Below are 144,179 nucleotides of genomic sequence, written 5' to 3' on the forward strand. Positions count from 1 at the left end.
TTCCTTGCAGATAGGGCGGAGTTGAGAACTCGTCAGCAATTTCTGACAAAAGTGGTTTCATCGTTTCACGTAAAACAGCCTATTGTGGTGCCAATGGCTACTGAAGCCTTGGCGGAATCGAAGTCTCTCGATGTGGTCAGAGCTTTGAAAATTTATGTCGCCAGAATGGCTCAGATTAGGAATACAGAGGCTCTGTTTGTCCTGTGGGCTCCCAACAAGTTTGGGGCTCCTGCTTCCAAGCAGACTATTGCACGCTGGATCTGTAATACGATTCAGCAGGCTCATTCTATGGCGGGATTGCCGTTACCGAAATCGGCGAAGGCCCATTCTACCGGAAAGGTGGGCGCATCCTGGGCGGCTGCCCGAGGGGTCTCGGCATTACAGCTTTGTCGAGCAGCTACTTGGTCTGAATCAAACACCTTTGCAAAGTTTTACAAGTTTGATACCCTGGCTGATGAGGACCTCTTGTTTGGTCAATCGGTGCTGCAGAGTCATCCGCACTCTCCCGCCCATTCTAGAGCTTTGGTATAAACCCCATGGTTCTTGAAGCATCCCTAGCATCCTCTAGGACGTATGAGAAAATAGGATTTTAATACCTACCGGTAAATCCTTTTCTCTTAGTCCGTAGATGATGCTGGGCGCCCGTCCCAGTGCGGACTCTATCTGCAGTACTTGTTTAATAGTTATTGCTTGTGTTACACAAAGGTTGTGCTTTGGTTATGGTCAGCCTGTTGCTGATTTTGCTGATTATTCCGTTGACTGGAATTCTGTTAAATGCCAGGTTGTACGGCATGTTTGGTGGTGTGATCTGGTATGTATCTCACCCTTAGTTTAACAATAAATCCTTTTCCTCGAAATGTCCGTCTCCCTGGGCATAGTTCCTATAACTGGAGTCTGGAGGAGGGGCATAGAGGGAGGAGCCAGTTCACACCCATTCAAAGTCTTAAAGTGCCCATGTCTCCTGCGGATCCTGTCTATACCCCATGGTTCTTGAAGCATTCCCAGCATCCTCTACGGACTAAGAGAAAAGGATTTACCGGTAGGTATTAAAATCCTATTTTTAAATGCCCTAATCCATACTTACCGAACAACCCCGTATGTATTTAATGATCAAAAATTCTTTAACATTTAATTTGATTAAAAGCATGTGGTTAGATGGATGGTGTCCCTCCATATGTACATGAGTTCTCTATGACTGTGTAAGTGATATAACGAATGGTAGGCTTAGAACATTCCTGTGTAGTATGTGGGTGTCTCCTGCACACTTGTGAGCTGTAGTACCCATCATACATGTTACTTGCTTTAAAGCATGCCAAACCATATGGTATCCTAACTTTATATCCAAATTACATAAATGATTTTAAAAATTAAATTTTTACTTTTTGTTGTATTTTATTTTGCTTGAAGAGACAAAAAACTCTAATGTGACTTCACTAACAATACAGGAAAAGATACTGGCATTTAGCTCATTGCTTTCTTTAATAACATCTATGCCGGGGTAGCCTTTCTCTCCCTTCTCATTTACATTTAATGCCAATGACGTGACAGAGGAATGACATATGAAGCAGGAGGAGATAAACAAAAAAAAAAAGTACATACTGGTGTACCGAAAGGTGTACAATAATTTTCTCATTAAGTAGAGGTTAATTCCCAGTGGCGTTTACTTTAATTTGTACCTGCGCAGGAGGGCCGCTTATGCACAGAACTGATTCTTCCAAATCAGTCTACAGAGTCAGGGATTCTTCACACCTGTCTGTTTTTAATGTGATTTTCACAGCTATCTCCTGTAAAGTGAATTAATAGGATGAATGGTTTCTCCAGATGATCCCCAATGTTATATCATAAACATTTAAAACCGTTAAAATTATAGAACACAGCCTACTTCTATTGTAATTATGCAAGCTTTGGTACAAAAGAATTTGATGGCCAAATAGGACTGAGAATAAATAAGCGTCCTGGTTTTTTAAAAGAAGGAAGCCTGGGGCAGGGATTAGGAGAAAGGGGGAGGGGAGGGGGAAGGGGAGGATAGAGCAGGTAGCATAGGAGCAGCCTGTAGAAAAAAGGGGAGGAGAGTTACCTGGGAGGTACGTACAAAAGACCAGGATTGCCAGGCAGGCTCCCTCTTGCATGCTGAACAAGGATCCAAGAAGGCACCCAGGAATCCAAGGAAGGAATAAGTATCTTTTTTACTTCAACCCCTCCCTCCACCTCTCCTCACACACACACACGGCAGCCCTGTAACCCAGGGCCCAGGGTACCTCTCTCTCCCACCCCTGATCCTCTGTCGCTGGCCAGCTCCACATCCAAGGGCACGGGGTACACACTCCAATGGTGACCCTGCTGCAGCATGCCCAGGCCAATCAGGCATGCCCCCCCCCCCCCCCCACGCACCTATCCAGGCCTAGGTTCCCCCTTCCACGCCCGCCTGCAGTATGCCCGCACGCCTTACCAACAACCCCCACGGGCTTAATGCGGGTGTCCCGGGCCTCTGTTTTCCCCCTGGCAGTCGTGGCTATTGTGCACCGGGATGGAGACGACCGCATCACTCGCTGCGGCGCCTCCTCCGGCGGGAGTGTTCCCCCCACCTGGTTACAGGCCACATCCACCCGGCTGCCTCGCGGGCCGAGTACGGCGCGGAGGACAGGTGCCCCCCCCCCCCCCCGAATCACGGCTATCATGAGCCGGCCCCCATGCTGTTCCCCCCCCCCCCCCCTTCTGGTGCCGAGTGACCGCATCACGCACGGCGCCGGGCAACAAAACAGGGGGACGGCACCTCCCCCCTTCCCGGTCCGTGCGGTCGCGCTGCGCTCAGCGCCGGCCCATGGCAGGCACCAACCCTGGCTTCGGCGGGACTGCCCCCCCCCCCTCCCTGCCGGAGCTCGTGTACCCGCTCCCCACGCCGCCTAGCACGCCGCAATCATGCCAGCCCTTTCCCCTGCAGCAGCCCTCCCCCTCCCCATGCAGGCAGCACAGGCTGCATTGCGCAGCCACCATACCCAACAACAATCCAGGTCGAGTGGGGGCAACAGCATGGCAGTGCATCCCCCCCCCCCCCTGGTGGCAGGCAGGGCAGCACCTCCCAACAGCTCATTACTCGCAATGAGCGAACTGCTGGCTTCCTGCTGCCCACCCCACCCCCACCCCCGGTACCAGCAGCCAACATACCCCCAGTGCCACGCTGGCGCTAACCAACACACGTACGCAATTTCCAGCAAACCCCCCTTCCCCAGCCAAGCGTTTTGCCCAACCCCTTAGTGCTCGGCCCGCAGCCATACCAAGATCAGGCAGGGGCCGACGGAGTGGCCAGGGCAGGAGTACGCGAGCAAAACCGAGAAGCGCAAGCCCTTACTCCACGGGCTGCTCAGCAACAGCAGCCCCCCGCAGAGCAGCCCCAGGCGGAAGCGCGGGATACTTTACATGTTCCCTCTGCAAGATTGCAGGTCCCAGTCAGCGAAGGATGCAACCAACCGGCCGAGGGGGCATCGTCGGATCAAGTAGCGGACGGAGCGCCGATCGACGAGGGACAGACGGGGACTGCGAAGAAGGTCAGTCAGGCACCCTCGTCTTCAGGACCAGGTGAGCAAAAAGCTTCTTCCAGCAGCAGCGCTTCATATACAGACTCTAGCGATTCATCTAGCTCAAGCAGCTTTTATATTATCAAGGTCTATAAGCATTATATCATTACAGTATTACAGTGCTAAGGTTTACGGTATAAGCATATCCTTTCAGTGTGTTGCTAACAAGGTTTACTGTGTGTCATTCTGGGAGCGTCTGCGCCGCTCGTGTTCTTCTCGTGGGCACAGCGTCCGCTACGCTAATAACGTAGCAGTACGGTAGTCGGCCGCCTATAGCGGGCTCGATACCAAACGTAAACCCACGAGCGTACGCCGCTTGTGCGTTGCGCTCGCGGTCTAGCGTCTGCTACGCTAAGTGCGTACCATTACGGTACCCCGTACGCCAATTGCGTACTGAGTCTCTTGCAAATATATAGTGAATGTTATAAGGTAAAGAATAGGCTTTATCAATTTTAGCAATTCAGAAACGGCCAGATCCGGCTTCCCACATTAACCCAGACCCAGTCGTACCTTCCCGCCAGCCCATTACCCGCAAGGGGCGAACCCTTTCTAATAATTTATTCATTTAATTTCTTTTATTGTATTGCTTCTGCGCTGTGGCTTAGTTGGTTAAAGCGCCTGTCTGGTAAACAGGCCTCAATGCTTTCTTATAATGAGCATAATGAGTGAAAAGTCCAGCACTGTCCACTGGTATAGTCGCGACGTTATGGCAAGAACTTTGCTATACGCTCTCCAGTCACCTGCGAATAAAATATATGTGGAAGCTTAAGATAATCACTCCAGCCTGGGAGTTTGTTTTTAATGACAAACACATGGCACATCTACACAGTGAGGGGGTTACGGCAGCGCATAGTGGGTAATAGGGCCATAGGGGGCAATGTAGTATGGGTCAGGGGTTACATTGCTGAGTCAGGATACACTGCAGCGTATAAGGTATGATAGGGTATATGTGACGACATGTGATGACACAGCCAGCGCGTCGTGTTGCACAGTGGTAAAAGACACGTGGTTACTTTCCTAGCCCTGGTCCTACACATGGACTACACTAATTGCTGATCTGTATTTGGCTATATAATAGGCAATATTGTATTATATTGTATGATGTTATTGTTACAAGGGTACAGTTATGTTTTATCTGTTATATTAGGAATATGCAGTTTATTTGGTTATAATATATGCAATTGTGTTAGGTTATCTGTTACCCTTTAGATAACGTATTTATGTTAGACCTAGTTTCCTATTGTTTCATGCCCCACAGAGGACCTCAGAGGGTGAGTCATATAAGGTAACATTGTCTATGTTTATTCACTCCCTATTGTCCAAAAGTGAACTGACCAGACAGGGTGGCTCTCTGAATGATTCTTGATTAGAATATGTATTGTATTCCAATGCTGTAAGATCCTAAGACAGAGAGAGAGGCAGGAGACTGACTAAGAAGTAATGTTCTGTCAGGAGTTCCAGGAGGTAAAACACAATATAGTACAAATCAGTAGTATCACCGATGTCTGTGCCGCGGGAGGGTATTACACACGGGCTAACAGGTATGAGGCAAGGATAGCGAGATACGAGATAACGCCATAAACGTATATGGCGGTGTATACTGTATAGGGCAAATTGATGATATCCAGCGGGTGTAGAAGTGATGTACCAAATCAGTAATGTCAGTGCCACGTGTGTATAATGCAGTATATGGAACGTACTGGTGATATAATATACAGCATAATGATTAGTGGCGGCATTGCTGCTGGAGCATATTTTAGCATTCTAGATACACTAGCGGGTTAATAAAAGTACAATACCAGAACGATAGGCCGGGGGTACATAGCAGATTATAGAGGGGAATAGCGATAAATGATACAATATAAGACGGAACAGTTATCACATTGACGTGACCATGTCTTATTGTATTGTAGGAGGCATATAACGGGCAGTTTAATGCAGATCAGGTTCACAGGCTGGCCGAATTTAGGTGGCAGTCTAGGAGGTATAATAGCAATATGTATAAATAAGGGAGCAGGGGGGCAGTGACACACCACAACTTTCATATTAGCCGTTTTTTCTGTATTACCCGTGGCCTTAGCATGATTATTATTAGTATTACATTTATTGGGAAGGCGCCACAGGCGATTGGCAAGACCTTGCATAGGGCATACATTAGAGCAATGCTGGATACACAGAACATTGCGATGCAGTAACAAAAGGAAAAAATGGAAAAAAAAAAAAAACAGGTCAGGGTAAGGGAGGTCCCCGGAATGTTTAACAATAAGCGCCACAGCTCTCATAGCGCAGTACAGCCCAGCACTACACAGGGCAACTACTGCTATCCTAAACGCATGGTTTAATCCCCTGGTATTGCATGGTTCAGTATATAAGGATAACCGCTTAGTGCAAATAAGTCGTTCTATAACCAGACTGTCACGCAAAATGCAAGGCAAAGCAAGTAGCGGTAGCGATCACAGTAAATAACCATCAAAGCTACTTTAGTGAACGGGCAATATGACGGTCACTTATGGTATCATAATAAGGTAGACAGGACAGAAGGAGAAGGAAAGCAAAGGGGAAAAGGCGCAAAGCGGGGTATTTAAGGGCGGAATAGAACCTTGTCTCTGCATAAAGTAGGGGTCAATGATGCATGTGCCTTAGCGGTATACGGGATAACCACGTAGGATAACTATAGTCTGGCGCAAAGCATGAATAACGATTCAGTGTAAACGCACCAGTTATGGGGCAAGGGTTAGCATTACGGCATCACAGCGCTGAGGTCATGGGTTCAATTCCAGTTAAAAGCATCTCTTTGTGGAGTTTGTATGCTCTCTCGGGTGTCTTAATTCATAAGACAGTCGCTAGGTATAGATCATAGTGCGATATATGATGAGTATACTTAACCGGATTGAACCATACCATAAATACATAGTGTAACATATCTTTACCGATATGCCGTGAGTACCGATTCCGGATAAGGGGTGATCAACCCATTGGGGAATAGGGAAGGATACTTCAGTTGGAGGCCCAACAAGGTATTAGCAAGCCAACCTTATATACATTTGGCATGAGTTTTACATGAAGACAGATTCTCGGGTTCGCAAGGTCGCAGGTAACTCAAAGTTGCAGTGGTCGACAGCAGGCCAAAAATATGTAGTCAGAGCAGAAGCCCAGTCCCTGGATGAGAGGGTAAGGCTGTGGAGAGGGCTTGCAGTAAAGGTATGTGCATGGCCACAGGGCATGGTAGGTAGCTGCGGCCAGGCAAGGATCCTGGGGATACTTAAAAAGCGTTCGTATAAGCACCTATACAGTACAAACTAACATTGACTTCTACTTCACAGGGTAATCTCTATCAGCAGATTTCCACTAGACAGCCACAAGATCCTTATAGAGCTAAAGAGTTTCAGGATTGCCCAAGGAGGAGCCAGGAAAGCCTTTCGGCAACAGGCTGGGAGTTTTTAAGTCCCAGGGATAAAAGCCATTTAAACAGTCCCACTGGGGGCGAAATTACAAGAGAGATTATGTGCAGGGAGCCTACATTCACCCGAGTCCGATTGCGACACCTTTACTGGTGAAGTAAGCTCCCTGAGTGTCTTTTGGGAAACCCAAGGCATTATGCTGCCCGCCGCTTTGGGGGAATGAAGGACTTTCCAATTTTGCCCTCAAAGAGGTTTTGTGGTTTTCACCTTCATATGGGTCACCCAAAAGCACTGTTCATGCTAGGCCATGCGGGTACGGTTGGCAGGTCACTCCGATAGCTAGCGGGCAGCAGGCATAGGGCAGCTGGTAAACATCTGGGCAGGCATGGGAGACAGAAGCAGTGGACCCTAGGGGCCCTCAGTTTATCAAGCAGGGCTCCTCAGTGCAATAGGAATTGTTTTTATTTTCGGTGGAGGCACCATCAGGCCAATTTTGAGTTTAATTTGGCAAGGAACTTAGTGGGCAAAAGGCTCTATTGGTCTTAGTCTGATGGAGACGGACAGCAGTGTGCATAGATGGTCGCAGCGGGTGGCGGGCCTTGGTTCTAGGAACCAGGCTATGGCGGCAAGCAGTGCTCCTCGGCAGTCTGTAGTAGCGCAACGTCGGTTGGCCGGCACTTCCCCCAGATACTCGGCAAGTTTATCGTGGCCTCAAGGGTTGACACGGTCGTCATCTTAAGGGTGGACCGGTGCTATGCCAATGGTGGGAAGTGGTACCGCTCAGCTAACTTGCGCAAGGGCGGGACTTAGGTTCCGCCCCATTGTTTAATTTAGGAGAAATTTAACATGTAGGCTGTAGCCGGGGGTACGCACTGCTTTCTCGCCACCCACTTATAGAGTACCAATTCTAATTCGATCAATAAATTTGGCTGTGACCTTTTAAATCGCAATTCAGTTGTCCGAGTGATTATTGGGGTGAAAAAGGTGGTAGGGGGTGAGGGGCGAGAGCATTAATAAAATCAATGGACGGCTTAAAGAATTCGATGGCCAAATAGGACTGAGAATAAATAAGCGTCCTGGTTTTTTAAAAGAAGGAAGCCTGGGGCAGGGATTAGGAGAAAGGGGGAGGGGAGGGGGAAGGGGAGGATAGAGCAGGTAGCATAGGAGCAGCCTGTAGAAAAAAGGGGAGGAGAGTTACCTGGGAGGTACAAAAGACCAGGATTGCCAGGCAGGCTCCCTCTTGCATGCTGAACAAGGATCCAAGAAGGCACCCACCCTCCCGCCCATGTGGTAGGGCAATTGGCCCTGGTAGTTAGGAATTCAATTGTTTTTTATTTTCGGTGGTGGCACCGGTAGGCCAGTCCAGAATTTTAATTATCACCAGGGCAGAGGTGAGGTAGCTGGAATTTTGAAATTAAGTTTTACGTCCGGTGGAGACACCGTCAGGCCATTTCGGGCTTTAATTATGGTCTGGCAAAAGAGGTCCAGCAGGCGCGGCAAGCAGTGCTCCTCGGCAGTCTGTAGTAGCGCAACGTCGGTTGGCCGGCACTTCCCCCAGATACTCGGCGAGTTTGTCGTGGCCTCAAGGGCCGACACGGTCGTCATCTTAAGGGTGGACCGGTGCTATGCCAATGGTGGGAAGTGGTACCGCTCAGCTAACTTGCGCAAGGGCGGGACTTAGGTTCCGCCCCGTTGTTTAATTTAGGAGAAATTTAACATGTAGGCTGTAGCCGGGGGTACGCACTGCTTTCTCGCCACCCACTTATAGAGTACCAATTCTAATTCGATCAATAAATTTGGCTGTGACCTTTTAAATCGCAATTCAGTTGTCCGAGTGATTATTGGGGTGAAAAAGGTGGTAGGGGGTGAGGGGCGAGAGCATTAATAAAATCAATGGACGGCTTATAAACTATTGGTCAAAGGACCATGGAAAACATGGTATAAAGCTGCAATTAAATTTTGGAGCATTTTACCCATTCTCCAACAGGTGCGAAAGAACCCTAATGGTGTAATTCACCAATATCTCTGTAAGAGCCTATTTTCCTTAGTGCAGATTAAATAATGCTTAGCTGTTCTGTCACCACTACCCTGATTCTTCAATTCACAAAAGATGAAGACTAGGCACTGTAAGTTTATACCAAACTGAAGTCTGCATTGTAAACTGTAATGTAATACTACTAGTGCCCGATTAAGAGTGATAAAAAAGCTCCAATTACAAGAACCATATTCATTAGTAATTGTGCAAATACAATGCAGAACATGCAAACTAGTCTATTCTAACCACTCATGTTACTTCAGTCACAATAAACTAAGGAAACATAGCAGCAGACTGGTTTGACAGGCTCTGTATTCTAGCTGAGTGGCCATTGTAAGTTCACTTACACTGGATCTAGAATGTGACAGTAATAGGTTCATAGGGCCTAATTCAGCAAGGATCGCAAAGCAGCAAAAATCGCAGAAAATGTGGAAAATCCCAAAATCTGCACCATATACCACAAAAACTGAGAAAAAAAATGCAACTTCTGAGACGAAGCAAAAACTGCGTATACACTACGAAAAGTAGGCGTGTAGGGGGCGTACTAAAGGGCTGGACTCGCAAAAACTACGATCAGGGATGTGGTGTGGGGCATGTTCTGGGCGTATGCTGATGTTCGGTGGGCGGTGCATACGCAATTTTTACAACTGATCGCACATTTATGGTGTGCAGTTTCTGAGTGACTACAAGTCTACCTTAAAATCTGCACAAGCTGACCTCAGTTGTAGAATGTTCGATGTATACTGCAACATTGCTTCTTTACACCCAGCTGAAGAAGATCACACCTCAGACCAGAAATCACTTCATTCAGCTGTATTGAAACTTCTAAACATGTAAGGGAGATTTAAACTCTGTAACACGTGTTTATTTATAAAATATAGGTTAGGAACCTAATTGTTTTTACACTTACTAACAATCGAGGTTTGACAACCACACTATTTTTTAAAAACAAACGTTAATTAACATTTCCAAGCATTTTGTTTTGTAGGATCTGCTTAATGTCTTTTAGCTTCCTAACAGTTTTTTTAATGCTTTTTAAGCAACCAACACGTTTTTTGTTAACAAAACATACCCACATACATTTGATTATTTTTATTTTTATATTTTGTTGTTTTTTTTTTATATCGCTACACACACACAAACATATGTTCAAGAACAGCAACACCATTTTTTTTTTTGGGCCCGGAAAGTAGGTAGTGCAATATTTGAGGTTAAAACACAGTTGTTTGCAAAAATTGCAAAAATTACAGAAATATAGTAAGCAAAAAATGCGTAAAATTGTAAATTTATACGCAAATAATGCGTATTTTTTAGGTCTTCGCAATATTTGCACATTTCACAAGCCCACCTTCTTTTTGTAACATTAAATTAGTGTTGCAGTTTTTCCATTTGGACGTGCTTTCGCAATTTTACGATTGCTCGCAATTTTTGAAAATTTGTAATTTTTACAATCCTTACTGAATTGGCCCCATAGCCCGTTAGGAGTATAGGTTGATCATATTTGCATGTTTAAGCTATCTCAACAGTTGGGCTAAAAAAAATAAAAGAAAAGTGATTTTGCCCCCTACCTGAATATTGATCCAAATAATTATTGAGCCCCTTTACCTAGCCAATGTTGACAAGCACTGGTCATCCTGGCAATTGCGCACAAGAAACCCATAGTGCAATCTATTGTGGCAGCACAAGTTTCAGTATGTGCTTAGAACTCAATGTTGTTGCATGCTAGAGCTTGTACAACTACAACCAGCATGCACATGGGCACAACTGTGCAATATAAATGTGCCATACTAAATGAATAATGATACATGTCATCGTTAAATTAATGCTACGCATAACTTGCCAGGCACTCCACATAAGAAAACAGCAGTAACAGCTTCTCATGCGGGTTTCCATGCGACTTCACTCTCAACACTGCAAGATGATAAATTAAGCAGTGTGAGTCCTAAACCTACACACGAAATAAGGCGGTTAGCAAACCACACAATAAGCCACCAGTTAATAAAATTTCCCCATGGTGTGTTGTTCAGGCCCACTTTAATTAAACTAATTACTAGATAAAGAGATAAAGTATCAAATTATGCTTACCGATAATTTCATTTATTCAGGGTACTCCATGGCAGCCATTACTCTGGGTTTTATCCCTACTCCAAGGTTTTAGACAGGAAGTTTTTTCTATTTTAGGCTCCACCCCCTCTGGGAATATAGGTCCGTACCCCCCTTGGCTTCCCCAGTCTTTGAGTGTCTCTTTAGCGAAACCCAAGAAAAAACAAAAGCTATACAGAGGTGGGAAATTGTAGGCTGCCATGGAGTACCTTGAAGAAATGAAATTATCTGCAAGCATAATTCGCCACTTTCTTCCACACTACTCCATGGCAGCCATTACTCTGGGATATACCAAAGCATCCGAGTAGGGCGGGAAATAAACAACACAGAGCCCAATGATGCTTAAAGTGATCATTTTTATACAGTTGCTTCCTTGAGTACTGCTTCTCCAAAGTGGCCACCAGAGACATCTAAGTCATAGTGTCTGGTGAAAGTATGGATGGACGACCATGTCGCCGCCGCACATATCTCTTTTATTGACACCTGCACTCGTAGAGTGTGCCTTAATGTGGTCTGGAACTGGTCGGCCATTTTCTTGATAGGCAAACTCAATCGTAATCTTAGATGGCGTTTCACCTTTTTTGACTCCAGACTTCGAGGAAATATTTTTCCTTGCTTTCATAAGTAAGGTAACGACCTGCTCTGAAAGACCTTTACTTCTCAGGATTGACCGTTCAACTTCCACGCCGTCAAATGAAGACTCTGTGGGTTCGGATGACAGATTTGTCCCTGTCGCAGTAACTCTGGTTCTATTGGCAAGGTCCATGGACCCTGTATCGCCATTCTGAGGACTGTGGGAAACCACACCCTGTTTGGCCAATGAAGTTGAACTATTATAACTACCGCTTTCTCCTCTCTGATTTTTCGTAGAACTCGAGGTATCATTGGCAGTGGTGGGAACACATAACTGAGACTGAAGTTCCATCTCTGGGAAAGAGCATCTGTCCCGCTGGAATTTGGGGATTGGTATCTTGAGAAAAATTGTTTCACTTTCGCGTTCTGAGATGTGGCCATCAGGTCTATCTGAGGGTAACTAAACCTCTGAGTTATTAATTGGAATACATGAGGATTTAGTTCCCATTCTCCCGGTAATACCTTGTGTCTGCTGAGGTAATCCGCCACTAGGTTGGATTCCCCTGGGACATGAAGAGCTGTTATAGACTTCAGGTTTTGCTCTGCCCAATCCAATATCTTTGCTACTTCCACCCATAGGCCTCGACTTCTGGTGCCTCCTTGTCGATTTAAATATGCCACGACTGTCACATTGTCCGAGAACACTCTCAGATGAGATTGCGCCAGCAGCGTCTGAAAACAACTTATCAAGTTCCACACTGCCCTCATTTCTCGCTTGTTGGAAGACATGAGTTTTTCTTGGGTGGACCACAACCCCTGACAGGTGCGACCTAACAGATGACCTCCCCAACCTGTGGCACTTGCATCTGTTGTCAAGACAGCGTATTTGGGCTGTACTAGGGATACTGACCTTTGGCTCGGGGCTCTGGTCTATCCACCAATCCAGGGACTTTTTTGCTCCTTGAGTAAGGGTTACCTTGTGGTCTAGGCTTCTGCCTATACGGACTGCCCTGATTATGTCCCACTGGAACATTCTCATTCTCCACCTGGCCCAGCATACTACCTCTATCGTAGAAGACAACATCCCCATAAGACGAAGACCTAGGCAAAGTGAAATGCTGTCCTCCATCTGAACCAGGGATGAGAGATCTTGAATTTTTTTTGCATCGGTCTTCCGACAACGCCACATTGTATTCTTGTGAATCTATTTGAATTCCTAGGAACTGTATGTTCTGAGTTGGATCCAATTTGCTCTTCTTCCAGTTCGCTAGCCAACCATGAGCTTGAAGAATCTGAAGAGTCCTCTGTACTGCTACTATTAGAGTTGCTTCCGTACTCGCACAGATCAGCAAATCGTCCAGGTACGGCCACAATGCTATGCCCGTCACTCTCATATGTGCCACTAGAGCTAGGAGAACTTTTGTGAAAATTCTCGGTGAGGAAGACATGCCGAACGGCAGGCAGGTGAATTGAAGATGTTTTCCAAGGACGTAAAACCGTAGGAATTTCCGGTCGTCTTTGTGAATTGGCACGTGAAAGTAGGCGTCTTTCAGATCTATAGAGGCCATAAAGTCTCCTTGCTTTATACCTAATAGTATGGTTTTCAGCGTCTCCATGTGAAAACGTTTCCTTATAAGGAACTTGTTTAATCTTCTTAAGTCCAGAATTGCCCTGAACTCTCCCGATGGTTTTTGAATCAGGAACATCCTGGAATAGAAACCTCTTCTCTCTTCTACCGCCGGTACCTGCTCGACTGCCTATGCTTTGAGAATATTTCTTATAATATCCTGAAAAGCTGTTAGTTGTTCGTCTGTGATTGGGGTCTTTGATTTTATAAAATTCCGCCCCACCGGCCTTTTTATAAATTCTATATGATAAGCCTGGGAAAATATCGTCAACACCCAGGTGTCCTGAGTTGACTCTCGCCATTGATCTGCGTACTTCATGAATCTGCCTCCTACAGGAGCAGTGCTCTGGGGTGCCATATAGTCAGAATTTTATATTGCCTCTCCTGGTACGTTGACGAAAGAACTGCCTGGTAGTTGTTGGAGTATATCTACCATACCGTCTTCCTGGCCTGTAAGACCTAGCCTCCTTAAATTGTTGCTTAGGAGAGGAAGCTCTAAACCTCAATTTCTTATCATATGGCAATTTCACTGATTTACCCCCTGACATGACATTAATTATAGATTCTAGCTTGCTTCCAAAAAGACGAGAGCCTTCATAAGGAAGAGCTACCAATCTGTTTTTTGAATGGACATCTGACGTCCAGGTACGCAGCCACAGTGATCTTCTAGCCGCTACACCTGCTGCCAGGGATTTTGCCGCATATTCGACCACTTCAAGAGAGGCCTCACACAGGTATTCCACCACCTTCATTATCACAGCCAGATTCTTCTGTAGGTGATGTCTAGATACCTGATCTTCTAAATCGCGATTCAAATTGTTCCCCCACAACCTTAGGATTCTGGTTGTTGACGCCATTGCTACCCCAACTTTTAGCATCACCGCTGATGCCTTATGGACCTTTTTCAATGAACCTTCGACCTTCTTGTCCATTGCATCTTTAAGCACTGCACCATCTTCCAGCAGGATAGTAGTTTTGGAAACAACTTCTGCGACCGCGGCATTAACCTTAGGCAATTCACACCATTTGACAAACTCTTCATCCTGTACCGGGAATATACGATCCAATCTTTTCATATAATTGAGACGTTTATCTGCACTTTGCAACTGCACTGACATAATTTCCTTCAGTACCTTATGCACCGGAAAACATCTGCTTTTCTTAATTCTATCCTCAAATAAAGGATCCTGAGCAGCATCCTCCTGTGACTCATCCTTAATATTTAAAGCTCTATACATATGTTTGAGCAAACTATCTACAATATCTAGATTAAAGGATCTATCTGGCTCCTGAGCTTCTTCAGACACTGCCGGAGAGGGACTATCAGCATAATCCAAGACAACAAGATCATCCGAATCATCTGCTGCGTCCAGACTTGTCTGTGACCTGGACCTTTTAGCTCCTTTAACTCATCCTTTGTTACAAACGACTTTTTCATCCATTCCATAAGATCTTGAATCTGCCTAGATTGTCCCTGGGATGCTTCACAATCAGCACATAGCTTGCTATGCTTATCCCCAGAAAAGCTCTTTTTACATCCAGAACAAGCCAAATGATGTTTCTTTTTACATCTTCTGTTCCTAGGAACTTCAGACACACTGCAACCAAACAAACAGTATCCTAAACACCCTAACTACATAACAGAATTAGTGCCCTAAATGAGATTGCTTACCATTTCTGGGCATATGTAGGCGTGGAGGGAGACAATTCTGTATCCATAGTAGCAATTTTGTTCACTCCTTTTCAGTAATGTACACTGATACAGGGGATCCAGCCACACAATCCAGCGGTGGGCAGCACCATTTTAATACCCTCTGACCTCAGTTGCCGGGCGGCGCATGCGCAGACCTATCCGCGATGCATTCTGGGACTTGGCCGCACACTTCCGCCTGCCGCGAACAGCGCTACTTCCGCCCTCCAAGCTCCGGCGTCCCGCAGCACGATCAGGTATTACAGCGGCGGCGGGCGGGCATTTCTACTGCCACAGGCAGCAATTACTCTGTTCCTCCACGGGTCCTTGCTCCGGGTGCCAAACCCCTTCCAGCCGCGGCTCACAGAGGCGCATTAGGCCGGGAATATCATGGTAAGCCTCATATTTGTGAAAAACAACAAACAACTACACTGTCCACTACCTAAGGAGACACTCAAAGACTGGGGAAGCCAGGGGGATACGGACCTATATTCCCAGAGGGGGCGGAGCCTAAAATAGAAAAAACTTCCTGTCTAAAACCTTGGAGTAGGGATAAAACCCAGAGTAATGGCTGCCATGGAGTAGCGTGGAAGAAAGATGTCTTATATAATGCAGAAATTATATGAACTAACTTCCTTCTGTAAATAGATTTTCACAAAACAATAAATGTTATTATAGAGGAAATATGCAGCAATTCTATGGCCAAACCATTACTCAACAGTCTATTGGTAATTTTCATTTTTTTCTTGAACAAAGTGTCAGAATTGGACATTATAGGAAAGAATTTAAAATAAAGCATTATTAGAACATATGTCACTTGCAGTGTGTTTGCATTGTTGCGTATTATTCCCAGTCCCAATAATCAGTGTAGACGCCTTTTGAGCAACCTCCGAGTGGCTCATTTTCACCAGCTGGATGACTAGAAATTGGGCTGCAGCTGCTCTGAGTTTCTTCATCATCGCACGAGGACTCCTCTTGTTCGGGGGAATCTGAAACATCTTCTGCAAAATACAGATCCCACTGTCTCTTTGGTTTCTCATCAGAATCACAGCTCCTAGTCTTCTGTATCTTGCGTTTTGGCATCCCGTTGTATTGCTTCCGCCAGATGTTTCTCTTGTGCAGGTGAGAATCACTTGAGCTGCTGTCATCTTCAGAGCTAGAGTAAGTTTCCTTCTTAAGTTTCTTCTCTTCCAAATAGCAGGCTGGATTCTTTATCTTTGACCTTTTTCTTTTCCATGTTTTCTGAACTTCTGCCTCCATGTCCGTATTAGACTCATATGTGTCAGAATCATACTGATTATGAAGATTGGGTTGGCCTCGGCAGTTTTGAGTCAGCTTACATCTTGAATGTTTTTTTAAATTCTGGCAATATGAGTGCAATAAATGACCGAGTAGATCTTCGTGGTGACAAACCTGATTGTTGCCGGACACATTGCAGTGTTTTATTTTTTTTAGCTGTTTAGCATTTCTTTGCTTTCTGGATGTCCTACTGATATTGGGTTGTTTACCTGAAATTCCACTTAGTTCCTCGCTAAAGTATTCCGAAGTGCTACTTATTTCTTCCAAAACTTCTTTTAGTTCATCATTGGACTCTGAGCTTTCAATATCCTCTTCATCATCCCATGTTTTTTTATATACCCGCTCATACTTTTTTACCAAACGAGGCCTTGGTCTTGTCATTGGAACCTCATTTTCACTGTCAACATAATGTTTCTGAGGTTCACTAGCTTTTATTCTACAAAGAGACGACTCTTGTGAATTCTCCTCTGACTCTGCAATACGTGGCTCCAATTTACCACAATCATCTTCTGTTTCTTCCTCCAACTCTGGGATAAAGTTCATCTCTGCAAAATGACCATTTAGGGTCTGTAGTTTTATTTGAAAGCTGTTTCCTTTCCATACAACCACCCTCTGGCACCAAGGTCTGTTTGAACTCTCGTTTGTCTCCAAAAATAACCTTGCATACTCTGGGTTGCGGTAATGATTTAACAAATAGTTGATAAATTCATCAGTTTCATAAATTTTTTGTTTTTTGGAGCATCTCTCATCAGAAACTTCTTGCTTATATGACATTTTGAAAATGCGATGTTGATCATGATAATGCATTTTTGGAACTTGAATTTCATCTGAATAGCCTAGGCAAGAATCATCATCATAGTTGTTCTGGTGACTTCTGTCAGAGATTGAATCTCTTCTTCGCTCATGTCTAAGTTCCTGAGGATCTTCCTCAGATATTTTAATTTCCAGCTTATTGTCAGTGTTCTCTTCATTCTCATGTTGACTGCTTTCTTCTTCCTCGGTGATCGGTAGAAACATAACATTACTGTTGTCTGAATAGGTAGACACAGAATAGTCACTGAATTCTGCTGCAAACTCACAGGTCATTTGTTCCTCTTCAAGTCTATTCACTTGTACCAGATCCTTTCGGAGACAAAGAATATGCATAGACAGTTAACAATTTTTAAACTGTATTCACAACCCAGTAAAAATAGCAGGCTATAGGTTCTATAGAAATGGCCTATGCAGTCTCCTAAAAAAGTAAGTTCAGTAACTGACATACCATATCTTAGGCTGGGAACGCACTATGTGATATATTGTTCATACAGTCAACTAATGATATATCATTAAAGATTTGAACCCGATATGTCTGTGAATGGCGTTGTTCACAGACATATCACATCTACCAGTGTGTACAGACAACCGGCTGTCCAACCCATATGCCAGCCACAGGAACCACCAACAATGTCATCACATCAGGTGGTACAGACATATCATGCTGCCAATCGGAAATTGTGCATGCTTACCAGAATCGGCTGCTTGGTCGGTGGGTCCATCCTTAAAGTGTGTACCCAACTTAAGGCTATTTTAATAGACTCCCCCATAACCCGGGTCAGTGACAAAAAACTGATGAAGCAAACATGTTAAAAACACACAAAGTCAATAGCAGGGAATTATAGTCCTGCGTTCCTGGCTTCTATAGGTAGAGGATACGCTATTTGACGAGATTTTGAAGGATGTGATCCTGAAATATACTGCAGAAAATATTTTCATAACAGAATGTCAGCATGGTTTCATTATAGACTAATCATGTCTAATAAATACAATTAGTTTCTAGTAGGTAAGTATTTTACTTAATAGTGTAACTCAGGGATTCTCAAACTGTGTGCCGTGGCACCCTGGGGTGACTCGGGACACTTGCAGGGGTGCCTTGGATTGGTGGTCCAGGAGTAATTCAAATTATGTATGGTCAATGTAGTAGGCAAAATCAGTGTTATGTTCCAGTTATAAAACATATGGACAAACAGAAGGAAATCTCCTCTCTTACCACATAACTGAACCTACGGATGACATATAAACACAATTTACTTCATTAAAAAATGTTTTTTTTTTAAAATTTCTCAATAAGAAACTTTTGGCCGAGGGGTGCCATGAAAAAAATTCTGATATTCTAGGGCGCCGTCAATTAAAAAAGTTTGGGAACCACTGGTGTAACTAATAGAAACATAGAAACATAAATTTGACGGCAGATTAGAACCACTTGGCCCATCTAGTCTGACCCTTTTTTTTTTATCCTTTAGGCAATCTCAACCCTTTTTGAACCTTAATTCTTTGTAAGGATATTCATATGCCTATTCCAAGCATGTTTAAATTGCTCTACAGTCTTAGCCTCTACCACCTCTGATGGGAGGCTATTCCACTTATCCACTACCCTTTCTGTGAAGTCATTTTTCCTTAAATTTCCCCTGAACCTCCCCCCTCCAGTCTCAGTGTATGTCCTCGAGTTCTAATACTTCTCTTCCTTTGAAGAATGTTTCCCTCCTGAACTTTGTTAAAACCCTTGATATATTTGAAAGTTTCTATCATGTCCCCCCTTTCTCTTCTCTCCTCCAAACTATACATGTTAAGATCTTTTAGCCTTTCCGGGTAAGTTTTGTGAAAATATGTGTATATTTTTCTAAAGCGTTCAATACTGTTCACTAGAACAGGCTGGTACATACCAGAGTAATAAGTCTAGATGAGAAAATAAGTTTGTGGGTTGAAAACAGATTAAAGACTAGAAGATGAAGAGTAATTCTAACTGGAACATATTCAGACTAGGCTATAATTATCAGTGTCCCATGAAGGCACGGGATGATGCGGCTGTTGCCCGGAGCGCAGTCACCTGAAGGGTTCAGCCCTGCCTGAACTGTTGTCTCTGGAGATATCACCTTCCCCAGAAAGGCCCTTCATGACTTTGGATGGTGGGCAGATCCTGGGGTAGGACCAAAGGCAGCAGAAGACAGAAGAAGTATGGCTGTGTATAAACCTGCCCATTACGGCGGAACCACCATTGTGATGATTGAGCGTCTGATCCAGGTAAGTATACACACTTAACGATTGGATTCTTGACATTTTGGTCAGGAAATAAAAGCTGGGCAGGCAAATTCAAATGGCCCCCCTGAGTTGACCAGCTGGGTCAAATGCTCGCCCAGCTGTGTCAGCCCCCCCCCCCCAGCAACAAGTGTACGGTCGGTCAGCGGACCGTCCCTACACATTTGCAAATGCACCGATATATCAATGACCTAGAAATAGGCCTGGAAAGCACTGATTGCAGATGATACTAAACTGTGTAAGGTAATTAATTCAGAATTGGATGTGGAGTCCTTGCAGAATGATCTATCTAAACTTGAATTCTGGGCGTCTAAATGGAAAATGAGGTTCAATACAGACAAATGCAAGGTTATGCATTTTGGGACTAAAAACAAACTTGCATCCTACATATTAAATGGGGAACGCCTATGGGAAACAGAGTTGGAAAAAGATTTGGGGGTATTCATTGATAATAAGCTTAATAACCGTATACAATGTCAAAACGCAGTAAAGAAGGCAAGTAAGGTGCTAGCGTGCATAAAAAGGAGAATTGAGACAAGGGACTCGGATGTAATCATGCCGCTGTATAAGGCATTGGTACGTCCGCACCTGGAATATTGTGTTCCGTTTTGGGCACCATTGTATAAAAAATACATCAGTGAACTCGAAAGTGTTCAAAGGCGAGCTACTAAATCGAGTAACCTCAACTGCTGACCGCAAAGTTCCCACCATTGGATACAATTGAGCGCCTATGCGCTACATTGTATCTTCAGTGCGCAGCCTGACTGACAGCTCAGGAGCGCACAGCCAATCAGGAGAGTGCCACGACGTGGCGCTCCCTGATTGGCTGAAGGGACCCTCTTTGACAGGAGTCACGGGGGGTCCCGCCAGTTGGGAAAAGGGGTCCCATGTGTAAACATGGGACCCCTTTCAGTGCGTGGTTCGGTTTTTCCGGTTTTTTTTTTTGTCAAGTACGTGGATTACAAAGAGGACAGAGCTACACTGGATTGTGTGAGTATAATTTTATTCACAGGTACCCCGTGGATTCTACATGGAGAAGTGGACCGAGCCTCATGTGAACATAGGTAAGTATGTATGTATGTATGTAGGTGTGCACGTATGTAATAAAGTTTTACTGTCACGGTGTGTGTGTTCTGTGTTTTTTTTGTAGTAGTACTACAGGTACCAGCGGGCCCATCTTTCCACCACATGCTGGTACTTGTGGTTCACCAAGTACCAGCTTGCGGGGAGGCTTGCTGGGACTTGTAGTACTGCTACAAAAAACAATATTCTTGTTTTTACACTTGGCTATTAGCCCCCCATCCGCCGCCCTTGGATGGGGGGGACAGGCTCGGGCTTCACCCCTGGCCCTTGGGTGGCTGGAGGGGGTGGACCCCTTGATTTAAGGGGTCCCCACTCCTCCAGGGTACCCCGGCCAGGGGTGACTAGTTAGTGATTTAATGCCAGGGCCGCAGGGACCTATATAAAAGTGTCCCCCGGCTGTGGCATTATCTCTCTGACTAGTGGAGCCCGGTGCTGGTGTTAAAAATACGGGGGACCCCTACGCTTTTTGTCCCCTGTATTTTTGGCACCAGGACCAGGGGCAGAGCCTGGTGCTGGTTGTTAAAATATGGGGGATCCAGAGTCAATTTTCCCCCCATATTATTACAACCAGGACCGGCTCAAAGAGCCCGAGGCTGGTTATGCTTAGGAGGGGGGACCCCACGCATTTTTTTTCTGGTTTTTAACTCTTTAAACACTGTTTTTAAGGTACACAATGAAGCCCTGCACGGATCTCACAGATCCGGCCGGGATTCATTGTGTTAAGTTCGGCAGTGTTTTACTAATCACTCACGTAAAACAATGGCCGAATTACGAATGACATCGACATCGGAAAAAACAAAAATGCAGAATACGACAGAATAGTAAATGAGGCGTACAAAATTCAAAAAGTTGCAAATTCACACATTCGATGTCATTCGTGTTTGAACTTTAACCTAATTCAGAAAAATACGAATTTTAGTAAATATACCCCTTGGTCTGTAGAAAAAAGTGCATACATGCACATGATGCAAACATAAATTTGCTGGGCCCTCAGACAAGTTTTATCCCCATGTACAGCCATGGATACACATAACATCATGAATAAAAGGGAATGAAAGGGTAAATGTATAAAGAGAAGTAGGTTAGTTGAAGAAAAAGATGTCTTAAAGGTGACCTAATTAAAGTATATAAATATATTCTAGGTTAATATACAGTTGTGCTCATAAGTTTACATACCCTAGCAGAATTTGTGATTTTCTGGCCATTTGTCAGAAAATATGAATGATAACTCACAAACTTTTCTTTCACTCATGGTTAGTGGTTGGGTGAAGCCATTTATTGTCAAACAACTGTGTTTACTCTTTTTAAATCATAATGACAACAGAAACTACCCATATGACCCTGATCACAGGTTACTATTCCCAATTGGAACGTGGATAGTAAGGTATGATAAAGTTAAAAATCTAAAAAATTTGTTGAAAAAGCCATGTTGACCATTTCATGTGTTGACCATCTATCCATGTCGACCATGTCAATGTTGACCAATAGTGGTTGACCTAATGAGTGTCGACCTTAACATTGTCGACCATCTGAACGTATTCCGAAGCTAATTGGTAACTTTCACACTGGGGGTTTTGTTTTGCATTTATTTATTATAATAATTTATGAAAGGTTTAACTATATGGACATATATATTTTTTAACAAAATTATACATTTTGTTTTTTGATACATATTTGGCCTAATGCCCCTTTAATTATTTTCCAAGTACTACAGTATATGGAGCAATTCATTTTGCAGACATTAAGGGACGGTTAATCCCTAACATAAAGCCTTGGTATTTCTACCTCTACAACACTATTTTTTAGATTTTAGTTTATTTTCTAGAGGCGACAGACATCTTGCGCACATTTACAATGTAAAATGCCACAAGCACCTGCAGTGATTATTTAGTAACGTTGTACAGAGAACCTCTGGAAAACACTTACATTTACTTTGTCAAGGATAGTGGTGAGAAGGTTGATTGATTCGAGTCGCCTCTGAGCAAGGAGCAGTTTCCGGTCCTCCCATTCCTGTGTGTCCTCCACTGCTTCTTCTGGGCAGGCTTCTTGCTCCTGCACCACGGTCTCCTGACTTTGTTTCTGTCTCTGAAGTTTCCGTTTCAGCCTTGCCCTCCTCTTCCTTGCTCTAGCCTTTCTCTCCAGAGCTTTCCTTTTTCTGGGCGATTAAAGAGTCATCAGGTTACCCTGTTCTTACAGCAGATATCTTAATATTACAGAAAGGAAAATAAATGGGGGCTACCTACTACATCCTATTCATGATCATAAGCATTACTTCTGTAGCAAGTGCACATTGATGCCTTTAAGACTTTGGGTCTAATTCATGTTTGAATGCAATTGTAATTTTCAAGGCTACAGAACTGCTAATGTTAGCAAGAGACGCAACAGCCAAGAAATGAAAGAAGATGCCAATCAGAGCCATCGCAAACACATTCACAATTGTGTACACATTAGCAGCCTATACAAAAAACAAAGAACATCGAGGTTAAGTGTAGGCCTTTGGCTACACAGTTTGGACACGGTAGTAGCGACGCAGGCGCCATGTTTTTATACATATGAGCTCGCAGGCAGATATATATATATATATGCCCTGAAAACACCCCCGACACACCTGAGTTTTGCCAGCCTCTCCCTGTAAACTCCCCGTTAACACCTCCAAACGGTCACTTCCTGTCAATCACTTTACCATGAAATCCTCATTACAAGCGGGACGCGCAGCAGCACCTTGGCGCATACGCAGTGCTATCGCAGCACATGTGCAGTCAGACGATAATCGCTCCCTTGTGTGAACATTGCCCATTTTGTACAAACATGAATTAGGCCCTTTACCTCATAATGTAGAAAACAATTCATAGTTGGCAACTATTATTTTGTAATAAACTGAACAGCCTGGAATACCCATTACAACATGTTACTTTGGGATATTTTACCTCGTCGTCTGTTAATAGCCAATCGTGTCTTATTACAGTTTAGTTCACAATTGTAAAGCACAGCAATATGCTGCTGTTATATAAATAATTGTTAACAGATAGCTACCACAAGTTGAGTTACCAATCGCTACACAAAAGGAGCTGAGAAACTATAGTGGGTTCAAGCAGCCTACTGACCTGGCTGGTGTATTGGGCTTTGCTGCTGTACTGTACCTTACAGGGCTCACCCAGAGTCTGCAGCCTTTGACCAGACTGGTGTATTGGGCTTTGCTGCTGTACTGTACCTTTCAGGGTTCACCCAGAGTCTGCAGAGTGCTGACCAGACTTGTGTATTGGGCTTGGCTGCTGTACTATACCATACAGGGCTCACCCAGAGTCTGCAGCCTGCTGACCAGACTGGCGTATTGGGCTTTGCTGCTGTACTGTACCTTACAGGTCTCACCCAGAGTCTGCAGCCTGCTGACCAGACTGGTGTATTGGGCTTTGCTGCTGTAGTGTACCTTACAGGTCTCACTCATCCTGCTGACCAGACTAGTGTATTGGGCTTTGCTGCTGTACTGTACCTTACAGGGCTCACCCAGAGTCTGCAGCCTGCTGACCAGACTGGTGTATTGGGCTTTGCTGCTGTAGTGTACCTTACAGGTCTCACTCATCCTGCTGACCAGACTAGTGTATTGGGCTTTGCTGCTGTACTGTACCTTACAGGGCTCACCCAGAGTCTGCAGCCTGCTGACCAGACTTGTGTATTGGGCTTTTCTGCTTACAGGGCTCACGTATGCGTTTGATGTTTATTTATTGTGTGAGACACACATTTTCATACTGAAAATACACAAATAAAGGTACATATACAGTCCTTTCAGGGTTTTTTGTCAGTATGGGAGGGGATCAGGAGATGACAAAATGTTCCACCAGTTCGTCACAGTTTTAACAGTTTGGGTATTGTCTGCCTCCAAGTTTCTGTAACTGTGTAGAAGTTAGTTATACTCTGTGTAATATATGCACTTGAATTAGTTGAAAATGACTTGGATGTAGTTATGCAAGCACTGCCCATTGTAATGTTTTATTCCTTACCCTGATGCAATTCCAAATACTTAAAGAACATAGGGGTTGATGTATCAAGCAGTAAAATGAGTGGAAATGTGACCAGTAGAGATGTTCGCATAGCAACCAATCAGCTCCTATAATTCTAAAGAATGCACTTGATAAATTCTACCCTAAATCTGATTGGTTGATATTTTCACTGCTTGATACATCAAACCAATGTTATTAGGGACCACAAACTCATGCTGAAAGCTGGTCAAATTTTGTCAAAATGCCCCTTGAAGCTAACTGTCCAATTGAGTCCATTCCACATGGTATCTAACTGGTTTTACCACTCATAGTTGCTAGTTCAGTCATTTGCTAAACCCCCACAGTGGGGCACTGGGATTAAATCCTATATCACCCACTAATGTATGAGTCACGTTCCAAATCTTTACTGACTGGCTGACTAGGGTAGGCTGACCATAATATCCCTTTAACCTGGGACACTCATGAATTACACAGGTTCTGTGGCTGGCTGACTACAAGGCTGCATTTCACCTGGTTTTAAGCAGCCACAGAACCTGTGCAATTCATGAGTGTCCCAGGTTAAAGGGAGAATATGGTCAGCCTAACTAGGGGCATTTGTAGTAGGGCTTATAATGGGGTGTGATCTGGCCCTGTCAGAGTCATACCACTTTTCCACCCAGTCCTGGGTCTTACCTGAGATTTGGAACATGGGGGCAGATGTATTTAGCCTGAAAAATGATAAAGCGGTGATATGTGGAAGGTGATAACGCACCAGTCAATCATTACGGGTTTGAACAATTAAGGCCAGTACTCACCAGCCGATGTCAGAGAGATGTGTGCTGAGCGAACCGCTCAGCACACATCTCTCCCGGCGCTCAGCACAGCGCGATCTGTGCTGAGCGTGCGGGGGGAGACGGGGGGGCCGCTCACTTCACCCAGCGGGTGAAGTGAGCGACCCGCTAGATTGGCCTGCATGCAGGCCAATCTAGCAGCAGCGATAGCGATGCGCGGGGCTGCGCATCGCTATCGCTGAGGGGGCTACACACGGAGCGATCGTGCTTAAAATCTAAGCAATCTAGTCAGATTGCTTAGATTTTAAGCAGCGATCGCTCCGTGAGTACCCCCCTTTACAGTTAGGAGCTGACTGGCTGGTGCGTTTATCACCTCACACTTATCACTGCTTTATCACTTCTCCAGGCTTAATACATCTGCAAGACAGTTTCACATCGGGAAAGACCCGGAACTGACCCTTTCCATCGCGGCTCGGGTTGGAGCCGTTTACACTGCACACGGGTGCAGCAATGGCTGGAGTCTCTAAGCAGCAGTAGAGACTCCGGCTCCACCCCCGATGTCACTGGCCCCTCCCCGAGATGTGTAACAGCGCTGCAGGAAGCAGCATCCCCCTAGTGAATCTTTCCATGGTGTAAATGGATGACCCAGTTTATCCGTTTACACTGCACCTTAATCCGGGTCCTTCTCGGGATCAACCCTGTAAACTATCTGGGTTTACAGGGTTGGGATTCCCTGGCTACTGTACACAAATTAACCTTTTTCCACTGAGCCGCTACCTGGGTTATCACAGCAAGAACCCAGATTTTAGCTGCAGTGGAAAAGGGGAAGTACAGAGAATGCAGGTAAATCCTAACCTCCACCATCCAATGCCCGTGCCACAAGTGTGCCATCTGTGATGCACAGCAATATCACTGAAAATGAGAGCTGGCCAACTATCATGAGATTTGTGTTCTGTATATTGTGGTCAATTTTATTTTCAGAATTGTATGCACTCTAATAGAAAAAGGAAACATAACGTCAATCTGAATAAAAACCCGTATCGGAATAATTTAAATAGACTGTTGGAATACATACAGGCTTTTTGGTTGGACAACCATATTCATACGTTTCCTCCTCCCGTTCATAGACAGTGGCCACTTTTCCAAGCATGTATGTGAGACTTACAGTAGTACATTTTGGATTCCATATATTGCTATATTGAACATTCTTTGTAATGGTAGCTCAGCAGAGGGCTGAATTGGGTAGCATTGTCTTAATCTGAGTCCAGATGAGGAGCCAAACAGGGCCACCATGAACAGCAAAGTTGCGGGAGGCCCATTAGAGACACCATATCAGCTGCATACTACTGTGTCAACACGCTGCTTTAATCTGAAGCCAAGATATTTGGCTGTAACTTAATAATAATAACACAGGCCAATGACTCTACAGCTAAAGCAAATAAGGCAAGCAACAGTGGGTAAGACAGAACCGTAACCACTTATACACACACACACACACACACACACACACACACACACACACACACACACACACACACACACACACACACACACACACACACACACACACGGGTCATGCAAACTACTTCTAGTTATGTAAGGGTTAAATATAGTGCATAAACCATTTTAGTTACTGTATTGTATAAAAATTATAATTTCTTACTTAAATTTAAGTGCTCTGTGACATTAAAATTCAGCCCCAGTAAACAATCGAAACTGACCAAAAAAGACTGGACCAATACCAAATATGTTTCCCAGAGGAAAAGCCTTTGTGAAGAGTCAGACACCTTAGTGGCACAGCTTTGGTTTCATATTAATACTTGTCTTCCTAATCCTTTATTCTGTTCCCTGGTACCACCTCTATCCCTCTCTCCCAGTCTCCTACATCTCATCCTATCTCCTCTCCTCTGTCTACCATCCTCCCCTCTGCCTCCCTTCCCCTCCTCTTCTGTTTCACCATTACAATTTACTTCTGCCCTTTCACAGGCTCTCTACCCCACCACTCAACCCTGCTCTCTCCCTCCTCTGCCTTTCACCTCACCTCTCCTCCACCACTGTCATACTACACTCCCTCCCTGCCTCACTCCTGCAGTCTCCCTTCCTAGCCAAGTTCCGAGCACCATCATTACACCCTCTATATCCCTTCCTTCCAAATTAATCTTACCTCAACGCTACAGCAATCCTGATAATCTCATTCACACCTCTCCCACAAACTCCTACCCCCTATCTTGTGCCCTCTGGAATGCCAGATCTGTTTGCAACAAACTGGCCCCCACTCATGACCTCTTCATTTCCAACTCCCTGCATCTCCTGGTCATTACAGAAACCTGGATTACTCCCTATGACACCACTTCTCCTGCTGCTCTCTCTGCTGGGGGCCTCACATTTTCACACACACTCCCTGACCTGGGGGTCACCATGGTGGTGGTGTTGGGATCCTTTTACCCTCTAGCTACACATACCAACTTATACCTCCAGAACCATCCCTTACATTCTCTACATTTGAGGTCCATGCGATACACCTCTACCAACCTACTAATCTTCAAGTTGCTGTAATTTACCGTCCACCTGGCATTTCCTCCAAATTCCTCGACAACTTTGCTTCCTGGTTACCTCACTTCCTCTCTTTTGACATTCCCTCCATTATCCTAGGTGATTTCAACATCCCTATCAATAACCCCACAAAATCACCTGCCTCTAGACTCCTTAACCTCACCTCTTCACTTGGTCTCTCCCAGTGGACCACCTCACCCTCCCATGTGAACGGGAGCTCACTGGATCTGGTTTTCACTCACTGCTGCAATATTTCTGATTTCTCCAATTCCCCTTTTCCCCTTTCTGACCTCTACCTGCTCTCTTTCAACTTATCTATCTCTGCTTCCCCATCTCTCCCTCCTAAGGTTACCATCACTAATACCCCTTTCACACCGAGAAATTTCCCGGGTTGATGCGCGTTCACGTGTTTTAACCCGAGAAATTTATGGCTGTGTGAAAGGGGTATAAGCGTAACATTGAGGCTATTGACACCTCATCCCTATCCTCCCTGTTTGACTCACTTCTCTCTCCTCTTCTCTCTCTCACATGCCCTGAACAAGCCACATCAATATACAATGCATCTCTTACTTCTGCTCTTGACTCTGTTGCTCCACCAACCACTATTTACCCTCGCCGATCAACACCTCAACCCTGACACACTAAATGCACCAAATATCTACAAAAATGCTCACATACTGCCGAGCGACAGTCGAGGAAATCACGCTCTCAGGCAGACTTCCTCCATTTTAAATTTATGCTCTCATCCTTCCTTGCTGCCCTTTCCCTCGCTAAATAATCATACTTCAAAATTCTAATCTCTACCCAGTCTTCCAACCCCCAGTCTTCCAACCCCCGGCGCCTCTTTGCCACTGTTAACTCCCTCCTCTTCCTACCACCACCTCCTCTCCATTCCTAATTGTCTGCTCTTGACTTTGCCACATTTCACATCCAAGATTGACTCCACATGTCAGGACATCACATCCCACCAGACCAGCAACCAGCCACCACCCATCTCTTGCCACCCCTCCCCTTCCCTCTCACCAACTTTGACATCTTTCTCCCATGTATCTGGTGAGGAAGTCATGGCCCTCATCTGTTCCTCCCCCCTCCCCCACCTCCCCACTTGACCCTATCCCCTCCCACCTCCTCCGCTACCTCTCTCCTTCTGCCTGTTCCCATCTTGCCCACCTTCTCAATCTCTCCCTCTCATCAGGCACTGTCCCCTCTGCCTTCAAGCATTCTCTTGTCTCCCCTATTCTTAAAAACCCTAAGCTTGATCCAAACACTCTCTCCAACTATCGACCCATCTCTCTCCTCCCTTTTGTCTCCAAACTCCTTGAGCGTATTGTCTATAATCGCCTCACTGCCTTTCTTTCCTCTCACTAACTGCTTGACCCATTCCAGTCTGGTTTCCGTTCTCTTCACTCCACTGAAACTGCCCTCACAAAAGTCTGCAATGACCTCCATGCAGTCAAATCTAATGGCCACTACTCTCTGCTTATTATTCTTGTTCTCTCTGCTGCTTTTGACACTGTGGACCACCCTCTCCTTCTGCAAATTCTTCACTCTCTTGGTCTGCGTGAAACTGGCCTCTCCTGGCTGTCCTCCTACCTCTCTGATCGTTCCTTCTCTGTCTACTCTCATGATGCTACCTCCACCCCACTTCCACTAACTGTTGGTGTCCCACAAGGCTCTGTTCTTGGTCCTCTCCTTTTCTCTCTCTATACATCCTCTTCAGGTGAACTCATTAGTTCTTTTAAATTCCAATACCATCTCTATGCTGATGACACTCAAATCTACCTCTCCTCCCCTGATCTCTCCACCGCTCTCCTCACTCGTACCTCCAACTGTCTTCCTGCTATCTCTTCCTGGATGTCCCAGCGCTTTCTTAAACTCAACATGTCTAAGACTGAGCTGATCATCTTCCCACCCTCCCGCACAACCTCACCTCCCACAATCTCATTATCCATTGATGGTATGACTATCTCCTCTAGCCCCTAAGTACACTGTCTTGGCGTAATCCTTGACTCCTCCCTTTCCTTCAAACCACACATTCAGCACCTCTCACAAACCTGTCATTTTCATCTCAAAAACATTTCCAGGATTAGACCCTTTCTCACCCAGGATGCCACCAAGCCCATTATTCACTCACTGATTATTTCCAGACTGGATTACTGTAATCTCCTCCTAACTGGCCTCCCTGACAATTACCTCTCTCCATTCCAATCTATCCTCAATGCTGCAGCCCGGCTCATCTTCCTCAAATGCACTACATCCACCTCCCCTCTCCTACAAGCCCTTCACTGGCTTCCCTTCCCTTTCAGAATTCAATTCAAACTTCTCACACTCACTTACAAAGCACTCACCCACTCCTCTCCCATTTACATCTCTGACCTTATCTCCCTATACTCTCCCACCCATCCTCTTCACTCTGCTAATGTACGCCGACTCTCCTGTTTTCTGATTACTTCCTCCCACTGCTATCTCCAAGATTTTTCACGTGCTGCTCCCTTTCTCTGGAAATCTTTACCTCTCCCCCTCAGACTCTCCACCTCCCTACAGAACTTCAAACGGGCTCTTAAGAACCACTTCTTTACCAAACCCAGCCAAATCTCATCCTAACCCTCTGTCCCATGCTCGCTCTACCCCATCTGTGTCACCCCTGTCTGTCTGCCCCCCTTTAGAATGTAAGCTCTCACGAGTAGGGCCCTCTTCCCTCATGCGCTTATCCTTTTCCTACTTTAATAATCTTCAACTGCCCAAATCCTGCAGTTTTTGTTCACCTTGAAACTTATCTCTATGTCGTCTACTGGTGTAGTTATGCTTAGTTACCCTGTTCTTGTTCTATATTGTCTTCAACTGTAAGTCATTGTTTTCCTGTTTTGATTATGTGCATATGTACTCTGTAATTGGGTGCTGCGGAACACTTGCGGCGCCATATAATTAAAGGATAATAATAATAATAATAAATATTTAATTCTCTGAGTGCCGCCTAACTTTAAAGCCTTCCATGCACCATGTTCAGGAAGCACTGGGACAGTTTAACATTGTCTCTTCTAGGAGTGCCAAACATTGTGGATTGAGATAAATTATATATATATTGATGAAGATAAAATCAATATTAATTATGCATTTTAATGTCATTGCTCACATAATATCTCTCAGTTTATTTGCATTTAGGCAACTCATCATAGCGTTAAAAGAATCTGCATTTCACTTAGCATCCATATACAGTATTACATACATATACACATTGGCCCTCATTCCGAGTTGTTCGCTCGTTAGCTGCTTTTAGCAGCCTTGCACACGCTAGGCTGCCGCCCTCTGGGAGTGTATTTTAGCATAGCAGAATAGCGAACGCAAAATTAGCAAAACTGCTACTAAATAATTCTTAGCAGTTTCTGAGTAGCTCCAGACCTACTCACAGATTGCGATCAGCTCAGTCAGTATAGTTCCTGGTTTGACGTCACAAACACGCCCTGCATTCGGCCAGCCACTCCCCCGTTTCTCCAGTCACTCCCGCGTTTTTCCCTGACACGCCTGCGTTTTTTAGCAAACGCCGGGAAAACGCTGAGTTACCACCCAGAAACGTCCCTTTTCTGTCAATCATTTACCGATCAGCAGTGCGACTGAAAAGCGCCGCAGAATCCTCAGCAAATCTGCTAAGTTTTTAGTTAAACAGCTAAGCGCATGTACAACAATATTGGCGGGAGAAAATGCTCGTATAAGCGCTTAATAATAGACAGATGGATAATACATTCCTTATATGTCCACAGTGATGTTCCTTAATCCTCAGTCTTCAGTATTGTGGTGGGAAATGTTTCCAATCCAATTCCAATGTATGAAACACAGAAAAAGCAAACAATGGCCCTCATTCCGAGTTGTTCGCTCGCAAGGCGATTTTAGCAGTATTGCACACGCTAAGCCGCCGCCTACTGGGAGTGAATCTTAGCTTCTTAAAATTGCGAACGAAAGATTCGCAATATTGCGATTACACATCTCGTAGCATTTTCAGAGTAGCTTCAAACTTACTCGGCATCTGCGATCAGTTCAGTGCTTATCGTTCCTGGTTTGACGTCACAAACACACCCAGCGTTCGCCCAGACACTCCTCCGTTTCTCCAGCCACTCCCGCGTTTTTTCCGGAAACGGTAGCGTTTTTATCCACACGCCCATAAAACGCCGTGTTTCCGCCCAGTAACACCCATTTCCTGTCAATCACACTACGATCGCCTGAGCGAAGAAAAAGCCGTGAGTAAAAATCCAAACTTCATAGCAAATTTACTTGGCGCAGTCGCAGTGCGGACATTGCGCATGCGCACTAAGCGGAAAAACGCTGCGATGCGAAGAAATTTTCCGAGCGAACGACTCGGAATGACCCCCAATGTGTAGAAATGCTTCAAGTATGTTCTAATGCATATAGCCCACTGGACCCACACAACAGGGATATTTCTTTAAGAATTTATAGTCCGTACCCCAACTCATAATCGAGTATTATATATTGTACACGTTGCAGTTTCTTGATCCTAAGCCTCGTATACCCTTTACCACCGGGTCCCCGACTTGTAATAGTATCTCCCAGAATATATATCGGATAATAAATTCACATGGGACATCCACCCAACGTTTTGTAAAGGAATGCGTACCCAACTCACTTCAGAGGAGGGAGGGTACAAGCTTCAAAAGGTTTCTTTACTTGGGCCCAAATAATGGCTCCACCAGTGCTTCCTGTTCTTCAAACCCTTCTTTTGTTCCTCCCAAAATTCTTAATGTCGCATGGGTATATAGAAAGAGAACAACATACAATGTGTAGAGCTGTTTTATGACTATAGTTTGGTCAACCCTTAATCTCCCAAACAAAAGATGAGGGAAATACGTAGGGCGTACCCTGTTTCACAGTAGGAAACCCCTCCAATTCTGTGAAAAAGGTTTCTATATCCGAACCCGGTTTAACTTCCAAAACAATGGATGAGAAAGGGAGAGTGCGTACCCAACTCACTTCTAAATCGTGGATTATCAATCTCAATAAAGGTTTCCTTTATTTTGTTTAAGGTAATGCATACCCTTACTCACACATGGAGATGGAGATATCACTCTTATCTGGGTTTCTTTAGTCTGTAGGTTCCGCAGCTACAGTCCACAGGGGTATAATGTCCAATCTGACCCAGTGTGACACAGTTCTTTTCCAAGAAAACCAATCCACAGTAGTTGAAAACAAGTTTCTTTATAATTTCTTAAAAAGGAGTTATATACATCCCATCATAAAAAATACACTTTATGTATACATCCAAATTGCAAGAAAATTATATTCCACAATAAGAAGGAAATGAGAAAAAATAAGATTTTACTCGCCGGTAAATCTATTTCTCGTAGTCCGTAGTGGATGCTGGGACTCCGTAAGGACCATGGGGAATAGCGGCTCCGCAGGAGACTGGGCACAACTAAAAGAAAGCTTTTGGTCTACCTGGTGTGCACTGGCTCCTCCCTCTATGACCCTCCTCCAGACCTCAGTTAGGATACTGTGCCCGGAAGAGCTGACACAATAAGGAAAGGATTTTGAATCCCGGGTAAGACTCATACCAGCCACACCAATCACACCATATAACTCGTGATACTATACCCAGTTAACAGTATGAACATAACAGAGCCTCTCAACAGATGGCTCATAACAATAACCCTTTAGTTAGGCAATAACTATATACAAGTATTGCAGACAATCCGCACTTGGGATGGGCGCCCAGCATCTACTACGGACTACGAGAAATAGATTTACCGGTGAGTAAAATCTTATTTTCTCTGACGTCCTAAGTGGATGCTGGGACTCCGTAAGGACCATGGGGATTATACCAAATCTCCCAAATGGGCGGGAGAGTGCGGATGACTCTGCAGCACCGAATGGGCAAACTCTAGGTCCTCCTCAGCCAGGGTGTCAAACTTGTAGAATTTAGCAAATGTGTTTGACCCCGACCAAGTAGCTGCTCGGCAAAGTTGTAGAGCCGAGACCCCTCGGGCAGCCGCCCAAGAAGAGCCCACCTTCCTCGTGGAATGGGCTTTCACTGATTTAGGATGCGGCAGTCCAGCCGCAGAATGTGCAAGCTGAATCGTACTACAGATCCAGCGAGCAATAGTCTGCTTTGAAGCAGGAGCACCCAGCTTGTTGGGTGCATACAGGATAAACAACGAGTCAGTTTTCCTGACACTAGCTGTCCTGGAAACATAAATTTTCAGGGCCCTGACTACGTCCAACAACTTGGGAGCCTCCAAGTCTTTAGTAGCCGCAGGCACCACAATAGGTTGGTTCAAATGAAAGGCTGATACCACCTTAGGGAGAAACTGGGGACGCCAATTCTGACACACGCCTGGCCGAAGCCAAGGCCAACTGCATGACCACTTTCCACGTGAGATATTTTAATTCCACGGTTTTAAGTGGCTCAAACCAATGTGACTTTAGGAAATCCAACACCACGTTGAGATCCCAAGGTGCCACTGGAGGCACAAAAGGGGGCTGAATATGCAGCACTCCCTTAACAAAAGTCTGAACTTCAGGTGGTGAAGCTAGTTCTCTCTGGAAGAAAATCGATAGAGCCGAAATCTGGACCTTAATGGAACCCAATTTTAGGCCCAAAGTCAACTCTGACTGTAGGAAGTGCAGAAAACGGCCCAGCTGAAATTCCTCCGTTGGGGCCTTCCTGGCCTCACACCACGCAACATATTTTCGCCAAATGCGGTGATAATGGTTTGCGGTCACTTCTTTCCTAGCTTTAATCAGCGTAGGAATGACTTCCTCCGGAATGCCCTTTTCCTTCAGGATCCGGTGTTCAACCGCCATGCCGTCAAACGCAGCCGCGGTAAGTCTTGGAACAGACAGGGCCCCTGCTGCAGCAGGTCCTGTCTGAGCGGCAGAGGCCATGGGTCCTCTGAGATCATTTCTTGAAGTTCCGGGTACCAAGCTCTTCTTGGCCAATCCGGAACAATGAGTATAGTTCTTACTCCTCTTCTACTTATTATCCTCAGTACCTTGGGTATGAGAGGAAGAGGAGGGAACACATAAACCGACTGGTACACCCACGGTGTCACTAGAGCGTCCACAGCTATCGCCTGAGGGTCTCTTGACCTGGTGCAATATCTTTCTAGCTTTTTGTTTAGGCGGGACGCCATCATGTCCACCTGTGGCCTTTCCCAACGGTTTACAATCAGTTGGAAGACTTCTGGATGAAGTCCCCACTCTCCCGGGTGGAGGTCGTGCCTGCTGAGGAAGTCTGCTTCCCAGTTGTCCACTCCCGGAATGAACACTGCTGACAGTGCTAACAGGTGATTTTCCACCCATCGGAGAATCCTTGTGGCTTCTGCCATCGCCGTCCTGCTTCTTGTGCCGCCCTGTCGGTTTACATGGGCGACTGCTGTGATGTTGTCTGACTGGATCAGTACCGGCTGGTTTTGAAGCAGGGGTTTTGCCTGACTTAGGGCATTGTAAATGGCCCTCAGTTCCAGAATATTTATGTGTAGGGAAGTCTCCTGACTTGACCATAGTCCTTGGAAGTTTCTTCCCTGTGTGACTGCCCCCCAGCCTCGAAGGCTGGCATCCGTGGTCACCAGGACCCAGTCCTGTATGCCGAATCTGCGGCCCTCTTGAAGATGAGCACTTTGCAGCCACCACAGCAGAGACACCCTGGTCCTTGGAGACAGGGTTATCAGCCAATGCATCTGAAGATGCGATCCGGACCACTTGTCCAACAGGTCCCACTGAAAAGTCCTTGCATGGAACCTGCCGAATGGAATTGCTTCGTAGGAAGCTACCATCTTTCCCAGGACTCGCGTGCAGTGATGCACCGACACCTGTTTTGGTTTTAGGAGGCCTCTGACTAGAGATGACAGCTCCTTGGCCTTCTCCTCCGGGAGAAACACTTTTTTCTGTTCTGTGTCCAGAACCATCCCCAGGAACAGTAGACGTGTCGTAGGGACCAGCTGTGACTTTGGAATATTTAGAATCCAACCGTGCTGTTGTAGCACCTCCCGAGATAGTGCTACCCCGACCAACAACTGCTCCCTGGACCTCGCCTTTATCAGGAGATCGTCCAAGTACGGGATAATTAAAACTCCCTTTTTTCGAAGGAGTATCATCATTTCGGCCATTACCTTGGTAAATACCCTCGGTGCCGTGGACAGACCAAACGGCAACGTCTGGAATTGGTAATGACAATCCTGTACCACAAATCTGAGGTACTCCTGGTGAGGATGGTAAATGGGGACATGCAGGTAAGCATCCTTGATGTCCAGCGATACCATGTAATCCCCCTCGTCCAGGCTTGCAATAACCGCCCTGAGCGATTCCATCTTGAACTTGAATTTTTTTATATATGTGTTCAAGGATTTCAAATTTAAAATGGGTCTCACCGAACCGTCCGGTTTCGGTACCACAAACATTGTGGAATACTAACCCCGTCCTTGTTGAAGGAGGGGCACCTTGACTATCACCTGCTGGGAATACAGCTTGTGTATTGCCTCTAACACTGCCTCCCTGCCTGAGGGAGTTGTAGGCAAGGCAGATTTGAGGAAACGGCGGGGGGGAGACGTCTCGAATTCCTGCTTGTACCCCTGAGATACTACTTGAAGGATCCAGGGATCCACCCGTGAGCGAGCCCACTGATTGCTGACGTTTTTGAGACGGGCCCCCACCGTACCTGGCTCCGCCTGTGGAGCCCCAGCGTCATGCGGTGGATTTGGAGGAAACGGGGGAGGACTTTTGCTCCTGGGAACTGGCTGTATGCTGCAGCTTTTTCCCTCTAACTCTGCCTCTGGGCAGAAAGGACGCGCCTTTAACCCGCTTGCCCTTATGGGGCCGAAAGGACTGTACCTGATAATACGGTGCTTTCTTTGGCTGTGAGGGAACATGGGGTAAAAATGCTGACTTCCCAGCTGTTGCTGTGGAAACGAGGTCCGAGAGACCATCCCCGAACAACTCCTCACCCTTATAAGGCAAAACTTCCATGTGCCTTTTAGAATCTGCATCACCTGTCCACTGCCGAGTCCATAACCCTCTCCTGGCAGAAATGGACATTGCACTTATTTTAGATGCCAGCCGGCAAATATCCCTCTGTGCATCTCTCATGTATAAGACTGCGTCTTTAATATGCTCTACGGTTAGCAATATAGTGTCCCTGTCTAGGGTATCAATATTTTCCGACAGGGAATCTGACCACGCAGCTGCAGCACTGCACATCCATGCTGAAGCAATAGCTGGTCTCAGTATAATACCTGTGTGTGTATATACAGACTTCAGGATAGCCTCCTGCTTCCTATCAGCAGGCTCCTTTAGGGCGGCCGTATCCGGAGACGGTAGTGCCACCTTCTTTGACAAGCGTGTGAGCGCTTTATCCACCCTAGGGGATGTTTCCCAACGTGACCTATCCTCTGTCGGGAAAGGGTACGTCATTAGTAACCTTTTAGAAATTACCAGTTTCTTATCGAGGGAAGCCCACGCTTCTTCACACACTTCATTTAATTCCTCAGATGGAGGAAAAACTACTGGTAGTTTTTTCTCTCCAAACATAATACCCTTTTTTGTGGTTCCTGGGGTAACATCAGAAATGTGCAACACATTTTTCATTGCCTCAATCATGTAACGTGTGGCCCTATTGGAAGTTACATTAGTCTCATCGTCGTCGACACTGGAGTCAGTATCCGTGTCGACATCTGTGTCTGCCATCTGAGGTAGCGGGCGTTTTAGAGCCCCTGATGGCTTTTGAGACGCCTGGGCAGGCACAGGCTGAGAAGCCGGCTGTCCCATATTTGGTATGTCGTCAAACCTTTTATGTAAGGAGTTGACACTTTCACGTAATTCCTTCCACAAGTCCATCCACTCAGGTGTCGGCCCCGCAGGGGATGACATCACATTTATCGGCATCTGCTCCGCCTCCACATAAGCCTCCTCATCAAACATGTCGACACAGCCGTACCGACACACCGCACACACACAGGGAATGCTCTGACAGAGGACAGGACCCCACAAAGCCCTTTGGGGAGACAGAGAGAGAGTATGCCAGCACACACCAGAGCGCTATATAACACAGGGATGAACACTATAACTGAGTGATTTTCCCTTATAGCTGCTTATATATATACTGCTGCGCCTAAATTTAGTGCCCCCCCTCTCTTTTTTACCCTTTGTAGTCTTGAAACTGCAGGGGAGAGCCTGGGAGCGATCCTTCCAGCGGAGCTGTGAGGGAAAAATGGCGCCAGTGTGCTGAGGGAGATAGCCCCGCCCTTTTTTCGGCGGGCTTCTCCCGCTTTTTTATGGATCTCTGGCAGGGGTATTTTTCACATATATAGCCTCTAGGACTATATATTGTGATTTTTTTGCCAGCCAAGGTGTTAATATTGCTGCTCAGGGCGCCCCCCCACAGCTCCCTGCACCCATCAGTGACCGGAGTGTGAGGTGTGCATGAGGAGCAATGGCGCACAGCTGCAGTGCTGTGCGCTACCTTGTTGAAGACCGAAGTCTTCTGCCGCCGATTTTCAGGACCATCTTCTTGCTTTTGGCTCTGTAAGGGGGACGGCGGCGCGGCTCCGGGACCGGACGATCGAGGACGGGCCCTGTGTTCGATCCCTCTGGAGCTAATGGTGTCCAGTAGCCTAAGAAGGCCAAGCTAGCTGCAAGCAGGTAGGTTCGCTTCTTCTCCCCTTAGTCCCTCGTAGCAGTGAGTCTGTTGCCAGCAGATCTCACTGAAAATAAAAAACCTAAAATATACTTTCTTTTCTAGGAGCTCAGGAGAGCCCCTAGTGCGCATCCAGCTCAGCCGGGCACAAGATTCTAACTGAGGTCTGGAGGAGGGTCATAGAGGGAGGAGCCAGTGCACACCAGGTAGACCAAAAGCTTTCTTTTAGTTGTGCCCAGTCTCCTGCGGAGCCGCTATTCCCCATGGTCCTTACGGAGTCCCAGCATCCACTTAGGACGTCAGAGAAATAAGAAAGTACAAATTTCTTCGGTTCCCCAAAGGAAAAAGGTTAACCACTAGGCAATGCAAGAGGGGAAGTCCGGACCCCCAAATGTATGGATAGTGGAACAGTACCTTCAAAGATCCTGGCACTGTGACTTTGAAGCGCTTTTTATTCAACTCGGGGACCTGAAGGTACTGTTCCACTATCCATTCCACTAACCTTTATTGAGATTGATAATCCACGATTTAGAAGTGAGTTGGGTACGCACTCCCCCTTTCTCATCCATTGTTTTGGAAGTTAAACCGGGTTCGGATATAGAAACCTTTTTCACAGAATTGGAGGGGTTTCCTACTGTGAAACAGGGTACGCCCTACGTATTTCCCTCATCTTTTGTTTGGGAGATTAAGGGTTGACCAAACTATAGTCATAAAACAGCTCTACACATTGTATGTTGTTCTCTTTCTATATACCCATGCGACATTAAGAATTTTGGGAGGAACAAAAGAAGGGTTTGAAGAACAGGAAGCACTGGTGGAGCCATTATTTGGGCCCAAGTAAAGAAACCTTTTGAAGCTTGTACCCTCCCTCCTCTGAAGTGAGTTGGGTACGCATTCCTTTACAAAACGTTGGGTGGATGTCCCATGTGAATTTATTATCCGATATATATTCTGGGAGATACTATTACAAGTCGGGGACCCGGTGGTAAAGGGTATACGAGGCTTAGGATCAAGAAACTGCAACGTGTACAATATATAATACTCGATTATGAGTTGGGGTACGGACTATAAATTCTTAAAGAAATATCCCTGTTGTGTGGGTCCAGTGGGCTATATGCATTAGAACATACTTGAAGCATTTCTACACATTGTTTGCTTTTTCTGTGTTTCATACATTGGAATTGGATTGGAAACATTTCCCACTACAATACTGAAGACTGAGGATTAAGGAACATCACTGTGGACATATAAGGAATGTATTATCCATCTGTCTATTATTAAGCGCTTATACAAGCATTTTCTCCCGCCAATATTGTTGTATTTATCTTGATTGGGTGTGGTGACACCCTTGAGGGGGATTATTCACGTTAAAGCTGCTTTTCTCAAGCGCACATCTCTAAGACAACTTCCCTTTGTTTTCTGGTCAACTAAGCGCATGTGCCCTGCGCATACGCAGTTTGCAACAAATCGCAGCATAGCGAAAATCGGCAACGAGCGAACAACTCGGAATGACCCCCATTGTTGAGACACATTATTATGACCACCTCCTACATTTGCACATAGCATATGAAGTACGTCACATGTTGTGCGCTGGTTTGGTCGGTAAATAAGGTGTGCGATAGGCCGTTTGCCACATACCACTCGTTGCTGTCATGGGTAAAAGGAGTGATTTATCCGAGTTGCAAAAAGGGATGATTATCGGCTTTCGGGCTGAGGGTGGCAGCATTTTTGAAACAGCGCAGTTTGTGAACTGTCCGCGCGCTGCTGTGGTGAAGGTGTATCATGACTGGACAAATGGCACCATTGCGAATAACCAACGTGGAAACTGCGGAGCACCACGTGCCATTGATGTGAGAGGTGACGTCGGCTACAATGGTGCGTGAGGCGAGACCGAAATGCTACAAAGGAGCAGCTCACTGTCAAAATCCATCTGTGGGCTTCCAGACGTGTCTAAAATGACAGTTCAGCTCATCTAGCTGCTGTCCGTGCTGCACATGGCGGTAACTCTGGCTATTAGCTGGTGGTTATAATAATGTGAATCAACCGTGTGTGTGTGTGTGTGTGTGTGTGTGTATATATATATAGAGAGAGAGAGAGAGAGAGAGAAAGAAAGAGAGAGGGGGAGTACATTAGGCCTAATACTATTCTTTTTGAGTTGTTTGTATTGTCATTTGTGTTTGACTCTACATACAGAAGCAATTACACTGTATTTTCCCTATGTTCGCCAAAAGTGCATATGTTCCAACTCTACAATAGCCCCCTTCATGACTCAACTGCAATCATTGCACCAATGGAAAAATAATTGGACTGAACTTGATGTTAAAAGTTCAGTTAAACTTAAGTAAGAAATGACACTGAAGAGCAATAGCTAGCAGCATAGTAGTGCAATATAGAAGCCAAGCAAGACTGTCACACTCAGTACTTTTGGTTAATGGTAGCGCCTGTCTGTACCCCATCCTATTTTTGCAGCTCAGCCTGTTTGAAACAGTTCCAACTGGTCCAGATGCTCTATGTACTGTGAATGTCCAGCTCCAGAGAATGCAAAGTACATGGGGTAAGGGGCACTGAAACCCACTTGGCCTGCTCAAAGACTAACCAGGAATATTTTATATTTACAAAAAAATCATGAGTATGGATTTCATTTGATAGCACATTGTGTTAAGCTGACGATACACCTAAAGATTTATTTTCAGATCTGGCTGGTTGGAATGAAAATCTGGGAATGCATGAGAGCAAGTGACAAATGACCACTTGCTACCAAACACTGTCAAACAGACAAAAGTGATCAATCAGACAAATTGGTTAAATCCATTTGACTTAACCAATTTTTCTGAACGACCGTTTTTGTCAGTTTTTTACTAGAGATGAGCGGGTTCGGTTCCTCGGAATCCGAACCCGCCCGAACTTCAGCTTTTTTTACACGGATCCGAGCGACTCGGATCTTCCCGCCTTGCTCGGTTAACCCGAGCGCGCCCGAACGTCATCATGACGCTGTCGGATTCTCGCGAGGCTCGGATTCTATCGCGAGACTCGGATTCTATATAAGGAGCCGCGCGTCGCCGCCATTTTCACACGTCCATTGAGATTGATAGGGAGAGGACGTGGCTGGCGTCCTCTCCATTTAGATTAGAAGAGAGAGAGTGAGATTGAGACAGAGACACTTGATTTACTGGAGCTTAGGAGTACTAGAGAGTGCAGAGTTTACTAGTGACTGACCACTGACCAGTGACCACCAGTGCAGTTTTATTTAATATAATCCGTTCTCTGCCTGAAAAAAACGATACACAGTGACTCAGTCACATACCATATCTGTGCTCAGCCCAGTGTGCTGCATCATCTATGTATAATATCTGACTGTGCTCACACAGCTTAATTGTGGGGGAGACTGGGGAGCAGTTATAGGTTATAGCAGGAGCCAGGAGTACATATTATTAAAATTAAACAGTGCACACTTTTGCTGCAGGAGTGCCACTGCCAGTGTGACTGACCAGTGACCTGACCACACTGACCACCAGTATAGTATACTATATTGTGATTGCCTGAAAAAGTTAAACACTCGTCGTGTGACTTGTGTGGTGTTTTTTTATTCTATAAAAAACTCATTCTGCTGACAGACAGTGTCCAGCAGGTCCGTCATTATATAATATATACCTGTCCGGCTGCAGTAGTGATATATATATTTATTTTTTATATCATTATTTATCATCCAGTCGCAGCAGACACAGTACGGTAGTTCACGGCTGTAGCTACCTCTGTGTCGGCACTCGGCAGTCCATCCATAATTGTATACCACCTACCCGTGTTTTTTTTTTCTTTCTTCTTTATACATACTACATCTCATTATCATCCAGTCTATATTAGCAGCAGACACAGTACAGTACGGTAGTCCACGGCTGTAGCTACCTCTGTGTCGGCACTCGGCAGTCCATCCATAATTGTATACCACCTACCCGTGGGTTTTTTTTTTCTTCTTTATACATACTACATCTCATTATCATCCAGTCTATATTAGCAGCAGACACAGTACAGTACGGTAGTCCATGGCTGTAGCTACCTCTGTGTCGGCACTCGGCAGTCCGTCCATAATTGTATACCACCTACCCGTGGTTTTTTCTTCTTTCTTCTTTATACATACTACATCTCATTATCATCCAGTCTATATTAGCAGCAGACACAGTACAGTACGGTAGTCCACGGCTGTAGCTACCTCTGTGTCGGCACTCGGCAGTCCATCCATAATTGTATACCACCTACCCGTGTTTTTTTTTTTCTTCTTTATACATACTACATCTCATTATCATCCAGTCTATATTAGCAGCAGACACAGTACAGTACGGTAGTCCACGGCTGTAGCTACCTCTGTGTCGGCACTCGGCAGTCCATCCATAATTGTATACCACCTACCCGTGGTTTTTTTTTCTTTCTTCTTTATACATACTACATCTCATTATCAACCAGTCTATATTAGCAGCAGACACAGTACAGTACGGTAGTCCACGGCTGTAGCTACCTCTGTGTCGGCACTCGGCAGTCCGTCCATAATTGTATACCACCTACCCGTGGTTTTTTTTTCTTTCTTCTTTATACATACTACATCTCATTATCATCCAGTCTATATTAGCAGCAGACACAGTACAGTACGGTAGTCCACGGCTGTAGCTACCTCTGTGTTGGCACTCGGCAGTCCATCCATAATTGTATACCACCTACCCGTGGTTTTTTTTTTCTTCTTTATACATACTACATCTCATTATCATCCAGTCTATATTAGCAGCAGACACAGTACAGTACGGTAGTCCACGGCTGTAGCTACCTCTGTGTCGGCACTCGGCAGTCCATCCATAATTGTATACCACCTACCCGTGTTTTTTTTTTTCTTCTTTATACATACTACATCTCATTATCATCCAGTCTATATTAGCAGCAGACACAGTACAGTACGGTAGTCCACGGCTGTAGCTACCTCTGTGTCGGCACTCGGCAGTCCGTCCATAATTGTATACCACCTACCCGTGGTTTTTTTTTCTTTCTTCTTTATACATACTACATCTCATTATCATCCAGTCTATATTAGCAGCAGACACAGTACAGTACGGTAGTCCACGGCTGTAGCTACCTCTGTGTCGGCACTCGGCAGTCCGTCCATAATTGTATACCACCTACCCGTGGTTTTTTTTTCTTCTTCTTTATACATACATACTACATCTCATTATCAACCAGTCTATATTAGCAGCAGACACAGTACAGTACGGTAGTCCACGGCTGTAGCTACCTCTGTGTCGGCACTCGGCAGTCCATCCATAATTGTATACCACCTACCCGTGGTTTTTTTTTTCTTCTTTATACATACTACATCTCATTATCATCCAGTCTATATTAGCAGCAGACACAGTACAGTACGGTAGTCCACGGCTGTAGCTACCTCTGTGTCGGCACTCGGCAGTCCGTCCATAATTGTATACCACCTACCCGTGGTTTTTTTTTCTTTCTTCTTTATACATACATACTACATCTCTTTATCAACCAGTCTATATTAGCAGCAGACACAGTACGGTAGTCCACGGCTGTAGCTACCTCTGTGTCGGCACTCGGCAGTCCGTCCATAATTGTATACCACCTACCCGTGGTTTTTTTTTCTTTCTTCTTTATACATACATACTACATCTCTTTATCAACCAGTCTATATTAGCAGCAGACACAGTACGGTAGTCCACGGCTGTAGCTACCTCTGTGTCGGCACTCGGCAGTCCGTCCATAATTGTATACCACCTACCCGTGGTTTTTTTTTCTTTCTTCTTTATACATACATACTACATCTCTTTATCAACCAGTCTATATTAGCAGCAGACACAGTACAGTACGGTAGTCCACGGCTGTAGCTACCTCTGTGTCGGCACTCGGACGTCCATCCATAATTGTATACTAGTATCCATCCATCTCCATTGTTTACCTGAGGTGCCTTTTAGTTGTGCCTATTAAAATATGGAGAACAAAAATGTTGAGGTTCCAAAATTAGGGAAAGATCAAGATCCACTTCCACCTCGTGCTGAAGCTGCTGCCACTAGTCATGGCCGAGACGATGAAATGCCAGCAACGTCGTCTGCCAAGGCCGATGCCCAATGTCATAGTACAGAGCATGTCAAATCCAAAACACCAAATATCAGTAAAAAAAGGACTCCAAAACCTAAAATAAAATTGTCGGAGGAGAAGCGTAAACTTGCCAATATGCCATTTACCACACGGAGTGGCAAGGAACGGCTGAGGCCCTGGCCTATGTTCATGGCTAGTGGTTCAGCTTCACATGAGGATGGAAGCACTCAGCCTCTCGCTAGAAAAATGAAAAGACTCAAGCTGGAAAAAGCACAGCAAAGAACTGTGCGTTCTTCGAAATCCCAAATCCACAAGGAGAGTCCAATTGTGTCGGTTGCGATGCCTGACCTTCCCAACACTGGACGTGAAGAGCATGCGCCTTCCACCATTTGCACGCCCCCTGCAAGTGCTGGAAGGAGCACCCGCAGTCCAGTTCCTGATAGTCAGATTGAAGATGTCAGTGTTGAAGTACACCAGGATGAGGAGGATATGGGTGTTGCTGGCGCTGGGGAGGAAATTGACCAGGAGGATTCTGATGGTGAGGTGGTTTGTTTAAGTCAGGCACCCGGGGAGACACCTGTTGTCCGTGGGAGGAATATGGCCGTTGACATGCCTGGTGAAAATACCAAAAAAATCAGCTCTTAGGTGTGGAAGTATTTCACCAGAAATGCGGACAACATTTGTCAAGCCGTGTGTTCCCTTTGTCAAGCTGTAATAAGTAGGGGTAAGGACGTTAACCACCTCGGAACATCCTCCCTTATACGTCACCTGCAGCGCATTCATAATAAGTCAGTGACAAGTTCAAAAACTTTGGCCGACAGCGGAAGCAGTCCACTGACCAGTAAATCCCTTCCTCTTGTAACCAAGCTCACGCAAACCACCCCACCAACTCCCTCAGTGTCAATTTCCTCCTTCCCCAGGAATGCCAATAGTCCTGCAGGCCATGTCACTGGCAATTCTGATGATTCCTCTCCTGCCTGGGATTCCTCCGATGCATCCTTGCGTGTAACGCCTACTGCTGCTGGCGCTGCTGTTGTTGCTGCTGGGAGTCGATGGTCATCCCAGAGGGGAAGTCGTAAGCCCACTTGTACTACTTCCAGTAAGCAATTGACTGTTCAACAGTCCTTTGCGAGGAAGATGAAATATCACAGCAGTCATCCTGCTGCAAAGCGGATAACTGAGGCCTTGACAACTATGTTGGTGTTAGACGTGCGTCCGGTATCCGCCGTTACTTCACAGGGAACTAGACAATTTATTGAGGCAGTGTGCCCCCCTTACCAAATACCATCTAGGTTCCACTTCTCTAGGCAGGCGATACCGAGAATGTACACGGACGTCAGAAAAAGACTCACCAGTGTCCTAAAAAATGCAGTTGTACCCAATGTCCACTTAACCACGGACATGTGGACAAGTGGAGCAGGGCAGGGTCAGGACTATATGACTGTGACAGCCCACTGGGTAGATGTATGGACTCCCGCCGCAAGAACAGCAGCGGCGGCACCAGTAGCAGCATCTCGCAAACGCCAACTCTTTCCTAGGCAGGCTACGCTTTGTATCACCGCTTTCCAGAATACGCACACAGCTGAAAACCTCTTACGGCAACTGAGGAAGATCATCGCGGAATGGCTTACCCCAATTGGACTCTCCTGGGGATTTGTGGCATCGGACAACGCCAGCAATATTGTGTGTGCATTAAATATGGGCAAATTCCAGCACGTCCCATGTTTTGCACATACCTTGAATTTGGTGGTGCAGAATTTTTTAAAAAACGACAGGGGCGTGCAAGAGATGCTGTCGGTGGCCAGAAGAATTGCGGGACACTTTCGGCGTACAGGCACCACGTACAGAAGACTGGAGCACCACCAAAAACTACTGAACCTGCCCTGCCATCATCTGAAGCAAGAAGTGGTAACGAGGTGGAATTCAACCCTCTATATGCTTCAGAGGTTGGAGGAGCAGCAAAAGGCCATTCAAGCCTATACAATTGAGCACGATATAGGAGGTGGAATGCACCTGTCTCAAGCGCAGTGGAGAATGATTTCAACGTTGTGCAAGGTTCTGATGCCCTTTGAACTTGCCACACGTGAAGTCAGTTCAGACACTGCCAGCCTGAGTCAGGTCATTCCCCTCATCAGGCTTTTGCAGAAGAAGCTGGAGACATTGAAGGAGGAGCTAACACGGAGCGATTCCGCTAGGCATGTGGGACTTGTGGATGGAGCCCTTAATTCGCTTAACAAGGATTCACGGGTGGTCAATCTGTTGAAATCAGAGCACTACATTTTGGCCACCATGCTCGATCCTAGATTTAAAGCCTACCTTGGATCTCTCTTTCCGGCAGACACAAGTCTGCTGGGGTTGAAAGACCTGCTGGTGAGAAAATTGTCAAGTCAAGCGGAACGCGACCTGTCAACATCTCCTCCTTCACATTCTCCCGCAACTGGGGGTGCGAGGAAAAGGCTCAGAATTCCGAGCCCACCCGCTGGCGGTGATGCAGGGCAGTCTGGAGCGACTGCTGATGCTGACATCTGGTCCGGACTGAAGGACCTGACAACGATTACGGACATGTCGTCTACTGTCACTGCATATGATTCTCTCAACATTGAAAGAATGGTGGAGGATTATATGAGTGACCGCATCCAAGTAGGCACGTCACACAGTCCGTACTTATACTGGCAGGAAAAAGAGGCAATTTGGAGGCCCTTGCACAAACTGGCTTTATTCTACCTAAGTTGCCCTCCCACAAGTGTGTACTCTGAAAGAGTGTTTAGTGCCGCCGCTCACCTTGTCAGCAATCGGCGTACGAGGTTACATCCAGAAAATGTGGAGAAGATGATGTTCATTAAAATGAATTATAATCAATTCCTCCGCGGAGACATTGACCAGCAGCAATTGCCTCCACAAAGTACACAGGGAGCTGAGATGGTGGATTCCAGTGGGGACGAATTGATAATCTGTGAGGAGGGGGATGTACACGGTGATATATCGGAGGATGATGATGAGGTGGACATCTTGCCTCTGTAGAGCCAGTTTGTGCAAGGAGAGATTAACTGCTTCTTTTTTGGGGGGGGTCCAAACCAACCCGTCATATCAGTCACAGTCGTGTGGCAGACCCTGTCACTGAAATGATGGGTTGGTTAAAGTGTGCATGTCCTGTTTTGTTTATACAACATAAGGGTGGGTGGGAGGGCCCAAGGACAATTCCATCTTGCACCTCTTTTTTCTTTTCTTTTTCTTTGCGTCATGTGCTGTTTGGGGAGGGTTTTTTGGAAGGGCCATCCTGCGTGACACTGCAGTGACACTCCTAGATGGGCCCGGTGTTTGTGTCGGCCACTAGGGTCGCTTATCTTACTCACACAGTCAGCTACCTCATTGCGCCTCTTTTTTTCTTTGCGTCATGTGCTGTTTGGGGAGGGTTTTTTGGAAGGGACATCCTGCGTGACACTGCAGTGCCACTCCTAGATGGGCCCGGTGTTTGTGTCGGCCACTAGGGTCGCTTATCTTACTCACACAGTCAGCTACCTCATTGCGCCTCTTTTTTTCTTTGCGTCATGTGCTGTTTGGGGAGGGTTTTTTGGAAGGGACATCCTGCGTGACACTGCAGTGCCACTCCTAGATGGGCCCGGTGTTTGTGTCGGCCACTAGGGTCGCTTATCTTACTCACACAGCGACCTCGGTGCAAATTTTAGGACTAAAAATAATATTGTGAGGTGTGAGGTATTCAGAATAGACTGAAAATGAGTGGAAATTATGGTTTTTGAGGTTAATAATACTTTGGGATCAAAATGACCCCCAAATTCTACGATTTAAGCTGTTTTTTAGGATTTTTTGAAAAAAACACCCGAATCCAAAACACACCCGAATCCGACAAAAAAAATTCGGTGAGGTTTTGCCAAAACGCGGTCGAACCCAAAACACGGCCGCGGAACCGAACCCAAAACCAAAACACAAAACCCGAAAAATTTCCGGCGCTCATCTCTATTTTTTACGGCTTAGAGTCAGCGGATTATAAGGAAAGGCTAAGTAGGTTACATATGTTTACATTAGAAAAGAGGCGTTTAAAGGGCTGTGCTGACGTGGAGATTTCCCCAGAGATGTGTGCTCAGCGGTCTAGCACAGACCGCTCAGCACACATCTCTCCCCCCGCTCAGCACAGCGCAATGTGCTGAGCAAAGGGGGGGGGGGGGGAGATACGTGGGGCCGCTCATTTCACCCAGCGGTGAAATGAGCGACCTCCTAGATTGTACATGCATGCAGGCCAATCTAGCACTGGCGATAGTGAGGCGCGGGACCGCGCATCGCTGACGCCGGCACCCATACACACGGAGCGATGTTCTAAGCAATCTAGTCAGATTGCTTAGAAAAGAGCTGAACATCGCTCCGTGTGCACCCCCCTTAAGAGGAGACATGATTAACATTTACAAATACATTAAGGGTCAATATATGGAACCAGGGTCGGAATGGCCCACAGGGGAAAGATATGGAATTCTCTGCCAGAGAAGGTTGTAATGGCTGACTCAATGGATAGGTTTAAGAAAGGGCTAGACAAATTTTTAAGTGAAAAAGGCATACAAGGATATAACCTTTCATAATAATGTATGGTAGTATCTGGGTCAGTAAAAATAAATCCAGATCATAGCAGTAGAACAAATATAGGTTGAACTTGATGGACAATTGTCTTTTATTAACTTCAACAATTATGTAACTATTTAGGAGCAAATGGTTAATTGTCATTTGCTCCCATACATTTCGAGATTTTCGTTCCAACCAGCCAGATCTGATCTTTAGGTGTATGGCCAGCTTTAGCCTAAATGCATTTTTATTTCAATGGAATTAGTCACTGGGCAAAATTGTAAAAAAAAAAAAATATAAATATATTCATACATTTTTCTAAAGTTGTTTTTGTACAGTTAGCATTATGCACCAATTCTTCCAAGTATCAGAATGCCAGATATTGTTCTTAAAGTATGATGTAATCAGGCCAGAAGCAATGATATGGCTTTCCTCTTTTCATTGTTTTCTCCCCACAAACGACACTCACCTGCTATTCCAATAACACATACTATGAAAATTGGATGTAACATTGATTAAATACAGCATGGGTCTACTAGCATTGCTTTACTATGTAGTCTCACATACATTTAGCATACAGCAATCATTTTGAATGCTGTAATATTCTTGAGGCGGGAACTACTGTGTCATCGGAGCGTGGATCTGGGCTTAAAAGTGACTGCAAGGTTTATTTACAACAGAATGCTACCTAAACTTGTTTTATTATGATGTTTAATCCCAATTACAAAGCACTGTGGAATATGCTGACACTGTATAAAAAATGTTAATAAATAAAATACAGCATGAATAGTAATGTACTGGCAAATAGTCTCACTATAATTGATAAAATCACTGATCACTGTTTATATATGGAATAATGCTATCCCTAATCGCCATACCCCCTAACCCTAACTCTCACTACCCGTAGCTTAACCCTAACCCTCCCGGTGGTACCTAAGCCTAACCCCCGCTCCCTGCACCCTAACTCTAACCTTCCCACCCCCACAGACAAACCCTAAACCTCCCCAGTGGTGCCTAACCCTCTCCCCCACAGCCTAAACCTAACCCCCCCCCCCCCCTGCAGCCTATCCCTAAGCATCCCCGCATACTTACATTCGTAATTCCAACACCAGCATTGCAATACATTTATACATTTCAGCATCCTTGTGTCGGTAATCCGAGCAGTGTCGGAATTCCGGCGCTGGTATTCCGACTGCTGGGATCCCGAACGCCAGGATCCTAAACGGATCACATTATATATGGATATAAGACGGATTTCTTTGATCACTTGTGTATTCTAAAGCTAGAATTTACAGAACTGTTGTACATTGTAGACTACAGTATCATTTTGTTCCCACCTTTCTGCTTCCTCTTCTTTCTCTTGTTTCCTCTGCTGTTCCAGCTCCAGTAGTTTAAGACGCTCAGCAGTCCGCTTGTTTACTGCCTCCTCGCTAAAGTGGTTGCTTGTATCAACAGTTATCTATTTAAACAGTTTGAAAAGGAAAATAAAAATTGCAACGTGACACACTAGTAGCACACTACATGAAGGATATAACAGTGATATTGAGGATGACTGTGTATCTTTATCTAGAAACTGGTTAAACATAGAAAACTGTCAATGTATATTAGATGGTCCCTGTGGTATTTTGTTGATCTAACAGATTTTGTTTCTGTACTGTAGAACCATTTAAAATTGAGTCATGTCTCTCTAAGTGGGTGAGACCGCTATCTGATGGCGTGTAAGGGGAGGCAACAAGTGTAAACATTTCTTAGCTTTCATTGGTAAGCCATAAGAACAGCTAATGTGCCTTCCTATCTTTTCTTTTGGAGTGCATCCAGACAAATACAAGTACATAGATAATGATGGATCAAAAGCAACCATCACTGAAATGGACAGATGCAGCTATAACTGGGCGATAATCAGAGGCAGAACTCTGGGAGGCAACGGAGTCAGCTGCCGCCGGGCTCCTGCTTTGAAGGGGAGCTCCTCTCCTCCTGCTCTATGTGTTCAGCGACATTAATCAATTAAGTTAATTGACAACAGCCGGTAACTCTTCCGTAGCTGACTTCCCCAGTAGTCACTACACCTTACAAATCGCAAGATATACTGGAAGCAGACACCTTACTGATGAAGCTATTTGCTCCTATAAAGGAAGCATGAGATTTCTAACTATATGAAGTTATTTCTCTGACAATTACAAGTAACTTCATATAGTTAGAATTCTCATACTTCCTGTGTAAGAGCAGATATCTCCATCAGTAAGGTGCATGCTTCAGTGTAATAGGTTGTAGGTTCTAATCCTGGATATGACACTTGCAGATTAATTGTCAGAGAAATAATCAGCATTGGGAGGGACTGAGCAGATCTATGTAGTGTGTGGCTGGACCCCTACATAGATCTGCCTAATTGCAATGGTTTTGTAGTAGCTTCATATAGTTAGAATCTGCAGGCTTACTATGCAGGAGCAAATGATATACATAGAGGGGGGACACCAATAATTTTCTTGCCTCCGGGCAACTGGGACAAACTTACACCACTGGCGATAATTACAGATAGATGCCGCTATAACTAGGCAATAATTATGCCATTGCTAGGTTTAGCACCAGTCTGCTATCTGTGCATGTATGACAAACCTGGTCTACATGTCTGGTGCAAAACTGGCCAAGAACTCAGTCAGTGGCGAATTAACCATTAGGCACGTGAGGCACATGCCTAGGGGCAGCACTTGTTTGGGGGCGGCACTCGTATGCTTGTGTTGGTACTTTCAGCCCAAAAAGTACCAGTAACTGCAAAATATTTCCACTGTACTGTACCATATGCCATCCTGAATGGAGTGTAAATAGGTAGGACATGCACATACTGCCCCTGTCAGCTGTCCTACTAGGTAAATATGTATACATAATAAAAATGTCATAGTTAGTGGCTTTTTTGATTCTATTAAATTGGCTGTCATCAAATGAGGGCTTATAACCTATCAATAAAAATAATAAAATTAGTCAAGTGGGTGGCGCCCTCACACCTATGTCTGCCCCTGAACTAAGAGACCTTGATCCAGTCACTGCACAACACAGACATTAGGTTTATATCAACTTTCTAGCCCAGCTTTTCGGGGATAGTCATGAAGCAAGGGGAGAAGATCTTATTTTATATAGATATAGGATATGGGCTGAAGTTGGCAGATACTACAGGGGAAAGCAGATGTTGTACTGCAACTGTGGTGTGTAAAGTACATTACCCATGTGATTACAATAATATTTCACCTTTATATCACACGCCAGAGATTTTCCATCCTCTGCAGTGAATATGAGCTTCATTCCTTGCAATGAATTGATTGCATCTAAGGTACTTGATTGGCTTTCATACTGGAGGAAAGCATGAAAGGGCTGCAGGACACCACCAGTCAGTGCGCTTCCGGCTGTCTCTTCTCTGTATGGATCAAGCATGGGAATGTCAATATTTGCAATTTTTCCATATTTTTCAAAAGTGTTTCTCACAACCTCCTCGCTTGGTTTTTCTATATTTGAGCCCAAAGTTGAAAACCATTTACATGGCAATCCCTCCAAATGAATACAAGATGAAAATATATTATGCGCTGGGATGACCTCTGAATCTTCCACCATTTGCGATAGTAAATCCTGAGCATTATCATTAGCAGGAAATTCAGGAGGAGCCTCAGTGACCTCTATGCTTAGTGGTTTGGTAATGCAGCTTATTTGAAGGCTTTGCCCATTAAGTTTTTCCCAAAAAATGTGAGATAGACATTTAGTGTCAGTTTCACCTTCAATTCGGACAAACTCCCTTGTGGTTTTAGAAACCCTAAGAGAACTGAAACAGTCTGGAGCAACCATATTCTTTAGTTGTTCCAGAATGTCCCAATTTGATACTGATCTACATTGATCTGTTTCTTCTGGAAGGATAACAGAAATGATTAACTTTGTCTTTGGCTTGAGATACAGGCGGTTTGCAGCATTTAATTCAACCACTTCAGAGTCATCATACACCGGAGTTGCAATCATTGTGTTCATTCCCTCTGCAATAAAAGAGTAACCACAATATTATTAAAGATTTCTAAACATAAAATACAACTTAGTGACGAATAATTTTATTCATATCCTCAAAGTGCTCCATTTGGCACAACTGCAAGAGACTCATGTTAAATTTACACAAGAGCTTATATCACCCCTGGTCAAAGAAAACATATGGGGGGTCATTCCGAGTTGATCGTAGCTGTGCTAAATTTAGCACAGCTACACAATCAGGCACTCAGACATGCGGTGGGATGCCCAGCACAGGGCTAGTCCGCCCCGCATGTCAGTGCCGGTCCCCCCCCCCCCTCCCGCAGAAGTGCAAAAGCATCGCACAGTGGCGATGCTTTTGCATTTGAGAAGTAACTCCCGGCCAGCACAGCTCCTGTGGCTGGCCGGGAGAACCTCCTCGCTGCCCGTGGTCGCAGCGGCTGCATGTGACATCACACAGCCGCTGCGGCACGCCCCCCACACGGTTCACCCACGCCTGCGTTGGCCGGACCGTGCCCCCAAAACAGCAACCAAACGCCGCCGTGCCGCCCCCTCCCGCCCAGCGACCGCCTCTGCCTGTCAATCAGGCAGAGGTGATCGCTAGGGAGCGACGCCGTTCGGCCGTCCGGCATGCGCCGGTGTACTGCGGCGTCGGCACATACGCAGTTCCGACCCGATCGCTGCTCTGCGATAAACTGCAGCGAGCGATCGGGTCAGAATGACCCCCATGGTCCCTTCTGAATCTAGGAAATGCCTAAAGTGTGGGACTACCAATGCTTTATTTTTACACTGTTTCTGGAGCTGCCCCAAAATAAAGAAGTTCTGGTTTAAGGTGTTATGGTTTATTAATTCAACGTTCCGTCTCAGATTGAAGTTAGACTGCAAAGCAATGCTTGGTTTACACTTTTCAGATTGGGGCATCCCATCACAAAAGAAACACCTTGGGCCAAATGTAATAGAGTGAGAGTTTCAAAAAAAGTGAGAGATTTGGTAAGGTTTTGCAGTTTTTTTTTTAAAGTGGCAATCATTTACACAGCAAGATCAACCTGGTTTTGCAGTATAAATGATTGCCACTTTAAAAAAAAACCTGAAAAACCTTACCAAATCTCTCACTTTCTGAAACTCTCACTCTATTACATTTGGCCCCTTATCCCTTTATTATATGTTATTTTGACGTTGGGGAAAAAGCTGATTCTCACTAATTGGTTATTAAATCCCATTCTAGGCTTGATACTTTACGTTCTCGCATTATTCACATTCTCTATTTAGATTGCCAGTCCACCCTACCAAATGTTGAATGTAATGTTATACGATTTTATAGAAAATGGGGCCCCTTCATAGAGTCTTTGGACTCCTCTCACCAGCAACATATATTGTCTCTCTTTGACTCAACTAAATGGACTTTGCTTCATCAAATTGCAGATGAGCCCTGATGGAGGCTGACTGTTTGATTAACATTTGCCCCCACCCATGTTTCATTGGTCATACCACACTCTTTGTCTTATGTTTTACACCTGTTCCAAATGTGTATTTTCTGACTCAGACTTTATGCCCTATGTCCCTCCTTCCCTTCCCTCTCTAGTTCTGCCTCATTCTTTTGTTTTCTTTTCACTTTCTCTTTTTATTGTTATTTGTTTCTGTAATATTTGTGCATGTCCGACTTTCAATTGTTAATTGTCTGATTCTCATCCACACACTACTTATTTTTGCCACAGGACTTATTAGATAACTAGGTGATTCATTGCACCCTACGGGCGCTCTTCACACCATCGTAAGGGGCTACGCCCCCTTAACCCTTGCACACCCTTGTGGCGTGCAATATTTTTATTATATGGAGTATTACATCCAATCATAATTGTGTGAGTGGTTAAATATTGCACGGACAAAGGGCGTGCAATGGTTAAGGGGTGGAAGCCCCTTGCAATGGCATGAACAGTGAACGCAGAGCCTGATGAATCACCTAGTAGGTGCTTTGGTTGTGGGAGTGGCGGGTGCGGGGAAGATGCAGATGGGACTCTGGGGTGCCGCGGGAGGGGTGGTTGCGGTGGTGCTGCAGGTGGGGGAGGGGCTAATGCAGTGGTGCCACAGGTGGGGGAGGGTGTGTGGGTGCCACGGGTGGTGGTCCGAAGCCACTGCGGGTAGGGGAGGAGCAGTTGTGGGGGTGTCCCGGGTGGGGGAGGGGCGGATGCAGTGGTGTGGCAGGAGGGGCGGGTGCGGGGTTGCTTCAGGTGGGGGAGGGGGCCCGGAGCTACCGCGGTGCTGGAGAGGGTGTGTGGGGGTGCCACGGATGGGGCCCAGAGGTACTGTGAGTGGGGGAGCGGTGAGTAATGCTTATCCTGCTTCTCCTCCTGTCAGCAGCTAAGCTGCTGTCCTCCTTTTGGCAGTGGCTCTCCCGGAGACTCGCACAGCAGCCAGTCACTATTGTCAGAGCCGGTGTTCCAACGCGCCGCATTACAGGGAAGAAGATGCACTCAATAAACTACAGCTCCCAGAAGCCCTAAGGGCCGGAATGCTTCGGCGCTAAGGACTGCTGGGAGCTGTAGTTTATTTAGTGTGTCTACTTCCCTGTAATATGCACAGGTGCTAACAATAGAGACTGGCTGGCAGAACTGAGTGACTGGCTGAATCAATGTAAAAGGTGAGAGTGCTGTGCAGTGTCAGTGACACTGCACACAGGTCCGGCGCTAGCCGCTCAGCAAAGGGATGCAGTGCAGGGAGGCACCAGGAAGGAGAGACGTTCTCCCTGCTCTGCATCCCTGTGCTGAGCTTCTGCTGCTATCCCTGCTGCTGCCGGCTGCTGTCACACATGCAGTGGCGCCGGAAGCACAAAACCTTATCTCCCCCTTGGCGCCGACAGCACAAAGCCTCCTCTCCCCCTCCCCTCCCCTGTGTGACATTCAGTGGCCGGGCGGGAGCCAAAGGCGGTGGAGCTAGATGGGAGTAAGGGGCGGAACTACACGGGACCATGCTGCAGCTTCGGCCAGCCAGACTTCATTAGATAAGTGTCTGGAAAGAGAGTGAGTGTGTGTGTGTATACAGTGTCTGTGTATACTGTATATATGTGTGTAATGTATGTACAGTATGTATGTGTGTGTGTATATATATGTGTGTTGTGTGTGTGTGTATGTGTGACTGCTGCATAATGTGTGTAAGCATCACTGGTACAGGGGGCGTTACGTGTGTAAGCGGCACTTGTACAGAGGGCGTTATGTGTGTAAGCGGTACTGGTAGAGGGGGCATTACGTGTGTAAGCGTCACTGGTACAGGGGGCGTTACGTGTGTAAACGTCACTGGTACAGGGGGGGTACGTGTGTGAGCGTCACTGGTACAGGGGGTGTTACATGTGTAAGCGGCACTTTTACAGGGGGCGTTACGTGTGTAAGCATCACTGCTACAGGGGGCATTACGTGTGTAAGCGTCACTGCTACAGGGGGTGTTACTTGTGTAAGCGTCAGTGGTACAGGGGGGCATGACATGTGTAAGCGTCACTGCTACAGGGGGCATTACGTGTGTAAGCATCACTGCTACAGGGGTTGTTACATGTGTAAGTGTCTCTGGTACAGGGGGCATCACATGTGTAAGCGTCACTGGTTCAGGGGGCATTACATGTGTAAGCGTCTCTGGTACAGGGGGCATTACATGTGTAAGCGTCACTGCTACAGGGGGTGCTACTTGTGTAAGCGTCAGTGGTACAGGGGGGGCGTGACATGTGTAAGCGTCTCTGGTTCAGGGGGCATTACATGTGTAAGTGTCTCTACTACAGGGGTCGTTATGTGCGCTGTGCGTTTGTAAAGTATGCGTGGGTGCAAAATTATAGTTTGCAGGGGGGGCACCGAACACTCTAGCAACGGCCCTGACTGCACACCCACTGCACTGCACAGCACTGTCACCTTTTACATTGATTCAGCGTCCAGGCATTACCCTCCGCGATATCACCCTCTCTATCTGCTACATTAACCATCTCGGGGCTTCCAGGCCGGCAGGCCAGGTGCTGTGTTGCGGAGTCAGGGCCTCTGGGGATCTGGGTGCGGCTGTGGCAGGGAGGCACTTCTGTGACATCACATGCAGAGCAGGCTCCGGGGCTCAGAGAGTATGCGGCGCAGGGAGGCCTATGAAAGCCTTCCGCTGCGCCGCTTTCATACACATCTATGCCCGTGGCTGCAGCAGCTTTTGTTCCACCTGCGGCGCGGCTAGGGAGTGGGGATTGTTGATGCCGGAGGGGGCAGGCGGACTGGCAGCAAGACATTGGTGGTCATTCCGAGTTGATCGCTCGCTAGCAGTTTTTAGCAGCTGTGCAAACGCTATGCCGCTGCCCACTGGGAGTGAATTTTAGCTTAGCAGAAGTGCGAATGAAGGGATCGGAGAGCGGGTACAAAAATATTTTGTGCAGGTTCAGAGTAGCTTCAGACCTACTTGGCGCTTGCGATCACTTCAGACCATTCAGTTCCTAATTTGACGTCATGAACACGCCCTGCGTTCGCCCAGCCACGCCTGCGTTTTTCCGAACACTCCCTGAAAACGGGCAGTTGACACCCAGAAACACCCTTTTCCTGTCAATCACTCTGTGGCTGCCTGTGCGACTGCAAAGCATCGCTAGACCCTGTGTAAAACTACATCGTTCGTTGTAATAGTACGCCGCACGTGCGCATTGCGCTGCATACGCATGCACAGAAGTGCCAAGTTTTTGCCTGATCGCTGAACAGCGAACGAATGCAGCTAGCGATCAACTTGGAATGACCCCCATAGGACGCTGCAGTAAAAGGATTGTTTTTTCTCCTATGTACAGCGCAGAGACTTGATGCAGATGCAGTGGCATACCCTCCAGTTGTACCTTTTTGGCAGGTACAGTACCTTTTTTATGGTCTGTACCGTTTTGCGACTCTCCAAGCTTCCATTGAAAATATAGGAAAAGGGGCGTGTCCATGCTGCTGTACCCGTGGCCACGCCCCCTTTTCGAATGTGTATCAATGTTTATGTGTACATTGTTGGAGGGTGTGTTGCTGCAGATGCAGTGGGACTATTTTGGGGTGTGGGGCTGGAGCTGCAGCTTCATCAGTCCCATTGCTAATCCTGCTCTGTGAAAACACAGCAGGCAAAGGGCAGAGCCTCCCATTGGATGTAACCTGTGAGGGAGGGCGTTTCTCGCCCAATCAGCTGTGGACTGGGTGTGATAGACCTGCTGCTAATCCAATGAGAGCTCCTAGCCACGCCCAGCATTAGAGACCCAGGCACAGAATCACAGGGCTATTATATAGGAGATGGATTTTTGTTCCCGTTTTTATATCTTGCTATGCTTATTACTGGGTACTATTGTGTCTGTATTTTTATCTGTTGTTCGATTTGGCTGTATTCCATGCCTTTTCCTTGTGTCTGCACGAATGTTTATTTTTTCTTCAGTTTCATTGTGAAAAACTCAATAAATATATTTAAAAAAAAATACAACAGTGTATACGGGAAAAATTAAAATCCAGTTTTTATTGAAATTCAAGCACTTTAAGTCCAATGGATAACCTGAAATGGTGTAAAGGTAAGTAGTAAGCTGCTAGAGACTAAAAAATGTAGTTTAGCAAAAACTGAATAATGTAAATATCAGAGGTACAAAAAAAGACCTTTTCAGGGAACAAGTAATGGGTTAAGAATGTAAAGTTGTTTGGCAGTAATTAAAAACAGTTTTGCCTGGGCAATGAATTGGTATCCGTTCACATGGTCGACCATGTTATGGTCGACAGTCATTAGGTCGACCACTATTGGTCGACATTGACATGGTCGACATGGACACATGGTCGACACATGAAAATGGTCAACACATGAAAGGTCGACACATGAAAAGGTCGACATGAGTTTAACTTTTTTTTCTTTTGGGGAACTTTTCCATACTTTACGATCCACATGGACTACGATTGGAACGGTAGTCTGTGCCGAGCGAAGCGGTAGCGGAGCGAAGGCACCATACCCGAAGCTTGGCGAGCGAAGCGAGCCATGCGAGGGGACGCGGTGCACTAATTGGGGTTCCCAGTCACTTTACGCAAAAAACGACACCAAAAAAACTTAAAAAAACTCATGTTGACCTTTTCATGTGTCGACCATGTGTCCATGTCGACCATGTCAATGTCGACCAATAGTGGTCGACCTAATGACTGTCGACCATAACATGGTCGACCATTCATACCGGAACCCAATGAATTACCACCAGTAGATTACTGAGGACTGGAAAAAGGTCTTATGGACCAATTAATCAAAGTTTGAAAACGTTGGTCCACATAGCAGGGACTTTGTACACCGTAGACGTAAGTATGGTTCATCAGTGTGTGACATTTATTTACTAAACATTGGCTTAGCAAAGCTTTGCCTTTTTTACAGGAAGTGGCACTTTTAAAAAGCTTCAACCTAGTAAATAAACCATTGTGACACTAAGTGGCAAACATGGGGGTGGGAGCAGGATGGTCTGGGGCTTTTTTCCGCTGGATTCAGAGTTGGTGACTTGTATAAACTATAAAGTGACTTGCACCCTTAACCAAAAAGGTTACCACAGTACTATTTTGCAATATCCTTGGTTTCTAGTTTCTAGTTAATCAAGGGTTAGTCTTACAGCAAAACAATAACCCAAAACGTAACTCCAGATTATGTCAGAACTACCTTTGAAAAAACTAAGAAGATAGTAGGCTTCAAATCATGGGATGGCCAGCACGGTCTCCAGACTTAAACCCCATCTAGCAGGTTTTGGATGAACTGGACAGAAGGGTGAAAGCAAAGTAACCTACAAGGGCAACACGTGTGAGATTTTCTGCAACAGTGTTGGAAAGATCTTCCCAAATGATGGTGGTCATTCCGAGTTGTTCGCTCGTTGCCGATTTTCACTATAATGCGATTAGTCGCTTACTGCGCATGCGCAAGGTTCGCAGAGCGCATGCGGTTAGTTATTTTACACAAAAGTGAGGTATTTTACTCACGGCATAACGAGGATTTTTCATTGTTCTGGTGATCGCAGTGTGATTGACAGGAAGTGGGTGTTTCTGGGCGGAAACTGGCCGTTTTCTGGGAGTGTGCGAAAAAACGCTGGCGTTTCTGGGAAAAACGCAGGAGTGTCTGAAGAAACGGGGGAGTGTCTGGGCGAACGCTGGGTGTGTTTGTGACGTCAAACCAGGAACGAAACTGACTGAACTGATCGCAATGGCTGAGTAAGTCTGGAGCTACTCAGAAACTGCTAAGTAATTTCTATTCGCAATTCTACTAATCTTTCGTTCGCAATTCTGCTAAGCTAAGATACACTCCCAGAGGGCGGCGGCTTAGCGTGTGCAATGCTGCTAAAAGAAGCTAGCGAGCGAACAACTCGGAATGAGGGCCGATATTTGATTTCCATTGTAGAAAGAATACTACAAGTGTTGTCATCAGTTTGACAATGCTAAATTCCTTGTCGTATAAACAACCCTTTATGAAGCTAAGAACACTGTACGCTGTTTGCTCAAGAAGTACCGTAATGGTACGCTATTTGCGTAACGATCGCTCAGCGGTAAGCGAGACGCTCAAGCGTCACGTTCGCTCACGGCCTAGTGATCACAGGACACGTTATTGGTTATGTCTAGGGGAAAGATTCGCTGTAACGTAGCATACGCTAGAGACCACGAGGAGGTCACCAGCGGTGCAGACGCTCACAACACTATACCTTGATATTAAACCTTATACCGATGAAACACACAGAATACCTTAATTTGAATACAGGGTGTAAATGCAACCTTGTGTAACCTGACTATCTACAAAGCTGTTTGAGCGTCACCGACGCTCAAGTGAACACTTAATACTATAGTAAATACACTGATACTGGTTTAGGGTTCCAAAGCCTATAATCTGTATTATATCTAGTATACTTGTAAAAGAGTAACAGTACAAATGATACACTACAATATAACAAAGACTTCCTAACCAAACACCTAACTAAGGGATAAACTACAATGCTATCCTGGTCTAACACAATATAATACAATACTATAAAGTTTAGTCTAGGGGAGATTTGAGAGAAAAGAGAGAATAGAGAGAGAGAAATAGACACAGAGAGAGAGAGAGAGAGAAATTGGCTCACAGAAAGACAATGATTACGGAGAGAACTTACGCACAAAGGGTATGATCGCCTGCGCCTCGATATCCAGCTCCCGATTATCAGCAGATAACCGTTGATGAGAGAGTGAGAGCTGGATGTGGTCGGTCTGCCTATTTATGCCCCACACACAATGCAATCTCCTAGTCCCTACAATCCTACAGTTTATTGGACACAGGAATTCGGCCCTGTACTGTAACCAAAGGTCATAGGTTGATTCATACAGGTGGGCTGTGCTGATTTCCAACAGCTCAGGTGGGTGGGGAACTGGGTTTCCCGCCGCATACCTGAGTATGTGCAAATCATAGAAATGGACATAAACTTCTTATGTCCATAACTATTCGCACGAGCGATTAATACGCTCCAAACCAACACCGGAATATTGCTAATTAAATACTCTTCCGATGGGTACCAAACACTGCTGTATGACTCCTGTTAGACCCTTCGTGCAATACAAAGAGGGATTCCTCCGCTCAGGGACATTCTATCTAAACCAAACTTACAGAAACTATTGAAGGGAACATGATCTATAAACTACATTAATTGTGAACTTTTGTAACGAATGAGTCGCACGCTACGATCACATAAACTCTACCGTAAATGCGCATACTGCGCGTGCGAGTGCACGCTATTGCGGGTATGCGCTTCCACGGGAGAGCGTACGCATGCGCAGCACGGACCAGTGTGCGGTGCAAATATGGCAGTGTGCACTAAGACATTTTTCTGACTTTGACAGTCCACCCTTTGGCAGTCAATAATAACTGCCACAAAATATTTAAGGAGAAAAATGTAAGTCAGGGGTTAATTGATTTCCATGGTGGGGAAAGGAAGAAGAATGGAGTAGGTGTGAAGAGGGTATGACCTAGTGAGAAAGTAGAAGCATGTGTGTATGAGTCCATGTTTGGAGGGTCATGTATCATCGTGCCGTACGTGTGGTAAATCAAGCTTCGAGGTATTGCGAAGTATACATTTGAATTCCTTCTTATCCTGTGGTACAGGTCTGTGGATGGGCTGTCAAACTCTACCGAGCTCATTTCGGCTGTGGTTGTAACACAATGGGGATGCACATTTTAGTTGATGATACATGAATTGGTGGGGGGTATGTGGTTGCTGCTATCTGTGCCTGTATTCCCTATCGACTATGTGTGTTATTGCCTGAGGGTTGCAGAGATGAAGATAAAGAACACTTACGAAAAATGCAATGATATTCTATGTCAGGGTAATGTACGTTCGTCGATTGAGGTCTTGATTGGTGTCGGTTGATTGGAGTCTTCTTCTTTGTGCTTTTGCTCATAAATCGTGAGTAAAGCATACAACGTCCATGGATTTACAAAAAATGTTGGGCTAGCGTGGTTTTAAAGTTCCTAGGGAAACTGGGGTACCCATGGCATTGTCCATCAAAATCTTGTTTATCAGGTCGTCTGCTCTTCTTCTTTCCATCTTTCCGTTGTCGGCCCCTTGGCTCATCAAATCCTTCGTCTACGTGGGTCTTTGTACCTCGGAGGAAAACATAGAAATGGGTGAAAGGCGGACCGTATACTCATTACATCATTACGTCATGGTTTCTAGCATTGGGTCATAAATCAAATCCAGGTTAATTACAGTTTCCTCACTCCTTAAGCTCATCACTTTCGTACTTTGCTTGCACCTCATCAAAGCCTGCCCGCATCTAAATATCAATCCAATAGATATAACGACACCCAAAATACATAGGAGAAACTTTCCAACATCCATTATGACTCCTTGAGCCCAGTCTCCTAAACCGGAGAACCAATTTCGCGGGTTCAACCATGACACCCAACTAGTCAGCTCATTACCTACAGCAGCAAGGGTGAGATTGTGTTTTCGACGAAATTCCCACTTTAATTGCAGAATATCGTCCATCTTTTGGTCTATGACCTCTACCGGATCCTCGGTGCTATTTGTGATATACGTGCAACACTTTATGCCGTACTGTGTTGCCAATGTAACACAATATCCGCCTGTTACTGCTGTAAGATAATTAAGAATCATCCTATGCTGAACTAGTTCTGTTTTGTAAGCTTGAAGTTCCCTTCCAGTGTATCTAAACGTGTCATCATACATTTCAGTGATATTATCTAACAAATTGGCGAGTGCGGAAATGTATCTATAATTCATCACACCTCGAGCGGTGCGAGTGAAATCTAACGCTACCAGAACCTGAATCCCGGTGGATTCATGGATAAGATCAGAGGCCGGATGCTCTAACCTTTCTGACAGTTGTCTTTTAACAAGGTGCTCGTAGTGAGTGTGAGTATAAGGAGTTTGGGCACCACGGTGTATGTCCTTCATTTTGTCATGTGTAACAGTCATTACTTCAGGCAATACTTTTCCAATATAACACAATCCTTCAGAGTTTGGGGCAAGCCACTTGTACGCCTTTCTCCCGCATATGAAATATGCATCATCGGGGAGAACATAAGGGACGGAGAAGGACATGACCATGTTACAAACCTTCCAGGTGAAATCTCCTGACCCTAATTCTTCCATCTGTCTAATGCACGTATCAGTTTGTACGATATGTGCACAGTATCCTGGTGATACCTCTCCAACTTTAGTAATCCTATTTCCTAAGGTATATCGATACCGGAATGATTTTCCTCTACTGGCTATGTGGCGTACGAGTTCTGTATCTGTAGGCATTCTATCTGCTCTGTGTGAAAAGGTCATGGTAAGGTTGCTCCATGACACTTCCCAATTTCCCGGTTTTCTGGGATTGGAGATGTTAAAACATATGAGGGACCTATCCACATGGTATTGGTGGAGCTTTAAACTAGGAGGGCTGGAGATGTTAAACCTCCGGTCCACCGGTCTCCCACCACTTAGCTCAAGTACCTCCCCTAACGTTAAAGGAAATGGTACTAGCCCTGATTTGCTGTGACCCTGAGGTACTTGAGAGCATACCCAACAATCTGTTTGGTTCAACACGTTACCCACTAGAGAGTGATAGTCACTCAATGGATGCCGGTCCATATGGATATTAAAACTAGATTGGCATTTCTTTATGCATCCATCTTCAACCAGATTATCACATAGCCTACAGATACAATTTTCCTCAGCTAACAATCCATCACAATTTCTTCTATCGGATCGTTTTCTGATACTCGCCTTTGCTTGTTGGCTTGGTTGATCTTGGAAAACTACGCCTCCATCATCATAATCGGAACCCATTCCAGAACCTCTTTCGACCTCTATGGTACTCTCGCCGGAACAGACTGTTCTGGTCAACATCATGGTTAACATCAAAATCCGGATCACAGTCTCTTGGGGCAAGTCCATCTTTGAGGAGGAAATAGAGAAGAATGAGAAGGGGGAAAAAGAAATTTTAAGGGAGAGGGGATGGGAAGTGGAGAAAACAATAAAAGGGAGAGGGGAGTCGACAGCTGCTTTCGGTCTTCAAGGCTCAGGTGCCGCCTCAGTCCTCCTGGAACAGACACTCTAGTGATACAACCTCTACCGTCTGTTCCTTATCACGGGACTTCTCTGGATCAGCAACCTTCTTGCAGTGGGATGAATGGACCCAAGTCTCTCTCTCAGCAACCTTCAATGCTGTGGTGCTAGTCAATAAGACCTGGTATGGTCCTTCCCATCTATCAATAAGACAACCTGAGCGTAGAAAATTTCGTATCATTACATAATCCCCAGGTTCAATGTCATGACAATTACTATCTGGTAAATCAGGAATCACCAACTTCAGATTATCATTTTGATTCCTCAACTGTTTACTCATGTTAATCAAGTACTTTACAGTTACTTCATTGTTACATTTCAAATCATCCTGAGGGTTAATCATGACATGCGGTTGTCGACCAAACAGAATTTCAAAAGGAGACAGATTAAGAGGGGACCTGGGAGTGGTTCTGATGCTATACAAAACAATGGGTAAAGCTTCTGGCCACGTCAATCCTGTCTCTGCCATTACTTTACTCAATTTATTTTTAATAGTGCTGTTCACTCTTTCGACCTTCGCACTCGCCTGTGGACGGTACGGAGTGTGCAGCTTGCTATCAATTCCCATCAACTTACACATTCCTTGAAAGACATCACCTGTAAAATGGGTACCCCTATCACTTTCAATGATTCTAGGGATACCATATCTACATACAAATTCCTGCACAATTTTCTTAGCTGTAAACATAGCGGTATTTGTAGCTGCTGGAAAAGCCTCGACCCAATTCGAGAAAACATCTATGCAAACAAGTACATATTTCAAATTTCTACATGGGGGTAATTGAATGAAGTCAATTTGTATTACTTGGAAAGGGCCGCCGGCAGGTGGGATATGGGATGGTTCTGTTGGTATTGCTTTTCCAATATTCTTTCTCAGACAGGTAAGGCATGACATTGCTCTTTTACTAGCATGAGAGGAGAATCCTGGGGCGCACCAGTATGCTCTTACCAACTTGCACATCCCCTCCTTGCCTAGATGAGTCAGCCCGTGAGCTGCTTCAGCCAGACACGGAAGGTATGCCCTGGGGGCCACTGGTTTACCATGTCCATCCGTCCAGAGCCCTGAGGACTCCTGGCCATATCCCTTTGCCTTCCAGACTGCCTTCTCCTGAGTGGAACACAAATTCTGCATTTCACACAACTTTTGTGTGTTGATGGTATTAAATACCATCAGTTGTGTGGTGTCTGTCCGTATGGGGGTAGCAGCTGCAAGCTTTGCAGCTTCGTCTGCTCGGCTGTTACCAAGGGATACTGGGTCTTGACTATATGTATGTGCTTTACATTTGATAACAGCCACTCTGTCGGGTTCCTGTATCGCTGTTAGAAGCCTTTTTATGTGAGCTGCATGCGCTATCGGTGTACCAGCTGCCGTCATGAAATTTCTGAGACGCCATAGCGCTCCGAAATCATGTACTACCCCGAACGCGTATCTAGAATCGGTGTAGATATTGGCAGACTTACCCTTAGCCAATTCACATGCTCTGGTTAGGGCGACCAGTTCAGCAACCTGGGCTGAGTGAGGTGGGCCTAGTGGTTCCGCTTCTATGGTGTCTTGGTCATCTACGACTGCGTATCCAGTACACAAGTCTCCCGAGTCTGACTGTCTGTGACAACTACCGTCCGTGTAGAACGTGAGTTCTGCATCTTCTAGTGGATTGTCACTGATGTCAGGCCTTGCGGTAAAATTTTGGGTCAAATATTCCATACAATCATGTGTATCTTCCTTTGCATTAAATCCTCCTTCCCCATCACTCTCACCTCCCACCCTTTGTGCCTGTCCAGGCACACCTGGGAGAAATGTTGCAGGGTTTAATGCGCTGCATCTCCTTATGGTGATGTTTACTGGGGCCATTAATGCCAATTCCCATCTCGTAAACCTTGCTGATGAGACATGTCTGGTTTGGGCAGAATTCAATAAGGCCGATACCGCATGTGGTGTATGGATTGTGAGGTTGTGGCCTAGCACGACATCTTCGCTTTTCGTCACTAGCAATGCTATCGCCGCAACGCTACGCAAGCATGTGGGGAGGGATCGCGCTACCGTGTCTAGCTGAGCGCTGTAGTATGCAATTGGCCTGCTGGCATCACCGTGTTTTTGTGTTAGTACACCTGCTGCGCACCCAGCACTTTCTGTTCCGTATAGTTCAAAGGGTTTCCCATAGTCTGGCATACCTAATGCTGGTGCCTGCGTTAGGCACTGTTTGAGTCTCTCAAATGCTGTTTCGGATTCGTCTGTATGCGAAATCCGATCAGGTTTGTTTGAAGAGACCATTTCCTGCAAAGGTAGCGCCAATATGGAAAACCCTGGGATCCAATTACGGCAATACCCACACATTCCTAAAAACGTCCTGATCTGTTGCTGGGTTTGTGGCAGTGTCATGTCTCTAATGGCTTGGATTCTATCAGCGGTCAGGTGTCTCAGTCCTTGTGTTAGACAGTGTCCCAAGTATTTTACCTTAGCTTGGCATAATTGCAATTTGTCTTTGGAGACCTTGTGACCTGTGTCTGAAAGATGAAACAGGAGCTGTTTCGTATCCTTCAGGGATGCCTCCAATGAATCAGAACACAGCAGTAGATCATCCACGTACTGTATCAACACTGATCCACTTTCCGGTTGGAAAGACTGTAAACAATCATGCAAAGCCTGAGAAAATATACTTGGACTATCTATGAAACCTTGGGGTAACCGAGTCCACGTGTATTGGACTCCTCTGTATGTGAATGCAAACAAATATTGGCTGTCAGGGTGCAGAGGTACCGAAAAGAAAGCGGAGCAGAGGTCAATAACAGTGAAAAATTTGGCAGTGGGAGGAATTTGCATTAGGATGACAGCTGGATTAGGCACTACGGGGAACTGACTCTCGACTATTTTGTTAATCCCCCTTAGATCCTGCACTAGCCTGTAACCCCTCCCCCCACTCTTTTTAACAGGGAAGATGGGACTATTTGCTGTGCTGGACGTTCTTACTAGAATGCCCTGTTGTAGCAAGCGCTCTATTACCGGGAAAACTCCTAACTCCACCTCTGGCTTCAGAGGATACTGTGGGATTTTTGGAGCTATCCTACCATCTTTTACTTGTACTACTACTGGAGCTACGTTTGCCATTAATCCAGTGTCCTGTCCATCTTTTGTCCAAAGCGACTCTGGTATCTGAGATGTCATCTCTTCTATTTGGGATGGATTCCTATTTGTCATAATGGAATGTGACATTAATTTTGATGGGGAGTCTAACATGTCTCGTACTTCCTGAGCGTGATTCTCAGGGATGTCCAAGAATACACCTTCAGGAGTACAATAAATGACGCAACCCATTTTACATAGTAAGTCTCTTCCCAGGAGATTGGTCGGTGCCGATGCAGCCAGCAAAAAGGAATGCTTGGTATGCAAAGGCCCTATTGTAATCTCGGCTGGTTTGCTAACAGGGTAGTGCTGGACTACTCCTGTCACTCCTATGGCTGGAACTGTCCTACCAGTGGTTCTCATGCCCACTGTCGAATTGATCACTGACTTGGCCGCCCCTGTGTCTACAAGAAAGTTTAAAGTTTTACCGGCTACATTGATTGCAATCTCTGGTTCGCTTCCAAGACTGGCAATCAATTTAACTGGTTGCAGATTACAGGTATGGCCACACCCCTATTGGGTATGCTGACCTCCCTGAATCCCGCTGGCAGCAACTACTTGTGAGGGAGTTAGCTGGGAACTACCAGAGGCATGCCAATCTCTGTTTGGGGGATATCTTTTTGTTTCCCCTGTATGTGGCTCAAAACTCCGCCTCTGTGGACCCTGCTCCCAATGTCGTGTGTGGTGTTGTTGTCTAGGGGGTTGAAAAGATCTTTGTACATTTCTTACTCTACAGTCTCGTGCAAAATGTCCTGGTTTGTTACAAGAAAAACATGTTATTACACTTGCCTTACCCACAGGATTCGGTGGTACATACGCAGGCTGCCTTGTGGTCAGCGCCTGTATACTTACGGACATCAACTTATCACTTTGCGACTCCCTGTGCCTAGTGATATTTCTGTCGTGATCAATAGCAGCCTCTCTCAAGGTGGACACTGACAGACCTCGCCAACATGGCTGCGTGGTCTGTACCCTAGCTTTTAATGTTTCTTTCAAACCATCCATCAGTACAGATACTGCTACTTCTCGATGGTTTGGGTTGGTCTTTATGTCTTCTATACCAGTGTACTTTGCCATTTCTAATAGTGCCCGGTGAAAATATTCTATTGCCGTTTCGGACTCCTTTTGCTTAATGGAAAATATTTTATTCCATTTAACAACGGCTGGGAAATACTCTTTTAGCTGTAAATTTATCCTTTTTACATTATCCTTATTGTACACGTCTGTAAGCGGTACATCTTTATCCAATGCACAATCAGCTAAAAACTGAGTTGCATCAACATTGGAAGGTAAACAAGCTCTTAGCAGTATCTGCCAATCCTTGTTGTTGGGTTCTACCGTGTTACCTAAATCCCTGATGTATTTTTGGCTAGCAACTAAATCCTTCCTGGGGTCAGGAAATTCAGACACTATTGTTCTTAATTCCATTCTGGAAAATGGAGTGTACATGGCAATGTTCCTTATGGGAGTGGCTCCAGACACATCTGTTTTTCCATTGGGAACTGCTATTACCCTTACAGGAGCAATTCTAACAGCCTCTTCCTGTGTAGATTCTACAGCTTGTTGTGGTACAATTGTTTCAGTGTAGTGCATGGTGCCGTACTTACCCGTTGACACGACCTCACCTATCCCTCCGCTAGGGGCTTTCACTAATCTCGTGGGTGTCGCTGTGCCTACTGTGGTCTCTGCTATGGTGGCTGCAAGAGAGAGAGCTGAAATTGTTGCTGAATCGTCTTCTTGATCACACTCCTGAGGAAGGTTCAAAACAGGGTACATCTTGCACGGGTTAATACTTGCATGAGTTATTTGGTTAACATCATTAACATTTACAGTGTTACTAAGAGTTTGTGTTTTACAACCCTGTGCGTTTCTCTCCGCAATCAACTTCTCTCCTGCAATGTATGGTGGGGGAGGAGCTGTGGCAATCAACTTCCTGACTGCCCCAGATCCCGCCGCCAGAGCCAAACCTCTCTGTATCTCACCTTCCTGGTGCCATAACTGTAAATAATCATGATGCTGAATTCGTCTCTTTGCTGATTTTACGAGACATATCCTCCTCCTTAAATTTTGTAACACCTCTGGACTGAAGCTACCTATTCTTGGGAACTTGTCCCTGTCTTGTACAGTCATTCTCTCCCATTCATCACATAAAGATTCGGTGTGAATTCCATATTTTTCACACATTACATATCGTGCCGACCCAACTGGTCGGTTCACAGAATCAACCTGAACCAGGGTTGATCGCCCCCTACCTGAGCAACTGGCCCCCATAGTCTGTAGGTGTTGCTTAGTCCTCCTTGGATTTTCTGTATCAAGGTTTTCAGCAAGCCTTTTCAGACAACCAAATTACTCCACAGTAGGCCGGCGGTGGCGGTTTACCGAGTACCCCACTCACTCGCCCACCTCGACCAATACGACCTGTAAACACCGTTATGATGCCAGCGTACTCGATACAGGGCCCCTATGGAACCTTCAGTTTACTGGAACATATGAGGGTTACCCGCAGGACACTTACTCTTTCCAGTAAAGTTGGGGTTGTTAGATAGTTCCTGAGTGACCAGCGAACTTCCCTTCCAAAAATAAAAAATTACACAAATCACGTCAGAATGTACAAATAGCGTTTGTGACCACTTTACTCTAATGGTATTTAGGTCAGATTACTAACTACTGCACACAATTACGTGTGGTCCAATCGTTCAGTACACGAGCACTACTTGTCATGTACTGAAAGACCAATGGAATCGATGTTTCCGGCCGCGATTCCTTCAGCAAGAGCTTATGGCCTATATGGGTTCTGCACCAACACCCCAGGCGTTGTGCCACTGGACTTTTATAGCGGACCTTTTACCTTACGACCTCCTGGTCTTGTTCCTTATGACCTCCTGGTCTTGTTACCTTATGGTCCGCTATACTCTAATGCTCAAATATTATTTAACCAGGGATGCCTCCCTGGCCACCGTATATGTCACTTACACGTATGTCCCTTGACGAGTACCCGACTTTCCTTTTGGTTCCACCTTAAAGTTATATAAACTTTTGTATACAAAACACACTCACTCAACACATGTACACTTTGTTTCTATATCTATTTCTGCGCAGAAATTGTCTTCAGGCCAAAAGTGTTACCAATTAGGAGCAGGATCTGTTAAACTAAATTTCAGATTTTCCAAAAAATAGATTTGCGTTATTTACCGCGTCGCGTTATCTACCGCTGTGCGTTACTTATCGCTTTTGCGCTAATTATCGCTTTGCGCTAATTATCGCTTTGCGCTAATTCAACTTTTCGTGACTTGGGCTACGTGGGCGTAACCAGACGCTACGTTGCGTAATGAACGCTGCGTGCGTCTGCCTTTTGGATTGCGTACGCTAGTCTTTGTTAGCGACACGTGTACGCAATGCAAAGGATCCACCGTAACACAATATATTTATTTATCAATGTAGATGATCCCTGATCATCTACCGCAATCCACACTGACTGCCTTGTATCTCAGACAAACCGTGTGTTTGTTCTATACTTTAACTATTACCTCTACTTTTAAATAACAGCAAATCTCTTTTTAGCACTTTCTATCAACTATAAAATTTGGCAAACAGGAATAGTGATATACGAAAATGAAACAGAAATGCAGATATATGCGTACGCAAGACAAAAGAAAAATAAACAGTTTTAAAAGACACAAGCGTTTTGTTCTTACTTCCGGTTACCGGATTCCTTCAGCACTCTTTACCTAAGCGAAGCAGACGCTTATCCCGCCAGCACTATGAGACAACCTCCCACCCTTTGCTGGAGGGATAATGTCTGCTGATCTACCTAGTGCAGATGTGAAAAGGACCGGACGAGCCCGCAATTGACAATGCTAAATTCCTTGTCGTATAAACAACCCTTTATGAAGCTAAGAACACTGTACGCTGTTTGCTCAAGAAGTACCGTAATGGTACGCTATTTGCGTAACGATCGCTCAGCGGTAAGCGAGTCGCTCAAGCGTCACGTTCGCTCACGGCCTAGTGATCACAGGACACGTTATTGGTTATGTCTAGGGGAAAGATTCGCTGTAACGTAGCATACGCTAGAGACCACGAGGAGGTCACCAGCGGTGCAGACGCTCACAACACTATACCTTGATATTAAACCTTATACCGATGAAACACACAGAATACCTTAATTTGAATACAGGGTGTAAATGCAACCTTGTGTAACCTGACTATCTACAAAGCTGTTTGAGCGTCACCGACGCTCAAGTGAACACTTAATACTATAGTAAATACACTGATACTGGTTTAGGGTTCCAAAGCCTATAATCTGTATTATATCTAGTATACTTGTAAAAGAGTAACAGTACAAATGATACACTACAATATAACAAAGACTTCCTAACCAAACACCTAACTAAGGGATAAACTACAATGCTATCCTGGTCTAACACAATATAATACAATACTATAAAGTTTAGTCTAGGGGAGATTTGAGAGAAAAGAGAGAATAGAGAGAGAGAAATAGACACAGAGAGAGAGAGAGAGAGAAATTGGCTCACAGAAAGACAATGATTACGGAGAGAACTTACGCACAAAGGGTATGATCGCCTGCGCCTCGATATCCAGCTCCCGATTATCAGCAGATAACCGTTGATGAGAGAGTGAGAGCTGGATGTGGTCGGTCTGCCTATTTATGCCCCACACACAATGCAATCTCCTAGTCCCTACAATCCTACAGTTTATTGGACACAGGAATTCGGCCCTGTACTGTAACCAAAGGTCATAGGTTGATTCATACAGGTGGGCTGTGCTGATTTCCAACAGCTCAGGTGGGTGGGGAACTGGGTTTCCCGCCGCATACCTGAGTATGTGCAAATCATAGAAATGGACATAAACTTCTTATGTCCATAACTATTCGCACGAGCGATTAATACGCTCCAAACCAACACCGGAATATTGCTAATTAAATACTCTTCCGATGGGTACCAAACACTGCTGTATGACTCCTGTTAGACCCTTCGTGCAATACAAAGAGGGATTCCTCCGCTCAGGGACATTCTATCTAAACCAAACTTACAGAAACTATTGAAGGGAACATGATCTATAAACTACATTAATTGTGAACTTTTGTAACGAATGAGTCGCACGCTACGATCACATAAACTCTACCGTAAATGCGCATACTGCGCGTGCGAGTGCACGCTATTGCGGGTATGCGCTTCCACGGGAGAGCGTACGCATGCGCAGCACGGACCAGTGTGCGGTGCAAATATGGCAGTGTGCACTAAGACATTTTTCTGACTTTGACAAGTTTTATCCACAAATTGTGTCTACTTTGAGTAAAAAAATAAGAATTTACTCACCGGTAATTCTATTTCTCGTAGTCCGTAGTGGATGCTGGGAACTCCGTAAGGACAATGGGGAATAGCGGCTCCGCAGGAGACTGGGCACAAAAGTAAAGCTTTAGGACTACCTTATGTGCACTGGCTCCTCCCCCTATGACCCTCCTCCAAGCCTCAGTTAGGATACTGTGCCCGGACGAGCGTACACAATAAGGAAGGATTTATGAATCCCGGGTAAGACTCAAACCAGCCACACCAATCACACCGTACAACTTGTGATCTGAACCCAGTTAACAGTATGATAACAGAGGAGCCTCTCAAAGGATGGCTCACTACAACAATAACCCGATTTAGTTAACAATAACTATGTACAAGTATTGCAGATAATCCGCACTTGGGATGGGCGCCCAGCATCCACTACGGACTACGAGAAATAGAATTACCGGTGAGTAAATTCTTATTTTCTCTGACGTCCTAGTGGATGCTGGGAACTCCGTAAGGACCATGGGGATTATACCAAAGCTCCCAAACGGGCGGGAGAGTGCGGATGACTCTGCAGCACCGAATGAGAGAACTCCAGGTCCTCCTCAGCCAGGGTATCAAATTTGTAGAATTTTGCAAACGTATTTGCTCCTGACCAAGTAGCTGCTCGGCAAAGTTGTAAAGCCGAGACCCCTCGGCCAGCCGCCCAAGATGAGCCCACCTTCCTTGTGGAGTGGGCATTTACAGATTTTGGCTGTGGCAGGCCTGCCACAGAATGTGCAAGTTGAATTGTACTACAAATCCAACGAGCAATAGACTGCTTAGAAGCAGGAGCACCCAGCTTGTTGGGTGCATACAGGATAAACAGCGAGTCAGATTTTCTGACTCCAGCCGTCCTGGAAACATATATTTTTAGGGCCCTGACAACGTCTAGCAACTTGGAGTCCTCCAAGTCCCTAGTAGCCGCAGGCACCACAATAGGTTGGTTCAAGTGAAACGCTGAAACCACCTTAGGGAGAAACTGAGGACGAGTCCTCAATTCCGCCCTGTCCGAATGGAAAATCAGATAAGGGCTTTTACAGGATAAAGCCGCCAATTCTGACACGCGCCTGGCCGAGGCCAGGGCCAATAGCATGACCACTTTCCATGTGAGATATTTCAAATCCACGGATTTAAGTGGTTCAAACCAATGTGACTTTAGGAACCCCAAAACTACATTGAGATCCCAAGGTGCCACTGGAGGCACAAAAGGAGGCTGTATATGCAGTACCCCTTTTACAAACGTCTGAACTTCAGGGACTGAAGCTAGTTCTTTTTGGAAGAAAATTGACAGGGCCGAATTTTGAACCTTAATGGACCCAATTTCAGGCCCATAGACACTCCTGTTTGCAGGAAATGTAGGAATCGACCCAGTTGAAATTCCTCCGTCGGGGCCTTACTGGCCTCGCACCACGCAACATATTTTCGCCAAATGCGGTGATAATGTTTTGCGGTTACATCCTTCCTGGCTTTGATCAGGGTAGGGATGACTTCATCCGGAATGCCTTTTTCCTTCAGGATCCGGCGTTCAACCGCCATGCCGTCAAACGCAGCCGCGGTAAGTCTTGGAACAGACAGGGTCCTTGCTGGAGCAGGTCCCTTCTTAAAGGTAGAGGCCACGGATCCTCCGTGAGCATCTCTTGAAGTTCCGGGTACCAAGTCCTTCTTGGCCAATCCGGAGCCACGAGTATAGTTCTTACTCCTCTCCGTCTTATAATTCTCAGTACCTTGGGTATGAGAGGCAGAGGAGGGAACACATACACTGACTGGTACACCCACGGCGTTACCAGAGCGTCCACAGCTATTGCCTGAGGGTCCCTTGACCTGGCGCAATACCTGTCCAGTTTTTTGTTGAGGCGGGACGCCATCATGTCCACCTTTGGTTTTTCCCAACGGTTTACAATCATGTGGAAGACTTCTGGATGAAGTCCCCACTCTCCCGGGTGGAGGTCGTGCCTGCTGAGGAAGTCTGCTTCCCAGTTGTCCACTCCCGGAATGAACACTGCTGACAGTGATATCACATGATTTTCCGCCCAGCGAAGAATCCTTGCAGCTTCTGCCATTGCCCTCCTGCTTCTTGTGCCGCCCTGTCTGTTTACGTGGGCGACTGCCGTGATGTTGTCCGACTGGATCAACACCGGCTGACCTTGAAGCAGAGGTCTTGCTAAGCTTAGAGCATTGTAAATGGCCCTTAGCTCCAGGATATTTGTGTGAAGTGATGTCTCCAGGCTTGACCATAAGCCCTGGAAATTCCTTCCCTGTGTGACTGCTCCCCAGCCTCGCAGGCTGGCATCCGTGGTCACCAGGACCCAGTCCTGAATGCCGAATCTGCGGCCCTCTAGAAGATGAGCACTCTGCAACCACCACAGGAGAGACACCCTTGTCCTTGGTGACAGGGTTATCCGCTGATGCATCTGAAGATGCGACCCGGACCATTTGTCCAGCAGGTCCCACTGGAAAGTTCTTGCGTGGAAACTGCCGTGATGCACTGAGACCTGGCTCGGTTTTAGGAGGTTCCTGACTAGCTCGGATAACTCCCTGGCTTTCTCCTCCGGGAGAAACACCTTTTTCTGGACTGTGTCCAGGATCATCCCTAAGAACAGAAGACGAGTCGTCGGAATCAGCTGCGATTTTGGAATATTGAGAATCCAACCATGCTGCCGCAACACTACCTGAGATAGTGCTACTCCGACCTCCAACTGTTCCCTGGATCTTGCCCTTATCAGGAGATCGTCCAAGTAAGGGATAACTAAAACTCCCTTCCTTCGAAGGAGTATCATCATTTCGGCCATTACCTTGGTAAAGACCCGGGGTGCCGTGGACAATCCAAACGGCAGCGTCTGAAACTGATAGTGACAGTTCTGTACCACAAACCTGAGGTACCCTTGGTGAGAAGGGTAAATTGGGACATGAAGGTAAGCCTCCTTGATGTCCAGAGACACCACATAGTCCCCTTCTTCCAGGTTCGCAATCACCGCTCTGAGTGACTCCATCTTGAATTTGAACCTCTGTATGTAGGTGTTCAAAGATTTTAGATTTAAAATCGGTCTCACCGAGCCGTCCGGCTTCGGTACCACGAATAGTGTGGAATAATACCCCTTTCCCTGTTGCAGGAGGGGTACCTTGATTATCACCTGCTGGGAATACAGCTTGTGAATGGCATCCAATACTGCCTCCCTGTCGGAGGGAGACGTCGGTAAAGCAGACTTTAGGAAACGGCGAGGGGGAGACGTCTCGAATTCCAATTTGTACCCCTGAGATATCACCTGAAGGATCCAGGGGTCTACTTGCGAGTGAGCCCACTGCGCGCTGAAATTCTTGAGACGGGCCCCCACCGTGCCTGAGTCCGCTTGTAAAGCCCCAGCGTCATGCTGAGGGCTTGGCAGAAGCGGGAGAGGGCTTCTGTTCCTGGGAACTAGCTGTTTGCTGCAGCCTTTTTCCTCTCCCTCTGCCACGGGGCAGAAAAGAGGAACCTTTCGCCCGCTTGCCCTTATGGGAACGAAAGGACTGCGCCTGATAATACGGCGTCTTCTTATGCTGAGAGGCGACCTGGGGTAAAAACGTGGATTTCCCAGCTGTTGCCGTGGCCACCAGGTCTGAAAGACCGACCCCAAATAACTCCTCCCCTTTATAAGGCAATACTTCCATATGCCGTTTGGAATCCGCATCACCTGACCACTGTCGCGTCCATAACCCTCTTCTGGCAGAAATGGACAGTGCACTTACTCTTGATGCCAGTCGGCAAATATCCCGCTGTGCATCACGCATATATAGAAATGCATCTTTTAAATGCTCTATAGTCAGTAATATACTGTCCCTATCTAGGGTATCAATATTTTCAGTCAGGGAATCCGACCACGCCAACCCAGCACTGCACATCCAGGCTGAGGCAATTGCTGGTCGCAGTATAACACCAGTATGTGTGTAAATACATTTGAGGATACCCTCCTGCTTTCTATCAGCAGGATCCTTAAGGGCGGCCGTCTCAGGAGAGGGTAGAGCCACCTGTTTTGACAAGCGTGTGAGCGCTTTATCCACCCTAGGGGGTGTTTCCCAACGCACCCTAAAGGATATAATGCCAATAATTTTTTAGAAATTATCAGTTTTTTATCGGGGGAAACCCACGCTTCATCACACACTTCATTTAATTCCTCAGATTCAGGAAAAACTACAGGTAGTTTTTTCTCACCGAACATAATACCCTTTTTAGTGGTACTTGTATTATCAGAAATGTGTAAAACATCTTTCATTGCCTCAATCATGTAACGTGTGGCCCTACTGGAAGTCACGTTTGTCTCTTCACCGTCGACACTGGAGTCAGTATCCGTGTCGACGTCTGTATCTGCCATCCGAGGTAACGGGCGCTTTAGAGCCCCAGGCGGCCTATGAGACGTCTGGACAGGCACAAGCTGAGTAGCCGGCTGTCTCATGTCATCAACTGTCTTTTGTAAAGAGCTGACACTGTCACGTAATTCTTCCAACAGTTCATCCACTCAGGTGTCGACCCCCCAGGGGGAGACATCACTATTACAGGCAATTTGCTCCGCCTCCACATCATTTTCCTCCTCATACATGTCGACACAAACGTACCGACACACAGCACACACACAGGGAATGCTCTGATAGAGGACAGGACCCCACTAGCCCTTTGGGGAGACAGAGGGAGAGTTTGCCAGCACACACCAGAGCGCTATATATATACAGGGATAACCTTATATAAGTGTTTTTCCCCTTATAGCTGCTGTATTGTTAATACTGCGCCTAATTAGTGCCCCCCTCTCTTTTTTAACCCTTTCTGTAGTGTAGTGACTGCAGGGGAGAGCCAGGGGAGCTTCCCTCCAACTGAGCTGTGAGGGAAAATGGCGCCAGTGTGCTGAGGAGATAGGCTCCGCCCCTTTTTCGCGGACTTTTCTCCTGCTTTTTTATGGATTCTGGCAGGGGTTAAAATTCATCCATATAGCCCTGGGGGCTATATGTGATGTATTTTCGCCAGCCAAGGTGTTTTTATTGCTGCTCAGGGCGCCCCCCCCTAGCGCCCTGCACCCTCAGTGACCGAAGTGTGAAGTGTGCTGAGGAGCAATGGCGCACAGCTGCAGTGCTGTGCGCTACCTTGGTGAAGACAGGATGTCTTCTGCCGCCGATTTTCCGGACCTCTTCTTGCTTCTGGCTCTGTAAGGGGGCCGGCGGCGCGGCTCTGGGACCGGACTCCATGGCTGGGCCTGTGTTCGATCCCTCTGGAGCTAATGGTGTCCAGTAGCCTAAGAAGCCCAATCCACTCTGCACGCAGGTGAGTTCGCTTCTTCTCCCCTTAGTCCCTCGATGCAGTGAGCCTGTTGCCAGCAGGTCTCACTGAAAATAAAAAACCTAAAACTAAACTTTTCACTAAGCAGCTCAGGAGAGCCACCTAGTGTGCACCCTTCTCGTTCGGGCACAAAAATCTAACTGAGGCTTGGAGGAGGGTCATAGGGGGAGGAGCCAGTGCACACCAGGTAGTCCTAAAGCTTTACTTTTGTGCCCAGTCTCCTGCGGAGCCGCTATTCCCCATGGTCCTTACGGAGTTCCCAGTATCCACTAGGACGTCAGAGAAATGTAGATTACATTTTGTTAAACAAAATGATTCTATGATTTCTTTATATCTCCAATTGTTTATTCATTCTATTGTTCTAATCTTCCTTGCTAGATGTTCATCTGCTGACCTGCTCTGTCAATCCCTCCATTGGCTGTCTGTATTGTACCGTATTTAATGTAAAATGCTTTTATTTACATATAAGACTATTAACCAAACTACATCAACATACATCTCTTCACTTATCTCAAAATATATCCCTACCCCACCTCTCCGCTCTGCACAAGATCTGCGCCTCTCATCCACACGCATTACTCACTCCCTATGCACGGTTGCAGGACTTCCTTCTGGCTGCACCTACTCAGTGGAATGTCCTCCCATGTACATTAAGACTCTCCTCTAGTCTTCAAAGCCTCAAGCATTCCCTGAAAACTCACCTTTTCAAGAAAGCTTATCAAATTCCGGACCCACCTATATAACCTTCAGTGCCTCCCTATCTAATTACTTCTCCTCTATACAGTCCACACATAACCTGACATACTTTAACTTTTTTCACTTTCATACCCTCCTGACCCCTGGCCAACATTGCTGTGTGACTATATCATACAGCCCACCAAGAAACTTGGCAATCTGGCTGGACCATTATGCAAAAGTTATCAACTATCCTTGTGTATCAATGCCTGTTTCCCTATAGATTGTACCGTATGCTTGAGAGCAGGGCCTTCCTACCTCACTATCTGTTATTACCCAGTTTTGTGTTATCACTGTTGTTCTAATTGTAAAGCACAACGGAATATACTCCACTATATAAGAAACTGCTAATAAATAAATAAATAATTGTAGAGTCCATTCAAACATTAAACTGGTAGTGTCAGTGCTGCTTAAGCCTTGGGGGTGCCCGGGGCACTTAAGACAGGGGGATCCCGATGGTAGGTGGCAGATGTTGATTAAATTGTGCATACTTCCCAACATTCCCCATTCCAGGAGGGACAAAATGCTCTCTACCTAGACTTCCCACTTAATATATGATTGGCATCACCTGTGTTGAACCATTTAATTGATAAGAAAGGTGTTTCAAAACAGGTGATTGTAATCATAAACTAAGAAGGAAGTCCAGGTAGAGAGCATTTTTTCCCTCCTGGAATGGGTCATGGTGGGAGGTATATATTGTGTTTATTAAATTTAAATCAATGGTGTATTAGTTTTAACTAATAGTTTAATAATGCCTGGGTACTCTTTATAGCTCCACCTAATTGAAAGACAACTATTTTATAATTTTTTCTTAAAATACAAATAGAAAAATAAAATAATTTATCTTGTCACATGCAAGAATAGCAGCAGCCTCTGTACTACTTACACACTGAGAAAGGACTCAGGAGAACTCCCTGTGTGTGTCTCTATCTGTAGACACAAATGGTTTAGTTACATAACACTTTACGCAGGATTCAGACACCCAGGCGGGGAGGTGGAGAAGCTGGGATCCTTGTGTCAATTACAGCTCTCTCCACACTTCTATCTCTCCTCTGGTCAGAAAGTTCCGTCGGTAGCTCATGAAATTTGATATTCCTGTGTCTCTGCCTGCACTGCATACTATCCTGCTCGCATTCTGGCTGCTGGTTCTGCTGCTGCTTAAGAGGGAGATGTCAGTGTGCTCTGGATGGAGGGCCCCCTGACAAAACCCGGGGTACCATATGCCCTGCACACCCCCTTAATCTGGCTATGGGAAGTGTGTGTGTGTGTGTGTGTGTGTGTATATATGTGTATATATATATATATATATATATACTAGCTGGATACCCATGCTTTGCTACGGAATGTAAAGAATAATGGCAATCTTTATCAGGTTGCACCTGTGGGCTTCCCCGGATTGATGCTGTAAAAATGCTGGTGCTGAGGAGAATAATCCGCCTCCTTCTCTGCCCCGTCCCACCTCTGATGCTGCCCTGCTCAGTGCTGTAAATGCTGAGACAACAGGCCAAGCTCCGCCCATGGAAATCTTGATGCAATAAGACTATTAGCAGAAAATGATAATAATGATAGGATACCGTGCGCCAGTGATGGCTGCCTCTATTTCAGGAAATGGACAAAGAAGTGTCACCCCACACTCCAGAAATCGATATGGTCAGAGAGATGCCATTAGAATCCAGAGGCGCTCAAAGAAAACATAAATGAACATTCATAGTGTATCACATATATGTGTAAAACTATTCAATAAAATCTTTAAGTAAGCCTTATACCTAAAGATGAGTCTACTTTTTTAGGAGTAGACAATCACGCATTTTTTGGGGGGAGCTGGAGTTTTACCAGTATGGATTCCGAGTGGCTTTGATCCTCCTCTCCACAGATGTATCCCCAAAAAAGAAAGATAAAAAACCTCCAATGGTGGAATATCTTTTATTTGCTGTACTAAACATATAAGACAGGGATAAGGGTGGTCTCTCACCATATGAAGCGGTCTACAAAGTAGACAAAAACAGCAGGTTTTAAAAGGTGTTCACATTCGGGCGTCCCCGGAACTGGCTGCTCCACTCCACAGATGATGTCCCAACCGTCTCCCTCACAATAAAAGAGTCCTCCTGCCAGTAGACCACTTCATATGGTGAGAGACCACCCTTATCCCTGTCTTATATGTTTAGTACAGCAAAAAGTAGACTCATCTTTAGGTATAAGGCTTACTTAAAGATTTTATTGAATAGTTTTACATATATATGTGATGCAATAAGACTATTGTCATTGCGCCCATCTTCAAGTTTGAGTTCACTACCATTTCTCACCTCCCATGCTGAGGGGGGCTGTACTTGGACTGAATTGGCATTGGGAGTGTCACTATTCATCTCAGCGACCCCGAAAACTATGAATTTTTACATGCCACCCCTACCCCTAGGGGTGCTAGGGGTGCCTTACCCCCACTTCTCACCGCCCATGCTGATGGAGACTGAACTTGGACTGAAATAGCATCGGGAGTGTCACCATTCATCTCAGTGACCCTGAAAACTATGGATTTTTACATCTCACTTAAACCCACCCTTCTTAAACCCACCCCTAGGGGTGTTTTACAATCTGGAAAAAATTACTGCGAGGGTAAGACACCCCTAGTACCCCTAGGGGTGGGGGTGGGAAGGGGTGACATGTAAAAATCCTTTAGTTTTCGGGTATAACTCTGGAATGCCTGCAGCAATTTACACCAAACTTGGTACACATATGACTTACCCTCACAGTAGTTTTTTCCAGATTGTAAATCATATGTGTACCAAGTTTGGTGTAAATTGCTGCAGGCATTCCAGAGTTATGCCCGAAAACTATGGATTTTTACATGTCACCCCTTCCCACCCCCACCCCTATAGGTGCTGGGGGTGTCTTACCCCCACAGTATTTTTTTCCAGCTAGTAAGTGATATGTGTACCAAGTGTGGTGTAAATTGCTCCAGTCATTCCAGAGTTATGCTGGAACATACATCCATACAGCCATACATACATACGTAAATGAATACACATAGTATATTTTATATATATATATATATATATATATATATACTGATCGAAGTGGAAATTTTGAAGTGTGGGTATGCAAAAGCTAAGGATGTGATTATGCGCGCGCCGAAGGCGCGTGCGCTCCAGTAAAGGGGGCGTGGTCACCCAAAAGGAGGCGTGGTCACCCAAAAGGGGCGTGTCCCGTGTAGTAGAACCCCTTATACTATCTAGTACTGGTGCCCCTTTCACTTTATAGCACACGGTACGAGCTGAAATTTACATTATAGCACACGGTACGAGCCGAAATTCACATTGAAGCACACTGAATGAGCCGAAATTCACATTGTGGCACACTGAATGAGCCGAAATTCAGATTGTAGCACACTGAATGAGCCGAAATTCACTTTGTAGCACACTGAATGAGCCGAAATTCACCTTGTAGCACACTGAATGAGCGGAAATTCACCTTGTAGCACACTGAATGAGCCGAAATTCACATTGTAGCACACTGAATGAGCCGAAAATGAGATTTATGGTTAAGAACTTACCTTTGTTAAATCTCTTTCTGCGAGGTACACTGGGCTCCACAAGGATAGACATTGGGGTGTAGAGAAGGATCTTGATCCGAAGCACCAACAGGCTCAAAAGCTTTGACCTTCTTCCCAAGATGCATAGCGCCGCCTCCTATATCACCCCATCTCCGTGCACAGGAGCTCAGTTTTGTTAACCAGCCCAATGCAGTAGCAAGTAAAAGAGACGACAACTGAAAGTTGCCACAAACACCACACTCTCCCGACAAGAGAAAGTGTCAGCGACTATAGCCACACCAACCCAAAGAAGCTAAGTGCGTCAGGGTGGGCGCCTTGTGGAGCCCAGTGTACCTCGCAGAAAGAGATTTAACAAAAGTAAGTTCTTACCATAAATCTTGTTTTCTGCTGCGGGGTACACTGGGCTCCACAAGGATAGACATTGGCGATGTCCTAAAGCAGTTCCTTATGGGAGGGGGCGCACTGTAGCGGGCACAAGAACCCCGCGTCCAAAGGAAGCATCCTAGGAAGCGGCAGTATCAAAGGCATAGAACCTTATAAACGTGTTCCGAGGACCACGTTGCCGCCTTGCACAATTGTTCAAGGGTCGCACCACGGTGGGCCGCCCAAGAAGGTCCAACAGACCGAGTAGAATGCGCCGTAATGTGAGCAGGAGCTGACAGACCAGCCTACACATAAGCATGTGCAAGCACCATCCTAATCCATCTGGCCAAAGTCTGCTTGTGAGCAGGCCAGCCACGTTTGTGAAAACCAAACAGAACAAAGAGAGAATCAGAGTTCCTAACAGAAGCAGTTCTCTTCACATAGATACGGAGAGCCCGTACCACATCCAAAGACCGCTCTTTGGGAGACAAGTCAGAAGACACAAGGGCCGGGACCACAATCTCCTGATTAAGGTGAAACGAAGACACCACCTTAGGTAAATATCCGGGACGAGTCCAAAGAACCGCCTGGTCACTGTGAACAATCAGATATGGGGAACTACAAGACAAGGCACCCAAATCCAACACTCTTCTAGCGGAGGCAATAGCCAGCAGAAACACCACCTTAAGGGAAATCCACTTAAGGTCAGCTTAGCCAAGAGGTTCAAATGGAGACTCTTGTAACGCCTCCAAAACCACCGTCAAGTCCCAAGGAGCCACCGGCGGGACCTAGTGAGGTTGGATACGCAACACACCCTGATTAAAGGTATGAACATCAGGTAAGGTCGCAATTTTTCTCTGAAACCACACCGACAAGGCAGAAATATGAGCCTTGAGGGAAGCCAGACACAGGCCTAAGTCTAGGCCCTGCTGAAGAAAAGCCAAAATCTTGGCTGTACTAAACTTGGAAGCGTCATAATTGTTAGATGCGCACCAAACAAAGTAAGAATGCCAGACCCTATGGAAAATCCGAGCAGAAGCTGGTTTCTGGGCCCGCAACCTAGTTTGAATGACTGCCTCAGAAAACCCATTAGCCCTCAAGACGGAAGCTTCAAGAGCCACGCCGTCAAAGACAGCCAGGCCAGGTCCTGGTAGACACATGGGCCCTGAACGAGGAGGTCTGGGCATTGTGGAAGTAGAACTGGACACTCCAACGAGAGGCCCTGGAAGTCTGAGAACCAGTGTCGTCTGGGCCACGCTGGAGCTATGAGAAGCAGGATTCCTCCTACCTGCTTGAACTTCTGAATTACCCTGGGCAGGAGTGACACCGGAGGGAACACGTACGGCAGCCAAAAAACCTCCATGGCACCACTAGCGCATCCACGAATGCTGCTTGAGGATCCCTTGTTCTTGCTCCGAAGACCGGAACCTTGTGATTGTGTCGAGACGCCATCAAAGCCACATCTGGAAGGCCCCACCTATCCACTAGGAGTAGAAACACTTCTGGATGGAGGCCCCACTCTCCAGCGTGTACGTCCTGATGACTGAGAAAGTCCGCTTCCCGATTCAGGACTCCCGGAATGAATATTGCCGATATGGCCGGTAGATGGCATTCCGCCCATTGAAGAATCTGTGAGACTTCCTTCATTGCCAAGCGGTTTCGAGTGCCGCCTTGATGATTTATGTAAGCCACTGTGGTGGCGTTGTCCGACTGTACTTGAACAGGACGGTTCTGTATTAAATGCTGGGCTAGGTTCAATGAGTTGAAGACCGCCCGCAATTCCAGAATGTTGATCGGGAGGAGAGACTCCTCCTTGGTCCACCGACCCTGAAGGGAGTGTTGCTCCAACACCGCGCCCCAACCCCTTAGACTGGCATCCGTTATTAACAGGACCCAGCTGGGTATCCAGAAGGGACGACCCCTGCACAATCGTTGGTCCTGGAGCCACCAGCACAGTGACAGACAGACCTCCGGAGTCACTGAGATCATGTGAGACCCGATCCGGTGAGGCAGGCCGTCCCACTTGGCCAGAATCAGCCTCTGGAGAGGGCGAGAATGGAATTGGGCATACTCCCCCATGTCGAATGCTGACACCATGAGGCCCAGCACCTGCATCGCCGAATGAATCGACACTTGCGGACGAGAGAGGAAGCAACGAATCCTGTCCTGAAGCATCAGGACTTTCTCCTGAGACAAGAACAACCGTTGGTTGTGAGTGTCCAATAGTGCTCCCAGGTGCACCATGCTCTGAGCAGGGACCAGGGAAGATTTGTTCCAGTTGATGAGCCACCCGTGGGCTTGCAGAAACCGGACAGTCAGATCTAGGTGACGTAGGAGAATTTCTGGTGAATTTGCCAGGATCAACAAGTCATCCAGATACGGTAGGATCCTGACCCCTTAAGGGGCGGAGCACCGCCGTCATTACCGCCATAACCTTGGTGAAGACTTGCGGAGCCGTGGTTAAACCAAAAGGTAAAACCCGAAACTGGTAATGGAGGTTGCCAACCGCAAACCTCAGATATTGCTGATGCGACACTGCTATAGGGATATGCAGGTAAGCATCCTGTATGTCCAGGGAGACCATAAAATCCCCATGTTCCAAGGCCAGAACAATAGATCGAAGGGTTTCCATATGGAATTTGGAGGACCCATTCGGTTTCGGGACTAGAAACAGCAGAGAATAGTACCCCTGGCCCCTCTGAGCAAGGGGCACCTGTACTACCACTCCTGTGTCCAGGGGGATCTGTACCACCGAATGAAGAATCTTTGCCTTTGTCTGGTCCGAAGGGACATCTGTCAGGCAAAATCGATGAGGGGGACGGTTTTTGAAGTCTATGGCATAACCGCGAGTGACAACTTCCCGTACCCAGGCATCTGAAGTGGTTGTCAACCATTCCTGGATATACCCTAGGAGCCGTCCCCCCACCCTGAGGTCCCTCAGGGGGAGGCCCGCCCCATCATGCGGCAGGCTTATCAGTCTTGAAAGCTGGCTGACGGGCAGCCCAGGCTCTTTTAGGCTTTGGCTTACCAGGATTGGAAATGCGGGCCTGTTTGTGGTACGACTGACCTTTTGCTTTACCTGAAGGACGAAAGGAAGTACTTGTAGCCTTCGGCACAGAAGGAGCAGTACTTGGCAGACAGACTGTTTTGGCAGTAGCCAAATCAGCCACTATCTTATTTAAGTCCTCTCCGGACAGGATATTTCCCTTAAAAGGGAGTACCTCCATGGTTTTTCTAGAATCCAGATCCACAGACCAGGATCTCAGCCACAATATCCCGCGAGCCAGGACTGACGTAGTAGAAGCCATGGCTGCCAGAACACCGGCATCAGAAGCCGCCTCTTTAATATAGTGAGAAGCTGTGACAATATATGACAAGCATCGTCTTGCATGGTCAGAAGAGATTTCAGCTTCAAACTCTTGGGCCCACGCTTAAATAGCTTCTGCAGCCCATGACGCTGCCATAGTGGGCCTGCGTGCAGCACCTATGAGGGTGTAAATCGCTTTCAGACAACCCTCTACACGTTTATCCATAGGCTCTTTCAGAGACGTGATGGTAGTGACAGGTAGAGCTGAGGGGACCACCCTCATTGCCACATGTGAGTCCACTGGTGGTGGTGTCTCCCAATTTTTAGACAGCTCTGGCGCGAGCGGAGAGCGAGCAAGCAGCTTCTTGTGAGGCATGAACTTCTTACCTGGATTTTCCCAGGATTCCTGACGTATATCAACCAGGTGATCAGAATGAGGTAAAACTTGTTTAACCACCTTCTGGCGCTTGAACCTATCCGGTTACTTAGGAGGAACGGACAGCTCGGGATCATCCGTAATCTGTAGAATTAACTTTATAGCCTCCAATAGATCAGGAACATCCACTTGTGAACCACTATCCCCCTCAGTATTATCAGTGTCAGAATCTGTGGGGTTAGTGTAAACGGCATCCTCATCAGACGTGGTGGATTGTGAGGAAGTAATGGCCCGCTTAGAGGACTCCTTGGTCTTAGGCGGACGAGGGTTAGACTTTTTAGTAGTCAGGGACTGGTTCAATTTCTGTAACTGAGTGGACAAGTGATCTGCCCACGGCGGATCAACCGCGGTGACCATATATGGTTGGACGGGCATAGGAGGTTCCATAGGGGGCGTTAGTTTAGTAACTAGCGTATTCAGTAGCGTGGAGACGGTAGCCCACGGCGGGTCATTCTGGACCCCCGTTGCTACAGTCCCACTGGGGGGCAATGAACCCCCAGAACCAGAGCCCTCAGCTGCTATATTTTCCTCAAAAGTATCTGTGGCCTCAGCACCACTACCAGTGTGTTCAGCCCCAGAACCGTTACCCTCATCAGCAGGCCTGTTATAACTTGCAGAATAGGGTAACACAGTACAATTTGTCAGCAGCACAATACCTGACACAAACCCCTGCACAGTGTAGTCAGCACAAACAGGGATTCAGGAGAGATATGGTGACTAAAATCACAGAGAAAAATACAATTTAAGTATATCTTGTGAATATCCTATATCCTGTATTACAAACCTGACGCACCTAGCCCCCTCAGGTTATAGAATATAGGGATAGCAAGCTGAGTGAGAGACACAAAATGGAGGTCACACAGCAAGCCAATGCACACACATTTAGGGGGTCATTCCGAGTTGTTCGCTCGTTATTTTTTTTTCCGCAAAGGAGCGATTAGTCGCGAATGCGCATGCGCAATGTCCGCAGTGCGACTGCGCCAAGTAAATTTGCTATGCAGTTAGGAATTTTACTCACGGTTTTTTCTTCGTTCTGGTGATCGTAATGTGATTGACAGGAAGTGGGTGTTTCTGGGCGGAAACTGGCCGTTTTATGGGTGTGTGCGAAAAAACGCTACCGTTTCTGGGAAAAACGCGGGAGTGGCTGGAGAAACGGAGGAGTGTCTGGGCGAACGCTGGGTGTGTTTGTGACGTCAAACCAGGAACAACAAGCACTGAACTGATCGCAGATGCCGAGTAAGTTTGAAGCTACTCAGAAACTGCTAAGAAGTGTGTAATCGCAATTTTGAGAATCTTTCGTTCGCAATTTTAAGATGCTAAGATTCACTCCCAGTAGGCGGCGGCTTAGCGTGTGTAAAGCTGCTAAAAGCAGCTTGCGAGCGAACAACTCGGAATGAGGGCCATAGTCACAGTTTGTACAATGCAGAAGTTATGACAAGCAATAATACTGCTCTGGACTAGCTCAATAATATAGCTATATAATCAATAGATATAACACTGCACAGTAAAGACTGGATGTATATCACAGGGTACTTGTACTAAATAACCCTGACCAAATGCACTTTTTATTAACTAACGCTGTCTAAACGACATGTAGAATACTTAAGTGTCTTGTAAAGGCACAGCACTGACTTTCAGGTGGCTTTACAAAGGAGGATTTGCTCAAGCAGTCCCAGGAGCAGTGCAGCTGGGGAAATGGCGCCCAAACACTGACTGGGAGTGAGGGAGAGATAGAGATATGCAGCTCCAGGGCGGAAACATTTACTGTAAATGGTGCCCTGGGGCCGGTGGAGGAGCTACAGGTCCAAGCTTTATCCCCCTGCTGGACTTCACCACCGGTACTGTGGGTTGCATAAGAAACGTTTTTTAAGAGAAAACCGACCTGTGCCCTTGCCCTGGTGGCTTAGTGGGGTCCCTGTACTGCTACAGTGTCCACGCCAGCGTGTGCGGCCCACCTCCCACTGGCCGTGCCGGATCGCGATAAAGCGCGTGTCCCGTGAGCGGGACCCACTTACCTCCTCCCGAAGTGCGGCCACGCGAACTCGGAGAGCCCCAGCCGTGTGTGACTGACTTGGAAGAAAACCGGAGCCTCCTGCTGTAGGTACCCGGCAACCAGGGCGCGGGAGTGTACAGCGCCGCTGGGGGAGAGATGGAGATGCAGCAGGTGATGTCTACTGACATCTAACACAATCTGTGCCTCTGCTGCAGCCCTTGTAGTCTTCTTTTTTCCTCAGAAAAAGCTTTTTCTAGAGCTGCTGTGAGCAGCCCTTCCTGTTACATGCTTGCACTGCAAGCACCAACTACAAAACTGAGCTTCTGTGTACGGAGGCGGGGTGATACAGGAGGTGGCACTATGCATCTTGGGAAGAAGGTCAAAGCTTTTGAGCCTGTTGGTGCTTCGGATCAAGATCCTACTCTACGCCCCAATGTCTATCCTTGTGGAGCCCAGTGTACCCCGCAGCAGAAATTCACATTGTAGCACGCTGAATGAGCCGAAATTCACATTGTAGCACACTGTATGAGCCGAAATTCACATTGTAGCACACTGAATGAGCCGAAATTCACATTGTAGCACACTGAATGAGCGAAATTCACATTGTAGGACACTGAATGAGCCGAAATTCACCTTGTAGCACACTGAATGAGCGAAATTCACATTGTAGGTCACTGAATGAGCTGAAATTCACCTTGTAGCACACTGAATGAGCCGAAATTCACATTGTAGGACACTGAATGAGCCGAAATTCACATTGTAGCACACTGAATGCGCCGAAATTCACATTGTAGCACACTGAATGAGCCGAAATTCACATTGTAGCACACTGAATGAGCCGAAATTCACATTATAGCACACTGAATGAGACGAAATTCACATTGTAGCACACTGAATGAGCGAAATTCACATTGTAGGACACTGAATGAGCCGAAATTCACCTTGTAGCACACTGAATGAGCGAAATTCACATTGTAGGTCACTGAATGAGCTGAAATTCACCTTGTAGCACACTGAATGAGCCGAAATTCACATTGTAGGACACTGAATGAGCCGAAATTCACATTGTAGCACACTGAATGCGCCGAAATTCACATTGTAGCACACTGAATGAGCCGAAATTCACATTGTAGCACACTGAATGAGCCGAAATTCACATTATAGCACACTGAATGAGACGAAATTCACATTGTAGCACACTGAATGAGCCGAAATTCACATTATAGCACACTGAATGAGCTGAAATTCACATTGTAGCACACTGATTGAGCTGAAATTGTGACAGCAGGGACATCCAGAGTGACGACAGGGAGAGAGACAGTGATGACAGAGAGAGAGACAGTGACGACAGGGAGAGAGACAGTGACGACAGGGAGAGAGACAGGGAGAGAGAGTGACGACAGGGAGAGAGAGACAGTGATGACAGGGAGAGAGAGACAGTGATGACAGGGAGAGTGACGACAGGGAGAGTGATGACAGGGAAGACAGGGAGAGAGAGTGACGACAGGGAAGAGAGAGTGACGACAGGGACGACAGGGAAGAGAGAGTGACGACAGGGACGACAGGGAAGAGAGAGTGACGACAGGGAGAGAGACAGGGAGAAAGACAGTGAGCACACTGAATGAGCCGAAATTCACATTGTAGCACACTGAATGAGCTGAAATTGTGACAGCAGGGACAGCCAGAGTGACGACAGGGAGAGAGACAGTGACGACACGGAGAGAGACAGTGACAGCAGGAAGAGAGACAGGGAGAGAAACAGGGAGAGAGACAGTGATGACAGGGGGAGAGAGAGTGACGACAGGGAGAGAGAGAGTGACGACAGGGAGAGTGACGACAGTGACGACAGGGAGAGTGACGACAGTGACGACAGGGAGAGTGACGACAGGGAGAGTGACGACAGTGACGACAGGGAGTGATGACAGTGATAGTGACGACAGGGAGAGTGACGACAGGGAGAGTGACGACAGGGAGAGTGACGACAGTGACGCCAGGGAGAGTGACAACAGTGACGACAGGGAGAGTGACGACAGTGATGACTGGGAGAGACAGTGACGACAGGGAGAGTGACGACAGTGACAGTGACGACAGGGAGAGAGGTGACAGCAGGGGAACATTACTTCAGAGAGACAGTGACGACACGGAGAGAGACAGTGACAGCAGGAAGAGAGACAGTGACGACAGGGAGAGAGACGGGAAGAGAGACAGTGATGACAGGGAGAGAGACAGTGACGACAAGGGGAGAGAGAGTGACGACAAGGGGAGAGAGTGACGACAGGGGGAGAGAGAGTGACGACAGGGAGAGTGACGACAGTGACGACAGGGAGAGTGACAACAGTGATGACAGGGAGTGACGACAGTGATAGTGACGACAGGGAGAGACAGTGACGACAGGGAGAGTGACAACAGGGAGAGACAGTGACGACAGGGAGAGTGACGACAGGGAGAGTGACGACAGTGACGACAGGGAGAGTGACAACAGTGACGACAGGGAGAGTGACGACAGTGATGACTGGGAGAGACAGTGACGACAGGGAGAGTGACGACAGTGACAGTGACGACAGGGAGAGAGGTGACAGCAGGGGAACATTACCTCATTTGTTGCTGGCAGCAGTGAGCAGTGGGCTGCTGACGACTTCGGGCGGCTAGTGGCTGGCGCCGGGCGGTTGGTGGCTGGTGACGGGCGGCTGGTGAGCGGGAGCGGCGGTGGGCGGCTGGTGAGCAGCGTGCGTGGGCGGCTGGCGGCGGTGAGCGGCTGTGAGCTAATACAGCGCTCTACACAGCTGCCAGCCGCTGCGCAGGGACGGGGAGCACCATGTGCAGCAGGATGGCCACTTCCCTCGCCTCCTGTAGCACTTTCATGGGCTCATTTCCGGGTCAGTGGAAGAAGTGGCGGTATACCATACCGCCGTATACCGCCCCACTTCGACCACTGTATGTACCAGTCAAAAGTTTGGACACACCTTCTCATTCAGTGGTTTAAAGAGACAACCTGAATGAAACCCAACCCCCCTCCCCTGGGGCTTCCTCTTGGTCCAGGCCTAAACCCAGGTCGCTTTGGCCCGGGGCACCCAAACTATTGTGCCCTGTCCTTCAAACACCTGGGGTGGCATCCGGACTGGACTGCCACAATATATATAGCATAGGATCCTATTATTGTGTACAGTCCAGTATGTTTACAATATTCTGTCTAGAAACTTTTAAAATCCAGTGCTGCTCCCCTTCATCACCTTTCCTCAAAGGAGAGAAAAGAAGGAGGCGCACTATAGTGTAGTAATTTAAAAGTATAAAGTTTTACTCCAATAAAAAAATCTACATAGGTATATGTGATATTGTATAAAATATCACAACAAGCGCTCAGTTAAACAGAACCCGGTCCATAGCAACCGCCAGTGCCCCTGTCGTCCCTTTGCGATCCAAGCCTCGTTCCAGACTATGGCGTCAGCACATCCACATCACGGCCCAAACGTGTTTCATCACAAGTGGACTTCATCAGTGGGTGTATCAGGGCTGACCCTTGGCTGTGCTTATATACCGACATGTCACAGTGCAATCAATAAGAATTTGGTCACATGAGCTCTAACAACCAATAGGGCTAAGCTATAGGCACTCACCAGGGAAAAGCAACAATATATTTGATCATAGGTGCCATATTGTTGTAGCCAAACCATGTTTCAACATGCTATACTACGGGTGACATTTTATTGTGGTCCCTTACTAGCAATAATTTAAGACAAGCATTAATCAACACTTGAATTGCTCTGTAGTGTTGCACATTAAACCTAGCGTCCATCAATTAAGTCCTTGTTTATGCTAATGAAGGATGGAACATGGTCGTTCCCCACCTCCCGCTAACGCTTCTGCCTGTCAATCAGACAGGGGTGTTCGTAATTACTGATGGGACCTGCGCATGTGCCCAAGGGGCGAACGGAAAAATTATAGCATACACTAGCATATTTGGCAGAACTGCATAATCAGGGAGAATCATTAGAATGTCTTATGATTACAAGACATATTGCATAATACAACAATAACAAATAATAGAAATGGAGACAATGCTACTGTTTAGAATTTACAATCTAAATTAAATTTGGGAGATGAAAGGTAAGTAACAGCTCTTTCTGTACAGTGGGCCATCCATTTATATATAACAGTGAAGAAGTGCAACGGAAAACATTATTATGCAGTCACAAAACAAGTTTCTTTGCAAGCATACAAATAACGTTCTTTCAGGAGCAAATATTGTATAACACAGTCAGGAGAGTGTAGTGATGACCTTTGTACAATAAATAGTAATTATATTGTGGAGTTCAGGTGTAGGTGATATAAGACTGGGAACGGATCTGTGCAGGGACGCCAATGCAGAGTTTTTGCACATAAAGCAAGCAGAGCCGGCCCTAGGCATAGGCAAACTTGGCAAATGCCTAAGGCATTTGGTATGCCTAGGAGCACAAGCAGGTTCTATTGATTAAAATGATATGTGGCATCCCTATATTCTGTATGTGGCTGCATACGAAATGCTAAATTACAGTGTATTCCTAGAAGTCTGTCACAATCCTGACTGTAGGTTTTATATTTGGTGACTTACCCCTGCCATCTGTCCTGGATCCTGTGTCTTTTCACTCACGGAGTTAAACAGCTTGTCAGTTTTCCTGAGTTCTCTGCCTGAGAGGTAATAGTTAATTAGCTCCACCTGTGGTGATCTCCTGTGTGAGGCTGAATTCAGTAATCTAAAAGCAAGCATCCTGTGTTTTGCAGAAGTCCAGGCTTCAGTGTTCTCTTGGCCTGCTAGGCCTCATTCTACATCACAGCCTTGGCTAGAGTAGTCACATGACAGTGACATCACCTAATCCTGCCCACCAATCATCAAGGACCAGGAAGTATAAATCAGGAGGCTGAGTTGGAATCTGGGCCAGTTCCTTGTGTCACATACAGCCTTGTGTGGGTCTTAAGCTGAGCTCCCTAAAGGTAACCTTTGTACCTAAGTTCCTGTGGAAACTCTGTTCCCTTGTTACCGTTTGGTTTATTTGTGTGTTGCCATTTGATTTCACCATTTCCCTGAGTCTCAATGTAAAGGTACAGCTGCAATGTTTCGTCTTAAAGGCACAGTACTGAATTCCGTGTTCTCCACTGAAAACCACAGCTGTCGTGTTTCAGTTTTACTACTGTTGTAGTTGGGATCTCCAGGCCTCAGTACCTCCGTGCTTCCAGCACCTCAGTATCTCCGTGCCTCAGCATCTCCGTGCCTCAGCACCTCAGTGCCTCAGCATCTCCGTGCCTCAGTGCCTCAGTACCTCCGTGCTTCCAGCACCTCCGTGCCACAGCACCTCCGTGCCACAGCACCTCCGTGCCTCAGCACCTCAGTACCTCCGTGCCTCAGTACCTCCGTGCCTCAGTACCTCCGTGCCTCAGTACCTCCGTGCTTCCAGCACCTCAGCACCTCCGTGACTCAGCATCTCCGTGACTCAGCATCTCCGTGCCTCAGCACCTCAGTGCCTCAGCATCTCCGTGCCTCAGTGCCTCAGTACCTCCGTGCTTCCAGCACCTCCGTGCTTCCAGCACCTCCGTGCCACAGCATCTCCGTGCCTCAGTACCTCCGTGCCACAGCATCTCCGTGCTTCCAGCACCTCCGTGCCTCAGCACCCCTACGCACCCCAGTGTCTCTACGCACCCCAGTGTCTCTACGCACCTCAGTGCCTCCACGCACCTCAGTGCCTCCAAGCACCTCAGTGCCTCCAAGCACCTCAGTGCCTCCAAGCACCTCAGTGTCTCCAAGCACCTCAGTGTCTCCAAGCACCTCAGTGTCTCCAAGCACCTCAGTGTCCGCAAGCACCTCAGTGTCTCCAAGCACCCCGTGCCCTTTAGCACAATTATACCTGGTATTCTTCACTGATTCATCAGTGCCTTTCCAGTTCTGTCTTTCAGGAGACCTTCAGCATGCCTCCTGTCTGCCGACCTAATCCTGCATGAGGAGAACCTAGATTCGGCCATCTCTGCTGCGGTTCCTCTTCCCAGTCTCCGGAGGAAACCCAGAGTCCACGGCATTTCCAAACCAGGTCAGTGGTAGTATTCACATAATCCTCCAGTCGCCCGCACAGACTTCACTACACCGGGTTCACAAAAACCTCATACACGACAGTAGGAACTGGCCACATGGACCCGGCCGAAAGTGTTAGTCTGACGCATGACCTCCTAAGCAATATTGCAGGACGCTTGGAAGGTCTGGAGTCGACTCAGCATCGATTGGCACAGTGTCTGCAGCGGAATTCGTCCTCCAGAGATTCTATGACCTTCTGCTCTAAGACTCCTGACCAACTGCAGATTTTCTACCAGATGTTACTACAGTTACAAGAACTTTTGTCTAGTATTCTCTCTGTGATGCCTGATCTCCTCAGGAATACTACCAACGTTGTTGATCCTGTTTTGTCCCATCCAGTTAATAGAGTCTCTTCCTCTGCGCAAGGGAAAGTTTTTCATCAGAGCTATCCACGGCCCAAGCTCTCTGAAGCTGAACGTCAGCGGCGTAAGGAGCTACATCTCTGTCTTTACTGTGGAAATTCTGGTCATTTTGTTAAAGACTGCATTCTTCGCAAGCCAGGTAATAGTGACAAATCTCAGTATCATAGTGCTCATGTCTACAAGTCATCCACAGTATCCGATTCTTCTGCTGCTGACGGGGGTATCAAGAAGGCTACTCTTCTGAGAGAGACTCAAATTTATGACTGGGGTCCGGTGGTTAAAAGACCTTATCCCAAGTTGGGTGTCCAGAGAAGAATGTTCAAGCCATTTACAGTCACAGAGGAGTCCGTGTCCACAGACCCAGGAGGGGTGTTTTCAGAGCGTCCAGCCCCAGGAGGGGCGTTTTCAGAGCGTCCAGCCCCAGGAGGGGCGTTTTCAGAGCGTCCAGCCCCAGGAGGGGCGTTTTCAGAGCGTCCAGCCCCAGGAGGGGCGTCTTCAGAGCGTCCAGCCCCAGGAGGGGCGTCTTCAGAGCGTCCAGCCCCAGGAGGGGCGTCTTCAGAGCGTCCAGCCCCAGAGAGTCTTCAGAGTGCTGCCCAGCCAGTGAGTCTTCAGAGTGCTGCCCAGCCAGTGAGTCTTCAGAGTGCTGCCCAGCCAGAGATTCTACAGAGTGCTGCCCAGCCAGAGATTCTACAGAGTGCTGCCCAGTCAGAGATTCTACAGAGTGCTGCCCAGCCAGAGATTCTACAGAGTGCTGCCCAGCCAGAGATTCTACAGAGTGCTGCCCAGCCAGAGATTCTACAGAGTGCTGCCCAGCCAGAGATTCTACAGAGTGCTGCCCAGCCAGAGATTCTACAGAGTGCTGCCCAGCCCCGTGAAGAGGGGGCTCTTGCCTCAGCCCAGCCCCGTGAAGAGGGGGCTCTTGCCTCAGCCCAGCCCCGTGAAGAGGGGGCTCTTGCCTCAGCCCAGCCCCGTGAAGAGGGGGCTCTTGCCTCAGCCCAGCCCCGTGAAGAGGGGGCTCTTGCCTCAGCCCAGCCCCGTGAAGAGGGGGCTCTTGCCTCAGCCCAGCCCCGTGAAGTGGGGGCTCTTGCCTCAGCCCAGCCCTGTGAAGAAAGGGCTCAGCCCGTCCCGGTTCCAGCCGGTCCAGCAATATTCCAGGCCCTGCCTGGTCAGTCCGTCCCGGTTCCAGCCGGTCCAGCAATACTCCAGGCCCAGCCTGGTCAGTCCGTCCCGGTTCCAGCCGGTCCAGCAATACTCCAGGCTCCGCCTGGTCAGTCCGTCCCGGTTCCAGCCGGTCCAGCAATACTCCAGGCCCAGCCTGGTCAGTCCGTCCCGGTTCCAGCCGGTCCAGCAATACTCCAGGCTCCGCCTGGTCAGTCCGTCCCGGTTCCAGCCGGTCCAGCAATACTCCAGGCCCAGCTTGGCCAGTCCGTTCCGGTTCCAGCCGGTCCAGCAATACTCCAGGACCAGCCTGGTCCGTCTCCTTTGGCTCCAGCCAATTCAAGTATCCTTGGATTCAATCCAGTCCTACTCGTCCAGCCAAAGCTTTCTTCAGTTTCATCCTCTAAGCTTTCGTCTGATGGTTTTCCACCTATTTACTTTGATGGAGATTTATTGCAATATGCCGCTCTGGTTGAACAATTTCTCTCTCGGATGGAGTCTGATCCTTCAGGTGCAGTAACTCTTTCCAACGTTACTCGATATCTGTTCCTGGCATTCAGAGGAAGAGCTTTGGAGTGGGCCAACATGCTCTTTGAGAGTAATGATCCTGTGTTCCATGACTTACAGACTTTCAGTAACGCTGTAGTTAAAGAATTTAGTCCTAAACCTTTGGAATCTGCATCAACGAAGGTCCTAAATTCTTCTGTATGAATTTCTCAAGTTCCTCTAAGATTCAAGATGGGTGTCCGGAGTCCACCCTTGAAGAGGGGGATACTGTCACAATCCTGACTGTAGGTTTTATATTTGGTGACTTACCCCTGCCATCTGTCCTGGATCCTGTGTCTTTTCACTCACGGAGTTAAACAGCTTGTCAGTTTTCCTGAGTTCTCTGCCTGAGAGGTAATAGTTAATTAGCTCCACCTGTGGTGATCTCCTGTGTGAGGCTGAATTCAGTAATCTAAAAGCAAGCATCCTGTGTTTTGCAGAAGTCCAGGCTTCAGTGTTCTCTTGGCCTGCTAGGCCTCATTCTACATCACAGCCTTGGCTAGAGTAGTCACATGACAGTGACATCACCTAATCCTGCCCACCAATCATCAAGGACCAGGAAGTATAAATCAGGAGGCTGAGTTGGAATCTGGGCCAGTTCCTTGTGTCACATACAGCCTTGTGTGGGTCTTAAGCTGAGCTCCCTAAAGGTAACCTTTGTACCTAAGTTCCTGTGGAAACTCTGTTCCCTTGTTACCGTTTGGTTTATTTGTGTGTTGCCATTTGATTTCACCATTTCCCTGAGTCTCAATGTAAAGGTACAGCTGCAATGTTTCGTCTTAAAGGCACAGTACTGAATTCCGTGTTCTCCACTGAAAACCACAGCTGTCGTGTTTCAGTTTTACTACTGTTGTAGTTGGGATCTCCAGGCCTCAGTACCTCCGTGCTTCCAGCACCTCAGTATCTCCGTGCCTCAGCACCTCAGTGCCTCAGCATCTCCGTGCCTCAGTACCTCCGTGCTTCCAGCACCTCCGTGCCACAGCACCTCCGTGCCACAGCACCTCCGTGCCTCAGCACCTCAGTACCTCCGTGCCTCAGTACCTCCGTGCCTCAGTACCTCCGTGCTTCCAGCACCTCCGTGACTCAGCATCTCCGTGACTCAGCATCTCCGTGCCTCAGCACCTCAGTGCCTCAGCATCTCCGTGCCTCAGTGCCTCAGTACCTCCGTGCTTCCAGCACCTCCGTGCTTCCAGCACCTCCGTGCCACAGCATCTCCGTGCCTCAGTACCTCCGTGCCACAGCATCTCCGTGCTTCCAGCACCTCCGTGCCTCAGCACCCCTACGCACCCCAGTGTCTCTACGCACCCCAGTGTCTCTACGCACCTCAGTGCCTCCACGCACCTCAGTGCCTCCAAGCACCTCAGTGCCTCCAAGCACCTCAGTGTCTCCAAGCACCTCAGTGTCTCCAAGCACCTCAGTGTCTCCAAGCACCTCAGTGTCTCCAAGCACCTCAGTGTCCGCAAGCACCTCAGTGTCTCCAAGCACCCCGTGCCCTTTAGCACAATTATACCTGGTATTCTTCACTGATTCATCAGTGCCTTTCCAGTTCTGTCTTTCAGGAGACCTTCAGCATGCCTCCTGTCTGCCGACCTAATCCTGCATGAGGAGAACCTAGATTCGGCCATCTCTGCTGCGGTTCCTCTTCCCAGTCTCCGGAGGAAACCCAGACTCCACGGCATTTCCAAACCAGGTCAGTGGTAGTATTCACATAATCCTCCAGTCGCCCGCACAGACTTCACTACACCGGGTTCACAAAAACCTCAGTCATGACAGAAGTCACTGTAACGTAGCATTTCGTATGCAGATACAGTCACAGTTGCACACAGAATATAGGCATGCCACATATCATTTTAATCAGTAGAAGCTGCTTGTGCATCCTAGCCACATAGTAATGCAAATAAGATGCATTTTCATTAAAAAAAAAAGGCACCTCATGTTAGCAGTGCTGCCAGTATTCCACAACATATACAAAGTTCCTTGATCAACTTACTCTTGAAGTCCCTCCCTTGATCAGAGTGGATCCTAACTGGCAGCCCATAATGTACAAAAAATTTCTCCCACAGTGTCTTGGCGACAGTTATGGCCTTTTGGTCTCTGGTGACATACACTTGTGCATATCGGGTGAAGTGGTTGGTCACCACAAGTATGCTGCTCTCTTTCCCAGACGGACCCTTCAATGATAGGAAGTCAATGCAGATGAGCTCTAGTGGTCCTGAACTATCTATATTAACTAATTTATCCAAGGGGGCTGGTATCGACTTCCTCAGAATACAGTTTCATCAATTTCTGCAATAGGCATCAATATTCCTGTTCATGAAAGGCCAATACACCCTTTCGGCAACTAACTGTCGGGTTTTGTCATTTCCCAAGTGACCATGATGATCATGCAGTCAGCGCAGCACCATTGGGATATTTTTAGAAGGTAGTACAAGTTGATAGCGGTCTTTCCCCAAATGAGACACCGTCTTTCTGTGCAATATCCCCTGTTTAAAGCATAATCTCCTCTGCTGTCGTAGTAGTACCCGAGTTGTGTTGGATACTAATTGCCCATGATCCGACCTGATGTTGCCATTAAGACAGTACATAGCCATTGTCAGCTCAGCGTCTTGCTGTTGCGCCGCTCTGAGTTACTCTTTAGATAACATCTCTAGCTCACCCATCTCAGCCTGAGATATCCAAGAAAATATCAAAGGTAAAGGGGTCTCTGATGCTCCTAAGGAAAGAACACTGTCCTGAGGCTGTTCCTGCAGACCGATTGCCTGATGACATAACCCTTGCAAAGCTGGCGCTGGGACTTCTACCCAGTCGTCATTGATACTGGAGACCATAGGATTTGGTAATCTCGACAATGCATCAGCATCAGTGTTACTTGTTCCAGGTCGGTATTTTTGTGTGAAGTTATAATTGGACAGAGCAGCTAGCCAGCTATGTCCCATGGCGTCAAGTTGAGCCGTGGTGTTAATGTAAGTCAGAGGGTTGTTGTCTGTGTGGATAGTGAAGTCAGTTCCGTACAGATAATCATGGAACTTCTCGACTACCGCCCACTTTAGTGCAAGAAACTCGAGCTTGTGCACGGCATACTTCCACTCACTATCTGACAATCCCCGACTTACATAGGAAATTGGTCGTAACTTCCCTTGTTGCCGTTGGTATAACACTCCGCCTAGTCCGTCGAAGGATGCATCAACATGAAGTTCATAGAGTAGTGTAGGATCGGCATATGCAAGGACAAGTAAATGGGTTAAACAATGCTTCAACTGCAGAAAAGCATCCTCATATAGGCTATTCCACCGATCCCTGAACTCCTCCTGAGGCTTAAAATAGTCGGATGTCCCGGAGCGTTTAATACTGGTACGGCCTTTGATTGGCGGGTAGCCTTTGGTCAACTCCGTTAGTGGTCGAGCAATCTTAGAATACTGTGGGACGAACCTACGGTAGTATCCGCAAAATCCCAGAAAGGAACGTAGTTTTTTCAGATTCTTAGGGCGTGGTCATTGCAGTACAGCCTCGGTCTTATCGGGTTCAGTTGCAACTCCATCTCGATTAACAATGTGCCCAAGATACTTGACCGTGGTCTGACAGAACTACATTTGTCAATAGACAATTTCAGCCCTTTACGCTGAAGTCGATCTAATACCTTAAGCAGTTGAATATTGTGGTCCGCTAGAGTCCTCCCGAAGACAATAATATCATCTAAGTACACTAGTACTATTCGGTAGCACATGTCCCCTACTGTTTGTTCCATAGTTCGTTGAAAGGGGGCGGGGGCCCCCTTTACCCCTTGCGACATCTTGAGGAACTCAAAAAAAACGATGGGGCAAATGAAGGCCATTTTAGCTCTGTCCTCAGGTTTCATGGGTATTTGGTAGTATCCGCACCGCATGTCCAGGACCGAGAACCAATGGCTGCCTTGTAGACAGTCTAAGGCTTCTTCTACTCGAGGGACAGTGTACTGATCGGCTACAGTTCGACTATTCAAGGTACGATAGTCGATGCATAATCGGATGTCACCGGTTTTTTTCCGGGCTACTACGATCGGTGACGCATAGGGGCTCTCAGAGTCGGCTATCACATAGTTTTCAAGTAGATTTTCAGGTGCTGTCGTACATCATCGAAATCAGCAGGGGCTAGTCGCCTGGACCGTTCCCTGAATGGAGTGGTATCATTCAGAATAATCCGATGCTCTACTCCAACGGCCGTCCCCAGATCCCATTCTTCGATTGAAAAAACCGACCTCCGAGTTGATAGTTCTTCTATTAACGCTCCCTGCTCCGGTAGGGTTAGGTCACTATCATGGAAACACTTTCGAAGCTTAGTGAGGAAGCGGTCACTTTCGGAGGAGGCAACACAATATATGGATGGGGAGGCATTGGCATCCTCAGGGGTATCAGATCGAGGAACTATATATAGGTCTTCAGCTGGCATCGGTTGAAGAGCACCATCTCGGGAGAGGCACCAATCAGACGTCTTAAAAAGGTTTGCGTTAGTCCCAACTATGACAGAAACCGCTTTCCTATTCCCAGGGTGATCAGGACAAATCAGAGCAATGAACGGTAACTGAGCGACTGGATTTTCAGACTTCGACAATAACGGGTGAAATTCAATATGAGTTACGACGTAGCCCAGATACGGGTATTTTTGATCACTCAAACCCCAGATCGCTAATCCATCCACAGGCGATATGGGCACATCTGGTATGTGTTGTTGATACCAGCTCTCGAAAATTATGGACACTTGTGAGCCGCTGTCCAGCGGCACCATACATGCCTGACCATTGATGAAGGCTTGCACCATGGGAGCTTCTCCCATCATGCCGTCCGGAATGGCTGGAGGCCACCGGCTACCCCCCATTGCACATACTACTATTGTTCAGGAGTCGGTGCGGGGTCCATCGACGTCCCTCCAGTGTTTCCCAATGGGCATGCAGCCCGACCCCCACGGTTGCTGGTGCTTCGTCCATAACTTCCGATCTGTGGGCACTCAAATGATCGATGCCCCATCTGGCCACACCGATAGCAGATAACTTGGTCCCAGTTGTCCCTACGTCGGATTGATCCTCTCCCTCGTCCACGGGTCATTGGTGATGGAACACTGCTTTGTAACATTATTAGCTGATCCAGCTTCTTGTTCTGTTCTTCTTGAAGCTTGTACAATTTATCGCTAGCCGGCGAAACCTCAGTAGAGGGTACCACTACCTTCACTCTCTTAAGACTTTTTTCTCTATTCTCAATTTGGACCTCTTCCGATTTTACTTCTTTGATCAATTCACCCAAGGTTGCAGGTCGGGCTCCAGCTGCACTACACCTTAGTCGTTGCGCAACCAGGTTATTGGTCATTGCCCCTCTCAATAAATCCTTGAGACACGGTCCATCAATCTCCGATGGAGTAATCCCTCCTTTATCGAGAAGCTTATAAATGATCTTATCTAGCCTATAGATGTAATTAGTGAGAGACTCGGAGGGTTTTTGATAGGTCTGGTTTAACCGTACCAATATATCTCCTATGTCTTCCAGTGTCCCGAAGGAGTAATTCAATGCATTAAAATAGTCTTTTAGTGTGGCACTAGGATTTCTACGTCGGGTGGCGTGAATGATCCCCTTGGTGGGACCCCTTAGGCTCTCAACAATCCTCTGTTTCTTTCTTTTTTTTTTAAGGATTTGTTTATTGGAAGATCCCAATACATCAATAATACAGATTTCAACATTCACAATCCAGTACAATAAAAACTCCTATAAAAACCTGGGAAACATTGTACTATCAAATTTCTGTATGTGATCCATTGAAGAAAGAAATAAACATAAAAGAAGCAGAGAGTAAGAAAAAAGAGAGTTAGAGGACAGAAGGAGAACAGAGGGTAAGGAAGAAGGAAGGAGCGGAGGGCTGGACCCTTGCCAAAAAGGAATAAAGTATCATACGATCCAGTATATTAAAAAAAACAACCCAAGGGGATAAATATTAAATAGCAAAAGGAGAGCTGATCCGGTGTAGGGAGATCCATGGAGACCAAATGGCAATGAATTTTTTTGAAGAGTTATTGAGGATACTTATCATGTACTCCATACGGTACACATACCAAATGCGGGACATTATAGTGTGCAGAGAAGGAGCAGTCGATTGCTTCCAGTCAATTGCGATCTGGCAGGTGACCGCAGAGATCACATGGCGCATCAATTTATTTTGATGTTTGGATAACGGAATATATAGTGGTAAAAGAAAATATTTAGGGTAATTTGGAATGGGGATATGTAATAGGATTGCTATGAAGTTGACGACTTCATTCCACAAGCTAGCTATCTTGGGGCAAGACCACCATATATGCATAAATGAGCCTTCTAAGTTACACCCTCTCCAACACCTGTCGGAAGTATCAGGATAGATCTTACTAAGTCTGGAGGGGACATAGTACCACCGATATAATAACTTATAAATGTTCTCTTTAATCTTGATGCATATAGAGCTAGAGGCCGCATTGTCCCAGATCTCTGGCCACTCATCCTCAGTGAAAGTAGTGTTAAGATCCGTTTCCCAGGCTTTTTCGTAGGGAGGTTGTGGGGGTGTGGAGCCATCAGAGAGCAATGTATAGATAAAAGAAATCAGTCCTCTAGTGGAAGAGCGTCTGAGGCACAATGCTTCAAAAGCAGATAGTGGCCTGCCAGTGAGGTATGTTTCGTTGTAGAGTGAAAGTGTCTAATTTGTAAATATTGAAAAAAATGTTTAGTAGGTATGTGGTTATTATCCTGAATTTGAGAGAATTGGGGGAAAATTTTATCTTTAGAAATATCATTAAGGAACAGAATGCCTCTGTGTTTCCATGGAAGAAATGCTGTACTGTGCATTCCTGGCAGAAAGGCTGGATTATGGAGGAGTGGAATAACAGGGGAGGGAGAGGGAGTCAAACTATGTTTTCTATTTGCATAATCCCAGATTGATAAAGAACTAGATACAATCGGATGAGAAACCACACCTTTAGGACGGTTAGGTCTTGAGATGAATAAAAGAGAGGAAATGGAAGAGAGTCCTAGCTCAGCAGCCTCAATATCAACCCAGACCTTCCCTGCTTCAGCACCACATCATTGCACACATTGTGCCAACTGTGCAGCGATATAATATTTTCTGAAATCTGGAATACCTAGCCAGGGCCGGCTCCAGGCCTACTAGCACCCTGAGCGAGAAAATGTAAAAGCGCCCCCCAACCGCTTCGGGGAAAGTGGGCGTGGCCTCCTGGGAAAGTGGGTGTGGCCTCGTAACTTCATATTATTAAACTATAAATAAATATATTTTTTCACATCCCCTCTATGCACACAATTAGCAGCCTTATGCAGAACGTTGCTTCGTGGGGAAGGTGCATGACCACAGAATAGTGGCAATTCGCATTACACCACATAGTAGTGCAGCTAATACACATTGCACCAGGTAGAACCTCCTATACACTTTGCGCCAGGCAGAGCACGTTAGACACTTTGCGCCAGGCAGAGCACGATAGACACTTTGCGCCAGGCAGAGCACATTAGACACTTTGCGCCAGGCAGAGCACATTAGACACTTTGCGCCAGGCAGAGCACATTAGACACTTTGCGCCAGGCAGCGCACGTTAGACACATTGCCTAGCCACAGACGCCTAGTAGATACACTACATGATATGCCCCCCAGCAGTGCCAGCTACACGTGATATGCCCCCCAGCAGTGCCAGCTACACGTGACATGCCCCCCAGCAGTGCCAGCTACACGTGACATACCCCCCAGCAGTGCCAGCTACACGTGAGATGCCCCCATAGGCGTGCGCAGGGGGGGTGCCTGGTGCGCACAGGCACCCCCTAATGTCTGTCACCCCCACACACACCTGCTGCTGCTGCAGTATCGGCGATCGCCGAGTGTGCTCATTTCTATTCTCCTGCCCATTGCGCCCGCCACCCCCTCCGCTCAGTCTGGCTGTCATTCATTTGTATGGGTGCAGCATCACTGACGTACTCCTACTCCCAATTCCTCTAACCTGTGGGATGTGTCGTGATGATGTCATGCCGCGTGCATGCCCGCTCATGCTCCTACCCATGCTCTCTCTCTCCTCATCATGTGCCAACGCCACAGAATACACCGTTCCTCTTGGAGGAGGACAAGTTCAAATTCAATATCAATATATATTTCGAGAGATTGGGATATAATCTATGGTAATAAAATATACAAATTTAACATATATTAAACAGATTTTATATATGTGTGCATCAATTCCCTATATTATTTAGTTTGCATTGAGTGCCAATATGTGGTGGTAGACACACCTGATAGGTGGTGCTAGACACGCCCATTGGGTGGTGTTAGACATGTCCAATAGGCAGTGCTAAACACGCCCTTCTAATCGTGCACCCCCTAATAAAATGTCCTGCGCACGCCTATGGATGCCCCCCAGCAGTGCCAGATACATAAATGGCCACACAGTGCAGATATGCCCCCAGTGCCAGATACATAAATGCCCCCACAGTGCCAGATGCATCAATGACCCCACAGTGCCAGATAAATCAGTGACCCCACAGTGCCAGATACATAAGTGCCAGATACATAAATGCCTCCAGTGCCACAAAACATAAATGCCCCCACAGTGCCAGATAAATAAATGCCCGCCGTGCCACAAAACATAAAAGCCCCCACAGTGCAGATATGCCCCCACAGTGCCAGATACATAAATGCCCCCGTGCCAGAAACATAAATGCCCCCACAGTGCAGATATGTCCCCACAGTGCCAGAAACATAAATGCCCCCACAGTGCAGATATGCCCCCACAGTGCCAGAAACATAAATGCCCCCACAGTGCAGATATGCCCCCACAGTGCCAGAAACATAAATGCCCCCACAGTGCAGATATGCCCCCACAGTGCCAGAAACATAATGGCCCCACAGTGCAGATATGCCCCCACAGTGCCAGAAACATAATGCCCCCACAGTGCAGATATGCCCCCACAGTGCCAGAAACATAATGCCCCCACAGTGCAGATATGCCCCCACAGTGCCAGAAACATAAATGCCCCCACAGTGCAGATATGCCCCCACAGTGCCAGAAACATAAATGCCCCCACAGTGCAGATATGCCCCCACAGTGCCAGAAACATAAATGCCCCCACAGTGCAGATATGCCCCCACAGTGCCAGAAACATAATGCCCCCACAGTGCAGATATGCCCCCAGTGCCAGAAACATAATGCCCCCACAGTGCAGATATGCCCCCACAGTGCCAGAAACATAATGCCCCCACAGTGCAGATATGCCCCCACAGTGCCAGAAACATAAATGCCCCCACAGTGCAGATATGCCCCCACAGTGCCAGAAACATAATGCCCCCACAGTGCAGATATGCCCCCACAGTGCCAGAAACATAATGCCCCCACAGTGCAGATATGCCCCCACAGTGCCAGAAACATAATGCCCCCACAGTGCAGATATGCCCCCACAGTGCCAGAAACATAATGCCCCCACAGTGCAGATATGCCCCCACAGTGCCAGAAACATAAACGACCCCACAGTGCCAGATTTTAACTTACATGTCACTGACACTGCGGTGCTGGGAGCCGGGAGGGGGGAGTACTGCTGTGGGCGTGGGCGGGTGGGCGGACGGATGAACGATTCTGTCTGCGCGCTGCGCAGTGCCGGCGTCTAACGTCAGACGCCGGCGCCGCACAGCGCGCTGCATAGCGCGCACACAAGCGGCCGGGACACACAGATTGAAGGCTGGCTCCAGGCAGGAATATGGCGGCCGCAGCGTGCGGCGCCCTATAAGAGTGGCGCCCCGCGCGGCCGCTCTAGTCGAACATGCCTGGAGCCGGCCCTGTACCTAGCCCTCCACCATGAGTGGGGTGCTCAAGCAGTTGTAGGCGTATTCTGGGACGTCTATTTGCCCATATGAAGCGACAGGACTGAAATCTCAAAAAATGTAAATACATAAGCCGGGATAAAAATCGGAAGAGTCTGAAAAAGGTAGAGAAGTCTGGGGAGTATATTCATCTTAACCGAATTTATCCTTCCTATCCAGGAAACGAAGTGAGAAGACCATGAGAGTAAGTCTGATTTTCCAAAATATTTTTATTAGCGACTCTGCAGTTTAACATATAAATGTGTCCAATGACCTTCGTTATAAGAATAACAATAAAACATGTATAAATCCAATATAATGCGTATAATTGTTTTCCCCTCTGTCTTACCCGTGCCTTTTGCTTTTTTAACTGATAAGTACTATTGACATTATAGCATTTCAAAAACAAAACAAAATACAAAATAGAATGTGGGACATGCCGCGCGAGACCCAAAATGCAACCACTCTATATTGGTGGGTTATTGTCTGCCAGTCTTGTCAAATACCATGTAGTTGCTGAAAAACACTTGATAAGCAGGAGTTTAGTCTGGGTTGGAAGAATTGAAATATAGCTCTCCCATAGATCAAAGAATCTAGCTACTCTAGACTCTTTATCTAAAGATGCCTCAATCCAATCCATTCGGAATAAATAAAATAATTTCTCCTTAAACAAAGAGAATGATGGGGTTTCTGGGTGATTCCATACTTGTAAAATGGTCTTTTTGGCTGCAGAACTCAAAATTAACAATAATTTGCGACTACCCCGGGATACTCGTTGACCCTGGGGCAAAATACCTAGAATAGCCCATTCGGGAGTAAATGGTACATAGTTAACCAAATTGTTTAAGGCATATCTATATACTCTAAGCCAAAAGGGCCTAACTCTTGGACATGCCCATATACAATGGTAGATGTCTGCGTAATCTTCCTGACATCTGTGACATCTATGTGAGGAAGAAAAGCCCATTAAATAACCCCGGAGTGGGTTTATATACGTTCTATGATGTATATTTAAGAACAACTCCCTGTATGAGCTAGCAGGAATGATGCGGCAAGAGTCAGACAAGTTCTTTAACAACACCTCTGCTGTTATGTCTGGGAAATGTTGTCGCCACTGAGGTAACCCAGACTGTAATGTTTCATAATCAATCATATCTCGTAACACCATATAATGTTTAGATTCTCTATCCACCAAGCAACCGACCAAACTCACTCCCCTTGAAGACCACAACAGAAATGGATTGGTCGCCTGTCCATTCTGAAAATCTGGATTACAGATAAGTGGAAGGAAGAGAGTGTTATGGGCGTTTAGGCCTTTTTTGTGACGCAATATGTGCCATAATTTACGGGTATTCCAAAGCAAAGGATTTTCTCTTATCTCCCCCGTTAATTCCTGGTCATGTGCATGAAGAAAGGAGACTAAGCTAAGATCCTGTAAAAAACTTTCTTCCAGTGAAGTATCCGTGTAAATGCTAGTATTATGCAACCAATCTCGAAGGTGACGCAGCAAAGCTGCATGATTGTAGTGAGTTAAATTAGGGAAGTTGATACCTCCATTACATGTGGGTTGTTGGAGTTTAAACAGGCCAATTCTATGACGTTTTTTGTTCCAGATAAATTTTACGAAGGAGGAATTTATTTTTTTGGTGTCTTCTTTAGTTAACAACAGGGGTAGTGACTGGAGTAAGTACATCAGTCTAGGGAATGAAATCATTTTGAGCAAGTTGGCTCTTCCCAAATAGGAAAGCTGGAGACGCTGCCAGCCCTCTATGTCCCTAATCATAGCGGTAATAGCTCTGGTTTTATTAGTTTGGTATAGAGAGGAGGGATTCTTAGTGACCAAAACACCTAAATAAGTAAAATTTCCTTTGGCCCAAGTTAAGGGAACACTGGCATGCCAGTATGGGCGAATATAGCCCGGCCTTAGATATAGTGCAACTGATTTTTCAAAGTTAACCTGTAGGCCTGAGATGGCTCCAAAATCCTGCAATAGAGAGAGCGCATATAATATAGAAGTTTTAGATTCTGACAAATATAACAACATATCATCAGCGAAGGCCGTAGCTTTAATCTCCCTAGATCCTACCTTTATTCCATGAATATTAGAATCCTGTTGTATTAGTCTAAGCAGCGGGTCTAAGGATAGATTAAACAATAAGGGGGACAAGGGACACCCTTGTCTAGTGCCCCTGTGCATTTTCACCTCATCTCCCCGCTGGCCATTAAGAAGAAGAGTCGTCCCTGGAGAATCATAAAAATACTGAATCAGGCCTATGAAATCTTGACCAAAGGCTCTTTGTGCAAGGGTTTCATATAAATGTGGCCATAGTATGGTATCGAAGGCTTGATTTAATCTGGTCTAAAATACGGGGGAAGTTAGCTTGAAACAGTTGGTGATGTCTATGTGTTAAAAAAAATACCTAAATATTTAAGTTTCTTCTTATGCCAAGTAAATGGAAAAGAGGCCTCTAGGGTTAGTTTGGTCGGTCCTGGAATATAAAAGTCTAATACTTCCGATTTTTCAGTATTGATTTTATAGCCTGAAAGTTGGGAGTAAAGGCCAATTTCAGATAAAAGGGGATGTAAAGATTGGGTGGGGTTTCCCAGAGATAAGAGAACATTGTCCGCGTATAGGGCAATTTTATGTTCAGTCGGACCAACACGTACACCCATAATGTCAGAATTATCATGTATTCTCGCAGCTAGGGGTTCCATGACCAAGGCGAAAATTAGGGGGGAGAGTGGGCATCCTTGTCTAGTGCCATTGGTAATCTGAAAAGGAGAAGAAGTGAGACGGTTAATAGAAACTGTGGCTGTAGGGTGTTGGTATAGGGCTTTGATGCCTTGGGAGAATTTACCAGTAAAGCCCATTCTGTTAAGAACCTGGAAGGCAAAAGGCCAGGAAATGCGGTCAAATGCCTTCTCGGCATCTAGTGCAAGGATCAAAGAGGGTAGTTTCTGCCCTTCTAGTGTTGTCAGATGCTTGATGACCCGGGATGAAACCCACTTGATCTGGGTGAATTAGGTGAGGAAGATAGGAAGCTAAACGTTTTGCTAAAATCTTTGCATAGATTTTGAGATCTACGTTAAGCAATAAAATTGGCCTATAATTGACGCATTTCATGGGATCTTTGTCAGGTTTCGGGATCACCACAATGTTTGCTTGCAGGGTGGCCGGTGCAAAGGAGGACCCATTTAATATGCTATTGAATAGATGGGTAAGGTGGGGGGTGAGTTCATGTACAAAGGGTTTGTAATATTGGGCCGTGAAGCCATCAGGTCCTGGGGCAGCAGAAGACCGCATGGACTTGATGGCAGCCGTGACTTCCTCCGGTGATACGTCTGCGTTTAGTGATGTTAGTTGTGTATCAGTAATGGTAGGTAGAGGAGTGTTCAATAAGTATGTCCGTATATTCTCTAAATCAATTGAAGGGGAGGAGGATGTCGGCAAGTTATACAGCAACTTGTAAAAATCTCTAAATTCATCCACCATTGCTGTGGAATCATACGTAGGACCATTTAATTTTTTAGTAAAGAGTTTATCGATAGTGGTTGAAGCTTGTTTGTGTCTCAGTTTATTAGCTAGCAAGGAGTCAACCTTATCCGATTTATCGTAAAATCTCTGTCTCAGTTTCTGCAAGATGTTCGCTGCCTGATGAGAAAGTAAAGTATTCAATTGACCTTTGAGATTGTCGATCTGGGATAGGAGCGGTGCAGTAGGAGATAGTTTATGCTGGGCCAGTAAAGTAGCTATTTGATTTTCCAAAGAAGAGATTTCACGTGCTGCTTTTTTCCGCATGACAGAGGTCTTAACCATTATATGGCCTCGGAGGGTGGCTTTATGAGCCTCCCACACAATTCCAGGGGTGACGTCTGGAGTGCCATTTTCGTCAAAATAGTGTTTCAGGGTCATTTTGAGGTCAGTTAAGGTCGAAGGGTATAGCAATAATGTGTCATCTAGGCGCCATTTACGAGTTGGTGGAGGGCCCTGAAGGAGGTCTAATAAAATATACACACCGGCATGATCAGTCCACGTAAAAGGGGATATACCAGCATCTGCAATTAAAGAGGCAGTGGATTGAAAAATGTGGAGCATGTCAATGCGTGAGTATTGCTGATGAGGGGCTGATAATGTGTGTAGTCTTGAGCCAAGGAGTGACATAACAGCCATGAGTCGCATAAGTTCAATTGTTTAAGAGACAAGGAAAGGGTGAGAGAAGCCTTAGAAGCGGTAACGTCCTTCTTAGCACCTGGAGGGCCAGATTTATCCAATGAGTGGTCAATAACAGCGTTGAAATCCCCACGTAGAATTATGTGACCTTGTGCAACCTTTTGAAGACATAGTAACATAGTATTTGAGGTTGAATAGAGGCAAATTGCCCATCGTGTTCAACCTGTTTTAAGTTGTGATGATTCTACATACTTGCTAAATAATGTTTTATGACTAGTTAGCTACTATAACTCATGTTACCCCCGGATTAACCACGTTGATATTTTAAGTATTATAACCTTGGATAGCTTTTTCATTCAGAAATGTATCCATTCCTTTTTTAAATCCAATTACAGAGTCCGCCATTACCACCTTCCCTGGCAGGGAATTCCACATCCTGATTGCCCTAACAGTGAAGAACCCTTTCCTCTGTTGCGTTCGGAACTTTCTCTCCTCCAGTCGCAGCGAGTGCCCACATGTCCTAAACTGTGTTCTTTTAATAAATAATTACTCTGATAACTCTTTGTGATGTCCCTTTACATATTTGAAGATATTAATAATATCTCCTCTTAGGCGCCTCTTTTCTAGTGTATACATATTCAGCCTAGTAAGTCTTTCCTTATAGTCCAGTCCTTCTAGGCCTTTAATCAATTTAGTAGCTTGCCTTTGAACACTTTCGAGTTCACTGATGTCTTTTTTATACAATGGTGCCAAAAACTGAACACAATATTCCAGGTGCGGACGTACCAATGCCTTATACAGCGGCATGATTACATCCGAGTCCCTTGTCTCAATTCCCCTTTTTATGCACGCTAGCACCTTACTTGCCTTCTTTACTGCATTTTGACATTGTGTACAGTTATTAAGCCTATTAGCAATGAATACCGCCAAATCTTTTACCAACTCTGTTTCCCCTAGGCGTTCCCCATTTAATATGTAGGATGCAAGTTTGTTTTTGTCCCAAAATGCATAACCTTGCATTTGTCTGTATTGAACCTCATTTTCCATTTAGACGCCCAGAGTTCAAGTTTAGATGGATCATTCTGCAAGGACTCCACATCCAATTCTGAACTAATTACCTTACACAGTTTAGTATCATCTGCAAAGATTGACACTGTGCTTTCCAGGCCTATTTCTAGGTCATTGATAAATATGTTGAACAGTAGGGGTCCGAGTACGGATCCTTGTGGTATTCCGCTGACTACTGGGGACCAGGTTGAGGACTTCCCGTTGACCACTACTCACTGTACCCTGCTACCCAACCAGCTGCTTAACCATGTGCAAATAGTTTTTCCTAGGCCAATCTCCTTTAATTTGATCATCAGTCTCCTGTGAGGAACTGTACTGAAGGCTTTTGCAAAATCAAGGAAGACCACATCCACTGCTTTTCCTTGATCAAGATTATTGCTCACTTCCTCGTAGAAGCTAATTAAGTTAGTTAATTTTGCTTAGTCTCTCCCGGACTACTTCTTCGCTTAAACAAGTATCTAACCATGAATCATTACTGTCACAATTGTTATGCTCTACTCCCACCATCAGTTCTTCACTGGTGAATACTGATGAAAAGAATTTGTTCAGTATTTCCGCTTTTATTTCGTCATCATTTATCAATTCTCCTAATTCATCTTTTAACCTTTTACCATTTATGTATTTAAAAAACTTTTTAGGATTGGTTTTACTCTCTATAGCGATTTGCTTTTCATTTTCCAGTTTAGCTGCACTTATTGCTTTTTTGCATTTATTATACTCCTTGTAATACTTGAAAGACTCCTCCTTTCCATTAGATTTAAATGCTTTGAAAGCCCGCTTTTTTAATCTATTTCTGCCTTAACCTTCTTGTTAAGCCACATCGGTTTGAGTTTAATACTCCTGCGTTTACTGAACATGGCCATGGGAATAAAGTTATGAAGATTGCTATCCAGCAACCCTTTTAAAACATCCCACATTTCCGAAGTGTTCTTGTTATTAAACAGAACCTCCCACTCTATGTCGTTAAGTGCACATCTAAGCATACTGAAATTAGCCTTCCTAAAGTTAAAAGTTTTGGTGGAACCCCTGTAGCTATGTTTCCTGAAACTGATGTCGAATGTGATCATATAGTGATCACTGTTACCCAAAGTCTCCCCAACTTTAGTGTTTGATATAATGTCCACATTATTAGTAATTACTAGATCCAGGGTAGTTTTACCCCTAGTTGGGTCCTCGACTAATTGAGACAAGTAGTGATCCCTAATCATATTTAAAAACCTGCTGCCCCTCGCATTAGCACTCGAATCGTTACTCCAGTTTATATCTGGGTAATTAAATCCCCAATGACAAGGATGTCCCCCAATCCCGCAGCCGTTTTGATTTGCTGCAATAGTTGTTCTTCCTCATGTATGCTAATATCCAGCTGTTTGTAGCACGTGCCTATGACTAGGTTTTTTGCATCAATTCCCCCACTTGAGATTTCTACCCATAGTGACTCCACATTATCGCCAGTCTCCTCATAGATAACCTCCTTTAGGTATGGTTTTAGTGATGGTTTAACATAAAGACATACACCTCCTCCTCTTTTGTTAGCCCTGTCCCTCCTAAAAAGAGAATACCCCTCCAAGTTAGCAATCCAGTCGTGAGAGTCGTCCCACCATGTTTCCGTAATACCTATAATGTCATACTCAGCCTTTGATGCTAACAATTCCAATTCCCTCATTTTACCTGCTAGACTTCTTGCGTTTGCAAGCATACATATTAGTTTAGCGGTTCCTTTATTTGTTTGTTTTCCTAAAGATTTCCCATCCTGGTTAACTAGTGCATCTGTAGAGTTACTGATACAGACTGTCCTTCTCGCTCCCTCTCCAACCCCACCATACTTAGTATTGCCCACCTTACTTTTCTCTTTGGTCAACCCAATGTTCCCATCTAAAATCACCGCCCTGACATAAGTATTTTCCCTTAAGTCCCGTACAACATTTTCTATAGTCTGTAATGATGACACATAATTGTTATTATTTAATGCTTTAGCAATACCTTTCTTAACATCCTTAATAGAACCCATGCAAATACCCTTACCGGCTGCACTTTCCCTCCCCCTTCTCCACCCCCATTTATCTCACTACCACCATCCCTACTATACTCTCTGCATGACCCATAGTTTCTAGCTAAACCCTCCCCCCAGGCTCCTAGTTTAAAAGCTCCTCCAACCTACTAACCATCCTACCCCCCAGCACCGCAGCCCCTTCCTCATTCAGGTGCAATCCGTCACGAGAAAAAAGATGGCGCCTGACTGAGAAGTCCGCCCAGTGTTCCAAGAACACAAACCCCTCTTTCCTACACCAGTCTCTGAGCCACACATTTACCTCCCTAATCTCCCTCTGTCTCCCTGGGCTAGCGCGTGGCACTGGTAATATTTTGGAGAAAATTACCTTAGATGTCCTTTTTTTTGTTTCTGGCCTAAGTCCCTATAATCTTTCTTAAGGACATCCCACCTACCACTAACTTTGTCATTGGTGCCAACGTGCACCAAGACCGCCGGGTCTTTCCCAGCCCCTCCCAACAATCTATCTACCCGGTCCGCGATGTGCCGTACCCGAGCACCCGGGAGACAACAGACCATACGGCGATCACGGTCCCGCTAGCAGATTGCCCTATCTGCCTTCCTAATGATAGAGTCCCCTACCACCACCATCTGCCTGGGCGCCTCTCTAGCTTTCATCCCATCTGAGCCAGAGGGACCACTCCTCTGGTTGCTAGAGGGAGCAGTCTCCTTCGGCTCCGTCATTTCGTCGCTATCATCCACCGAATCTTCGTCCAATCGGGCAAATTTGTTCAGGTTTGATAGATCCGAGATGTCGTGCTTCCCCCTCTTTTTCTCCCTTCTAACAGTGACCCAACTGCCTACCTGATTTTCCTCATCTACCAGTGACCCCTGCTGCAACTCCTCCACCGTTCTATCTAAACTTCGCTTGAGATTGTAAATATTCCTCAGTCATGTAACGGTCTGCTCTAGATCAGTTACCTTGGCTTCCAGGGCAACCGTTCGCTCACATCTCGTGCATATGTATTCACCCTGGGTCGGCTGCTCCAGGTACGCATACATCTTGCACGACACGCACTAAGTGAGACTCTCAATCACGGCCCCTCCCATTGTTTTAGAACTCAACTCCCTATTACCTTTCGAAAGTACAATAAAGAGAATAAAAACCAACTAACCAATACAATCAATACACAATAAGTACGCTTAAATAAAACTTGGAAAAATTGGGACTGGTATTGATTCGGGGCATATTTAGAGGCGAGAGTGAAGGTTTCGGAACGTAGGGAACCAATTACCACAATATAACGCCCTTCCGGGTCTGTTATTGTTTTAGAGTGTATAAAAGGAATGTTGCTGTGAATTAAAATCGCGATGCCCCTTTTTTACAATTAGCCGAGGCAAAAAAGGTCTGAGAGTACTGCTTGCCTTTTAGTTGGGTGTGCAGACCCATGAGATGTGTTTCTTGAAAAAAAAAACCAATATTTGCCTTCTCTCTCTTACATGCGCTGAGAGCCACAGTACGTTTTTTGGGGGAGTTTAGCCCATTAACATTACTTGATAATAATTTCAGAGCCATAACTGAGTAGCAAAGAAGGGGTAAGCTCTAGATTCCTGAAACAGTGAATGCGCTGAGAAGAGGAAAAAAAAAAGAGAGAAAAGTCGAGAAGAAGGGGGGGAAGAGAGAGGTTAAGCCTACAGCATAGGGTGAAAAAGAAAAAGAGACAGGGGGTGCCCACAAGGGCGTAAACCCTAAAAAGGTGGCTCCCGATCAGGGGCCGCTGTATCAGTAATGAACAAAATGCAATCTCTACAAACAAAGGGTGCATGGGGGTGGTGGGTTTCGAAACCGGTGCGACCAGAGAACTCTGGTCCCCAATCTGTCAGAAAGTTCCAACAGCACAGCAAGATTCCCTAATCGTAGGGAAAAGATACAGTGTACTACCTGTAGGGATGGGAATGGAGAGGGTTCACAAAAAAAAAAAAAGGGAGTGACGGACACAATACCAAGCAGCGAATTAGAACAGTTCAGGTCTGCAAGGCTTCTAAACAATAACACATAAGCAGTCATACAGTAATCAGATCAAAGGCGGCCCTGTAACACTCAACAACAGTTTAAAGGTTAACAAGACAAACTGAAATAACAAATATGAAATCGTATGGAATCAAGAAATGGGCCTAACTGGAACCTTTATGCGAAAGTCCGTACCATAGACTCATAGAGAACCGGTTGTCTGCTACCTGTAGGGAGAGAAAAAAAAAACCACACACACACATAACACGGGGAGAAAAAGACGAGAAATGGCCTAAAGAGACCGGGCAGGGTCTGCGACTTGGTGGCGAGACCGGCCCATGTATAAGATCAACTGCGGGCGGAGCTAAAAAAGATATGGTGGGGTCTGTTGGCCAATAACCATAAACAAAACAAAGTCTGAAAAATAAACCAAGTCAATGTGTTTCGGCAAGTAAGGGTAGAGGCACAGAGAACGACCAAGTAAAGTCAAGGGGGGTCCGCATCCTCGGAACGTTGACGGCCCACTCTTGTCCACTCAGCTGCTGGAGGCTTCGGGCGTTAAGGTGTAGGAGAGATCGGGGGGGGGGGGGAGGCATGGGCAGGGTCTGGGAGCAGATCCAGTTTTGCTAGTAAGTCGTGACCCTTAATCGGATACACGACATTGTTGGCAAAGACTTGGAGGAGGAAAGGGAAGCCCCACCTGTATTATGCTGGCGAAAAATCCTCGTAACAGGCTGAAGGTCCCTCCTCTTCTGAATAGTGAAAGGGGCTAAATCCTGGAATATTTGCAGATGCATGTCTCGGAAAGGAATAGTAGGAGTGTCTCGGGTGAAAAACAAAATGCGCTCCTTGGATTTATAGTAGTGTAGGCGGACAATAACATCTCTGGGAGGTTGAGATGCCGAGGGTCTGCTCCTTAAAGCTCTATGGGCTCTGTCGCAGAGGCAGTCATCATCAGAAAGGTCTGGTACCAGGTGCTGAAAGAAGTCTCTGAGAAACGCCTGTAGGGAAGGGCCAGACACAGATTCCACGACATTCCGGATTCGGAGATTATTGCAGCGGGAGCGATTTTTTTGATCTTCCTGCTTCTCCTTGAGTATTTCGATTTCGTCTTGGAGCTTAGTAAGTTCCGAGTCCATGTGCATTTGGGAGCAACATAGGTCGTCGGCCTTGGTTTCAAGAGCATCGGTCCTGGAACCCAAAGAGGCAATTTCCGATTTAAATTCCGAGACCGCCTTGGAGAGTTCTTGGTTAAAAATGGATTGCACGCCTTCTAGTAGGCTGGTCATCACCGCCTGTATCTGTGGGTCGATACTGGAGTCAGAGGACTGGGGGGATGAAGGCGAGTCCAGGAGGGACCGCTGTGACTGTGTGGGTTTAGTTTTGTTCCCAAAAAAGTTCGTAGGGGCCGCTTGGCCTTTCTTATTTCTTTGCGACATAGCAAGGGAGTGTAGGAGGAGGAATGTAGATTACACCTCAGAGATAGGGGAGAAAGAGAGCACAGGTAGTACTTTTATACAAATAGGGGACCATAGGGAGGTATGGTCACATTAGAAAGACATGTCGTGAAGCCCCCAGACAGAGGTCTCGTGACTAGAGCTCATCCCTTAGAGAGCGCTGATAAAGGATAATTTAGCATCACACTAGTGGTCAGTAGGTAATTAGCGGGGCTCCAGGTGCCAGCTAAACAGTATCACTGTGGGGAGAAATAGAAGCCCAACGTGTCTAATCGTGCCAAGGGGCACTAAAAACGGGGCAATCTATAAGCAATAGCAGGGCAATATAATGGCCCCAGAGTGGAATTGAGAGAGACGGGAAGTGGGGGGATCGGCTGAGGGAGGGCATCCGCAGCGGAGCTCCCAGAGGACAACAGAGATACACCACTACGGAGCAAGCAGGTCACGGCCACCCAGCTAGATGACCCAGTGCACAGGTCAGGCAGCGTACACCACCCAGTAGCCGGTTAGAGCCAGGGGATAACAGCCATAGAATAACCTGCAGAGAAGGAGCCCCTGTTGAATGAAGCATGCAGCGCAGGGCACAGTATCTCTGATCCTGGGCGCCAGGGATCCACAGCACGTTGTCCCTTCAGCAGGTGAACAGGTCCGGAGCCCAGCTGAGAGGCAGCAGGCAGACAGAGGCAGCAGGATACCAGCAGGGCCACAGGAAAACTGAGGTCCCGGGGCTGCAGGCTGCAGAGATCACCCGTCGGGCAGCAGGAGAAATCCAGTCCCCGACTTCAGCAGGGTGCACAGGCCTCAACCCACAGAGACGCAGGAGGCGTCTCCCGGCTCCGAGGACTGAGACACCCAGAACACTACAGCAGCACACAGGTGAACCCAGGACCGGGGCAGAGTACCTATAGAGTGTTAAGGCTATATATTTAGGGACTAGCCAGGAGCTCAAAAAAAATGTCCGTTTGACTTGCCGGTCAGTCCACGCCCCCCAATCCTCTGTTTCTTAATGTGCTTGGGGCACCGCCATTCCTCTGAGTGCTGTACTGCAGCCTCCCGCCAAGCATCGTAGCCTTCTTCCCCAGTGGGCACTGGCAGTATGCCTGAGAAGACCCTTAGCCTCCGATATCCTCCCTCGTAGTGCCAACGTTCAAAATTGCTCACTACTTTATCCATAACAGATTCAATGTGGGGCTCTACTGACTCGCTTGCAGACACCTTGGGCGGGGAATACTCCCCTCCACTCGGATAACTCCCCATCCGGATGTCGGTCTCTTTACTTGATCAGTGCCTCCTTCGGGGCACTCTTGACACAAACCCTGAATTTGGTAGATCCTTGGAGGTACCAGCATCCGGTAGACAGGGAATATCCATTCTATTTGCACCCACATCATACTTCGTCGAGAATAGATTTCTGGCTAGTCCCCACTTACCTACTCTCTAGGATTGGTGACTCTAAAGTTGAGAATATTGCAATGTCGGATCATGCTCCTACTTGGTTTTCTATGTTTCTTAAGGTTCCTAAGATTACTTCTTTTAACTGGAGGTTTCCTATGTACCTTTACAATTCACCTGATTTTAAGCTATTTCTGGATCAACAGATGGCAAATTATGTAGATGACAACATAGAACATACAGATAACATCAATTTATTTTGGGTAGCCTCCAAACCGGTCTTGAGAGGGCACATAATAGCTTACGTCTCCAGTAAGAAAAAAAAGATGAATCAAAGGTTTCAAGACTTAAGTCTTAGACTTAAAATAGCATATGAGGCCCTCCAATGTTCAGACACTGAAACTACTCGTAGTGAATACAAAAATGTTAAGGCTCTTTATGATACTTTATGTACAGAAAGAGCGCAGTGTCATTTAGACTATCAAAAACATAGGTATTTTAGGTGGGGAAAAAAGGATGAGAAATTATTGTTCAATGTGGTTAGGAGTTACAAAAAGTCTACAAATATCCAATCTCTTACATCGGCAAAGTGCATGATCCATAACACTCCTGCCATTGCAGATGCCTTTTTTTACATAGTAACATAGTAAATAAGGTTGAAAAAAGACAATTGTCCATCGAGTTCAACCTATTTGTGGTCTCCATTGCAGCCTTATTATAGGACTAGTTATTTTTATGTTAGGACTAGTTACTGTATATTAACTATAATGCGTGCCTACGCACCATAACCCTAAATGGTATCCGTTCAGATGGTCGACCATGTTATGGTCGACAGTCATTAGGTCAACCACTATTGGTTGACATTGACATGGTCGACATGGGCACATGGTCGACACATGAAAGGTTGACACATGAAACGGTCGACATGAGTTTTTTAACTCTTTCATGTGTCGACCATGTGTCCATGTCGACCATGTCAATGTCGACCAATAGTGGTCGACCTAATGACTGTCGACCATAACATGGTCGACCATTCATACCGGAACCACCCTAAATATCTTTATCCAATAGGAATTTATCTAACCCATTCTTAAAGGTGTTGACTGAGTCCGCTGTTACTACTCTCTCAGGCAGGGAATTCCAAACACGTATTGTCCTTACTGTGAAAAAAACCTTTTCGCCTCAATGTGCGGAAACTCCTCTCCTCTAACCTAAGCGAGTGACCACGTGTCCTCTGTGCTGATCTTATAGAAAACAGGTCCCTCCCGAACTGTGTATTGACCCCTTATATATTTGTAGATGTTGATCATGTCCCCTCTTAGTCTCCTCTTTTCCAATTTAAACATGCCTAGCCTTGCAAGCCTTTCCTCGTATTCCAGCATCTCCATGCCCTTGATTAGTTTGGTCACCCGCCTCTGAACCTTTTCTAGCTCCAGGATATCCTTTTTGTAATATGGTGCCCAAAATTGCACACAGTATTCAAGATGTGTCCTCACTAGTGATTTATATAATGGGAGTATAATACTCTCAACCCTTGCATCAATTCCACGTTTTATGCATGCTAATATCTTATTAGCCTTCTTTGCCGCACTCCTACTTTGGGTACTGCTGCTTAATTTGTTATCTATGTGAACTTCTAAGTCTTTTTCCAGTACAGAATCCCCTAGTTTTACCCCATTTAGTATGTAGGTGTAATTTCTGGTCTTGCCCCCACAGTGCATTACCTTACACTTGTCTGTGTTGAATCTTATTCTCCATTTTGCTGCCCATGCTTTCAGTTTAATTAAGTCGTTCTGAAGAGACTCTGCATCCCCCTCCGTATTTATAACCTTACACAATTTGGTATCGTCTGCGAAAATTGACACCATGCTCTCTAGACCTACTGTTAGGTCGTTGATGAAAATGTTGAACTAAAGTGGTCCAAGTACAGACCCTTGTGGCACACGACTTAGTACTTTAGTCCAATTTGAAAATGATCCATTGACCACAACACACTGCTCCCTATTATCTAACCAATTACTGACCCAAGTGCATATTGTGATCCCTAGCCCTATTTCTTGTAACTTATAGATAAGACGCAGTGTCGAAAGTTTTGGCAAAGTCTAAAAAGATTACATCCACCTCCTTACCCTGATCAAGGTTCGCACTTACTGTTCATAAAAGCCAAGTAAGTTGGTTTGACATGATCTGTCCTTCACAAATCCATGTTTGTTCCTTTTAATGACCATATTTGCTTCAAGGAACTTATGAATACCGTCCCTTAGAATACCATCCAATACTTTCCCCACTATAGATGTAAGACTAACAGGTATATAATTACCTGGTTCAGCTTTGCTCCCCTTTTTGAATATCGGCACTACCTCCGCTATACGCCAGTCTTTGGGAACCATACCCGATTTAACCGAATCCATGAAGATCAAATATAGAGGTCTTGCTAGTTCAGCGTGCAACTCCATAAGAATTCTCAAGTGAATTCCATCTGGACCAGGTGACTTATTAATCTTTAACTTTTTTAATCGGTAACAGACTACCTCCTATCACATAAATAAGCATTTTGCAGTGGGACATTCTCTTTGTTGAGATTTTGTGTTAGACCCAGCATTTGGTCCTCTCTGGTAAATACTGTTGAAAAAAACTTGTTTAGTTTGTTTGCTATGTCATTATCATTTTTGATTAAGACTCCCCTCTTGTCCTTTAAAGGGCCTATACCCTCCTTCTTTAGTCTCTTGCTGTTGATGTATTTAAAAAAAAATTGGGATTCGCTTTGCTACTAGTTTTTCAGTTTCTACTTTAGCCGCTCTTATTCCTTTTTTGCATATTTGTTACAGTCCTTATAGTGCTTGAATGACTCCGCATTCCCAGATTTGTATTTTTTAAATGCTCGTCTTTTTTTGTCCATTAATTCCTTTATATTTTTGTTAAACTACATTGGTTTGGGATTTTTATTCCTTTTTTCGCTGCTGGTGGGAATAAATTTACGAGTATTATTAATTAGCAGTGATTTTAATACATCCCATTTCTCTGTAGTATTTTTTCCTTGAAACAGAATTTCCCATTCAATGTCCCTTAATGATTCCTTCATCATGTCAAAGTTGGTATACAGTATTATAAAGATCTATACGCCGCCCCTGTAGATAACCCAGTATTAGGTGCCAAATTTCTTGAGAAGGTTGGAGGAGCGGGATTAATTGAGGAGGAACGGGTTTCTCTTATGGCCCCCATTTCAGAATTTGAACTCTTAGATACCATAAAGCATCTCCCTAATGGCAAAACACCAGGCCCAGACGGTCTTCGTGCTGAGTACTACAAATTACTGTCTCCTTTCTTAGTCCCACATTTGTTGTCACTATTTAATTCTATTCTAGAAGGGAATGAAGCCCCATCTGACTTCAACCAGGCTCCCATAATCTTAATACCAAAGCCTGGAAAGTATCCACAATTGGTTCAATATTACCGCCCAATTTCCCTTCTTAACCAGGATCTTAAGAGCCTTACCACAATTATAGCGCAAAGACTGCAACTGCTCTTACCCGCTTTGCTACACTCTTCACAGACAGGCTTTATTAAGGGCAGAACATCTATACATAACATGAGACAGGTAATAGCAGTACTGACAGCATCACTTTCTACATCTTCAGGAAAAAATAAGATTTTACTTACCGGTAAATCTATTTCTCGTAGTCCGTAGTGGATGCTGGGGACTCCGTAAGGACCATGGGGAATAGACGGGCTTCGCAGGAGACATGGGCACTTTAAGAAAGAATTTAGATTCTGGTGTGCTCTGGCTCCTCCCTCTATGTCCCTCCTCCAGACCTCAGTTAGAGAAACTGTGCCCGGAAGAGCTGACAGTACAAGGAAAGGATTTTGGTAATCCAGGGCAAGATTCATACCAGCCACACCAATCACACCGTATAACTTGAGATAAACATACCCAGTCAACAGTATGAACAACAACAGAGCAACAGGTCAACCCTGATGCGACCATAACATAACCCTTATTTAAGCAATAACTATATACAAGCATTGCAGAAGAAGTCCGCACTTGGGACGGGCGCCCAGCATCCACTACGGACTAAGAGAAATAGATTTACCGGTAAGTAAAATCTTATTTTCTCTAACGTTCTAGTGGATGCTGGGGACTCCGTAAGGACCATGGGGATTATACCAAAGCTCCCAAATGGGCGGGAGAGTGCGGATGACTCTGCAGCACCGATTGAGCAAACACAAGGTCCTCCTCGGCCAGGGTATCAAACTTGTAGAACTTTGCAAAAGTGTTTGAACCTGACCAAGTAGCCGCTCGGCAAAGTTGTAATGCCGAGACCCCTCGGGCAGCCGCCCAAGAAGAGCCCACCTTCCTAGTGGAATGGGCCTTAACTGATCTTGGCAGCGGCAATCCAGCCGCCGAATGAGCCTGCTGAATCGTGTTACAGATCCAGCGAGCAATAGTCTGCTTTGAAGCAGGAGCACCAAGCTTGTTGGAAGCATACAGGATAAACAAAGACTCTGTTTTCCTAACCCTAGCCGTTCTGGCTACATAAACCTTCAAAGCCCTGACTACATCAAGCAACTCGGAATCCTCCAAGTCCGTAGTAGCCACAGGCACCACAATAGGTTGGTTTATATGAAAGGATGAAACCACTTTCGGCAGAAATTGTGGACGGGTCCGCAATTCTGCTCTATCCGCATGGAAAACCAGATAGGGGCTTTTATGTGACAAAGCCGCCAACTCTGACACACGCCTAGCCGAAGCCAAGGCTAATAGCATGACCACCTTTCACGTGAGATATTTCAACTCCACCGTTTTGAGTGGTTCAAACCAGTGGGATTTCAGGAAACTCAACACCACGTTAAGATCCCAAGGTGCCACTGGAGGCACAAAAGGGGGCTGAATATGCAGCACTCCCTTTACAAACGTCTGAACTTCAGGTAGAGAAGTCAACTCCTTTTGAAAGAAAATGGATAGGGCCGAAATCTGGACCTTAATGGAACCCAATTTTAGGCCCAAATTCACTCCTGACCGTAGGAAGTGAAGGAAATGGCCCAGCTGGAATTCCTCCGTAGGGGCATTCCTGGCCTCACACCAAGCAACATATTTTCGCCATATACGGTGATAATGTTGAGCTGTCACGTCCTTCCTAGCCTTTACCAGCGTAGGAATGACCTCATCCGGAATGCCTTTCTCTGCTAGGATCCGGTGTTCAACCGCCATGCCGTCAAACGCAGCCGCGGTAAGTCTTGGAACAGACAGGGCCCCTGTTGCAACAAGTCCTGTCTTAGAGGAAGAGGCCACGGCCCTTCTTGACCAATCTGGAACAATGAGTATCGTTCTCACTCCTCTTTTTCTTATTATTCTCAGCACCTTGGGTATGAGAGGAAGAGGAGGAAATACATAGACCGAATGGAACACCCACGGTGTCACCAGGGCGTCTACAGCTATCGCCTGAGGGTCTCTTGACCTGGCGCAATACCTCTGTAGTTTTTTGTTGAGGCGTGATGCCCTCATCTGTGCGAAGACTTCCTGATGAAGTCCCCACTCTCCCGGATGGAGGTCGTGTCTGCTGAGGAAGTCTGCTTCCCAGTTGTCCACTCCCGATGTGAACACTGCTGACAGTGCGCTTACGTGATTTTCCGCCCAGCGAAGAATTCTGGTGGCTTCCGCCATCGCTACCCTGCTCCTTGTGCCACCTTGTCGGTTTACATGAGCCACTGCGGTGATGGTGTCTGACTGAATCAGAACCGGTTGGTCGCGAAGCAGGGCCTCCGCTTGACGTAGGGCGTTGTATACGGCCCTTAGTTCCAGGATGTTGATGTGAAGGCAAGTCTCCTGACTTGACCACAGACCTTGGAAATTTCTTCCCTGTGTGACTGCTCCCTACCCTCGGAGGCTTGCATCCGTGGTCACCAGGACCCAGTCCTGAATGCCGAATCTGCGGCCCTCGAGAAGGTGAACATTCTGCAGCCACCACAGGAGAGACACCCTGGCCCTGGGGGATAGGGTGATTAACCGATGCATCTGAAGATGTGATCCGGACCACTTGTCCAGTAATTCCCATTGAAAGGTCCTCGCATGGAACCTGCCGAAGGGAATGGCCTCGTATGATGCCACCATCCTTCCCAGGACTCGAGTGCAGTGATGCACTGACACCTGTTTTGGTTTTAATAGGTTCCTGACCAGTGTCATGAGCTCCTGAGCTCTCTCTATCTGGAGATAAACCCTTTTCTGGTCTGTGTCTAGAATCATGCCTAGGAAAGGCAGACGAGCTGTAGGAACCAACTGCGACTTTGGAATATTTAGAATCCAGCCATGTTGCCGTTACACTTCCAGAGAAAGTGCTACGCTGATCAGCAACTGCTCTCTTGATCACGCTTTAATGAGGATGGGATAATTGCGACCCCTTGCTTCCGCAGGAGTACCATCATTTCCGCCATTACCTTGGTAAATATTCTCGGTGCCGTGGAGAGACCAAACGGCAACGTCTGAAATTGTTAATGACAATCCTGTACCATAAATCTGAGGTACGCCTGATGAGGTGGATAAATCCTTTATGTCCGGAGACACCCCCCTTCCAGGCTTGCGACGACCGCTCTCAGCGATTCCATCCTGAACTTGAACCTTTTCAAGTATATGTTCAGGGATTTTAAATTCAACATGGGTCTGACCGAACCGTCCGGTTTCGGGACTACAACATGGTCGAATAATAACCCCCTCCTTGTTGAAGGAGGGGAACCTTGACCACCACCTGTGGAGGATACAATTTGTGAATTGCAGTTAACACTATTTCCCTCTCGTGGGGGGAAGCCGGCAGGGCCGTCGGTGAGGGGGCATCTCCTCGAAGTCCAGCTTGTATCCCTGAGACACAATATCTATTGCCCAGGGATCCAACAGGGAGTGAACCCACTTGTGGCTGAAATTTTGAAGACGTGCCCCCACCGGGCCTAGCTCCGCCTGTGGAGCCCCAGCGACATGCGGTGGATTTTGTAGAGGCCGGGGAGGACTTCTGTTCCTGGGAACTAGCTGTGTTGTGCAGCTTCTTTCCTCTGCCCCTGCCTCTGGAAAGAAAGGACGCACCTCGGACTTTCTTGTTTCTTTGTGATCGAAAGGACTGCATTTGATAATGTCGTGCTTTCCTAGGCTGTGCTGGAATATAAGGCAAAATATCAGAATTAGCTGTGGAGACCAGGTCCGAGATCCCTTCTCCACACAATCCTCAGCCTTGTAAGGTAAATCTTCCATATGCCTCTTAAGTCGGCATCACCTGTCCATTGCATGTTCCACAGGACACGTCAAGCAGAAATCGACATAGCGTTGACTCTAGAACCCAGTAGACTAATATCTCTTTGGGCATGTTTTATATATATATATATATATATCTAAGACAGCATCTTTTATATATCTATATATCTATATATATACATATATATATACATACTAGGGTCTCAATCTCTGCTGATAAGGTATCTGTCCACGCTGCTACAGCGCTATAAAGCCATGCCGACACAATCGCCGGTCTCAGTAGTGTACCAGAAAGTGTGTAAATGGACTTCAAAGTACTTTTACTGCATGCTATCTGCAGGATCCCTGAGGATAGCTGTTACTTCAGCGCTACCTTTTGGGCAAACGTGACACCCTAGGGGAAGATTCCCATCGTATCCTGGCCCTAACAGGGAAAGGATACTCCCTGAGAATTCTTTGTGGGAAACTGTAGTCTCTTGTCTGGAGATTCCCGCTCTTTTTCTTCATGAGAGGAGGGAAATTTACCTCAGCTTTCTTCCCCTTAAACATGTGTACCCTTGTGTCAGGAACAGATGAGTCATCAGTGATATGCAAAACATCTTTTATTACAATAATCATATATTGAATACTTTCCTGCCATTTTGGCTGTAACTTTGCATTATCGTAGTCGACACTGGAGTCAGACTCCGTGTCGATATCAGTGTCTATTATTTTGGATAGTGAGCATTGAGAGACTCTGAAGGTCTCTGCGACATAGGGACAGACATGGGTAGATTCCCTGTCTGTTCTCTAATCTTTTGTGCAATACATTTTCCTTAGCACTTAATTTCACATATCCAAACAGGTGTCGGCGTTGTCGACGGAGACACCACTCACACACACATTTGCTCTATCACCTCATTAGGGGAGCCTTTTACCTCAGACATGTCGACACACACGTACCGACACACCACACACTCAGGGAATGCTCATCTGAAGACAATTCCCCCACAAGGCCCTTTGGAGAGACAGAGAGAGAGTATGCCAGCACACACCCCAGCGCTATAAACCCAGGAATAACACAGTAACTTAATGTTAACCCAGTAGCTGCTGTTTATATTGATTTTTGCGCATAATTATGTGCCCCCCCTCTCTTTTTACCCTTTTCTACCGTGTATCTGCAGGGGAGAGCCTGGGGAGCTTCCTCTCAGCGGAGCTGTGGAGAAAAAATGGCGCAGGTGAGTGCTGAGGAAGAAGCCCCGCCCCCTCGACGGCGGGCTTCTGTCCTGCTTAAATATACATTTTCTTGGCGGGGGTCATACATATATACAGTGCCCAACTGTATATATGTGTACTTTTGCCAAAAGAGGTCCATATGCTGCCCAGGGCGCCCCCCCCTGCGCCCTGCACCCTTACAGTGACCGGAGTATGTGAGGTGTGTGGGAGCAATGCTGTGCGTTACCTCAGTGAAGAACGGAGTCTTCTGCCGCCGATTTCGAAGTCTTCTTGCTTCTCATACTCACCCGGCTTCTGTCTTCCGGCTCTGCGAGGGGGATGGCGGCGCGGCTCTGGGATCGGACAACGAGGGTGAGATCCTGTGTACGATCCCTCTGGAGCTAATGGTGTCCAGTAGCCTAAGAAGCAGGACCTAGCTTCAGAGAGTAGAGCTGCTTCTCTCCCCTCTGTCCCACGATGCAGGGAGTCTGTTGCCAGCAGAGCTCCCTGAAAATAAAAAACCTAACAAAATACTTTCTCACAGCAAGCTCAGGAGAGCTCACTGAACAGCACCCAGCTCGTCCGGGCACAGATTCAAACTGAGGTCTGGAGGAGGGACATAGAGGGAGGAGCCAGAGCACACCAGAATCTAAATTCTTTCTTAAAGTGCCCATGTATCCTGCGGAGCCCGTCTATTCCCCATGGTCCTTACGGAGTCCCCAGCATCCACTAGGACGTTAGAGAAACACTTATGTTGAGTTGTGATGCTGACAAGGCCTTCGATAGGGTGTCCTGGGCACATTTATTGAGAACGTTACACTCTAGAAATTTTGGAGCACAATTTGTTTCCTTTTTCAGGACTTTATATAGAACACCCATGGCAAGTCTCACTATTAACAACTTTAACACTGACCCCTTTCAATTATATCGAGGTACCAGGCAGGGATGTTCCCTATCACCATTACTATTCAACTTAGCTTTAGATCCACTTATACGCCATTTCTATGACTGTACGGAGTGGCGTGGTATCCGCATTGGTGATCATGAACTGAAAGTGACTGCTTATGCGGATGACCTATTGTTATTATTTGAAAACCCTCATGAGGCTATGCCTAGCTTGATTAGATTGTTAGAGGAATTTTATGTGCTATCGGGATTCCTCATTAATAAAGCTAAGTCTGAAGCCTTAGCACTACATAAAGCTGCTAAAAGACATTGGGATGACAAGTTCCTTTTCAGATGGGCTGACTCTTCTCTGAAGTACTTAGGATTGGTTAACCCCTCCAACCCGTTCAATCTGTACAGGGCAAATTTTCCTGCTATTATCAACCGTATCCAATCTGATTTCAGAGCATGGAAGCATTTACCCTATCTTACTTAGGCAGGTATCATCTTATAAAGATGATCTCCTTCCCTCGTTTGCTGTATCCTTTACAGATGCTACCCTTGATGGTCTCAGAGGCAGATTTAAAAGTTTTAAATACTTCTGTAAGTAAATTTGTATGGGCGGATAAAAAAAACACGCATATTAGAGATGAGCGCCGGAAATTTTTCGGGTTTTGTGTTTTGGTTTTGGGTTCGGTTCCGCGGCCGTGTTTTGGGTTCGAACGCGTTTTGGCAAAACCTCACCGAATTTTTTTTGTCGGATTCGGGTGTGTTTTGGATTCGGGTGTTTTTTTCAAAAAACACTAAAAAACAGCTTAAATCATAGAATTTGGGGGTCATTTTGATCCCAAAGTATTATTAACCTCAAAAACCATAATTTACACTCATTTTCAGTCTATTCTGAATACCTCACACCTCACAATATTATTTTTAGTCCTAAAATTTGCACCTAGGTCGCTGGATGACTAAGCTAAGCGACCCTAGTGGCCGACACAAACACCGGGCCCATCTAGGAGTGTCACTGCAGTGTCACGCAGGATGTCCCTTCCAAAAAACCCTCCCCAAACAGCACATGACGCAAAGAAAAAAAGAGGCGCAATGAGGTAGCTGTGTGAGTAAGATAAGCGACCCTAGTGGCCGACACAAACACCGGGCCCATCTAGGAGTGTCACTGCAGTGTCACGCAGGATGTCCCTTCCAAAAAACCCTCCCCAAACAGCACATGACGCAAAGAAAAAAAGATGCGCAATGAGGTAGCTGTGTGAGTAAGATAAGCGACCCTAGTGGCCGACACAAACAACGGGCCCATCTAGGAGTGTCACTGCAGTGTCACGCAGGATGTCCCTTCCAAAAAACCCTCCCCAAACAGCACATGACGCAAAGAAAAAAAGAGGCGCAATGAGGTAGCTGTGTGAGTAAGATAAGCGACCCTAGTGGCCGACACAAACACCGGGCCCATCTAGGAGTGGCACTGCAGTGTCACGCAGGATGTCCCTTCCAAAAAACCCTCCCCAAACAGCACATGACGCAAAGAAAAAAAGAGGCGCAATGAGGTAGCTGTGTGAGTAAGATAAGCGACCCTAGTGGCCGACACAAACACCGGGCCCATCTAGGAGTGTCACTGCAGTGTCACGCAGGATGTCCCTTCCAAAAAACCCTCCCCAAACAGCACATGACGCAAAGAAAAAAAGAGGCGCCATGAGGTAGCTGTGTGAGTAAGATAAGCGACCCTAGTGGCCGACACAAACACCGGGCCCATCTAGGAGTGGCACTGCAGTGTCACGCAGGATGTCTCTTCCAAAAAACCCTCCCCAAACAGCACATGACGCAAAGAAAAAAAGAGGCGCAATGAGGTAGCTGTGTGAGTAAGATAAGCGACCCTAGTGGCCGACACAAACACCGGGCCCATCTAGGAGTGTCACTGCAGTGTCACGCAGGATGTCCCTTCCAAAAAACCCTCCCCAAACAGCACATGACGCAAAGAAAAAAAGAGGCGCAATGAGGTAGCTGTGTGAGTAAGATAAGCGACCCTAGTGGCCGACACAAACACCGGGCCCATCTAGGAGTGGCACTGCAGTGTCACGCAGGATGTCCCTTCCAAAAAACCCTCCCCAAACAGCACATGACGCAAAGAAAAATTAAAGAAAAAAGAGGTGCAAGATGGAATTGTCCTTGGGCCCTCCCACCCACCCTTATGTTGTATAAACAGGACATGCACACTTTAACCAACCCATCATTTCAGTGACAGGGTCTGCAACACGACTGTGACTGAAATGACGGGTTGGTTTGGACCCCCACCAAAAAAGAAGCAATTAATCTCTCCTTGCACAAACTGGCTCTACAGAGGCAAGATGTCCACCTCATCATCATCCTCCGATATATCACCGTGTACATCCCCCTCCTCACAGATTATCAATTCGTCCCCACTGGAATCCACCATCTCAGCTCCCTGTGTACTTTGTGGAGGCAATTGCTGCTGGTCAATGTCTCCACGGAGGAATTGATTATAATTCATTTTAATGAACATCATCTTCTCAACATTTTCTGGATGTAACCTCGTACGCCGATTGCTGACAAGGTGAGCGGCGGCACTAAACACTCTTTCGGAGTACACACTTGTGGGAGGGAATAAAGCCAGTTTGTGCAAGGGCCTCCAAATTGCCTCTTTTTCCTGCCAGTATAAGTACGGACTGTGTGACGTGCCTACTTGGATGCGGTCACTCATATAATCCTCCAGCATTCTTTCAATGGTGAGAGAATCATATGCAGTGACAGTAGACGACATGTCCGTAATCGTTGTCAGGTCCTTCAGTCCGGACCAGATGTCAGCATCAGCAGTCGCTCCAGACTGCCCTGCATCACCGCCAGCGGGTGGGCTCGGAATTCTGAGCCTTTTCCTCGCACCCCCAGTTGCGGGAGAATGTGAAGGAGGAGATGTTGACAGGTCGCGTTCCGCTTGACTTGACAATTTTCTCACCAGCAGGTCTTTCAACCCCAGCAGACTTGTGTCTGCCGGAAAGAGAGATCCAAGGTAGGCTTTAAATCTAGGATCGAGCACGGTGGCCAAAATGTAGTGCTCTGATTTCAACAGATTGACCACCCGTGAATCCTTGTTAAGCGAATTAAGGGCTCCATCCACAAGTCCCACATGCCTAGCGGAATCGCTCCGTGTTAGCTCCTCCTTCAATGTCTCCAGCTTCTTCTGCAAAAGCCTGATGAGGGGAATGACCTGACTCAGGCTGGCAGTGTCTGAACTGACTTCACGTGTGGCAAGTTCAAAGGGCATCAGAACCTTGCACAACGTTGAAATCATTCTCCACTGCACTTGAGACAGGTGCATTCCACCTCCTATATCGTGCTCAATTGTATAGGCTTGAATGGCCTTTTGCTGCTCCTCCAACCTCTGAAGACTATAGAGGGTTGAATTCCACCTCGTTACCACTTCTTGCTTCAGATGATGGCAGGGCAGGTTCAGTAGTTTTTGGTGGTGCTCCAGTCTTCTGTACGTGGTGCCTGTACGCCGAAAGTGTTCCGCAATTCTTCTGGCCACCGACAGCATCTCTTGCACGCCCCTGTCGTTTTTAAAAAAATTCTGCACCACCAAATTCAAGGTATGTGCAAAACATGGGACGTGCTGGAATTTGCCCATATTTAATGCACACACAATATTGCTGGCGTTGTCCGATGCCACAAATCCACAGGAGAGTCCAATTGGGGTAAGCCATTCCGCGATGATCTTCCTCAGTTGCCGTAAGAGGTTTTCAGCTGTGTGCGTATTCTGGAAAGCGGTGATACAAAGCGTAGCCTGCCTAGGAAAGAGTTGGCGTTTGCGAGATGCTGCTACTGGTGCCGCCGCTGCTGTTCTTGCGGCGGGAGTCCATACATCTACCCAGTGGGCTGTCACAGTCATATAGTCCTGACCCTGCCCTGCTCCACTTGTCCACATGTCCGTGGTTAAGTGGACATTGGGTACAACTGCATTTTTTAGGACACTGGTGAGTCTTTTTCTGACGTCCGTGTACATTCTCGGTATCGCCTGCCTAGAGAAGTGGAACCTAGATGGTATTTGGTAACGGGGGCACACTGCCTCAATAAATTGTCTAGTTCCCTGTGAACTAACGGCGGATACCGGACGCACGTCTAACACCAACATAGTTGTCAAGGCCTCAGTTATCCGCTTTGCAGCAGGATGACTGCTGTGATATTTCATCTTCCTCGCAAAGGACTGTTCGACAGTCAATTGCTTACTGGAAGTAGTACAAGTGGGCTTACGACTTCCCCTCTGGAATGACCATCGACTCCCAGCAGCAACAACAGCAGCGCCAGCAGCAGTAGGCGTTACACGCAAGGATGCATCGGAGGAATCCCAGGCAGGAGAGGACTCGTCAGAATTGCCAGTGACATGGCCTGCAGGACTATTGGCATTCCTGGGGAAGGAGGAAATTGACACTGAGGGAGTTGGTGGGGTGGTTTGCGTGAGCTTGGTTACAAGAGGAAGGGATTTACTGGTCAGTGGACTGCTTCCGCTGTCGCCCAAAGTTTTTGAACTTGTCACTGACTTATTATGAATGCGCTGCAGGTGACGTATAAGGGAGGATGTTCCGAGGTGGTTAACGTCCTTACCCCTACTTATTACAGCTTGACAAAGGCAACACACGGCTTGACACCTGTTGTCCGCTTTTCTGTTGAAATACCTCCACACTGAAGAGCTGATTTTTTGGGTATTTTCACCAGGCATGTCAACGGCTATATTCCTCCCACGGACAACAGGTGTCTCCCCGGGTGCCTGACTTAAACAAACCACCTCACCATCAGAATCCTCCTGGTCAATTTCCTCCCCAGCGCCAGCAACACCCATATCCTCCTCATCCTGGTGTACTTCAACACTGACATCTTCAATCTGACTATCAGGAACTGGACTGCGGGTGCTCCTTCCAGCACTTGCAGGGGGCGTGCAAATGGTGGAAGGCGCATGCTCTTCATGTCCAGTGTTGGGAAGGTCAGGCATCGCAACCGACACAATTGGACTCTCCTTGTGGATTTGGGATTTCGAAGAACGCACAGTTCTTTGCGGTGCTTTTGCCAGCTTGAGTCTTTTCAGTTTTCTAGCGAGAGGCTGAGTGCTTCCATCCTCATGTGAAGCTGAACCACTAGCCATGAACATAGGCCAGGGCCTCAGCCGTTCCTTGCCACTCCGTGTGGTAAATGGCATATTGGCAAGTTTACGCTTCTCCTCCGACAATTTTATTTTAGGTTTTGGAGTCCTTTTTTTACTGATATTTGGTGTTTTGGATTTGACATGCTCTGTACTATGACATTGGGCATCGGCCTTGGCAGACGACTTTGCTGGCATTTCATCGTCTCGGCCATGACTAGTGGCAGCAGCTTCAGCACGAGGTGGAAGTGGATCTTGATCTTTCCCTAATTTTGGAACCTCAACATTTTTGTTCTCCATATTTTAATAGGCACAACTAAAAGGCACCTCAGGTAAACAATGGAGATGGATGGATACTAGTATACTTATGGATGGACTGCCGAGTGCCGACACAGAGGTAGCTACAGCCGTGGACTACCGTACTGTACTGTGTCTGCTGCTAATATAGACTGGTTGATAATGAGATGTAGTATGTATAAAGAAGAAAGAAAGAAAAAACCACGGGTAGGTGGTATACAATTATGGATGGACTGCCGAGTGCCGACACAGAGGTAGCTACAGCCGTGGACTACCGTACTGTACTGTGTCTGCTGCTAATATAGACTGGTTGATAATGAGATGTAGTATGTATAAAGAAGAAAGAAAAAAAAAACCACGGGTAGGTGGTATACAATTATGGATGGACTGCCGAGTGCCGACACAGAGGTAGCTACAGCCGTGGACTACCGTACTGTACTGTGTCTGCTGCTAATATAGACTGGTTGATAATGAGATGTAGTATGTATAAAGAAGAAAGAAAAAAAAAACCACGGGTAGGTGGTATACAATTATGGATGGACTGCCGAGTGCCGACACAGAGGTAGCTACAGCCGCGGACTACCGTACTGTACTGTGTCTGCTGCTAATATAGACTGGATGATAATGAGATGTAGTATGTATAAAGAAGAAAGAGAAAAAAAAAACCATGGGTAGGTGGTATACAATTATGGATGGACTGCCGAGTGCCGACACAGAGGTAGCTACAGCCGTGGACTACCGTACTGTACTGTGTCTGCTGCTAATATAGACTGGTTGATAATGAGATGTAGTATGTATAAAGAAGAAAGAAAAAAAAAACCACGGGTAGGTGGTATACAATTATGGATGGACTGCCGAGTGCCGACACAGAGGTAGCTACAGCCGTGGACTACCGTACTGTACTGTGTCTGCTGCTAATATAGACTGGATGATAATGAGATGTAGTATGTATAAAGAAGAAAGAAAAAAAAAACCACGGGTAGGTGGTATACAATTATGGATGGACTGCCGAGTGCCGACACAGAGGTAGCTACAGCCGTGGACTACCGTACTGTACTGTGTCTGCTGCTAATATAGACTGGTTGATAATGAGATGTAGTATGTATAAAGAAGAAAGAAAAAAAAAAACCACGGGTAGGTGGTATACAATTATGGATGGACTGCCAAGTGCCGAGTGCCGACACAGAGGTAGCTACAGTCGTGGACTACCATACTGTACTGTGTCTGCTGCTAATATAGACTGGATGATAATGAGATGTAGTATGTATAAAGAAGAAAGAAAAAAAAAACACGGGTAGGTGGTATACAATTATGGATGGACTGCCGAGTGCCGACACAGAGGTAGCTACAGCCGTGGACTACCGTACTGTACTGTGTCTGCTGCTAATATAGACTGGATGATAATGAGATGTAGTATGTATGTATAAAGAAGAAAAAAAAAAAAACCACGGGTAGGTGGTATACAATTATGGATGGACTGCCGAGTGCCGACACAGAGGTAGCTACAGCCGTGAACTACCGTACTGTGTCTGCTGCTAATATAGACTGGTTGATAATGAGATGTAGTATGTATAAAGAAGAAAGAAAAAAAAAACCACGGGTAGGTGGTATACAATTATGGATGGACTGCCGAGTGCCGACACAGAGGTAGCTACAGCCGTGGACTACCGTACTGTACTGTGTCTGCTGCTAATATAGACTGGATGATAATGAGATGTAGTATGTATAAAGAAGAAAGAAAAAAAAAACCACGGGTAGGTGGTATACAATTATGGATGGACTGCCGAGTGCCGACACAGAGGTAGCTACAGCCGTGAACTACCGTACTGTGTCTGCTGCTAGTAGACTGGATGATAAATAATGATATAAAAAATATATATATATATCACTACTGCAGCCGGACAGGTATATATTATATAATGACGGACCTGCTGGAGTGGACACTGTCTGTCAGCAGAATGAGTTTTTTAATTTTTATAGAATAAAAAAACACCACACAAGTCACACGACGAGTGTACTTTTTCAGGCAGACATTCAATCACAATATACTATACTGGTGGTCAGTGTGGTCAGGTCACTGGTCACAGTGGTCAGTGGTCAGTCACACTGGCAGTGGCACTCTGGCAGCAAAAGTGTGCACTGTTTAATATGTACTCCTGGCTCCTGCTATAACCTATAACTGCTCCCCAGTCTCCCCCACAATTAAGCTGTGTGAGCACAGTCAGATATTATATATAGATGATGCAGCACACTGGGCTGAGCACAGATATGGTATGTGAGTGTGACTGAGTCACTGTGTATCGTTTTTTTCAGGCAGAGAACAAGAACAGAACGGATTATTAAATAATAATAAATTATAAAACTGCACTGGTGGTCAGGTCACTGGTCATCAGTCACTAGTATAACTCCTCCTAAGCTCCAGTAAGTAAATGAAGTGTCTCACTCTCACTCTCCTATCTATTTTAATTTCTAAACGGAGAGGACGCCAGCCACGTCCTCTCCCTATCAATCTCAATGCACGTGTGAAAATGGCCGCGACGCGCGGCTCCTTATATAGAATCCGAGTCTCGCGATAGAATCCGAGCCTCGCGAGAATCCGACAGCGTGATGATGACGTTCGGGCGCGCTCGGGTTAACCGAGCAAGGCGGGAAGATCCGAGTCGCTCGGACCCGTGTAAAAAAACATGAAGTTCGGGCGGGTTCGGATTCAGAGAAACCGAACCCGCTCATCTCTAATCTCCTTATTTAAGCTTAATCAATCGCCCACATTGGGAGGGATTAATTTACCATGTTTCCGCACGTATGCACTAGCGGCAAATAATAGATATGCACTAGACTGGCTAGTAGATTAGATTTGCTAACACAACTTTGGAACAGGCATTCTGCCCTCAGATACCGTTGTATAGCCTATTACATATGCGACCTACTGACTTTCCTGTTTCCCAGAACTTACTATTGACTACTACATGCACAGCTTGGAGGTTGACCAGGAAAAAGTTAAGGGCCACCGCCGCTCAAACGATTTTCATCCCCATAACCCATAATACTGGATTCGTTAGAGGCCTATCTTCTGAGGTATTTGCCTCTTGGTATCGGAAAGGTCTTCACTTGATTCACCCTACAGATACGTACATATGAACAAATACAACAATCATGTCCACGAATCTCTATATCTTTCTTTGCATATTTTCAACTTCATAGTTTTATAAAGAAAGTGGTTTCAGCCCTATCGGACAAAGATAAGCTATGTAAACTCAATAACATAATTACTCGAGACTCCTCATTGATTTGCTCAACTTCATTTATTTATTCTCTTGTAAAAAGTCAGTTAAACTTAGACATGTAAAATTCAGGTCTGATAAAATGGAAAGGGGAGTTTCCTGGTGTACCTATACAAGAAATATTGTCCTCATTCATCAAATTAAATAATCACCTTATTTCGACATCATAATTATGCAGAGATGTATTATAAGTTGTTACATTGTGCTTACATCACACCTAAATTGCGGCTTTTAACAGGTGCCTCCCCAAACGCCAACTGCTTTAAGTGTATGCAACCGGATGCAGGTCTTATGCACTGTATGTGGGTATATAAAGATGTTCAGACATTTTGGGCATTAGTTCAATCTTATATCAATGACACTCTTTAGCTAAGGTTTCAGATCACCGCTGAGTGGGCAATGTGGAACATCTATACTCCAGATCCTCATCCAAGACTGTCTAAAGGGGAGAAACTGTTAGCAAAAATAGCAGCGGCAGCTAAAAAAACGATTCTGTTGCAATGGGTCACAGCTGGTACCATGTCCCTGGCGATACTTATGCCTAGAATAGAACACTTGTTCCATATGGACTGGTTGGAAACATCTCTCAACAAAGAGAGCAATGCCGATAAATTCTTTGGTGTTTGGTTGCTTTCTATACATACATTACCCTCAAATAGGAAGGATATTCTCCGTGCGGCAATAAGCCTGACTTTTTGGTATAATTTAGAAACCCTGACATTGGGATGCCCTCCCTTCTAATTTTTTTGTGAAATGAAATACAATGTTTACATGCTGTACAGTTCTATTATTTATAATGATTGTGTGTAACCGTCAAGTTTTCACTCTTATTGTACCAATGTCGATTCTTTATGTTTGCTGACATATGTTGTGTTACTCTGCAAGCTGTGGTACATGGAGATCTATCTGACTGCAGCAATTAGGGCAGGCTCCATGGGGGTAATTCAAACCTGATCGCAGCAGCAAATTTGTTAGCAGTTGGGTAAAACCATGGGGGTAATTCTGAGTTGATCGCAGCAGCAAATTTGTTAGCAGTTGGGCAAAACCATGTGCACTGCAGGGGGGGCAGATGTAACATGTGCAGAGAGAGTTAGATTTGGGTGGGGTGTATTCAAACTGAAATCTAAATTGCAGTGTAAGAATAAAGCAGCCAGTATTTACTCCGCACAGAAACGAAATAACCCACCCAAATCTAACTCTCTCTGCACATGTTACATCTGCCACCCCCCCCCTGCAGTGCACATGGTTTTGCCTAATTGCTAACAAACTTGCTGCTGCGATCAACTCAGAATTACCCCCCATGTGCACTGCAGGTGTGGCAGATATAACATTTGCAGAGAGAGGTAGATTAGGGTGGGTTATATTGTTTCTGTGCAGGGTAAATACTGGCTGCTTTATGTTTACACTGAAATTTAGATTTCAGTTTGAACACACCGCAACCAAATCTAACTCTCTCTGCACATGTTATATCTGCACCCCCCGCCCCTTCCTGCAGTGCACATGGTTTTGCCCATCTGCTAACAAAGTTGCGGCTACGATCAGGTCTGAATTAGGCCCCATGTCACCATTTTTCCAGAATCTTCCCCCCTCCCTACAGACAGGCTGGCATTACAGAGGTCAGAGTAGACTTATATACTCACCTCTCCTGCAGGATGCGCCCCCACCGTGACCGCCACATCTCTTCCTAGGTCCACGTCGGTGACATCAGTGGCGTTTGGCGCGCGGACCTCCTCCTCCTGTCAGCCGGGTAGGGCCAGTGGTCCCGATAGCGGCAGGCGGCCGCAGCGCACACCGCTCTAGTTCAGCAAGTCAGCCGGCAAATGATACCTATCCAAACTAGTTGTAATCTAATCCTCATCTAGCATCAATTTCTCATTGCTGGAATTTGAGTAAATTCATATTTCATGAAAGTAAAAATTAGAAGAAATAAAAAACAATGTGTAGTAATGTAGATATATTAAATTAATTGGTTTGTCAGTGAGCTAAATGAAATAATATTCCTTTCAAGAAGTTTGGAGTTTCTTCTATGTAAAAGCTTCTACGTATAATGTGATACAACAGTGGTGATTTTAATCTGGGTTCTTAAAGCAGCTAATATCAATCGGGAAGAGGTGGCATACCTCACTTACATTTATGTGAGGTGCTGTCGCATAAAGGTTTCTTTGTATCAGATATTTTGTGGTGTCAGTTTGAGTTATTGAGACAGCTGGTATCAAAACATGGAGAGGTAGTGTATTACTTATGCTTATATGAGGTGCTGTAAACCTATAATGGTTTCTTTAAGCCAGATGTGTTAGGTGGGATGCGATCAAGATGCAGGCTGTTGGGATCCCGGCAGTCGGAATGCCGACACCAGCATACCGTCAGCCATCAGAATGTTGACGCCGGAATCTCGACAGGGCCAGGAGACCAACACCGAAATTCCAGCAGCTGGTATCCTGATCCTAAGTATGGCGAGCGGCTTAGGGCCCCGGGTGGGTGAGGGGTTTGTTTTGGCTGGGGGGGGGGGGGGTTTTAGGGTTAGACTGCGAGAAAGTAGGGTCAGGGTTAGGCACCACCGGGGGGGGGGGGGGATTAGGTTTAGGTACTAAGGACAGTATCCAATTAGCCCCAATCCATTTTTGACTGACGTCAGAATCTCAACAGGGCCAGGAGACCAACACCGGAATCCCAACAACCAGTATCCTGGTCATATAGCGTGCAGGTTAGGGTTAGAGCCGGGGAGGGGGGTTGGTTTGGCTGCAGGTGGGAGGGTTAGGCACCAAGAGTGATATCCAATTAGCCCCAATCCATTTCTGACTGATAAAAACAGTCGGATATTGCGATTAATGACCAATTGTGGTATTCACTTAGAGACTGTTTTCATCGGACAAAAACTGACCCACGATCACGCGATAACACATGGGATCAGGGATAAGTCCCCTGCTCCCATGTGTTGTTGCGGCTCCGGCAGCCATCTTATCGCGGATTATGCTTTGGGTGCGTGTAGCACCTCAAGCATAATCCCAGATTAGTGATCGGGGGGAGGAGCATGCCACATCAGAGCTAATAAGAATGCCCCCGACGATCCTATTAGCAACGGTAAAGTACCGCTGCTAATACGATACCCCCCTGAGGGGATAGGGTTAGGGTAGGCTGCGGGGTGAGGGGTTATGTTTAGGCACCACTGGGGGGAGGTTAGGGTCAGGCAGTAATGGGGGAGGCAGGGCCTGCGCTTCCATTAGGCAGCTGCCTATGGGCGTGTGATCTGAAGGGGCAGCCCGCTGAGAATGCCCTGGAAAATTTATGCTGCAGTGTGAAGGCAGGCCCGGCTCGATCGTTATGCCGGTTACACGCTGAATACAGCGCTACAGTGAGGAGGGCGGCGCTGTAGTGGCGGGTCACAGCATCGTACTGAGGAGCAGCAGTGGCAGGGGAGAGGATTTGTCTTTGAGTCAAGCGGTGCAGCGCGCGGACCTGCAATAGAGTGACAGAGGCGGCATTTTGAATGCTGCACTAGCTGTGAGCCAATCGCAGCTAGTGCAGCATTCAAAATTCTGCCTCGTTCACTCTATTGCAGGTCCATGCGCTGCACCGCTAGACAGTGACCCTGCAGCAGCCTTGAGATGTCCGGCTTAGACTCTGTTAAGGACACTGAGGTATTTGAAACCCCCGAGCTGCTCCATGAGAGGAAAGATCCTTCTCCACCTTCCGGGAAGAGAAGGTGCTGCAGGGGCAAGCAGTAGTGGGTAAAGGCCGGGAGCGGAGAAAAGAGCACGCAAGAGTAGTAAGAGCTGGACAACCTGCTCCCCGCCACCAGAGCACCTCACAAGCCCCCTTTCTGAGTAAGTATGTTCATGTACAGGCATAGAGAGAATAATGTTTTTACTGCACTCAGGCTGCTGCTGGCTCCCCCGCACTCTGTAAAGTATGCTCTTGGTGCTCCATACACTGCGCCTACAAATGTGCTACCCCACCCCACTGCCGGTGGTCATTGTGTCCGTGATCACCCTTGTCTATAGAGGAAATTGGATTGTCACTGTGGTGCTGCTAATGGGGGGTCATTCCGACCCGTTGGCAGGCAGAAGTTCTTTGCTGCGGTGCGAATGGTTCGGAACAGCGCATGCGCGGCAGCCACACTGCGCACAGGCGTCATTGCTGTTACCTCCCCCCTGCTGCCGGGTTGCCTGTCTGCCGTATCGGCTGTCGGGCAGCTCGGCGGCAGGTCGTGTGATGTGTAGGCCCCATAAGTTCAGGGGCTGCCTATAGTGTTACCCATCAGGGTCACTCGCTGACGTCACTAACTGTCTCGGGTGGGTAATGGTCTGGGGGACAGGATACTCCTGCCGGAGCCGATTTGCCGTGTTCCTCCACCTTACAGAGCTTACCTGGATACTCGTTCTCTTAGTGCACAGTCCTCCACCGCCGATGTTTTCCGTCCGCTCCAGTTGCAGTGGTCCTGGTTGAAGTCGCTTAGGGGGTGATGTACTAAGCAGTGAAAAGAGCGGAGAAGTGAGCCACTGGAGAAGCTGGTCATGGCAACCAATCAGCATTGAAGTAACATTTATAATTTGCATACTATAACATTATACAGAGCAGCTGATTGGTTGCCATGGGCAACGTCTCCACTGGCTCACTTCTCCATTTTTTTCACTGCTTCATGAATAGACCCCTTAGTGCTTTGTGTCAAAGAGTACTTGTAGTCTCGTTGATATCACCCTTATCTATGCTGACTCTGAGGCTGCGGAGCAGACTCAGCAATCACATTAGGCTGATTGGGGGTAGGGAGCAAGGACCCTCCTCTTCCTCCTCCGCTCCCTTTCCCAGCAGTCCCGTAAAGTTTGACAGCCTGCAGGGAGTCAGACAATCCGACTCCTGTACATGAAAGGTAGGTTGTCATAACTGCAGTGGTGATCCCTGCGGCATCTGCACTCATTGGCAGAGCAGCCTGGTGCCTCACCTATATTGTCAGCATGGTCTTACATGTCTGAATGGAAAGAAACAGGTAAATAATTAGTTAGGTCTAAAACCTACTACGCTAAAGGTCCCATGATGTAACACGCATGTGGCAACAGGGGGAGGAGCAAGGTCCAAACATGGGTGCCCAAATGTACGCTCTCCACACTTTGGGCATGGTTACTAAAGGCAATAGATAGTGAAGTGGATAGTGACAGTGCTATCCCGACCTTGCTGCTTCCCATGCCGGCGTGTGTCACATGACTGAGAAGCCAGAGGTCCTTTAGCCCACTAGGATTTAGCATCAACCATAAATAATTACTGGGGTCCTATCAGTAATTACTGCTTGTCCAGCTGTGATGAGGCTACTAGTCCCAGCACATCTATGCCAACTGGATGTGTTGGGACTTGTAGTGCCATCACAGCTACAGAGGCATGAGGCATGGCTATCCCGACCTTGCTGCTTCCCATGCCGGCGTGTGTCACATGACTGAGAAGCCAGAGGTTCTTTAGCCCACTAGGATTCAGCATCAACCATAAATAATTACTGGGGTCCAATCAGTAATTACTGCTTGTCCAGCTGTAATGAGGCTACTAGTCCCAGCACATCTATGCCAACTGGATGTGTTGGGACTTGTAGTGCCATCACAGCTACAGAGGCATGGCGAGTTCTTTTCTGGCAAGTGTTTAGTTTTTCTAAATGCCTCTTCAAGGCATCACTCTTTCCCAGTCATGCAGATATGACATTCCCTTTGAGGCCATGCACCTTGGGGCGAGACCACACCCACTATTCCAGGGGTGCTTACGCCTTTGGCGCACACAAATAACACCCTTCACCTGTCATGGTGCCCTCCCCAGTCATTTTGCTCTGGGTCTTCCTCTGTGTACCTCAGTGGCATTAGGGAGTGCCAGCTGCCACCTCATTGCGCCCAGGTCAAAACTAATGGGAAATGCACTTATTAATATTAGTGATGAGCGGGTTCGGTTTCTCGGAAACCGAACCCCCCCGAACTTCACCCATTTTACACGGGTCCGATGCATACTCGGATTCTCCCGTATGGCTCGGTTAACCCGAGCGTGCCCGAACGTCATCATCCCGCGATTGGATTCTCGCGAGATTCGTATTCTATATAAGGAGCCGCGCGTCGCCGCCATTTTCACTCGTGCATTGGAAATGTTAGGGAGAGGACTTGGCTAGCGTCCTCTCCGTTTATTAATGTTGCTGCAAATATTTGTGCTTATTGCTTAATTGTGGGGACTGTGGAGCAGCTGTATTATATAGGAGGAGTACAGTGCAGAGTTTTGCTGATCAGTGACCACCAGTTTTATCCGTTCTCTGCCTGAAAAACGCTCCATATCTGTGCTCAGTGTGCTGCATATATATCTGTGCTCACACTGCTTTATTGTGGGGACTGGAGACCAGCAGTATTATATAGGAGGAGTACAGTGCAGAGTTTTGCTGACAGTGACCACCAGTATATATAGCAGTACGGTACGGAAGGCCACTGCTCTACCTACCTCTGTGTCGTCAAGTATACTATCCATCTAGATTCTATACCTGTGGTGCATTTTAGTTTTGCAGTTTGCTGACAGTGACCACCAGTATATATAGCAGTACGGTACGGAAGGCCACTGCTCTACCTACCTCTGTGTCGTCAAGTATACTATCCATCTAGATTCTATACCTGTGGTGCATTTTAGTTTTGCAGTTTGCTGACAGTGACCACCAGTATATATAGCAGTACGGTACGGAAGGCCACTGCTCTACCTACCTCTGTGTCGTCAAGTATACTATCCATCTAGATTCTATACCTGTGGTGCATTTTAGTTTTGCAGTTTGCTGACAGTGACCACCAGTATATATAGCAGTACGGTACGGAAGGCCACTGCTCTACCTACCTCTGTGTCGTCAAGTATACTATCCATCTAGATTCTATACCTGTGGTGCATTTTAGTTTTGCAGTTTGCTGACAGTGACTACCAGTATATATAGCAGTACGGTACGGAAGGCCACTGCTCTACCTACCTCTGTGTCGTCAAGTATACTATCCATCTAGATTCTATACCTGTGGTGCATTTTAGTTTTGCAGTTTGCTGACAGTGACCACCAGTATATATAGCAGTACGGTATAGAAGGCCACTGCTCTACCTACCTCTGTGTCGTCAAGTATACTATCCATCTAGATTCTATACCTGTGGTGCATTTTAGTTTTGCAGTTTGCTGACAGTGACCACCAGTATATATAGCAGTACGGTACGGAAGGACACTGCTCTACCTACCTCTGTGTCGTCAAGTATACTATCCATCTAGATTCTATACCTGTGGTGCATTTTAGTTT

The 144,179-nt window shown here is 46.4% G+C and overlaps 1 protein-coding gene across 1 annotated transcript; it reads right to left on the reverse strand.

The window, feature by feature from the left end:
* Positions 1–15,812: 15,812 nt before the first annotated feature.
* Positions 15,813–53,080, reverse strand: LOC134947732 (A-kinase anchor protein 17B-like). Its single transcript, XM_063935666.1, has 4 exons — positions 52,315–53,080; positions 50,412–50,533; positions 22,385–22,613; positions 15,813–17,425 (listed from the first exon to the last, which is right to left on the reverse strand). The coding sequence occupies exons 1-4, from the start codon at positions 53,077–53,079 to the stop codon at positions 15,848–15,850; spliced, it is 2,694 nt and encodes an 897-aa protein (XP_063791736.1). The 5' UTR covers position 53,080; the 3' UTR covers positions 15,813–15,847.
* Positions 53,081–144,179: the final 91,099 nt, after the last annotated feature.

Source organism: Pseudophryne corroboree, chromosome 8, assembly GCF_028390025.1.
Source record: "Pseudophryne corroboree isolate aPseCor3 chromosome 8, aPseCor3.hap2, whole genome shotgun sequence".
Taxonomy (NCBI): domain Eukaryota; kingdom Metazoa; phylum Chordata; class Amphibia; order Anura; family Myobatrachidae; genus Pseudophryne; species Pseudophryne corroboree.

Excerpts from the sequence above, each read along its gene's own strand:
- LOC134947732 (XM_063935666.1), bottom strand. The coding sequence starts at position 53,079 with ATGAACACAATGATTGCAACTCCGGTGTATGATGACTCTGAAGTGGTT. Across the intron at positions 22,614-50,411 it reads AAAGAAGAGGAAGCAGAAAG|AAAAAGGAAAGCTCTGGAGA; the intron begins GTGGGAACAAAA and ends TTAATCGCCCAG. Across the intron at positions 17,426-22,384 it reads CTATCCTTGACAAAGTAAAT|GATCTGGTACAAGTGAATAG; the intron begins GTAAGTGTTTTC and ends TGTCTCCGAAAG.